The sequence below is a fragment of the Musa acuminata genome, chromosome BXJ2-9, assembly GCF_036884655.1.
Source record: "Musa acuminata AAA Group cultivar baxijiao chromosome BXJ2-9, Cavendish_Baxijiao_AAA, whole genome shotgun sequence".
NCBI classification, from domain to species: domain Eukaryota; kingdom Viridiplantae; phylum Streptophyta; class Magnoliopsida; order Zingiberales; family Musaceae; genus Musa; species Musa acuminata.
The window spans coordinates 39,207,523-39,351,701 of record NC_088346.1 but is presented as its reverse complement, the minus strand read 5'-3'; the positions used below and the strand labels follow the sequence as shown (position 1 = coordinate 39,351,701).

Here is a 144,179-nt window from a genome sequence, read left to right as displayed (position 1 = left end):
CAGACAAAGATTCATGCCAATGCCCGATGATCGCATGCCTAATAGGTCACAGAAGTTGGCATATCCTGAGGCTGTTCTATTAACTAACCCAATTAATCCAGACCAAAAGGGAGAGGTAAGCAAGTTTTTAGAGCTCTGATAAAGAATATTTCAAATTACACAACACAGTTAATTTATCATTTGATTCCACAAAATACTTAAGGTGGATGACAAGTATCAATATTCCTGTGATAATAAAGACATAAAAGTTCACGGATGGATGTCTCTTGAACCTCCGATTGGTTTCTGGCAAATTACACCCAGCGACGAGTTCCGATCCGGAGGGCCTGTCAAACAAAATCTAACATCTCATGTTGGTCCTACCACCCTTGCTGTAAGTATTATTTCTTCTATCTCTGGTTTAACTTCATTTTAACTTTGAAGAACACTTATGATCTTAAAAAAAACTTGATTGTCAAAGTAAAACATATCATAATCATGTTTAAAAATCATTCTAGAGCCAATCCAGTATCAAAAAATTTGAGAAACAATCATATAAAAATAAATGATACTCTTACCAATTTCTTTTGGGTAAAATTTCATTACTAAAGACCAGGGAGGACAAAAAGCTCCTATTCTGAAGAGGGCCACTCCCCTCTCTAAAACTAAGGACTTACGTTCCCTAGCATATTTAGCCAACTAATTGACTACTTTATTCTGTTCTCTAAACAAGGGAGGGAAAACAGGATCACCGCCATGATACCCGATAACAAAACCCAACCCCACTAATTCTTTCCCATGAAGCCATCATAGTTTATCATAATACACTCTTCGGGAGGAGTCCACTATGTTTGACAGGGGATTATCTCTTGCCTAAATCCATCAGGAATCTTGGCCATGTCATAAGCAGCCACCAAAGTCTAGTGTCAGCCACCGCTGCGTGCAACAGTCCCCAGTCACCGCTCACATGCATTCTATCAAGGATCCACTCACCAGAGTTCCAACTATTCCCATGCAAAATTACTCCAAAAGCTGCCACAAAGAAACTGAGAACCGACAAGAGAAGAAAAAATGATCAATGGTTTCAGGTACTAATCCACTCCAAGAAAGAAAACCTCATATTTAGAGACATTAACCTTAAGATTAGTGATCAATTCAAACACACGAAGGATATCAAGAACAACTCGATGAGAATAAGGGTTTGTACGAAAGCAAAGCGAGATGTCATCAGCATATATCAAATGAGAGACCTTACAAGACCTATTGAAAGAGAAATGAATAATCAGCCCCCTCTCATAAGCATGCTCAATCAAAAATGAAAGGAGCTGAGATACAAGAATGTATAAATAGGAAGAGATTGGATCTCCATTGTCCATTTACCATGCAAGAATAATTGGACAATTGTCCATTTACCATGCAAGCAAAAAAAGGAGAAGATATACAGATCTTAACCCAAGAAACAAATTTATCAGGAAATTTAGCCAACTGAAAGTTTTCAAGATAGTCGATCAGGACACCTTATCATAAGCCTTTTCTAAATCAAGAATAAGAATAACGTATGGGTTCTTACCTCTAGAATTGAATAAGGCATGTATGACCTCCTAGGCAATCAAAATATTATCATAAACAGAATGCTCCTGAATAAAAGCAAACTGTTCACAAGAGATAAGAGATTTCAAATGGGGTTTAATACGATTAGCCAAAACTTTAGCTAACATACAATAATTAACATTACACAAAGAAATTGGTCGAAAATCCTTGACTTTCCTCGGAATTTTGATTTTTGAGATAAAGGCTATGAAATTCTTAAACCAATCAGTGGGAAGGAATGTATGATCATAAAAGGAATGAAAGGCCTGAACCAAAGAATAAGATATAATATTCCGGTAAAATCGATAGAACTCTATAGTGAACCCATCCAGACTCAGATTCTTACCTAGTCCTAACAAGGGCAAAGCATCCCAAATCTCGCACCTACTAAAAGGCCAGGCCAAACAATTCCCATCCTTAGTCCACAAGCCCCAATCCGGGGCAATGGGAAACTCATGCATCGCTGGGTGTGGGGCCAAGTTCGAGTGACATAGGTTCAAATAAAAGGATACAAACTCATTCCCACTGAGGGTGGAATCAGTGATAATGGATGATCCCGAGTAAAGTTGGTGAATGAAATTATTCCTACGTTGAGTGGCCACTGAGGACTGGTAAAACTTAGTATTAGAAGCCCCTTCATTAATCCACTTGGTCTTTAGCCTGAGACCACAACTTCAAATTAATTTGCTTGAGCAAAGTAGCACTCTTATGATGTAGACAAGAAAGATGCAAACTTTCCAACTAAGTAAGACCGACATCAGCCTCTCTCCCCTCTAAATAGACAATCTCTTGTTGGATACCAGACAAAGCCTCCTTGATCTTTACCTAAACAATTTTTATTCCAAAAGGAAAGAGGCTTACAAAGATTGCACAAGTAAGAAGAAAAAGCAGCAATCGGGGATTGGCCCGAAGGATCCCACGAAGCCCAAACACTCTAAATGATACTTAAAAAAACAGGAGGAAGGTGTTTGACCACTGAGTTACCAAAAAGATCCATCCATTTGTGATTAGCAAAAAGCTCTATCCAATCTAATAAGGATGCGAGCTGGACCCCTACGGTTGTTACACCAGGTATACCTAGGACTAATGAAACCTAAATCCGATAAAGCAGAAACCGCAAGAAAACAATTAAAGCGCCTGACTGAAGAACAAAAAGAAAAAGGAGACCCTCCCAACTTATCCTGCGCATTAGATATACAATTAAAATCCCCTAACACAAGCCATGGGAAGTTACTCAAATCAGCCGAAGAAAGTGAATCCCATAAAAGATTACGGTTTAAGATTGAGACACTAGAGTAAATTCCAGAAAAAATCCAAGGATCTGAGTCTCTAAATTGAATCACAGCATGCAAAACCTAAGAATGGATAGGAAACACCTAAGCCCTGACAATGGTGGAGTTCCACAACAAGGCTATGCCTCCTGAAGCACCCGCAGTTGGAAACATCGCAGCCATCCACGAACATCCCAAACACCTAGCAAGACCTCTAACCCTCCCTTCGTCAGAATGTGTTTCCTGCAAGAAGAGAAGATATACCCAATGAACACGGACATTATATGAAATTGCGTCAACAACAAGTCTTCTACGCAACCCCCGACAATTCCAACTAAGAATGTTCATAGGAAACTAGAGTAATATATAGACAGGAACTTCCCAATATGGGAAATGAAAAGGACAGTCATCATCTGTCTAGTGGGAAGACCGGGAGCCGCGCCCCCATCCCTGTGAAACTTTAGGCATGCCACGACAGCACTGACTCGAGCTTTAGCCTCCGGCCTCCCCTGTATCCCGTCTCGGGTAGGAGCAGAAGAGGACTCAAATGGTCCATCTTCCACTTGAACCACCGGAGAGACTTCTGCAGGCCAAGAGGGGGAAGACATTGTCAAAGATCTACTTAGCCGCTTCAATCATCTCGTCAAAAACACCATCTCCCCTTGCCTGCAGAGGGGGCTCAGCCATCGCCGTGGAACAAGGGGCGAACGGAGCCCTAACGGAAGGGTCTTCAATGTTCCCTTGTTCTGATAATGAGACACCTGGAGCAATCGAGGCAGAAGGGACAAAATTGTCCAACTAAGCCCTAATCCCTTCAGACACCACGTCAGTATCATAAACCAAGCTGGCGTTGCACCACACCGCCTCGGGTTCAAGGCCAACGGTACAGACGCCGGCATAAGTTCACTAACCAGTAGCGCCTGTTCCTAAACAGAAGTAGCCTGCAACGCCATATCCGGTGGCGCATTAACACCCCATTCAGACGTCAACACTTGGACCAGGATTTCGGAACCCGAGCTGGCCACGTGCTTTCCACGTGAATGGGGCCGTCGACCTCGTTTGCGAGTCCCCGTTGCTGCACGCTAATCCAAAGGACCATAAACTTCGGATTCCATAGGTTGTTTCCCATCCGGTCTAAGGGTTGACGGCTCAGTAGTCTCGAGGAATACCCCTATTTTCTGGAGCACGACCAGACGTGTCCTCTGACTTAGAGAGATAATCAACGTGCCATATACAATCAGAACAAAAATAGATCCAAGGAAGATTTTCATGAGTACAAACTCGAAAAAAAAATGAGAGTTGTAGATAATATTCAATCTTCTATATTTCTTTTAAGAAAGTTTTTTTTAATTTAAAAAAATCTATGTGTTTCATGACCCAACATATAGTATTTATATAGTCCTCAAAGATATATTATATTAATTATATTTAAAATGAATCAATTTGACTTATCTTTTCATAGATATTTAATTTATTTTTTCTTCTTCATGTAATGCTCTTGATGTAATGAACCTTTTTTTTGATGGAATTAATGTCTTTATGATACTTGTACAAGTTTAATTCCAACATTCTCCTCCCTTAAACTTGTTTCATCTAACATGTCAAGTTTTATTGAAATATTTCAAATTTGAGAGGTTTTGTAATTATATTGTTCACTTATTCACTTGTCTTAACATGATGTAGCTCCACTTTTTTATTTTTAATATGATATTTTATGAAATGAAATCTTGTGTGGATATGCTTCGATCTTTCATGGTAGATTGGATTCTTGGCCAAGGCAATAACTGATTTATTATCAACATAAATATTGGTTGACTTCTCCTATGACATATGAAGTTCTTGGAGTAATCTTCTTAGCTAGATTACATGACAAACACTAGAAGAAGCTATTATACATTCTACTTCACAACTTGATAGAGCAACAATCTGTTACTTTTTTTAAGACCAAGTGAATGTAGCTTCACCGAAATAAAATACAAATCCAATTGTACTCTTTTGATCATCGTAGCTTCTGATCCAATCACTATTACTATATCTAATAAGCTCCAACATTTTATATGATGAATAGAACATTCCATACTCAATTATTCCTTTAATATATCAAAAAATTCTTTTAACGATATTTAAATGAGTTCAATTTATCTACTTATTAAACCAACTCTAAATAGTATATCAGGTCAAGTGCATTAAAATACCTTAAACATCCGACTAGACTTTTATAATAAATTGGATTAATATATTTACCTTCACCTTCCTTAGTCAACTTAGTGGCATGTTCAACGGGTGTATTTGTAGGATGACAATCTTCCATAGAAAACTTCTTTAAAACCTTCTTTGCATAATTTTTTTGTGAGATAAAAATTCCTCCATTATCTTGTACAACTTTAATGCCGAAGAAATAAGTCATTAAACCCAAGTCGATAAGCTCAAACTCCTTTTTTATAGAGTGCTTAAAGTATTTAATCATGTGGCTACTATTACTTTTAAATATTAAATCATCTACATATAGGCATTCAAACAAGATATCTCCATTCAAACAATATTTAAAAAAATCATTTTGAATAAAATAGGCATCTATTTGAGAATTTTATGTTCATATGGCTTGTTGAAGCTCATAAAAAGCTCTCTTTAACTTGTATACTTTGTCTTCTTGTTTATGAATAATAAAACCAAGGGGTTGTTGAATATATACTTCTTTTTCAAGAATTTTATTAAGAAATATTGATTTGATATCCATTTATAAAATTTTTCATTTAATTTGAGCTACTAGAGAGATAAGTAATCTTACTATCTCTAGTCGAGTAATTTATGTACATATTTCTTCATAGTCAATACTATATTGTTGTTTGTATCCCTTTACAATGAATTGAGCCTTATATTTTTCCACCTCTCATTTTATATTTCTTTTTGTTTTGAAGATCCACTTAACATCGATAGCTTGGTGGTCTTCTAGAAGTATAGTAAGCTCCCATGTATCATTTTTGTTAATGGCATAAATCTCTTCGTTCATAACTTATCATCATTTTTCTTTTCTATAAACTTTTTGAAGGTTAATGGATCATATCCTGTAAAAAGATAAAATAAAGAAAGTTTATTGTTAGTATCAATCCTTCGAGTCATATCATATAGCTCATAAATCTGTCTTATCCTTCTTATAATCTGACTTCTTGAATCATGTGACATAGTTGATCTAGGTGATGATTTCGGTGCTTGTATTATATCATCATCTTTTGAAGCTATAGCTTTCTTATGCTCCTCATTATTTTTCCAATTCCAAATCTATTGTTCATCAAACTCAACATCTCTTGACATCACAACTTTATTTGTGATAGGATTATAGAGTTTGTAGCCATTGGAATTCTCTAGATAACCTAGCAAAATACATTTCTGACTTTTATCCTCTAATTTTGTTCTCTTTTCTTTTGGTATCTTGGCAAATGCAAACACTTCCAAAAATACTCAAATGATCCACTCTTGATTTTTGTAAGCTTCATGCTTCTTCTAGTATAACATTACCATTTCACTTTGTTAGAAACCTGTTAAGCAAATAAACTACATAAGCAATAGCATCTCCCCAAAATTCTTTAGGAAATTTTCTTTCCTTTAACATGCATCGAACCATATTAAGGATAGTCCTATTTTTTTCTTTCTAAGATACCATTTTGTTAAGGTGTGTATGGTATGGTGAATTAATGTAAAATTTTATTATTTCTATAAAACTTTCAAATTCATTTGATATATATTCACCACCCCTATCTGTTCTTAAATATTTAATTTTACAACAACTTTATCTTTTAACCAAATCCTTAAATTCTTTGAATTTGCTTAAAACTTCTTCTTTTTTTTTTTAACATGTAAACCCAAGTTTTGCCACTATGATCATGAGTGAAGGTAAGAAAATATATGCTTCCTCTAAGTGAGGTTGGATTGATCGGACCACAAACATTTGAGTGTACCAAATCATCGGTGTCATGCTCTTTTTATTCTTCTGACTTTGAAAGACTTTATTTCCTACTTACTCATAACACATACTTCATATAATTTTGATGGGCGATCAATTTTTGGTATTCTTGTCACCATATTATACTTCTCTAAACGTTTCAAAACCTCAAAATATAAGTGAGCATATCTAAGATACAATACTGTAGAAATATCCTCAATGTCAATTTTAAAATAATTTGATAGATCAAAAATACTTAAATACAGAGGAAACACTCTATTTTTTGTCATTTTCATATGTGATATTAATGTTTTATTCTTATCACGAATTGAGAGCAATATCTTTCATCTTAATATCATAACCTTTTTCAATTGTCCTAAGTTTAGAATATTATTTTTTATATTAGAAATATAATAAACATATGAAATATATAATTCTTTGCCATTATTAAGTTCAAGGAGAATTTTATCTTTGCCTCTTACTGGTCTTTGAGACAAATCACCAAATATAATGTTCCTGGAATAATTTGTATCTATTTCTGAAAATAGCTCTTTGATGCCACACATGTGATTTGAGGCTTCTGTATTTATATACCATGTAATAGACTGATCCTCTTTCAAATTATCATAACTCATTAGCAAAACTTGATTTTCATTTTTTTTTCTTCAAAAGAATTTACCTTATCACCTTGATTATTAGGATTATAATAACATTCATAAGAGTAATATTCATACCTTTTACAAATATAGTATTGTATTCCATACCTTTTAGAGTTTCTACCACGTCCATGGCCTTGGCCACGTCCTCAACTATAACCTCAATTTCTTTGGCTAGAATTTTCTCCACTATCTTTATTGTTTGGAAATTTTTGATTTGTCTGATTTCTGCCTCCTCTTCCTCTTTGTTCTCGTCCTCTTCCTCGTTGAGAATTTGATTCATCTTTATTTTTAAGAGTAAGCTTAGTTTATAGTGTTTGCTCCATAGTTTTGTCTTCTCCTTTTTTTGTAATTATTTGTTCATGAACTAGAAGGGAACCCATAAGTTCTTCTAAAGACTTTTTTTTCAAATCTTTAGATTCTTCAATTGTAACAGTAATAAAATCAAAATTTTGATCTAGAGATCTCAGTATTTTTTCTATTACTCTTTGATCACTTATTTGTTCACCATTTCATCTCATTTGATGAACAATAGAAATGATTTTTGAGAAGTAATCAGAAATAGTTTCAGAAGTATCTTGTTATAATTTTTCAAACTTGGCTCATAAAACTTATAGATGAAGTTTTTTTACCTTGTCAACACCACCAAATGCTTTTTGAAGCATTTTCCAAGCCTCCTTTGAAGTATTTGCTGGAGCGATGATCTCGAATATTGTATCATTAAACCCGTAATAGATCGTGAATAAAGTTTTTTTCTCCTTCTTCCTTTTTTCTTTGAGTTATTTTCTTCCTTCTGCATTCATTGCTCCTTCTTTTGCTGGACTTGATTCAATAAATCCATCTTCTACAAACTCCGATACATCTTGGGAGCCTAAAAGAACTTTCATTTGGATGCACTATATGTCATAATTTTATTTTATCAAGGATCTAGAGTTGGATGATACTTGAGGAAGAGGTCATAGCTTAACCTATACTCTGATACTTAAATATTGATCTTGGTAGGAAGAAGGGAAAAGTTATCAAATAGAGGAAAAGTAGACAAGCTTCAATCTTTTATATTTCTCTTAAGAGAACTATTTACAATTTCAGAAACTTTGTGTTTCATAATCCAAAAACTTTGTGTTTCATAATCCAAAGATTTATATAGTCTCGAAAGATATATTACATTAATTATATTCACAATGAATCTAAGAAATCCTTTTAAGAACTAATAATCAAATTGTCTTGTCCTTTCATAGTCATTCAATCTATTTTTTCTTTTTAATGTATTGAATCTATCTCTTGATGCAATGAATCTTTCTTTTGATAGAATTAATCTGTTTATGATATGTGAACAAATTTAATTCCAATATATAACACCAATGAGACATTCCTTGTTCCAATTTCCAAAGGGTAAATCACAAAAGCTAATTCCAGACCAACAAAAATTTTAGAGTCTCAATTAAAGGGTGAAAGTTAGGATGTTAGGGAAATAAATGTAAAAATTAATCTCATAAACCTCGGCCCTGAAGTAAGAACTAAAACCATATTATCTTGTGATTAAAAATGGAATAAGAAAAATCCATTCTACATGACTATGACCAAAGTGGGTGAGACGCTCTTCTATGATTTCGCTACAGAGTCCCTAAGGACTTGCCACGATAGAGACCTCCCCTAGAAACGATTGACTATAACATAAAGCCTAAGGAGGGAGAGCTTTCTTAACGTCTAACGTAGCTGCAGAAAGCTCCACCAAGTTGTCTACAACCACGAAGGTCACCTCCTCACCATGCGATCCGTTTGCTACCCCCAATGGAGGGACTAGGACTGATTGTCTCTTCACCACTTGAGTCGATCTGTGTACCTTAGAAGAGGAAGGTGCCCTCCACAAAGGGAAAGCATGGAGGAAATTTGCAAGGTAACGTAAGCTTGTAGGATTGTCTCAGATACTTCGGAGGCAACTATCATTTCTTTTTCCACTTTTATCTCAACCATATAGTTTCGTCCCAAATTTGTTAAATATATTTCTTTATTCTAAGTGATACTTATTTGCGTCTTTATTCTAATATTTCTATTTTACTTCCAACAAAAATCATTTATTCTTTTTGGCATAAAATCAGCAGTCATTGTCATATTTATTGGTGATAATTATTCCTTATAAATCTGCCTTTCCTCTTTCTGGGAAAAAGACATTTTTCTGTTGTTAAGACATAACTTTTGTGAAGCTTTTAATTAGTTATGGAATAGTTAATGACAAATTCAACTGATGCTAAGCAAAGTGCACTGACTTTCTAATGACCTTTGTTTTATATATTCGTTGCATGACTAATTTTCACATTGCTTTATTTCAGATGTTTTTGAGTGCTCACTACAGTGGGGAGGATCTTGTGCCTAAATTCAGGAATGGTGAATATTGGAAGAAAGTCTTTGGTCCTGTGTTCATCTACCTCAATTCTACTATGGATGGTCCAGATCGACAACTTCTTTGGGACGATGCAAAACTTCAGGTGCAAGTATTTGTTGTCACAATAAGCCTCAATTTTTCTGTGTTCATCTACTTTTTGTTGTATGCAAACAAGCTAATTTATTTTAGCTAGTCAAGTGCTAAGCTTCAGTTGAACGCGCTAGCATACGGTACTTGTATATTGATATCGAATGCTCCTTCGAAACATAGAAGTGTCTAGAATTAACAATAACAAGAATATAGAAGTTGATCTCAAGCAGAAGGACAAGATGCTAATATGATAATAGCAGGTTTATCTTTATTTCCTTGTGTTTACGCATTTTTTCTTCATCAAGCTAGACACTAACAGAAGTGGAGAGTTGGCCATATGAATTTCCAGTTTCAGAGGACTTCCAAAAATGTGATCAAAGAGGTTCTGTTAATGGGAGATTAATGGTTCGAGATAAGTATGTTTTCTTCTCTAATTTACCATGTATTGATTGACATATGAATTGGTTAACGAATATGGCAAATATGATTGAATTAATGTTTGTTTGTTTCCATAAAATATAGTTCTTCAATCCATTTCATACTTGATGCTTCTAAAAGGATAACATAATTTTGTCCATTAAATGTCCAATACTGTCATTTGCATATAATGTTATGCAAGTGAAATTGTGTCCTCATTAACAAAAATTAGTTATCAAATTGTATTCAAAACCAAAAACTTGTTTTGTTGGAAAATCAAGACTTGGTATTTTTCTTTCAGATTCATAGATGAGGAAGACATAATTGGGGGTGCTGCTTTTGTTGGTTTGGCTTTACCGGGAGAAGCCGGGTCCTGGCAAAGAGAATGCAAGGTTAACACATGCATGAATATATATTTATATATGTATATGTATATACATATATATATATATATATATATATATATATATATATATATATATATATATATATATGTATGTATGTATATGTATGTATATATGTATGTATATATATATGTATGTATATATATATATATATATATATATATATATTATGGTCATGCTTAAGCATCTCATATGTTATAAATTCTATATATATATATATATTTATTTATTTATTTATTATGGTCATGTTTAAGCATCTCATATGTTATAAATTCAATTTATATACTTGAAATAAGATGTTACAGGGATATCAATTTTGGACTAGAGCCGATAACAAAGGGAATTTCACCATTACAAATATTCGAACAGGAGATTATAATCTTTATGCATGGGTTCCTGGATTTATTGGGGACTACAGATTAGATGTGGCAATGACTATTACTTCAGGTTGATAACTTGTTGCTTTTATCTAGGTAAACACATAAAAATCTTCATAGAACTTACCAATTTCATTAACATCTGATCAGGAAATAAAATCAATTTGGGTGACCTCGTATATGAACCTCCAAGAGATGGTCCTACTTTATGGGAAATAGGAATTCCCGATCGTTCTGCTGCTGAGTTTTTTATCCCAAAGCCTAATCCTATCTATGTCAACAAACTCTATGTTAACCATCCTGACAGGTTATACAAATTAGCTATTTTTTTCATTATCCTCTCTCATCTTAAAAATATTACCAACATTATCCAGTTGTAACTTTTTTTCTTGATTATAAGAGAATAAAAGAGAAAAACCTGTTTCTAGTTACTTTGTTTTCTGCCCTCTTTATTATTTTACTGAATCTCCTAATTTTTGTTTACAGATTTAGACAATATGGTTTATGGGAGAGATATGCTGACTTGTATCCTGAAAGTGATCTTATTTATTCAGTGGGTGAGAGTGACTACAAAATAGATTGGTTTTTTGCTCATGTTACCAGGTTTCACTTCATCAAACTTATTTTGCTTATCTCAGTTTCTCTGAGATGAATTTTGTTACAAGTTTTCCCTCTGAGATCCATTCATGAAATAGCATAGTGTGTAATTGGTTTATGAAATATTTTCTTGACATGCAAATATTTAAGAAATATTTTAGTTAACAAATTTATGGATCAACTTTTTCGGTGTTGAGTGATTTTTTGACATTGGCTTGGATATACTAATTTTTGGAAAAATCCTTAGTGTAATTAATCATGGTTTAGAACCCCTAAACAATTATAGTATATGATTAATCCACCTTTATCAGCAATAGTATATTGGTATCATTCCATTATTCGATATTTCTTTTATGTAATTCACAAAATGAATTGGAATTAAAAATATATGATATGCATATACACCTCACCTGATATTGTTAAGCATAGAAAATCTAGGTCTTTATTATGAATATTTGAAATAGTTGTCTATTAGGTTGTTCGTAAAGAGGATTAAGTTCTTTGATCCTATTTTCTTATGTTGTTTTTTGATTATTACTATCTTGCAGGAAGACCGGAGAGAACTCCTATCAAGCAACGACATGGCAAATAAAGTTCCAAGTTGACTATGTCAATCAAACCGGAGCTTACAAAGTTAGAGTAGCACTTGCCTCTGCCACAATTTCCGAATTACAAGTAATTCATAAGCCTCTTTCTTTTCTATCGATTATAAGTAATTGATATTTTTGTTGCTCTAACTATACCTATCATTTGGCCAAGGTTCGTTTTAATGATGCAACAGTAAATCCTCCTCACTTTACAACAAGGCTAATTGGTAGAGACAACTCGATTGCAAGACATGGAATTCATGGATTATATTGGTTATTTAATATCGATGTGCAAAGTACATGGCTTATTCAAGGTGATAATACAATCTACTTAACTCAGACCAAGAGTGCAAGCCCTTTTCAAGGAATCATGTATGATTATATCCGCATGGAAGGCCCTCCAGGACAATAATATAAACAAAGTGGACAAGTCATGCACTAGCTAACATCTTACTGTTGCTTACGAACATCTCTATGTGCAAAATGTGTGGCTCTGGGTGTCAATCTGTCATTACAGATTGACCTTTTTATTCTTCAATGCATTGTGTGTAATTTATAACTTAATTACATCCTTGAGATGATGAATCTTTTTCTTACGTGATCAAAGGTGAAAGTGTTTTGAAGCAGGAAATATTGTCAAATGAAACTGTGAATCTTCCAATTGTGACATTCTTTTTCAGTGACATCCATAATTTGATGAAAACCTGACTATTAATCCTTTTTTTCCCTTTTTTTTTTTGAATGGAAGTTGCTGACAAGTTCTAAAATGAATCTGGTTGTAGTTAACTAACATGATTGAAACTAATAGTGATGGGGTTGGCTCATGGTGGAACAAAATGACCCATTGTTTGGGTTAATCCATTTGGCTTGAATTCTACTTGGATCAAACAGACTGAACGAGCTTGCACTTGTTCGAATGTATGAATCATAATATTGAACTGTAATGTCTCAGAGACTGATTGCAACAGCATTCTTTGTCTTGTTTATGATATTCTCATAGTTTTTCACATCAACATTCATATCACTCAGTTGTTGTACTTGTAGCAGCATTTCCAAATTTAAAATATAGAACAGAATTGCAGCTATTCAAGTAGGATTATGAAAAGTTGTCCTGCCCAATGCAGCAAGCTTGTTTTCCCACACATCTTGCAATGCAAGGATCGCAGTCATAACAATTCATTTGTTTTTCCTGGACTCCTCTGGATTGAGAATTAAGTTTCAAAAAGGTTAAGAGGAATTATAAGTGTTTGCATCAAAATTATGATGACTTCATTAATGTACATCATGAGATTCCATAATTTGACTAAGGACGAATCATCATGATGTAATCGCCATGTTTTCATTTTTTTCCTTTTTTTTCATGTGAATTATTGTACATGCGTAAAATTTATTAAGAAATAAACTCAAATTATAAGTGAGCGAATAGAAACTATGGAGAATAGAAAAGAATGGAGGGGAAGAGTATATGGAGGTCTTATGATATTTGTAGGACCTAAGATTGAGAGGACATCATGTTTAGGTGTTAAACAACATATTCCACTTCCAAATCAAAGACCAAAGATCATCTCTAAAGCAATACATATAAAAAATTCCACCAACTTAAACATTAATAGAGAATCAAAGACAGATAATAGGTCATACAAACATTATGTTCCATATTTTAAGCAAAAAACATCGACAAAATTTATGCCTTTGGTCTTGATTAATGTTCTTTTGATTGGGATTTTTAGCTAAGGCATACGTAGGTAAAATGGTGTCCATACGTTTTCCCTTTGAGAGGAGGAAATTATACATGTGTCTTTTGAGTCTTTGATATTTGAAGTCTTTGGATTCGTTTTAGCACACTTTGTTCTTTGCACACTCGTGACTTCATTCTCAATGTATAAAAGCTCCTTTTGCATGAGAAAATTAGAACAATTTAACAAACACAGACAGCAAAATCACAAAAACAGGACAAAAAGTGAAGTTTTTGTACCTTTTCTCGCATTCGAAGAGAAAGAATATTCTTCATAATAACTTACACTTTTGTCCAAATGACCAAAATCAAAAAGTTAAGTTTTAAAAGAAATATTATGAGATATAAGTTATTACGACCAAAATCATAATAACTTACGCTTTAGCAATACTTTTCCTTACTCGTTATAATGTTGAATTTCGAATTTTGACGATGAAGTTTGTTTATCTAATCTATATGTTGAGATAAGTATATAGGATTAACTACGATGACAATAAGACATGCAGCAGGTGTTGAGCCAAAGTCAAAACAAAGATCACGTTGGGGTTCGAGAGTTCGTTGGAAGTTCGGATGGTCGTCGGAGGTTCTACGGGAACAATCCGAGAAGTCCAGGAGCTGGCCAAAGAAGTTTGTCGAAACTCGCCAAGAGAATCGTCGCAAGTCTAAGAGTTTGCCGGGAGTCCGTCGGAGCATCGCCGAGGGTTCGTCGGATGTTCGCCGGAAGTTCGCCAAAAGCTCGCCGGAAGAAGCGATTGACACACCGGAACACGATCTGCAGTATTGATATCTTAATTATCATAGTTAGCATGTAGATTAAGTTAAGATTGGGAGGTGATCCCATTAACTTAATCTGGGGCCAATTGGGCCCTTAACAGATCCAAATTGGGCAGAATGGATCAGCTCATTCGAACCTAGGAGACTCGGTCTCCCAGGAGTTCTAGGTGGTAGTACAGCCCTTGTCAGGTGGTGGCATCGCCCCTGTCAAGCAGTAGTACGGCCTGAGCTCGGTCTCCGAGTGATGTCAAGTGGTACTATCGCCCAGACTGAGTGGTCGTGTCGCTTAGTGATAGATGACAGGCGGTAGTACTGCCCAGTTATGGCGGTGGTACCGCTAGGACCCTGAAAATCAGGGAATGGACACTTTTGAGCTCCAAATTCAAACTAATTGGGGCCTATATAAACCCCACCCTTTCTGCATGAAAGAATAACCGAAAGCTTGCTATTCTGAGTATTTGAGAGCTTAAAAGTGTTGTAAAATGCTAGAGTTCTTCTCCCTCTTTTCTTACTAAGTCTTGATCATTCAAGAGAGGAGTGAAAACTTGTAAGGGTTGTCTCTTAAGTCCGTCAAAAGGAGAAAAACTATAAAAGGGTGGTTGGCCTTCGCCTATTGAAGGAAGGCCTCTAGTGGATGTCGGTGACCTCGTCGGAGGAGAAAGCCAAAAGTGGATGTAGGTTAAGATTGACCGAACCACTCTAAATCTTGGTTTGCATTTACTTTCTGCTTATTATCTTAAACTGTAAATTTCCTTCATTGCTTTACATCAATTACACTTCTGCATACTCTCAAGTTAAAGATCTTTCTGAAATGATTTCCATCGAAATCTGATTTCATCGTACAAAAGTCTTTTTAACCGACGAAAGTTTTCCGCTACACTAATTCACCCCCACCCCCCCTCTCTTAGTGCTCTTGATCCTAACATATACAACAATAGTAATTACTCTTCTTCGCTGATTTGTTATTGCTAGTTTCTTCCTCTACTCGATGACAATAACCACTATGCTGATATGTCATTGCTACTCGGCCTACTCTCTTCACTATCAACCAAGTCACTATCGGAGGACTTCAAGTCATCGTAGTCGCCCATTTTAGACTTCCCCTATTTCCTTGCTAGTTCTCATCATCGAGTTGCACTAGGACATCACTGATCTATTGTTGTCACTATAACAACAATAGTGTCCTTTTCTCAACAAACTACCATGCTGCCATATGCTGCTTCAATAAGATTCGCTTCCTCCACCTCCTATGGCATCTTTCTTGACCCTCGGATCTCATGGAACTCTAGCAAAGTACTCTTTTCCTCGAGCACTCCCCCTTCTACCTCACCGATCGCCTCTTTCTACCCCAAGTACTTTCTATCCCTATGTGCCTACCACTTCTCCACTGATCTACCCCCAAGTGTCCGATACATCCTCTTGGCCTCCTCATCCTCGGGAGTGCACAATGTCTACTTCTCTATCGTTCTTCCCTATAGTGTTGCCAACTCCGACGACCCTCCCATTGTTCATGGTGCTTCAAAAATCTCAAGCCGATGGGCTTCAACCAAATTGCATCTGCCTTGTTCGGAAACCTATGATGACATCACATGAGCAACAAAAGTACAAAAAATAAAAATCTTATATTTCTATAGAAAATAGTTTCTTATCATTGTGCTGGTGCATAAAAACCTATTAAACTAAAAACTACATGTATGAAAGATGTATTACCAAGGGAGATCGTATATCCCTAAAAACTTATAAATTTATGGGAGAGGATGAAGGAGGTCAACTATCCTCCTCTCTAGTGTGATCCCACATTATAGGGATTGTGAAGACGTTCCTCAAATCATTGCACAATCCTCTTTTCCATGTGCACCATGTGATCAAGAAGGGGGCAGACTCTTTTTGCTATCCATACACCTCAAATAGGGGCTGCTGGCTAAGGAGGAGAGGGGAAAAGAAGAATATGAAGTGGTAGCTAAAAGGGGTCTAGCCTATGACCCTTTGCTTCCCTCCTATTTATAGAGATTCTCTATCAACTTAACCATCATGGATTCTGCTCTATTGGGTACTAGATCTCTATCCAACTACCAAAGCCTCTTGGTTTAGTGGATCTCTATCAAATAATCTCTTATTGGCTCTTATTGGATCTTATTAATAAGATCCAATAATTCAAGGGCTTATTGGATATCTAATAAGATAGGGGCTTCAGCGGATCTCTCATATCCGAACCACTACTCATCGCAACACATACCATTTATGTATGACCCTCTAGGCCCAATATCGAGCTGGTCATAAGTCATACATGTTAGAACTCTTTCTGGCTTAGTAAATTATTATTTTTATATAATTCACTCGACTTATCAATTACGGGCGTACTAGACCACTATGCCATAGTTCTCAAACGATATATATGAATCTAATCCATTGGACTTGTCTATGTTAGAATCGAGTCGGCACTAAGAGGGGAGGAGGGTGAATTAGTGCTTACTATAAAAATTTCATCAATTCAAAAAACTTCAATCATTTTGAAAAGTTTGATCGGATGAAACCTATATCGGAATTGATATTGAAAGTGTATTTCACTTGAATTAAATGTAATAAGCAATTAAAGATAGAGAACATCATTAATGAAGAGCAAAAGAGAGTGCACACCAAATTTATAGTGGTTTGGTCATCGTGACCTATATCCACTCTTGATTCTTCCTCCGTTGAGGCCATCAGCGTCCACTAATGGTCTTTGTTTAATGGGTGAAAACTAACCACCCTCTTACAATACTTTCTTCTTTTTATGGGTTTAGGAGACAACCCTTATAAGCCTCGTACCTCTTCTTAAATGATTACAAAACTCGAAAGGGAGGAGGAGGGCACTTAGCAATTTTACAACTCAAAATCTCAAGAATTTTCTTCACATTTTCATTTCTCTTTCATGCAGGAAAGAGTAGGATATTTATAGGCCCCAATAACTTCAAAAATGAAGCCAAAAAATATCTCATCCCGTGTTTCCAAGGTACTGGCAGTACCACCACCATTATTGGGTAGTACCACCACCTACAAACTGATATTATACGATACCACCACCTAGATCACTTGGTAGTATTAATTGTCGATGGTACCACCACCCAGACCACTTGGGAGGTTAAGCCCCAAGTAGTTCCACCACCTAGTCTAGGTGGTGCCACTTCTTGATGTGGCTCCAAGTGGTTGAATGAGCCATCTAACTAGCCCAATTCAGCCCTGTTTTGGGCTTAGTTGGCCCCTAATTGAGTTAGTAGAATTTTTATTAAAACTAACTCAAATTAAAGTTCTAACTATGATAGTTAAGACTAAAATAATTATACATAATCTAAGTTGTTCAACACGTCAATTGTTCAACTAAACTCTCGGTGAACTTTCGACAAACTCCAAGCGATCTTTTAAGAGCTTTCAGCGAACTCCCGATGAACTTCCGGTGAGCTTTTTGGTGAACTCCCAGTGAACTTCTAGCGAGCTTTCATTGCATCGACAATCCTTCGATGTATCCCCCGATTCATCCGGCCCGATGCTTGATCATTGACTCCGACCCAACTTTGATTCTACTTTAATTATTTTGCCTTTCTCACGATCGTAGTTAGTCCTACATCACTTATCTCAATACATGGATTAGATCATTAATTCACCAATTGATTTTATCATCAAAATCCAAGATTAAACAATCTCCTCTTTTTTGACATTGACAATCAATTGATGACAGAGTTAACCTTAACTCCTGCTATCTATATGCCATATTGAGATAAGGTAAACTTGAATTCAAAAGGATTCATAATGTTTGAATTCAAGTGAAACAATTTTGATCATAGTGATCAAAATCAAAATTTCATACATTGTGCATCATCATAGTTTTAAGTCATCAAAGCATAGCATGCATAATTTCATCACTTCATGCATGATAATAAATCAATATCACTTTAGGCATGGCCTATATGATACTAAAGCATTTATCACTTTATGTATGATAGCAAAATTAACATCATTTTAGCATGATATTCATGGTACTAAAGCATTCATATTTTTAATCATTTTGGGCATGACATATATGATATTAAAGCACCATTTATGACTTCATGCATGATACCAAATTTAACATAACATACATGATACTAAAGTATTTTTTAACCATTTATCACTTCATGCATGATACTACATTTAACATCATTTTGGTATGATTCCAAACATTCATCATTTCTCCCCCTTTGTCATCAACAAAAATGAGAATTCATGCAAGTATTTTAAACTATTCAAATAAGTTTTATACTAGTTTATCCAAGCTAGCAAATTTGTGAAATGAGAAATTAAGCAAAAACTTTACATGATAACTATTTTTGCTTCTTGAAATGGACAAACTAGCATTTTTTGCTTTAGATGTGCAAGAACTTTTTGGTTCTTCTTGAGATATGCAAGTTTCTTTCTTTCTTTTGTCATAAAAATAAGAATAAGGGAGGAATTCATTCATTACAAGAAAAATCAAGAACCAAATCCATGAAAGAATTTAAACCAAATCAAATCCATAAAAAAATAAGTTTCATTGGATCAAGCTTTTACTTTTACAAAGAGAAAGGATTCATCATAAAAGATCAAAATGTGCATACTAAAAAATTATGAATCAAATCTCTTTTCTTGTAAATAGAAGGAAGAAGATTCATAGGAAATGATTATTGCATAAAAGATCAAGTATGACAAAAATCCATAAAACTTCAAGAAGGTGATAGGAAATGATCTCGCTAAAGAGATAACTCAATTTCCAAAGTCAAGAAATTTGAAAAAAATATAAAGGAATTCATGCATTCGGAAGATTTAACATGCCTAATTCTCTTCTAATAAAATGAAATTATTCCTCATTCAATGGTTTTATAAAAATATTTACTAATTGATATTTAGTATCAATAAATTCTAAAGATATATCATGATTATTAATATGATCTCTAATAAAATGATACATAATGTTAATATGTTTAGTTTTATAGTATTGAATGAGATTTTTTGTTAAATATATTGCACTAGTGTTATCACATTTTATAGGTATGTTTTTCAAGTGAATTTCATAATCTTCTAAAGTGTTTTTCATTCATATAACTTGTGCACAATATGCACCTACTACTATATTCTCAACTTTGGTTGTAAATAATGCGATCGAGTTTTGTTTCTTGGAAGACCAAGAGATAAGTGTATGACCTAAGATTTGACATGTTTTGGATGTGCTTTTTTATCTATTTGACAACTAACAAAATCAGCATTAGCATAAGCAAGTAACTCAAAGTTTTTGGATTTTGGATACCATAATCCTAGATTAGGAGTTTCCTTTAGGTATCTAAAAATCTTTTTAATAGCTTTTAAGTGAGATTGCTTGAGATTAGATTAAAATCCAGCACATAGTCCAATACTAAACTATCTATCATACCTCTATAAGTCTTTTGATCAAAGCATTCTTCATTAATGTCTATATCTAATTTTGTAGAAGTGTTCATTCGTGTATTAATAGCTTTAGCACTATCTATATTAAATCATTTTAATAAATCTAAAGCATACTTAGTCTGACTAATAAAAATTTTATCACTTAATTATTTAATCTGTAATCCTAAGAAAAAGGCTAATTCGCCCATTAAGCTTATTTCAAACTCTTGACTCATACTTTTGGCAAATGATTCAAATAAAGATTTATTTGAAGAATAAAAAATGATATCATCAACATATATTTGGATAATGAGAAAATTATTTTTAAAATATTTAATAAATAATATAGTGTCAACCTTGCCTTTTATAAAATTAATTTGAATAAGGAAAGAATTAAGCCTCTCATACCAAGCCCCAAGGGCTTATTTTAATCCATAGAGAGCCTTAGACAACTTAAATACATGATTCAGAAAAATTACATTCTTAAATCTAGGTGGTTGTTCAACATAAACTTCTTCAGAAATAAAGTCATTAAGAAAAGCCATTTTAATATTTATTTGAAATAACTTAAAATTATTATAACTAGCATAGGTAAGGAGAATCCTTATAACTTCAAGTCTAGCCACAAGAGTGAATGAGTCTTCATAATCGATACATTCTTCTTGGTTGAAATCTTTGGCCACTAATTTAGCCTTGTTTTTAACCGTGATACTAAGTTCATATTATTTGTTTTTGAAGACTCATTTAGTACCAATTATCAAATAGTCACTAGGTCTAGGAACAAGCTTCCACACCTCATTTCTCTTAATTTGATTTAATTCTTCATGCATTGCAAAGACCCGTGAATCATCTTTTAGGGCTTCATCATTGAATTTAGGTTCAATTTGAGATAAAAAGACTGTATTCACACAAAAACTTTTAAAATAAGAACAAGTTTGAACACCTTTTGATGTGTCTCAATGATTAGCTCCTTAGGATGCACATCTACTATTGGGAAATCTTGGGGGGCGACATCATATGTGTTAAATCTTAGATTTTGATGATGAAACCAATTGATAATGTTTATGATTTGATCTGCATTTTGAGTGATGCAAGAAGCTTTGATCAGGGAGAAACTATTAAACCAGGAAGAATCATGTTGGGCTGGAGAGAAATATATCAGATGATTGGATGTTGCAGCGAAGGATCGGTTGATGTATCAACAGAAGGTTTCAGGCCATGGGTTTGGACAATGGGCCAAGAAGAGCAAAAATTGTGCTAAGGAAATCGGAGTTACGGAGGTCAATTGGCCGATTGGGCAACAGGCCGCAAGAGAGGACGATGCACCGAAGAATCGGACGAAGGGTCGATGAACCAATGACATGATCGGAGAACATTTGATTAGCATTGTAATAATTATCTAGATCAAAGTAGGTTTTAAGTGTGCATGATTAACTATGATAACGATTAAGGCATAAACAAAATGAAGTCCCGGAGTTAAGAACGAGATTTCGTTGGGAGTTCGAGAGTTCGTTGGAAGTTCTACTGGAATTGACTTAGAAGTCTAGGAGCTTACCAAAGAAGCTTATCAAAACTCACCAAGAAGATCATCGTGAAGTCTAGGAGCTTGTCGAGAGTCCACTAGAACATTGCCGAGAGATCTTGAAAGTTTGCCGGAAGATCGCCGGAAGCTCGCCGGAAGAAACCAAGACTTATCGGACCTATTTAGCTTAGTGTATGCCTTACAATTTATAGTTAGCACATGATTGGGTTAGAATTTGACCAACTCAATTAAGGGTCAGTTGGGTCAAACTTTGGGCTGTGTTAGGTTAAGTGCAAGGCCCAAACAGTAACCCAATAGGTGACACCATTACCACCAGACTAGGTGGTGGTACTACCCAGTGGTGGTGTCAGGCGGTGGTACCGCCCAGTGTCAGTACTGTATGTGGTGGTACCACTAGGACCCCGAAAATCGAGAATGAGATATTTTTAGGCTCCAAGTTTGAATCTACTTGAGGCCTATAAATACCCCTCTCATCCATAGTTAACAAACACAAGAATTGAGAGTAAAAAAAGAAGAAAACTCTATTATAATCGTATGTGAACTCTCCTCAAAATCTAAGTGTTAGTGAAGTTTAAGAGAGGCGATTGTTGGGGTGTAAAGGTTCTCTCTAAGCCTGCAAAAGGAGAATAGAGTTGTAAAGAGGTGGTTGGTCTTCACCTATTGAAGGAAGACCAATAGTGGATGCCAATGGCCTCAACGGAGGAGGAATTGGGAGTGGATGTGGGTCATGATGATCGAACTACTATAAACTCGGTTTAAATTTCTGTTTTGCTCTTTACTTTAATTGTAAACTGCCATACTTTCTCATTACTTTAGCTGCATACTCTTACGAACATGTTTCAAGTTAACATCTTTCCGAGATTGGTTTTATCGTACGAGGATTTTTAAACTAACGTGATTTTATCCACTGTACTAATTCACCCCCCCCTTAGTGCCGACTCGTTCCTAACAGCATACGTAGTAGAAGAGCAGAAAACAAAATCTCCAATTCCCAAAGATATGTTCATCATCATGTGAAGATTGGTTTGCAAAAATCCGTGGAACAAAAAGTCACGTGTGAGATAGATTATGTTACTAAGGGAGATCGTATATCCCTAAATTCCTACAGATCTCTAGGAGATGGTGAAGGAGGTCAAGCGCCCTCCTCTCTAGTAGTGATCCATACAGTAGGGCTGCGACGATGCTCTTCAAAACTCCAGACCTGCTCTAAGGTAGAGAAGAGGGAGGAGAATAGGAGAGGCAAGCAAAAGGATCTCTAGCCTATAAACTATTAATTCCCTCCTATTTATAAATATCTCATATCAACTTAACTTTAATGGATCCTCCCCTATTGGGTATTGGATCTCCATCCAACTACCTAAGCCTCTTAGATTAGTGGATCTTTATTCATCACATGGGTAGTTATTGGATCTCATCTATAGGATCCAATATTTGAGGGGCTTATTAGATATCCAAGAAGATAGGGGCTCTGACGGATATCTCATATCCGAATCTCTACTCATCGCAATGCCTACCATATGTATGTGACTCTCTAGGCCCATTATCGAGCTGGCCATGAGTCATATCTATCAGAACTCCTTCTAGCTTAGTGAATTATTATCTCCATAATAATTCACTCAACTTATCGACTATAGACGTACTAGGCCACTACGCCGCAGATCCTAGACCGTTGAATCTCGGATTTTGATAATGAAATCAATTAGTAAATTATTTGATCTAATCTATATGTTGAGAAAAGTGTGCAGAATTAAATATAATAGTAGTAAGACCTAAAGCAAATGATGTGCCGGAGTCCAGATCGAGATTTCATTCGGAGTTCGAGAGTTCGTCGGAAGTCCGGATGTTTGTCAGAAGTTCTACTGGAACTAACCGAGAAGTCCAGGAGCTTGCCAAAGAAGCTCGTCAGAACTCATCAAGAAGATCGACGTAAAGTCTAGGAGCTTGGGAAGTCCACTGGAACATTACCGAGAGATCATCAGAAGTTCATCGGAAGCTCGCCGGAAGAACAATTGATAAACCGGAACTAGAATGCTTTATTAAATGTCTTAATTATCATAGTTAGACCATAAATTGAGTTAGGATTGAGAGGTAATCCCACTAACTCAGTTATGGGCCAACTAGACCTTTGACAGGGCTGAATTTGGTCGTTTGAACAGCTCATTCAGCACCTGAAGTAATGGTCGATGGTGGCACCACCTAGGACTCGATCTCCCAAGTGTTTTGGGCCATGGTACTACCTAAACTGGGTGGTGATACCACCGTTAAGTATTGTTGTCAAGCGGTTATACTATTAGAGCTTGGTCTTTGAGTTCTGTCAGGTGATCGTACCGCCTAGATTGAGCGGTGGTACCACCCATTGTCAGTTTGTAGGTAGTAGTACCACCCAATAATGGTGGTGGTACTGCTAGTACCCCGAAATCCAGGGATGTGATACTTTTTGGCTCCAATTATGAAGCCATTGGGGCCTATAAATACAATACTCTTTTATGCATAAAAGAGAACAAAAAAAAAGGGTGTTAATATAATCTTGAATTCTTGGGGTGTTAAAAGTATTGTAAAAGTGCAAGAGTCCTCCTCCTCCCTTTCTAAGTGTTGAAATCATTCAAGAGAGATGTGAGGCTTGTAAGGGTTATCTCCTAAACCCGTAAAAAGGTGAAAGCACTGTAAAGATGTGGTTGGTCTTCATCTATTAAAGGAAGACCATTAGTGGACACCGATAACCTCAATGGACGAGGAATCAGAAGTGGATGTAGGTCACACAGACCGAACCACGATAAATTCTGGTTTGCATTTCTATTATTGCTATTTACTTATTTTGCATTAGCTTCACTTCCTTCTTACTTAGCTTTCACTACCCTTATGATAAAACATGTTTTTAAGTTATTTTTCGAGATTATTTTTAACGTACAAAAAATTTTAAACCATCGTTTTAATCTGCTACACTAATTCAACCCCCCTTTTAGTACCGACTCGATCCTAACAATTTGTATCAGAGCTCGGCCACTCTCATTTGGTTTGAAACCTAAGAGAGATGACATTTGCCAACAATCAAGAGAGTCATTCAATTACATATATTGGTAGACTAGAATGAGGATCTTTCTAATTTTAATATATTTTGAGTTATAGAATCTTGTGAAAAATGACTTTCAAAAATCTTCTCTTCCAATGAGTGATTGGAATAAGTTAGAGAAGAAGAATTTCACTTTAAATACCAAGGCTATAAATGCCTTATTTTATGCTTTAGATAAAAATAAGTTCAATCGAGTATCTATATGTGAAACAACATTTAATATTTGGCACACACTCGAAATCACTTACGAAGGCACTAGTAGAATAAAAGAGTCAAAGATAATCTTTTAGTTTATACTTATGAATTGTTTCGGATGAAGCCAAGCAAGACTATTGTCGACATGTAAACCTATTTTACGGATGTCATCAATAGTTTAAAAGCTCTTGACAAATATTTTTCGAACTTTGAACTTATTAATAAAATCTTGAGATCTTTTCCAAAGAGTTGAGACCTTAAAGTAATAGTCATTTAAGAGGCCAAGGATTTAAATAACTTTCCTCTTGAAGAATTTATTAGGTTACTAATGACCTATGAGATGACTTGCAATGCTCATGAAGAGCTTGAGAAAAACCTTTCAAAGAACAAGAAGGATATGGCACTAAGAACTCAAGAAGACTACTTGAAAGAAAATTCAAGTGATGAGGACTATGATGCTGACTTGGCACTCTTGACAAGAAAGTTCAAAAAATTTATAAAGAGAAATAAATTTAAAAATGATACTAAAAATAAATTTAAACCCAAGAAAGAATAAGTTATATGCATGAATGCAAGAAGCCATGACATTTCAAAAGCGAATGTCCCCAAGCAAAGAAGAAGCAACCAAAGAAGAAGAAGGCTCTTAAAGCAACTTGGGACGATTCAAGTTCCATAAATCGAAGTTTAAAGAAAGCAAGAAAATTCTCATTCTAGTTTTCCAATACATATAGATGGGTGATAGAAAGACCCTCTTAAAAGCCGAAAAAGTTCTCTCTCTTGAGTGTTAATCCAACGGAGAGAAATATAGCTATGATACCAACTATTAAGATCGTGACGGCACTAAAAGAGAGGGGGTGGGGGGGGGGGAGGGTGGGGTGGGGATGTCGATTTGGAAAACTTCATTTCAATTAAACCCATATTGGAAATGTGTTTAATATAAAAAGGGTATAAAGTAGATTATGCAGCTAAATCAGTAAGCAATATAAAGAGTAGAAATGACAAAGAAGAGATCACATCCATTCTAAATTCCTTCTTTGTTGAGGCCATCGGCGTCCACTAACAGTCTTCTTTCAATGGACAAAGGCTAACGACTCTTTTATAACCCTTTTCTCATTTTTAAAGGTTTAGGAGATAACCTTTACAATCACTGAACCCTCCCTTAAACAGAAATTACACTCTTAGAGAAGAGGAGGGGGACTCTCAAGATTGCAATAGTGTTTTCCCCAATTTATATTCTTAGTTCATGTGTTCACTAAGCAGGGATGAGTGAAGTTTTGATATGCCCCAAGTGGATACTAGCAGTACCACCACCAGTATTAGGTGGTACCTATTAGGATCAAGAACGACACTAAGGCGGGTGGTGAATTAGTACGGTGAAAAAATTACATCGGTTTAAAAATCTTTATACGATAAAATCATATTCTAACAAAAACCATTTCGTTTTTCTTGAATGAATAGAGAAGAGGGGAATGAATAGTTTGTAATGAAGTAAAGTTGAATGCAGTAAAGAGATTAAGTAGTAAGGAATGAACACACCAGAATTTATAGTAGTTCAATCGTTGTGACCTACATCCACTTCTAATTCCTCCTCCGTTGAGGCCACCGGTGTCTACTAATGGTCTTCCTTCAATAGACGAAGACCACCTTTTTATAGTGCTTTCTCCTTTTTACGAGTTTAGGAGATAACCCTTACAAGCCTCACCTTTTCTTCGATGATTACAAAGCTAAAGAGAGGGAGGAGGAGGAATCTTCTCACTTTTACAACACTTTTAACACCCCAACACTTAGAGTGTTTTCACATTTTGATTGCACTTTGTTATCCTTTTATGCAGAAAAGGTGGGATATTTTTAGGCCCTAATGGCTTCAAAATTAGAGCAAAAAGTGTCTCATCCCAGATTTCTGAGGTACTAGCAGTACCACAGCCAATACTGGGTGGTACCACCACTTGACACTCTGACACTGGGTGGTACCACCGCCTAGTCTAGCGGTACTACCCCTTGATAGAGTCTCAGATATTGAGCTCTAGCGGCACCACCACTCAATCTGGGTGGTACCATTGCCTAGAGCACTTGGGAGACAATTCCCTAGGTGGTTCCATTGCCCTAGTCTAGTGGTGCCACTATTGAATCTTGAATTTTGATGGTGAAATCAATTGTAAATTATTTGATCTAATATATATATTAAGAAAAATGTGCATGATTAACTATGATAGCAGTAAGACATAAAGCAGGTGTTGTACCAGAGTCAAGATCGAGATTTCATTGGGAGTTTGAGAGTTCATCGGAAGTCCGGACGTTCGTTGGAAGTTCTACCAGAACCAACCGAGAAGTCCAGGAGCTTGCCAAAGAAGCTCGTCGGAACTTGCCAAGAAGATCATCATAAAATCTAGGAGCTTGTCGGGAGTCCGCCAGAGCATTGCCGAGAGTTCGTCGGATGTTCACCGGAAGTACGCTGGAAGCTCGCGCGGAAGAGCAATTGACGCATCGGAACAAGAAGTGTTATGATCATGTCTTAATTATCGTAGTTAGAGTATAAATTAAGTTAGGATTGGAAGATAATCCCACTAACTTAATTAGGGGCTAACTGGGCCCTTAACAGTGCTGAATTGGGCCAAATTGAGCAGCTAATTCGACGGTGCCACCACTTGGAAAGTAGTGCCCCAGGTTATCTAGGTGATGGTGCTGCCCAGATTGGACAATGGTACCGTCGGCAGTTATTACTACTAATGGTGGTACTGCCCATGTCGGGCGATGGTACTGTTAGGACCGGAGCGGCACTAAGACGGGGGGGTGAATTAGTGCAACGGTAAAGTATGATAAACTTTCGACGATTTAAACACTTACGGAAACTTCGTACGATAAAAGCAACGTTTCGTTTGAAACCGTTTCGATTGCATTTTTAACTTGAAGGCATATGTAAGAAGGAGACAAAGAAGTAGAGCATCAAAGTGAAGATGGTTTGCAGTAATATAAATGACAATAAGATAAATGCAAACCAGAGAAGACGGTAGTTTATAGTGGTTCGGTCAATCGTGACCTACATCCACTCTTCCGATTCCTCTTCCGTCGAGGCCACCGGCAACCACTAATGATCTTCCTTTACTAGGCAAAGATCAACCTCCTTCTTACACCCCTCTTACAACCTCTTACAAGTGGTTCACCCTTTTACAAAGATTTCAATGAAGAGAAAGGAGGTGAACACTCAAGCTATTGAAAACAAGACTTTTCCTAAAGCTTTTCTCAACTTCTAGCTTCTAAAAAGGTTGTAATCTCAGCTGAGATTTGAGGGGTATTTATAGGCCTCAAGAGGATTCAAATTTGGGCTCTAAAATTTGAATTCTCTTGGAGTTCCCGATGCTGGCGGTGCCACCGCTTGTTGTTGGGAAATCCGTGGGGGCGACATCACATGCGCAGCGGAAGAACAAGAAAACAAAATCCCTGATTCCCAAAGAGATGTTCGTCGTCGTGCGAAGATTGGTACGCAAAAATCCGCGAAACATGAAACTGCGTATAGAGTAGATTATGTTACCTAGGGAGATCGTATATCCCGCGTTCTCCTCTCTAGCGGTGATCCACACAGTAGGGTTATGACGACGCTCCTCAAAACTCCAAGCCTACTCAGAGGTGGAGATGGAGAGGAGAATAGGAAAAGGCAAATAAAAGCTCTCTCTAGCCTATGGGGCTCTGAATCCCTCTTATTTATAGAGGTCTCCTGTCAAACCCTAATGGGTCCTCCCCTAGTGGGTATTGGATCTACATCCAATAAGACAAGGGCTCCGTCAGATATCTCATATCCGAACCTCTATTCATCGCAATGCCTACCATATGTGTGTGACCCTCTAGGCCCAATATCGAGCTGGCCGTGAGTCATACCTGTCAGAACTCCTTCTAACTTAGTGAATTATTATCTCTGTAATAATTCACTCGACTCATCGACTACGGACGTACTAGGCCACTACGCCGTAGTCCCCAGACGATACAGGGGAATCCAATCCATTGGACCTATCTGTCCTCAGTTACCGTGTACCTATAGTCCCTCATCCATCTAATATCCCAGAGACCGTATATCGAGCATGGTGTTGTCAGACCCATACGGTTTCTTCTCGAGTCTCGCTCTAATCGGATTCTCCCGGAGAACTCTTTCTCTCTCAACCCGAATGACCCTGGCCAGGGATTTGTCTGAGCAAGAACACATGGGATATTCCTCTCATGACGCCGAGAGTGGATGATCCTCTATCGACACTCAATAGCCCTCGTAAGGTCGACTACCACTCCCAATGACCAGCTGTACTAGATCTGGGACAACCGAACATATAACTCTGGTATCAAAGAGTGGAGCACTCATACAGGACATCCTTAGTGTCTCAAGTCTAAGGACCAGATACACCACTAGGACTACGGAATCGCTGTATGACAATAAGGTATCATCAACCATCCAGCATTCCGTAAGCAGATCAATCAGTGAACTCATTCTCCAATGAGCACCTGTATTGTATCCCTAGTGTCCCTACACAAGCAGTTATGAGACCAGCTGCATCCATCATATGGACGGGTATACAGAACACTAGTCTGTCCGATTATCACGATATCCCTCTCAAGTAACCTATGACCGGGATTATTTAGGATATGTGTTTAAAGGTGAATCGATCTCACTATCGTGATCTCATCACGATCCAATTCTCATTGCATAAATCCAAGGACATCACAATATATGTATGCATTTATATAAAGTAATATATGCCAAAATATAATAAGCAAAAAGATTCTATATTAAGTCACACGTGCCATCACTCACATGATTGGCTTGCTGGGCACCTATGACTAGCAATCTCCCACTTGACCTAAAGCCAATCACCTATGTGTCTGATCCCCATTAGACCCCTATGACGCTGAAAACAAATCTGAGACAACGGCTTTGTTAGTGGATCTGCAATGTTATCTTCGGATGGAACTCTTTCCACTACTACATCTCCTCGGGTCACGATCTCTCTGATAAGGTGGAGCCTCCTCAGAACATGCTTAGATTTCTGATGAGACCTAGGTTCCTTTGCTTGAGCAATCGCCCCGTTGTTGTCGCAATATAGGGAGATCGGCTCTTCGCTACCCGGCACGACTCCTAAATCTGTGATGAACTTTTTCACCCAAACTCCCTCCTTTGCTGCATCTGATGCAGCAATGTACTCCGCCTCTGTGGTCGAGTCAGCAGTGGTATCTTGCTTGGAACTCTTCCAGCACACTACTCCTCCATTCAGGGTGTACACATACCCTGAATTCGACTTGCTATCATCGACATCAGACTGAAAACTTGAGTCAGTGTAGCCTTCAACCTTAAGGATATTACCTCCATATACTAGTAAAAGATCCTTAGTCCTTCTCAAGTACTTAAGGATACACTTTACTACTTTCCAGTGCTCCAAGCCTGGATCCGCTTGATACCTGCTCGTGACACTCAGAGCATGCGCTATATCAAGCCTAGTACATAGCATGGCATACATGATTGACCCTATTGCTGAGGCATAAGGTATCATATCCATGTTCGCCCTTTCTTTTGGAGTCTTTGGGGACATACTCGTATAAAGCGATATCCCATGTCTCATCGGTATGAGACATCTCTTGGAATTTTCCATGCCAAACCTTTTGACAATGGTTTCTATGTACTTGGACTGGGATAAGCCAAGCATCCTCTTGGATCTATCTCTATAGATTCTAATCCTCAAAATAGAGGATGCTTCCCCTAAGTCCTTCATGGAGAAGTGTCTAGATAACCAAGCCTTTATTATGGATAGCATTCCTATGTCATTCCCAATGATCAGGATGTCATCCACATATAACACCAAAAAGGTGATAGCGCTCCCACTTACCTTTCTGTATACACAAGGCTCATCTTCATTCTTAACGAAGTCATAAGATCTGATTGCCTCATCAAATCTTATGTTTCAACTTCGGGAAGCTTGCTTTAATCCATAAATGTATCTAAGCAACCTACACACCTTATTTGGACAGTTCTTGGACACGTATCCCTCAGGTTGTATCATATACACCTCCTCCTCGAGGTTCCCATTGAGGAATGCGGTTTTCACATCCATCTGCCAGATCTCATAATCATAGTGTGCTGCAATAGCCAATAGAATTCTAATGGATTTTAGCATTGCTACGGGTGAGAAGGTTTCGTCATAGTCAACACCTTGCCTTTGACGATACCCCTTAGCCACTAGCCTTGCTTTATAGGTCTCTACCTTTCCATCTACTCCGATCTTTTTCTTAAAGATCCACTTGCAACCGATGGGTACAATACCTTCAGGCGCATCAACTAGGTTTCAAACCTTATTGGAGTACATAGAATCCATCTCAGAATTCATGGCTTCTTGCCACTTCCCGGAGTCTATACTCATAATAGCCTCCTCGTAGGTCTGAGGATCAATATCCTCTACATCCTCTCCTCTAATATGTCCCACATATCTCTCAGGAGAATGGGATACTCTATCAGACCTATGTAAAGTTGAAACTTGTGTATTAGGTACCTGAACAGACTCGGGCTGTAGAGTGGTGCTTGAGCTTGGTTCTCCAACCTCGTTCAATTCTATCATTCTCCCACTATCTCCGCCAAGAATGTGTTCCTTCTCAAGGAACACTGCTCTCTTAGCCACAAAGACCTTTTGGTCCTCGAGATGATAGAAATAATACCCACAAGTTTCCTTGGGGTATCCCATAAATTTGCATCGCTCTGTCCTTGATTCTAACTTATCGGGGTTATCTTTTAACATGTGCAGGGCAGCCCCAAATATTAACAACATTAAGATCAGGCTTCTTCCCTTTCCATATCTTATATGGTGTAGACACTACCGACTTAGTTGGAACTTTGTTCAGAAGGTAAGCTGCGGTTTCTAGGGCATATCTCCAGAATGAGATGGGTAGGTCAGCGAAACTCATCATGGACCGTACCATATCTAATAATATACGATTTCTCCTTTCAGAGACACCATTGAGCTGAGGTGTATAAGGAGGCGTCCATTGGGATAATATCCCATGGTCCTTGAGGAACTGAGTGAACTCTGTACTTAAGTACTCACCTCCTCGATCTGATCGAAGAGTTTTGATACTCTTTCCAGTCTAGTTTTCCACCTCATTCTTATACTCTCTGAATTTCTCAAAGGCCTCGGACTTGTACTTCATTAAGTACACATATCCATACCTTGAGAAATCATCAGTAAATGTAATGAAGTAGGAGTAACCTCCAATGGCATGAGTTGACATGGGTCCACATACATCACTATGTATGAGTTCCAACAACTCAGTGGCTCTCTCTCCAGTTCCACTAAATGGAGAGTTAGTCAGTTTTCCACGAATGCAAGGCTCACAAGTTGCATATGACACATAGTCGAATGGATCTAGATATCCATCATTTAGCAATTTTTGAATCCTTCTTTCATGGATGTGACCTAGCCTACAATGCCACATGTATACACTGTTCAACTCATCTCGTTTCCTTTTGGACACATTTACATTCATGATATGTGAAGTGGTGTCTAATATAAATAAACCATTATGCAATGTTCCTTTCATGATGATCTTATCATCTGATAATATCGAACAACCATTGTTCTCAGAAACAAATTTATATCCACTAACTGTTAAACATGAAATGGAGATAATGTTTTTGATAATAGAAGGAACAAAATAACATGCATCTAATGCAATAAAAGCTCCACTAGGCAGATATAGGGCAACCTCGCCAATAGCTACTACAGTAACTTTTGCTCCATTTCCCATCTTGAGGTCCATCTCACCTCTCTCTAGTCTCCTAGGCCTTACCAGAACCTGCAACGAATTGCATATATGATAAGCACTACTGGTATCTAATACCCATATGTTATCATAAGAGTCTAACAAATGGAGACTGGTCATGAATGTACCTGAAGCTTCATCAAGCTTTTGTTTCGCCCTTTCTACAAGGTACTCTTTGCAGTTTCTCTTCCAGTACCCATCTTTACCACAGTGGAAGCACTGGCCTTTGTCTTTTGCTGGGTCTTTCTTAGTAACCTTTGCTTTACCTGGTTTGACCTTGCCCTTTCCCTTCTTAAGGGACCTTTCTGCTTTCCTTTTCCTTTTGGTCTCACCAGTGTAGAGAACTAGCTTCTCTTTCTTGATAGTACTCTCAGCCTCCCTCAACATATTGAGAAGCTCTGGGAGAGTCACTTCAAGCTTGTTCATATTAAAATTCATTATGAACTGTGAAAAGAAATCTGGTAGGGACTAAAGCACAATGTCCACACACAAGTTATCCTCTAGGACCATTCATAGACCTGTGAGTTTCTCTATCCACTCAATCATCTTTAGGATATGGTTCTGAACCGGTGTCCCCTCAGTCATCCTAGCGCGGAAGACGCTCTTAGATATCTCATAACGCTGAGTCCTTCCCTGTTCCTCAAACAACTTGCGGACATGTAGGAGAATGGATATGGCATCTATCTTTTCATGTTGTCTCTGTAACTCAGGAGTCATAGAGCCCAACATATAGCACTGAGCAAGAGTGGAGTCATCAATGTACTTCATGTAGCGAGCGATCTCATCCTCGTTTGCCCCTTTTTCGGGCGCAGGCATCACTATATCAAGGACGTACACGATTTTCTCCGCTGTGAGAACAATTCTCAAGTTACGGAGCCAATCCCTATAATTTGGACTAGTGAGGCAGTTGACATTAAGTATGTCACATAAGGGATTTGAAAGCGATATTTTCTGAAAATAAAGATGCAGTAGAAATGAATAACATGCAGATTTTGCAAGAAATAAACTATCAAGATATTGACTTCTATCTTAATATGCTCCCACTATTTTACTAACGAGTCACGCGACACCCTCAGCACGTGAAACGGAAGTCTCCGGCAGACTTCTAGTGGGGATCAAGATCCAATCAGCGTCTTAGTGTAACCTCGAGGGACTCAACCAATCACACTAAGCCTAAAAGGTAGGCAACTCTTGTCGATCACAACTCCTTGTGATTCCCGTCCTGTTCGGCCTCCGAATCACCATGGCCTCGAGGGACTCGACCAACCATGATGCTCGGTTAAGTCAACACCTTCGTTACAAGATGAGTCTGATTTGATGATATACCCTCGAGGGACTCGACCAAGTATACCATGCCCTTAGGTCACCGATGACATCTCTATGTCGTAAGCAAGATAGCGAATCGCGATATAGGTGAGTCTCAAGGGACTCGACCAACTCAACCTACACCGGGAATCGGTTCCTACTTATAACGATGGAAGGCCACGTGGGTCAATCTAATTGCCTCACGTTTACCGACTTAATATTATCGAGAGATGTTTCTATGATTTGGTCTCCTAATATGGCATGTCACACATATACATATTTAATATATATCTACATCGCATGTAAATATATATACATATCTAGTATGTGTATAAGCAATTACACCAGATGATCATGGACCACAACATAATATGATTAGGCCCGAGTTAGTAGGCCTAATCACTCACATCAAGATGCATCTTCATGTATCATGATCGTCCGTCTCGTGGGTCTAGCTATCGCATCCACGCTCCCGCTAGGCCTCCTCATGTAATTACGACTTAATCATAGGCACGCTAGCCCGACAATAAACGAAAAATATAATGGAGGCTCGTAGACCTCAATAATAATAATCACAGGTACACACATCACACGGTCCATGATCATCCGTCCACACATCATACATCACATGTATAAATAATCATCATCATGTAGGACTACTAGATAATAATAATAAAATAATAATAATCAACTAAACCTTTTAATTAATTAATATTTTCTGAAATTAGGGACATTATAGGGAATTTCTAAATTCATAGGGGTATTTTCATAATTTGGATAAAAGACAGAAACTGAAATTTCTCAAATTCCGAGGGGCAAAACTGTCTTTTGCCCAGAAAACCCTAATGCCCTTTCCCATTTTCGCTGCTGCCGCCGCCGCCACCCTGTTGGCGACAGCCTGTGCGGCGGGGCGAGGGCAATGCCCTCGCCTGCAGGCGGCACGCCCGCTGGCAGCGTTGCCGCTGCGGGTGGGTGCCCCTTTCGGGCGCCGTCGCCTCCACAGGCGGTGCTATCCCGCCGGGCTACCGCCCCTGTGGGGGGGGTTTCGCCCGCGGGAGCAGCGGCGGCGGGCGCCTCTGCCCATGGGCTGCCAGCCCCGCCGGCAGCAAGCCTACTGCAAGCAGGTCGCCGGCCGGCTACAGCAGACGCAGCCCCTATGCTGCCCGCCTTCGGCTGCGCTGCACGCACGTAGATCGAGGGCAGCAACTATTGCTGCCCTTCCTTATTTTTGCATCAACAATTTTGACGTCAAATTCTTCCTAAACACAACACACGCAGTTCAAAACCAATCATTCGCACGAACAACCTAGCTCCGATACCACTGTTGGGAAATCCTTGGGGGCGACATCACATGCGCAGCGGAAGAACAAGAAAACAAAATCCCCGATTCCCAAAGAGATGTTCGTCGTCGTGCGAGGATTGGTACGTAAAAATCCGCGAAACATGAAACTGCGTATAGAGTAGATTGTGTTACCTAGGGAGATCGTATATCCCTGTTTCCTTGCAGATCCTTAGGAGAGGGTGAAGGAAGTCAAGCGTCCTCCTCTCTAGCGGTGATCCACACAGCAGGGTTGCAACGACGCTCCTCAAAACTCCAGGCCTACTCAGAGGTGGAGATGGAGAGGAGAATAGGAAAAGGCAAACAAAAGCTCTCTCTAGCCTATAGGGCTCTGAATCCCTCCTATTTATAGAGGTCCCCTATCAAACCTTAATGGGTCCTCCCCTAGTAGGTATTGGATCTGCATCCAATAAGACAAGGGCTCCGTCGGATATCTCATATCCGAACCTCTATTCATCGCAATGCCTACCATATGTGTGTGACCCTCTAGGCCCAATATCGAGCTGGCCGTGAGTCATACCTATCAAAACTCCTTCTAACTCAGTGAATTATTATCTCTATAATAATTCACTCGACTCATCGACTACGGACGTACTAGGCCACTACGCCGTAGTCCCCAGACGATACAAGGGAATCCAATCCATTGGACCTGTCTATCCTAAGTTACCGTGTACCTATAGTCCCTCATCCATCTAATATCCCAGAGACCGTATATCGAGCATGGTGTTGTCAGACCCATACGGTTTCTTCTCGAGTCTCGCTCTAATCGGATTCTCCTGGAGAACTCTTTCTCTCTCAACCCGAATGACCCTGGCCAGGGATTTGTCTGAGCAAGAACACATGGGATATTCCTCTCATGACGCCGAGAGTGGATGATCCTCTATCGACACTCAATAGCCCTCGTAAGGTCGACTACCACTCCCAATGACCAGCTGTACTAGATCTGGGACAGCCAAACCTATAAGTCCGGTATCAAAGAGTGGAGCACTCATACAGGACATCCTTAGTGTCTCAAGTCTAAGGACCAGATACACTACTAGGACTACGAAATTGTTGTCTGACAATAAGGCATCATCAACCATCCAGCATTCCGTAAGCGGATTAATCAGTGAACTCTTTCTCCAATGAGCACCTGTACTATATCACTAGTGTCCCTACACAAGCAACTATGAGACCAGCTGCATCCATCATATGGACGGGTATACAGCACACCAGTCTGTCCGGTTATCACGATATCCCTCTCGAGTAACCTATGACCGAGATTATTTAGGATATGTGTTTAAAGGTGAATCGATCTCACTATCGTGATCTCATCACGATCCGATTCCCTTTGCACAAATCCAAGGACATCACAATATATGTATGCATTTATGCAATATTTATAAAGTGATATATGCCAAAATATAATAAGCAAAAAGATTCTATATTAAGTCACACATGCCATCACTCACGTGATTGGCTTGTTTGGCACCTATGACTAGCACCTGTCAGTGGCGGTGCCACTGCCTGTCAGTTTCTGACACTAACAGTGGCTCGCGGTGCCACCGCCCAGCCAAGCGGTGCCACCGCCTAGGCCAATTCAGCTCACTGGTTGGGCTCCAAACTTGGCCCAAACCAGTCCGAACTCGGGCCCAATTGGCCCCTACTTGGGTTATAGGATTAACACCTAATCCTAACCTTAATTAACGTGCTAACTACGAATTTAAAGACATTTTCTAAGCTATTACAAAGTTCGTAAGTCAAGACTTCTTCCGGCGAGCTTCCGACGAACTTCCGACGGTCTTCCGATAAACTCTCGGAAACCATTCTGCGGACTCCCAGCAAGCTCCTAGACTTCACGATTTGATCTTGGTGAGTTCCAATGAGCTTCTTCGGCAAGCTCCGATCTTTCACGGCGAGCTCCGCGAACTTCCAACGAACCTTCTGGCGAGCTTATGAAAAACCCTTCGGCAAGCTCCCTACTCATTCTCGGCTAGTTCCGGCAGCATTCCCGATGAATCTTCGAACTTTCATCGAACTCTCGAACTCGCAACAAATCCTTTGCGCTTGACTCCGACACTTTGTTTCTCTTTATGTCTTCATCATTATCGTAGTTAATCCTACACACATAAGCCAAAACTCTACTCCGATCTAGACAATTATTACAACGCGAATTGACATTCTGTTGCCCGACACGTTATTGGTTAGCGCTTCATCCGATTCTTCAGCGCATTGTCCTCTCTTGCGGCTTGTTGCCCAATCGACGGTTGACCTCCGCAACCCCGATATCCTTGGCGCAATTCTGCTCTCCTTGGCCCGATGCTCGACGTCCGAAGCCTTTTGCGTCCAATATCCTGACGTGATCTCCTCCGGTGCAACGTCAATTCCTCCTGTGTTAACTGTCTAATCCTGATCGAGTAGACCTGCATCACTCAAAATGCAGTTTAAATTATAAACACATATCAAGTGGTTTCATCATCAAAATACAAGATTAACAATCTCCCTCTTTTTTATGATGACAACCACTTGATGACGGAGTTAACCTTAACTCCCGGAGTTTAAATAAACTCCCCCTATCAATATGCCATATTGATAGAACCTTGAATTCAAACTGAATTTAAGTCATTGCAATATTCTTCATGAATATTTGCAACACATCATCATGAACATATGCATAAAACTTATGCATCACATGTCATGTCATCAACAAAAAGGAGAAGTACCACAATCAAGTGTTTGTTATATGGGTTCAACTTATTGCATGAAAAACATAATATTAAGTTTTTTCATCGTGCAATCTAATGATTAAAGTTGTATAAGTTTAGCATGTTTGGTCTTCTTGAGATAGCTATTGATTGCTTCTCTTTAGACTACTAGCTAGCAGTTTTCACGATATGCAAGTTGCAAGCTAGCAAATTTTTGCTTCCTTTGCAATGTTTTAGCTAGCAATTTTGCTTCTGTAGCAAGTTAGCATATTTTGCATTTTGAGATAGCAACTATTTGTCTCTCTTTAGACTATAAGCTAGCAATTTTTACGATATGCAAGTTTTACTACATACAAGCTAGCAAAAAATTACGAAAGCAAATACAAGATAGCTTTCTTGTGTAAGCTCACGATTCTTGCTTCCTATTGCAATGTGCAAGTTGCAAGTTTTGCTTCTTTTGCAATGTGCAAGTTTTCAAATTTTGCATCTTGAGCGAGCAATATTTCTCCCCCTTTGTCATTGTCAAAAAGAAAAGAAGAATACAGTTTTGTAGTTCTTTTTCCTTTTACAACGATTTCAAAATCATGACAAAGGATGAATAATCAAGTTATGAATGTCAAGACAATTTTTCATCATGAATATTTTATCGTTGCATGCATCATTATCATAAGTTGAAGTATTACATGCATAATATCATATCATCATTCATAATTACATTAATGTTTCAATATAGCAATTTCTTCTCAGAATGTGTAACTTAGCACTCATTGCTTCTCTTGATATTTGCGAGCTAGCTAGCAAAATTTGCTCCCCCTATGTCATTATCAAATAGAAGGGAATAACAATACAATAGTGTAATTCATTTCCCTTTACTATAATCTTCAAATCATGACAAGGGTTAAGTGTCAATCTTATTTGTGCATCATTATATTTTCAAATTAAAATTTGCATATTTTTAAAAACCTATATCTTTTATTTTTCATGCATGATACAAATAACTCAATCATCAATATCGGCATATTATACATAATATTCAAGCATTCATGATAAATCATTTTGGCAACATGACCATAGCTATTTAAATGATAGTATCTAAATGTCAAAATTCATTACATCCTATCATGCATGATCATTAACTTCTTATTTGAATTTCATGCATTATTTCGTTTCATCACATAAGGAATATCAAGAAGAGTTATTGGGTGATGAGATAAATATTTTATGAATACATGGAATTATATAAAAATCATATCATAAGTGTTTCATGTATTCATATTATCACATGAAGCATACATGACAATGATGCCAAGAAATCATGTCATGAAGAATATCAATGTGAAAATTCAGCAAAGATCATATGATACAATCGCAAAGCATGATATAATTATACGATATATCATAAGATGACAATTTATCATATCAATGAAAGATATCAATAAGGATCAATTCGTGAATACCAAAGATATGATTCATGGTTCATTAAAATTCTTCTTAACAAGTTCACGATCAAGATTCATATAATTCATAATAAAGCAAATTGATGTACAATCATCACACAAGATATACAAGGCAAAGAAATCTTGTTATTTCTATATTATGAAATATATGATATCAAGGCTCATGATTCATTTGAAAAGATATAGCACAAAGAGCAAATTGAAACATTCTTATCAAGATCACATTTTACAAGAAATTTCAAGCATCAAATATCAAATAATCATCATGTTTCTTCAAAATTCTTAAGTCAAGAAGTCAAGAGAAAGTTCATGATTCGGTTAAAACAAAATTTCATTCAAGTTAATTGATAAAAAATCATAATCAAATTATCATTTTTGAGATTCATAACACGAATAACGTTATTACTATTTCATCAAAATCAATTTCGAGATTCACACAATATCATGAAATCATTAATCTCGATAAGACGGGAAAAGCATTTTCTTTTTAAGTGATTCTTTTAACACATCATAAAAAAAACTCATTCATAATTCAAGTGATTTACAAGATATCATAAATGAATTTATCACTTGTATTTCATCAAAATCGAGAACTCTAGAGATGGAAAATGATTGAAGCATTTAACATGATTAAAGCATGATTCATATTTAAAATGTATCTTATGTCGTAAATACGAATCAAGCATTTGTCAAATCTGAAATCATCCTCAAAATTACATTCAATAAATTCATATATGACAAGCATAGATTTATTGAAAAATCAATAAGATAGAGGATTACAATTCATTTTTATAAATTTCTATTCATGTGATTTGCTTCTTATGAGCATGCCTTTGCTTTTTTTTAAAAAAAATGTCAACATTCAAGATAGAAAGGTAAATTTCGTAAAATAAATTATCAAGCATTATTCCATGATAATATCCTTTTAATATATTGATATTCATTATCAAGTATGATTTCAAAAAGTATGTTCTAGAGAAATCATTAAGACCAAATGCATGATACACTCATTTATTTTCAAAATATTCATCATGTTTATTTTTATGAGATTCACAAGAATGGTAAAATAAATTCATTAATCTCAATAGGATATAAAATTTATTTCCATTTTATACAATTGATTTCATGTGAGGGTGTTCAAGTATTTTTGTGAAAACATGTATCATCATTTAAAATCAAAACATAAGTTTCGTCATAAAGCTATCAAGACCAAACACATCAAAAATAAAACATCATGATATCACATCTATCATCATAAGACTATCAAGAAATTCATACATAGATATACATGCACTATGTAATCTTAATATGTCATAAAAATGATTCAACCAAAAACATGTTAATCCAAAATGAGAGTTTCAAATCACATTTACTTCAAAAATTCATGACATAAAATTATCAAGATACACATGCATAGATTAATCCTAAGAATTATCACATATCATATAATTATCATCCCTAATGTTGCATATATCATTCAACATTTCAAAACATAACATACAAGAACCTTAGCAATATACTTTTCATTATCAATTTTTTTAATTTTTCAAAGATGCTAAAAAGAAAAACATGATATAATTTTTGAAAAATAATTTTTTATTTTCTATTCCTACTATCTAAATTAAGCACTCATGAAAAACTTTAAGTAATTTCAAAATAATTCAAGAGAGTTGAGTTACTTACCTTGTAGTCGAAGCCCATCAAAGCCCAATTCGTCGTTTCACCTTTGGAAGCTCATGATTCATCCTTGGGTGCCTTCCTTTTCTTTGGCCTCTTCCTCTGTTCAAGTTTATTGTTCATTTTAAATTTTTGTTTAATGAACTTATTAAGAGTTAGTGTTCGAAGTTCAAGTTCATCATTGTCCTCATCACTTGAGTTATCGCTCAAGTGGTATTCATTTGTCCGGAGTTCCAAATCTTTCCTATTCTTTGGAAGGTGGTTCAAGTGTTCATTGTGTTCATCATGTGCATTGCGCACCATTTCATATGTCATCAATGAGCCGATAAGTTCTTCAAGTGGAAAAATATTTAAATCTTTTGTTTCTTGTATTGCCGTAACTTTTGATTCCCAAACTTTAGAAAGTGATCGTAAAACTTTACTAACAAGTTCAAAATTCGAGAAACATTTGCCAAGAGTTTGTAAACCATTGACGACATCCGTAAAACGGGTGTACATGTCAACAATGGTTTCGCTCGGCTTCATTTGAAAAAGCTCGAAATCATGCATTAAAATATTAAATTTCGAGTCTTTAACTCTACTAGTTTCCTCGTGTGTGATTTCAAGTGTTTGCCAAATATCAAAGTCGTTTCGCACGTAGAAATCCGATTGAACTCATTTTTGTCCAAAGCGCAAAATAAGGCATTCATAGCCTTTGCGTTTAAAGAAAAATACTTCTTCTCCAAATCCGACCATTCGTTCATCGGTTTAGAGGGAAGTTGAAAACCGTTTTCAACAATATTCCATAAATCCAAATTCATAGAAATTAAGAAAACTCTCATTCGAGTTTTCCAATAAGTGTAGTCCAATCCGTTAAACAACGGTGGACGAAAAACCGATAAACCCTCTTGAAAGCCATGAAGAGTCATTTCTCTCGGGTGTAAATCCGAAATGAGAAATACCGGGCTCTGATACCAATTGTTAGGACCAGAGTGGCACTAAGAGGGGGGGGTGAATTAGTGCAATGGTAAAGTATGATAAACTTTCGACAATTTAAACACTTACGGAAACTTCGTACGATAAAAGCAACGTTTCGTTTGAAACCATTTCGATTACGTTTTTAACTTGAAGGAATATGTAAGAAGGAGACAAAGAAGTAAAGCATCAAAGTGAAGATGGTTTGCAGTAATATAAATGACAATAAGATAAATGCAAACCAGAGAAGACGATAGTTTATAGTGGTTCGGTCAATCGTGACCTACATCCACTCTTCCGATTCCTCTTCCGTCGAGGCCACCGGCATCCACTAATGATCTTCCTTTACTAGGCGAAGATCAACCTCCTTCTTACACCCCTCTTACAACCTCTTACAAGTGGTTCACCCTTTTACAAAGATTTCAATGAAAAGAAAGGAGGTGAACACTCAAGCTATTGAAAACAAGACTTTTCCTAAAGCTTTTCTCAACTTCTAGCTTCTCAAAAGGTTGTAATCTCAGCTGAGATTTGAGGGGTATTTATAGGCCTCAAGAGGATTCAAATTTGGGCTCCAAAATTTGAATTCTCTTGGAGTTCCCGATGCTAGCGGTGCCACTGCCTGTCAGTGGCGGTGCCACCGCCTGTCAATTTCTGACACTGACAGTGGCTGGCGATGCCACCGCCTAGGCCAATTCAGTTCACTGGTTGGGCTCCAAACTTGGCCCAAACCAGTTCGAACTCGAGCCCAATTGGCCCCTACTTGGGTTATAGGATTAACACCTAATCCTAACCCTAATTAATGTGCTAACTACGAATTTAAAGACATTTTCTAAGCTATTACAAAGTTCATAAGTCAAGACTTCTTCCGGCGAGCTTCCGACGAACTTCCGACGGTCTTCCGATAAACTCTCGGAAACCATTCTGCGGACTCCCAGCAAGCTCCTAGACTTCACGATTTGATCTTGGCGAGTTCCAACGAGCTTCTTCGGCAAGCTCCGATCTTTCTCGGCGAGCTCCGCGAACTTCCAACGAACCTTCTGGTGAGCTTCCGAAAAACCCTTCGGCAAGCTCCCTACTCATTCTCGGCTAGTTCCAGCAGCATTCCTGACGAACCTTCAGACTTCCGTCGAACTCTCGAACTCGCAACAAATCCTTTGCGCTTGACTCCAACACTTTGTTTCTCTTTATATCTTCATCATTATCATAGTTAATCCTGCACACATAAGCCAAAACTCTACTCCGATCTAGACAATTATTACAACGTGAATTGACATTCTGTTGCCCGACAAGTTATTGGTTAGCGCTTCGTCCGATTCTTCAACGCATCGTCCTCTCTTGCGGCTTGTTGCCCAATCGATGGTTGACCTCTGCAACCCCGATATCCTTGGCGCAATTCCGCTCTCCTTGGCCCGATGCCCGACGTTCGAAGCCTTCTGCCGTCCAATATCCTGACGTGATCTCCTCCGGCACAACGTCAATTCCTCTTGTGTTAACTGTCTAATCCTGATCGAGTAGACCTGCATCACTCAAAATTCAATTTAAATTATAAACACATATCAAGTGGTTTCATCATCAAAATACGAGATTCAACAGGTACCACCTAGTGTCAAGTGTCAGGCAGTGGTACTGCCCAATAATGGCAGTGATACCGTAAGTACCCTGAAAATCTGGGATGAGACACTTTTTGGCTCTATTTTTGAAGTCATTGGGGCCTATAAAAATCCTACCTTTTTTTGCATGAAAAGACATGAAAGTATTGGCATAATCTTGAGTCTTTGAAGTGTTAAAGTGTTATAAAAGTGCTAGAGCTCTCCTCCTCCCTTTCTAAGTGTTAAGATCATTCAAGAGAAGTGTGAGACTTATAAGGGTTCTCTCATAAACCCGTGAAAAGGAGAAAGCACTATAAAGAAATGGTTGGTCTTCACCTATTAAAGGAAGGCCTTTAGTGGATGCCGGTGACCTCGTCAGAGGAGGAATCCGAAAGTGGATGTAGGTCACGTTGACCGAACCACTCTAAATTATGGTTTGCTTTTCATTTATGCAATTTATATTACTGCAAATCTCCTTAATCTTCTTTTGCACTTTTACAAAAGCTCTTAAGTTCAATTTCTCTTCGAAACGGATTGAATCAATACCATTTTCATCAAAATCGGTTTTAATCAAAACAAAGACTTTTAAAATCGTGAAAGTTTTCCGATGCACTAATTCATCCTCCCTCTCTTAGTACCGCTCTTGATCATAACAATTGGCATCAGAGCAAGGTTCACTCTCATTTGGTTTAAAACTCAAGAGAGATGGCATTTGTCGGCAATCAAGAGGGTCATTCAATTACACGTCTGCTCATGTTCAATGGAACGAATTACACATATGAAAGACTAGAATGAGGATCTTCCTAATTTCAATGGATTTCGAATTCTGGAATATTGTAAAAAATGAGTTTCAAAAGTCTTCTCTTCCAATGAACGATTGGAATGAGTTAGAGAAGAAGACTTTCACCTTAAACACCAAGGCTATGAATGTCTTATTTTGTGCCTTAGATAAAAACGAGTTTAATTGTGTGTCTATTTGTGAATTAGCTTTTAATATTTGGCACACACTCGAAGTGACTCATGAAGGTACTAGTAGAGTGAAGGAATAAAAAATTAATCTTTTAGTGCATACCTACGAGTTATTTCGAATGAAACCGAATAAGACCATTGGAGACATGCACACCTGATTTACGAATGTCATCAATGGTCTAAGGACTTGGTAAAAGTTTCTCAGATTTTGAACTTGTTAATAAAATTTTAAGATCCATTCCAAAGAGTTGGGATCATAAAGTAACGACCATTCAAGATGCCAAAGTTCTAAATAATTATCCTCTCGAAAAACTAATTGGGTCACTAATAACCTAAGAGATGACTTGTAAAGCTTATGAAGAGCTTGAGGACACCCTTTCAAAGAACAGGAAGGATATGGCACTAAGAACCCAAGAAGACCACTTGAAAGAAAACTCAAGTGATGAGGACCTTGATGAAAACTTAGCACTCTTAATAAGAAAATTCAAAAAATTCATAAAAAAAATAATACTAAAAATAAATTTGAACCCAAGAAAGATCAAGTAATATACAACGAATGCAAGAAGCCAGGACATTACAAGAGTGAATGTCCCCTAGCCAAGAAGAAGCAACCAAAGAAGAAAGCTCTTAAAGCAATATGGGATGACTCAAGTGCATCAGAAGAACAGGAGCCAACCAACACCGAGCAAGTTGCTCATTATGCACTAATGGCTATTGGAGATGAGGTAACAAGTTCATTAGACACAAATTTATCTTTCGATGAGCTTTTAAGTGCTTTTCATGAATTATTTAATGAATGTAGAATCTTGAGTAAAAAGTATAACTCTTTGAAAAAGGAACATGCTTCTCTTATTAGCGATTTTGATAGACTAAAGATTGAGCAAGAAAATAGCTTAGCTCCCTACACAAAATGTCATGAGCTAAAAATACTTCAAAAGGAAAACTTGATACTCAAAGAAATCTTGAAGAAATTTGAGGTTGGTAGCAAGTCCTTGAATATGATCCTTGCCAACAAGGGTCACATTCATAGGAGAGACGAAATCGAATTTATGAGTAGCTCTCACCAAAATCTGACCACCTTTGTTAAAGGCCCTACTTTGCATGTCTCACCCCGAAACAAATGCAACTTTTGTTGTAAATTTGGGCATGTAGCTTATCATTATCCATTTAAGAAATATAGTCTACACAAATTGATTTGAGTTACTAAAAGAACCTCAAATGACTCAATGCAATATGATAAGCTATATAGATCGATTTTTTAGGCACCCAATATCAAATGGAAAGCTAAAAATCATCTCTTTTTGTAGAAAAATATATCATCACAAGCTAGGAGCAAGAGATGGTACCTTGATAGTGGATGCTCAAGGCATATGACTGGAGATTTATCTCATTTCTCTAAGCTCACTAGCCTAGACAAAGGATATATCACCTTTAGAGACAACAACAAGGGTAAAATCATTGGCCAAATAACCATAGGTAACAAATCCAACATTCTTATTAAAGATGTATTATTAGTTGATGGTTTAAAATATAATCTTTTGAGTATTAGTCAATTATGTGATAAAGAATATATCGTTAGATTTGAATCTAATGCTTCCATTATTAAAAAATCATACAAAAATATATCTATGATTGCAATAAAATAAAATAACATGTATACTATTGATATTAATGATATTTGTAATGAAATATATTTTTTGGTTTTGAATGACGATGCTTGGTTTTGGCATAGGAGATTAGGTCATGGTAGCATGAAACTAATCTATCAAATATCATCTAAAGAACTTGTGAGAGGAATTCCTCACATTAAGTTTGTTAAAGATAATGTGTGTGATGCATGTCAACTAGGAAAATAAATAAAAGGTAGTTTCAAACCAAAGAATCAAATAAGCACCTCTAGACTATTGCAATTAATCCATATGGACTTGTTTGGACCAATTACTACATCAAGCCTAGGAGGTAGCAAATATGCCTTTATTATTGTTAACAATTATAGTAGATATACTTGGACTTACTTCTTAGCACACAAAAATGATTGCTTTAGGTATTTCTCTACGTTTTGTGAACTTGTTCAAAATGAAAAAGATTTTATGATTTCATCAATTCGAAGTGATCACAGTGGTGAATTTCAAAACCGTGATTTTCAAGATTTTTGTGAATCTAATGGATACAACCACAATTTCTCTACTCCGAGAAATCCTCAACAAAATGGGGTAGTAGAAAGAAAGAATAGAAACTTACAAGAAATTGCTAGAACCATGTTAAACGACCATAGCCTACCCAAATATTTTTAGGCCAAAGCCGTAAATACGACATACTATGTTATAAATAGGGTTCTAGTAAGACCATTACTTTTCAAAACTCCTTATGAGTTGTGGAATAACAACAAGTCCAACATTTCATACTTTAAAGTTTTTTTAGGGTAAATGTTTTATTTTGAATGAAAATGATACCTTAGGAAAGTTTGATGCAAAATTCGATGAAGGAATTTTTCTTGGTTATTCTACTATTTCAAAGGCTTTTTGCATCTTTAATAAAAGAACTTTAGTTATAGAAAAATATATTCATGTTGTTTTTAATGATATTTTCGAAGTTAAGAAAAATGATTTTGTTGATAATCTTAATTTTGATACTTTGAATTTAAATGAATCCCTTTTTCCATCTAGTAACTTGGATGCATCTTCTTTCAAATCTTCTTTACCGAAGGAATAAAAGTATGTAGATGCTCATCCTAAGGAGCTAATTAAAGGAGACACATCGAAAGGGGTTCAAACTCATTCTTCTCTTCAAAATTTTTGTGTCAACGCCGCTTTTCTCTCCGAAATTAAATCTAAATGCATTAATGAGGCCATAAAATATGATCCATGGGTCATCGCAATGCAAGAAGAGTTGAATCAATTTGAGAGAAATAAGGTATGGAAGCTTGTTCCAAGGCCAAATGACCATTTAGTTATTGGTACTAAATGGGTCTTTAGAAACAAGCAAAATGAATTTGGTATCATGGTTAGAAACAATGCTAGATTAGTGGCTAAGGGTTTCAACCAAGAAGAATGTATTGATTATAAAGAGACATTCGCTCTTGTGGCACAATTAGAAACCATAAGGATGCTCCTTTGCCTATGCTAGTAGTAATAATTTTAAGTTGTTTCAAATGGATGTTAAAAGTGCTTTTCTTAATAGCTTTATTTTCGAAGAAGTTTATGATGAACAACCTCCCACATTTGAGAATGATAATCTCCCTAATTATATGTTTAAATTGACTAAAGCTCTTTATGGATTGAAATAAGTCCTAAGGGCTTGGTACAAGAGACTTAGCTCATTTCTTATCGAAAATAATTTCTCTAAAGGTAAGGTCGATACTACATTGTTTATCAAAAATTTTAAAAATATTTTTTTTATTATTCAAATTTATGTTGATGATATTATTTTCGGTTTCACGAATGAATCTCTATGTGAATCATTTACTAAAAGTATGAGTCTTGAATTTGAAATGAGGTTGATGGGGGAATTAACTTTCTTTTTAGGCTTATAAATCAAACAATTAAGTAATGACATTTTTTTTAGTCAAACAAAATATGCTTTAGATTTGCTAAAAAGGTTTAATATGGATAGCTCAAAGGCTATCAATACTCCCATGAGTACCTCTACTAAGTTAGACATTGATGAAAGTAGAGAAAGCTTTGATAAAAAAGCTTATAGGGGTATGATAGGAAGTTTATTATACCTCACCGCAACTAAACCGGATATCATGTTTAGTGTAGGTCTTTGTGTTAGGTTTCAATCTAATCTTAAGATATCACATCTTAAAACAGTTAAGAGAATTCTTAGATATCTTAAAGGTATCATTAATATAGGATTATGATATCCAAAATTCGAGAACTTTGAACTGATTGCATATGCTGATGCGAATTTTGCTGGATGTAGATTAGATTAAAAAAACACATCCGGAACATGTCAATTTTTAGGACACGCACTTATTTCTTGGTCTTCCAACAAACAAAACTCGATTGCACTATCTACAACTGAAGCTGAGTACATTGCAACTAGTGCATATTGTGCATAAGTTATATTGATGAAAAACACTTTAGAGGATTATAAGATTCATCTTAAAAATATTTTCACAAAATGTGATAACACAAGTGCAATATGTTTAACAAAAAATCTCATTCAACACTCTAGAACTAAACATATTGATATTAAACATCACTTTATACAAAATCATATCAATTATCATGATGTAATCTTAGAGTTTATTGATATAAAACATCAATTAGCTTATATCTTTACAAAACCTTTAAGTGAAGAACAATATGATTTTATTAGAAGAGAGTTAGGAATGTTAATTTGTCCAAATAAATGAATTTGACGTATATCTTTTCCAGACTATCTTTCTGTATTTCATAAATAGAGCTTTCATGAATTTATTTTTTCTCCCTTGATATCAAGTTTACCTCATATCTTTGCTCCATCACTTAATGATGTTTGATACATGGAATTCATTAACAAATACATCTCTCATGGATTTCACTCTTATGGATTTTTTTTAATGAGAAATAGATTTGATGTGATCATTCATGGAATTTCATTTATCCTTCATATGATGATTCTTTCACTTGAATTCTTTCCTAATGAAGGAAGAATTTTTATGAGTTTTTTAGTATGAGATGAACACTTGCAAGAGTGAGAATTTGATTTCACATGAATATATTGATCCTTGTAAAAATTAAAGCATGATTTAATGAAACTTTTTATTATTTTTAACTTGATTCAGATCATTTCACAAAGTTGGTTCTTAATAGATTTCCTCCTTACTTTTCTTCTTCATGCAAAGTTTTGATGAAAAAAGGGGAGAAGTTGATGGAAGTTATCTCTTTAATGTGTTTAACTTTTAATGTTGAGAATTTTTGAATGATACCATGTCATGAATACTTGAAATATGATTAGTATCATCAAATACAAATTGAAATGTGGCATGAATTTTTATCACGCTTGCATTATTGTATTATTCTCCTTTTTGTTGATGACAAAGGGGGAGAAATGATACCAAAATATGATAAATTGATGACAATATATGTAATGTATATAATCGTAAATGCTTATGTGCTTGTCATTTGAAACATATTGAAATATGGCAAAAACATATCTTATCGTATCAAAATGATACCAAAATATGGTAAATTGATCTTATCATAAATTTCTTTCATTATAAGATATCATAAGCTTAACTTGCTATATCAAGTTGCTATTTTAAAACTTGAGCTATCTTATGTGCTCATCATTTGAAACATATTGAAATGTGGCAAAAACATATCTTATCGTATCAAATTGATAAATGTCTTTATAAGATGTCACAAGCTTAACTTGCTATTTTACAACTTGATAACTTGTCATCTTGCCATGGAATGATGAATTGCTATTTTTGTCATTTCTCATATTTAAAATATCATACTTGAAAATGGATGTCATGCTTTGACATCATTTTGACAAATACGTGGGATCGTATTTAGAATTGGAAAATTATGATACGTATCATGATATGCATATTGATAAGTTTAAATGAACTTAACTTATCAATTTGATACTTGAATTCAAAGGCCTTGAATTCAAGAATGTTTTTTCACAAGTATGGCATATAGATTGAGAGTTAGGGTTAACTCCATTATTAATTGATTGTCATCATCAAAAAAGGGGAGATTGTTGAATCTTGGATTTTGATGATGAAATCAATTGTAAATTGTTTGATATAATCTATATGTTGAGAAAAGTATGCAGGATTAGCTACGACAGCAGCAAAACATAAAGTAGGTGTTGTACCAAGATTGAGATCTTATTGGAAGTTTGAGAGTTCGTTGGAAGTATAGACGTTCGTCGGAAGTTCTACCAAAACCAACCGAGAAGTCCAGGAGCTTGCCAAAGAAGCTCGTCAGAACTTGCCTAGAAGATTGTTGTAAAATCCAAGAGCTTATTAGGAGTTCGCCGAAGCATTGCCGAGAGTTTGTCGGATGTTCGCCGGAAGTACGCTAGAAGCTCGCCGGAAGAGCAATTGACGCATCGGAACAAGAAGTGTTGTGATCATGTCTTAATTATTATAGTTAGAGGGTAGATTAAGTTAAGATTGGGAGGTAATCTCACTAACTTAATTAGAGGCTAACTGGGCCCTTAACATGGTTGAATTGGGCCAAATTGAGTAGTCAATTCAACCCCTAAAAACATGGCCGGCGGTGGCACCGCTTGGATAGCAATGCCCCAAGTTATCTAGGTAGTGGTACTATCGGCAGTTATTGCTGCTAACAGTGGTACCACTGCTGTTAGGCAGTGGTACCACTAGAGCTCGGTCTCTGAGCTCTGTCAGGTGATGATACCGCCCAGTATCAAGTGTCAAGTGGTGGTATCGCCCAGTAATGGTGGTGGTACCACCAATACCTCAGAAATCTGGGATAAGATAATTTTTTACTCTATTTTTGAATTCATTGGGGCCTATAAAAACCACACCCTTTTCTACATGAAAGGGCATGAAAGTATTGGCATATTCTTGAGTCTTTGAAGTGTTAAAGAGTTATAAAAGTGCTAGAGTTCTCCTCCTCCCTTTCTAAGTGTTAAGATCATTCAATAGAGGTGTAATACTTGTATGGGTTCTTTCCTAAACCCGTGAAAAGGAGAAAGCATTATAAAGAGGTAGTTGGTCTTCACCTATTGAAGGAAGGCTTTTAGTGGACGCCGGTGACCTCGTCGGAGGAGGAATCCGAAAGTAGATATAGGTCACGTTGACCGAACCACTCTAAATTTTGGTTTGCTTTTTATTTATGCAATTTACATTACTGCAAATCCCCTTAATCTTCTCTTGTACTTTTATGAAAGCTCTCAAGTTCAATTTCTCTTCGAAACAGATTGAATCAAAACCATTTTTATCATAATCAATTTTAATTGAAACAAAGACTTTTGAAATAGTGAAAGTTTTTCACGGCACTAATTCACCCCTCCCTCTTAGTGCCGCTCTTGATCTTAATAGCCACCACTAGACAAGGTCCAACAACTTGGTTGGGCCTTGAATCCAGCCCAAACTAGTCTAATTACAAGCCCAGTTGGCCCTTAACAGGTTAATGGGATTACCTCCTAAACCTAACCCTAATTTTTAAAGGCATACACTAAACAAAACAAGCTCGGTAAGTCTAGGTTTCTTTCGGCGATCTTCCGGTGGGCTTCCGACGATCTCTCAGTAATCTTCTAATGGACTTTCGGCAAGCTCCTGGACTTCATGACGATCTTCTTGGCGAGTTCCAACGAGCTTCTTCTCGGTCAATTCCGGCAACATTTCTGACGAACTTTCAGACTTCCAATGAACTCTCAAACTCCCAACGAAATCTCGATCTTGACTTCGACACTTCATTTTGCTTTATACCTTAATCGCTTTCGTAGTTAATCTTGCACACTTTTCTCAACATATAGATTTAATCAAATAATTTACCAATTGATTTTATCATCAAAATCCAAGATTCAATAATTTCTCCCTTTTTGATGATGACAATCAATTGATGATGGAATTAACCTTAACTCTCCTTATCTATATGTCATACTTGAGAAAAGACACTCTTGAATTCAAGCATCAAACCGATAAGTTATATGCATTTAAACTTATCGACGTACACATCATGATACCAATCATGATTTACCATCTCAAAATATAATACCACATATTTATCAAAATACAAATGATGTCAAGGCATGACATTCATTTTTAACTTCAATGATGATAGACAATCATTATTTTCAAGTATGATGCGAATTTCAAATATAAAATTTAGCAAGATGATAATTATCAATCCAAGGCATGATATCAATTGTAAGTAGGAAGTTAAACTCATGATACCTTATCATAATGATAGACATTTATCAAACATTCATGAAACATTTCAAGTATCTAGGATACATATGATGCATATGAAATAAATTTTGATATGTTTCAAGTATTTACAATGTGTTGTGATATATTTGACGATTCCAATCATATTTCAAGCATTTGCAAAACATTCAAGCATTTATGATATGATACTTTTTCCACATTATCATCAATTTGTCACATTTCTCCCCCTTTGTCATCAACAAAAAGGAAATTATTCAACAAGGCAAGTGTTTAAAAAACTATTCAAGTAAGTTCAACACCAATTTATCCAAGTTAGCAAAAATGAGAAGTTTAGCAAAAACTTTACATGATAACTACTTTTAAATAAGCTAACAATTTTCCTTTAGATACACAAAAGCTTTTTGGTTATTCTTGAGATGTGGAAGTTTCTTTCTTCCTTTGCCATAAGGATAAAAGGAAGAAGGGTAAGGAAGAAATTTATCAAGAACCAAATTCATGAAAGGATTTAAATCAAGTCAAATGAAAATAAATGAGTTTCATTGAATCAAACTTCTAGTTTAACAAGGAGAAGGGATTCATAAAAAGGATTAAGATATCTATATGAAATCAAATCCCCATTCTTGTAAGTGATTACATACTAAAATTTCACAAAATTCTTCTTTCATGAGAAGAGTAAGGAAGAACTCATGAGAAAGGAGCATCATATGAAGGATAAGAAAAAAATACATGAATAAAACTTCATAAATCAAATATGTTTCTCATTAAAAATTCACAAGAGTGAAATCTGTTAGAGATGCTTTTATCAATGAATTACATGAATGAAGGGACTAAGTGTATAAAAAATCATTAAGTTATGGAGCAAGGGTATAAAATAAATTTGATACCAAGTAAATTGATATTCCAGATTTCATGAAAGCTTTAAAAAATCTAGAAAGTCCAGAAAAGATATACAACAAACTCATGCATTTGGACAATTTAACATTCCTAACTTTATTCTAATAAAATCAAATTGTTCTTCATTTAAAGGTTTTGTAAAGATATCGACTAATTGATGCTTCGTATCAATAAACTCTAAAGATATGCTATGGTTATTAATATGATCTCTTATGAAATGATATCTAATGTCAATATATTTAGTTCTAGAGTATTGAATAAGATTTTTTGTTAAATATATTATACTTGTGTTATCATATTTTATGAAAATATTCTTAAGGTGAATCTTATAATATTCTAATATATTTTTTATCCATACAACATGTACCAGTTTTATATATTCCGCTTCGGTTGTAGATAATGTAACCAAGTTTTGTTTCTTGGAAGACCAAGAAACAAGTGCATGACCTAAGAATTGACATGTTCTGTATGTGCTTTTTCTATCTTTCCTACATCCAACAAGATCTGCATCAATATAAGCAATTAATTCAAAGATTTCAGATTTTGGATACCATAAGCCTAGATTATGGGTTCCTTTAAGATATCTAAGAATTATTTTAACAACTTTAAGATGAGATAGCTTAGGACTAGATTGAAACCTAGTACAAAGTCCTATGCTAAACATGATATCTGGTCTAGTTGTAGTGAGGTATAGTAAACTACCTATCATACCCCTATAAATTTTTTTATTAAAGCTTTCTCCACCTTCGTTCATGTCTAACTTAGTGGAGATACTCATAGGGGTATTGATGGCCTTTGAACCATCCATATTAAACCATTTTAGCAATTCTAATACATATTTGGTTTGACTAAAAAAAATGTCATTACTAAATTATTTGATTTGTAAGCCTAAAATGAAGGTTAGTTCACCCATTAAACTCATTTCAAACTCTTGGCTCATACACTTGGTAAACGATTCGTATAAGGATTTATTTATAGAATGAAAAATAATATCATCAATATAAATTTGAACAATAAAAAAATTATTTTCAAAATTTTTAATAAACAATGTAGTACCAACCTTGTCTTTAGAAAAATTATTTTGGATAAGAAATGAGCTAAATCTCTCGTATCAAGCCCTCGAGGCTTGTTTTAATCCACAGAGAGCTTTAGTTAACTTAAACACATGATTAGGAAAAAGAGAGTTCTCAAATCCGAGTGGTTGTTCAACATACACTTCTTCTAAAAAAAGTCATTTAGGAAAGCACTTTTAACATCCATTTGAAATAACTTAAAATTATTATTACTAGCATAGGCAAGGAGCATCTTTATGGCTTCTAATCTTGCCACAAGAACAAAGATTTCTTCATAATCGATACCTTCTTCTTAGTTGAAGCCCTTGGCCACTAATCTAGTATTGTTTTTAACCATGATACCAAATTCATCTTGCTTGTTTCTAAAGATCTATTTAGTACCAATAACTAAATGGTCACTAGATCTTATAATAAGCTTCCACACCTCATTTCTCTTAAATTGGTTCAACTCTTCTTGTATTGCGATAACCCATGAATCATCTTTCGAGGCTTTGTCAATATTTTTTGGTTCAATTTGAGAAAGAAAAGCGGCATTGGTACAAAAAATTTTAAAGGAAGAACGAGTTTGAACACCCTTTGATGTGTCTCCTATGATTAGCTTCTTAAGATAAGTATCTACATACTTCTATTCCTTAAGTAAGAATATTTTGGAAGATGTATCCAAGTTGCTAGTGGGAGGAGAGGGTTCATTTAAATTCAAAGCATCAAATTTTAGATCATTATCAAAATCATTTTTCTTAAATTCGAATACTTCATTAAAGACAATATGAATAGACTCTTTTATGACCAAAGTTCTTTTATTAAAGATATGAAAGCTTTTGAAATAAAAGAATAACTAAGAAAAATGTCTTCATCGAATTTTGTATCAAATTTTTCTAAGGCATCTTTTTTATTCAAGATAAATATTTACAACCAAAAACTTTAAAATATGAAATGTTCGATTTTTTGTTATTCCATAATTCATAAGGAGTTCTAGAAAGTAATGATCTTACTAGAACTCTATTCATGACATAGTATGTCGTATTAACAACTTCAGCCCAAAAAATATTTGGGTAGGCTATGTTAGTTCAATATGGTTCTTATCATTTCTTGTAAATTTCTATTTTTTCTTTTTACTATTCTATTTTGTTAAATATTTCTCGGAGTAGAGAAATTATAATTATATTCATTCAATTCATAAAATTTTTAGAAATCATGGTTTTGAAATTCACCACCGTGATCACTCCGAATTGATGATATCATAAAGTCTTTTTTATTTTGAACAAATTTACAAAACTTAGAAAAATATCTAAAGCAATCGCTTTTGTGTGCCAAGAAGTATGTCCAAGTATATCTACTATAATCGTCTATAATTACAAAGGCGTATTTGCTACCTCCTAGGCTTGTTGTATCAATTGGTCTAAACAAATCCATATATATCAATTACAATGGTCTAGAGGTGCTTATTTGATTCTTTGACTTGAGACTACCTTTTATTTGTTTTCCTAATTGACAAGCATCACACACATTATCTTTAACAAACTTAATGTTTGGAATACCTCTTACAAGTTCTCTAGATGAGATTTGAGAGATTAGTTTCATGCTAGCATGACCTAATCACCTATGCCAAAGCCAAGCATCATCATTCAAAATCGAAAAATACATTTTATTACAAAGATCATCAATGTCAATAGTGTATACATTATTTTATTTTAGGACAATTATAAATGTGTTTTTGTGTGATTTTTCAATAATGTAAGAGTTGAATTCAAATCTAATAATGTATCCTTTATCATATAATTCACTAATGCTCAAAAGATTATGCTTTAAGCATCAACCAATAATACATCTTTAATCAAAATTTTGAATTTGTTATCTATAGTTCCTTTGCTAATAATTTTACCCTTGTTATTGTCTCCGAAGGTGACATACCATTCGTCTAGGCTAGTGTGCTTAGAGAATTTATATGGATCTCCAATCATGTGCCTTAAACATCTACTATCAAGGTACCATCTCCTGCTCCTAGCTTGTGATGATAAATATTTTTATAGAAAAGGATGATTTTTAGGTAACCATTTGACCTTGGGTACCTCAAAAATCGATCTACTCAACTTATTGTTTTGCATAGAGTTCTTTATGGTTCCTTTAGGAACCTAAATTAATTTGTATAGACTATATCTCTTAAGTGGACATTTATAAGTAACATGTCTGAGTTTATAACAAAAGTTAGCATTTGGTGCGGGGTGATACATGCAAGGTAGGGTCTTTAACAAAGGTGGTTGGATTTTGGTGAGAGCTACTCACAAATCCGATTCCACCTCTTTTATGAACGTAACCCTTATTGGCAAGGATCATGTTCAAGGACTTACTACCAACCTCAAATTTTTCTAAAGTTTTTTTTAGTAGTAAGTTTTCTCTCTCAAGTGCCTCTAAGTGTTCACACTTAGTGCATGGAAGCAAAGAGAGATTATCATACTTAAAATTTTTAAAATCACTATTTAAAAGGGCATGCTCCTTTTTCAAAGAATTATATTTTTTACTCAATATTCAACATTCATCAAACAATTCATGAAAATCACTCAAAAGCTCATTAAAATATAAATTTGCATCTAATAAACTACTTACCTCATCTCTGATAGCCATTAGTATGTAGTTGGCGATCTCCTTATTGCTTTATTCTTTACCTTTGGAATCGCTCGAATCATCCCACATTGCTTTGAGCGTCTTCTTCATTGGTTATTTTTTCTTCATTTGGGGACATTTACTTTTGAAATATCCCGGCTTCTTGCATTCATAGTGTATAACTTGTTCTTTCTTGGGTTCAATTTTATTTTTAGTGTCATTTTTAGATTTATTTATTTTTATGAATTTTTTTAACTTTCTTGTCAAGAGTGTCAAGTCATCATCATAGTCCTCATCACTTGAATTTTCTTTCAAATGGTCTTCATGAGTTCTCAGTGTCATATCCTTCCTATTCTTTGGAAGGTTGTTCTCAAGCTCTTTATGAGCATTGCAAGTCATTTCATAGGTCATTAATGACCCAATAAGTTTTTCGAAAGAAAAATTATTCAAATCTTTGGCCTATTGAATGACCGTTACTTTAGGGTCCCAACTCTTTGGAAGGGATCTCAATATTTTATTAACAAGTTCAAAGTCCTTTTAGACTATTGACGACATCCGTAAACTAGGTGTACATGTCTCCAATTGTCTCACTTAGTTTCATCAAAAACAACTCATAAGTATGGACTAAAAGATTAATTTTGAACTCATTTACTCTACTAGTGCCCTCGTGAATGATTTCGAGTATATGCTAAATATCGAAAGTCGTTTCATAAATAGACATTCGATTGGACTCATTTTTATCTAAAGTGCAAAACAAGACATTCATAGCCTTGACATTTAAAGCGAAAGTCTTCTTCTCCAACTCATTCCAATCATTCATCGGAAGAGAAGACTTTTGAAAGCTATTTTTCACAATGTTTCATACCTCAAAATCCATAGAAATTAAAAAAATCCTCATTATAGTCTTCCAATAGATGTCATTCGTCCCATTGAACATAGGTAGACGTGTGATTGAGTGACCCTCTTGGTTGCTAGCAAATGCCATCTCTTTTGAGTTTCAAACCAAAATGAGAGTGACATCGCTTTGACAACTGATAGTACCACCACCTGTTAGTCTAACATTGGGTGATACCACTGCCCAGTCTAATGGTATCATCACCTAATCTAGCGATACCACCGCCTAATACAATCTTGAAAATTGTGTCTGAGCGATACCATTGTCGGTCTAGGCAATACCACTACCCAGACAACTTGGAAGGTCAAGTCTCAAGCAGTGTCATCGCCAGCCTTAGTGATGCCATTGCCTGGGCTTATTGAGGGTTGCTGCTTGGGCCTCACTTGGCCCAAAATATCCCTAACTCAGGCCCAAAGGGCCCCTAATTGAGTTGGTATTATTTCATCCCAATATCGACTTAATTAGACTTAAACTAACTTAATCTTGATAAATTATTACAAAGCAGGAAATCTGTCATATCATTGGTTCTTCCGGCTCTTCATCCAATCCTTCGACGCATCGTCCTCTCCTTCGGCGGATTGCTCAATCGGTATGTTGACACCTATAACTTCCGATCTCCTTGGTGCAATGTTCGATCTTTTGGCCCAATACCCAAAGTCATGGCACGAAGTCCTTCTGTCGGCATATCAATCGATTCTCTAGCCAACGTCCAATCTCCTGATATATACAACTCCGACCCAACGTCTAATTCCTCCTGCTTCAATCAATTTGTCTCTCCTTAATTGAAGCTAGTCCTACGTTACTCAAAACGCAGATTATATCACAAATTTATCAATTGATTTTATCATCAAAATCCGAGATTCAACATTCTTTACTCCACCCTAGCTTGTATGGTGTTGGATGAGTCTCTATTTATAATTTTAAGTGCCTCACCAGTGATTTAGATACAATGTTACCATAGATCCTATTGTCTATTATCAATATGTAAACTTTGTTATTAACACTGCATCGAAAATGAAAGATTTTCTTATACTAAGATGGATATTCTTGCCTTGAGGTGAGTAATAATCTTTTTATAACATATACGACATGTTCCCCTTCTTCTTATGCTATTTCAGCAATGTCAATATTATCAATCTATCATCTTGAGCATCTTATTCTTCTTCAAAGTCATCTTTATGATTTACAAAGTTGATAGTCTTATTATAAGCATGACACTCGTTAGAATGATGATCAAGCTCCCCACATTTGAGATATTTTCCAACCAGGGGTCGAGCATATGGATTATTTATGGTAGTCAAGATATTCTTATTTTGCCTTGTTGCTCCTCCTGTATTTGTGCCTTGATTTGTAGGTTGTATTGACTTATTCACAACTTCTCTTTATTAAGAGCACATTGTGTTGTCAGAGTAGAGAATTACTAGGTAGCAATTGAAGGTCGAGTCAACAACATTTCAGCCTTTAATGCCATATTATGAGCTTTATCTATTATCCATATCAGAGTTAAAAGCATTCTATCTTTAATTGTAAATTTTAGTCCATTTATGTATATTGCTATTTGTTGATCTTCTAAATCTAATAAATTATATCTAGTTGAAAGGCATAAGAATTCATCAATATACTCTCGAGTGTCTTGGAAGTAGTTTTGATAATGTTGAAATAATAGTTGTTTATAGTCTAGGGGTAGGAATCTTCATTCGAGAAGTTACTTCATCTTTTGTCATGTCTATACTAGTGCTTTTCCTCATCTTCTTCTATTATTCTATAATATATCCCACTAAGTTGTTGCACCTCCATTCAACTTATAGACAATAAGCTTAGCTTGTTTGTGATAAGGAATATCCATCACCTCAAAAAAGTTCTCTACTTCATAACTTTAGTTAATAAAAGCTTCAATGTTGAGATGGCCATTAAAACTTGGGAGATATACTTTGATACGCTAATTCTCAAATAGCTTCTCAAATAGCATATTTCATTTGAGTGATGCTTAATGTCTTAAGTATCTTTTACTATCATCTTTTGAATCATCATCATATACCGTTGGTTGTTGTGGGTGAATAGTACCTCATCGATTAAAGTATCACATAACTAACCAAATAAGAGGTGCAAGTGCAGTTCAACCTCGATACTTTAATCGAGGTTGAACTGCACTTGCACCTCTTATTTGGTTAGTTATGTGATAGTCCACAATTCCTGCTTCATTTGATCATCTTCATTGGCTGGTTACATATGTTAGATTGCAGGCCCTTGTTAATGATTAGGTTGGGCATTAGCATCAACTCTAGCATGGTTGATCCTATTAGGAACGAGTCAGCACTAAGAGGTGGGTGTGAATTAGTACAGCGGATAAAATCATGTCGGTTAAAAATTCTTTCATTTGATTAAACCCATTTCGAAAATATATTAACTTGAAATTATATGGAAATGTAGTGAAGGAGGAATTTAGTTTGCAATAAAGATAAATAGCAAGAAGTAAATGCAAACCAGATTTTTATAGTGGTTCGATCGTCGTGACCAACATCCACTCTCGATTCATCCTCCATCGAGGCCACCGACATCTACTATCGGTCTTTCTTCAATAGGCAAAGACTAACCACCTCTTTATAATACTACTCTCCTTTTGACAGACTCAGAAGAGAACCTTTACAAGTTTCACACCTCTCTTACAATGAACTCTAAGCTCTAAGAGGTGGAGGGGAACGTTCAACACTTTTCAAGCTTTTTCAACTATTTTTCATCAAGGATTCTTTCCCTCTTTTTACCCAATTCTTGCTATCCTAAGAAGGAGGGAGTAGGGTATTTATAGGCCCCAAATTGATTCAAATTTGGAGCCCAAAATTCAAATCCCCGAGATTTCAGGATACGGGCAGTACCATCGCCTACATTGGGCGGTACCACCACTTACTGCCTAACACTAGACGACATCACCACCCAGTCTGGCGGTACCATTGCCTAACACACTATCATTGGGCGGTACCACCGCCTAATAGCCTTAAAGACCAAGTTTTTTGAGTTTTCCAACTCACAAGCAGTTCTACTGCCAATTCTAGCGATGCCACCGCTTGGCCCAACATTTAGGTCATTGAATGGGCCTCCTAATGAGCTCAAACCACTCCCAATTTATGCCCAATTGGCCCCTACTTGAGTTGGAATTATTTCACCCCAATACCAACTCAATTATACTTAAAACCTACTTCGATGTAGATAATTATTATTAGGATCAAGAGCACTAAGAGGGGGGGGAGGGGGGGGAGGGGGGGGTGAATTAGTGCAACGAAAAACTTTCGACGATTAAAACTGCGTTCGTACGATAAGAGCGATTTCGGTAGAAAAGCCGATTCGTAAATCACTTTAACTTGTGATCAAGCAAGATGGAGTTAAAGTGAATTTATAAGGGCAGTTTACAGTTATGATAGAAACCAGAATGTAAGCGCAAACTAAAATATGATGTTCATACGAGAAAACTGATTTATGTCTAAACACCGATTCGAAAAATACTGAACTTTGAAACACGATCGTAAATTCATAGAAGGCAGTAAGCTATTGAGGAGGTTTGCAGTAAAGATAATATGCTCAAAGTAAATGCAAACCAGAGAGCACCACGATTTTAGAGTGGTTCGGTCAATCTTGACCTACATCCACTTCTGGCTTCCTCCACTGACGAGATCACCGACATCCACTAGAGGCATTCCTTCAATAGGCGAAGGCCAACCACCCTTTTACAGTTTCACTCCTTTTGACGGTCTTAGGAGACAACCCTTACAGAATTTTCTCTCCTCTCTTGAAAGATCAGAACTTGGAAGAAAAGAGGGAGAAGAACTTTTAACTCATACAAAACTTTTGAGCTCTAAAAATCACAGAGTAAAATCAGGATTTCGGTGGTTTTCATTGCATTTTCATTGCTGAAAGAGTGGGCTATTTATACACCCCAAACCAGTTTGAATTCCGAGCTCAAAACTGTCAATTCCCGGAATTCCGGGGTCTGGCGGTTGCACCGCCTGACTAGGGTGGTTGCACCGCCTGGCAAAGCTCGGAGACTGAGCCTCTGGGCAGTGCCACCACCTAACTGGGGCAGTTGCACCTCTATCAGAGGCGGTTGCACCTCCCAACCAGAGCTCGGAGATTGAGCCCTGGGCGGTGCCACCGCCGACCCAGGCGATGCCACCTCTGGCCAAGTAATCTGGGTCCGAATAGACTGATCCATTCGGCCCAATTTGGGTCTTTCAAGAGCCCAATTGCCCCAAGATTAAGTTAATGGGATCACCTCCCATTTCTAACTCAATCATCGTGCTAACTACGAATTTCTTAAGACATTTACTGTAACTTGCTCCGGTTTGTCAATCGCTTCTTCCGGCGAACTTCCGGCGAACATTCGACGAACCTCCGGCGATGCTCCGACGGACTTCTGGCAAACTCCTAGACTTGCGATGATCCACTTGGCGAGTTCCAATGAGCTTCTTTTGGCAAGCTCCTGGACTTCTTGGATTTGTTCCCGCAGAACCTCCGATGACCGTCTGAACTTCCGTCAAGCTCTCGAACTCCCAACGTGATCATAGTCTTGACTCCGGCGTAACTCTTGTCGCATGTTTTACTTTCATCGTAGTTAATTCTGCACACTTAAAACAAAACTTTGATCGAGATAATTAATCCTAAGCAATTAACTAAGTTGTCCGACATGTCATTGGTCCCTCAACGCTTCGTTCGATTCTTCGGCGCATCGTCCTCTCCTACGGCCTATTGCCCAATCGGCCAGTTGACTCCGTAACTCCGATATCCTTGGCGTAATACCCGCTCTTCTTGGCCCGATGCCCAAGTCCACAGCCCGAAGCCTTCTGTTGATATGTCGACCGATCCATCGGCCCGATGTCCAATCTTCTAACATGTTCCTCCAGCACAACATGATTTTTCCTGCTTTAATTGTCTCATCCTGATCGAAGCATCTTGCATCACTCAAAACGTAAATTAAAACATAAACGTAATTATCAATTGGTTTCATCATCAAAATACGAGATTCAACAATTATTACAAAGCTCATCAAATATTGTCTAGTCATGTCATTAGTTCGCGCTTCATTCGATTCTTTAATGCATCCTCCTCTCTTATGGCCTATTACCTAATCAGCTAGTTGACCTCCGCAACTCTAATTTTCTTGGCATAATTTCTACTCTTCTTGGCTCAATGCCCAAATTCTCGGCTCGAAGTATTTTGCCGACGCGTCGACCGATCCTCCGGCTCGATGTCCAATCTTCTGACATGTTCCACTCCGGCCCAAGATAATTCTTCTTGTTTCAATTTTCTCTCCTTGATTGAAGCTTTCTACATCACTTAAAATATAAATCAGATAAATACTATCAATTTGTTTCATCATCAAAATATGAGATTCAAGAATCTCTCCCTTTTTTATGATGACAACCAATTGATGATGGAGTTAACCTTAACTCCCCCTAACAATATGCAATATTGATAGAACTCTTGAATTTAAAAATCTAAGCAAAAAAATCATACATAACACCATCACACTTCTCCCCCTTTGTCATCAATAAAAAGGAGAAGTGTATCATCCAAGCAACAAGTTTTAGAGATATGCAAGTTTTACAACATACAAGCTAGCAATAATTTTTCATCACTTTACAACATGCAAGCTGGCAAATTTTATATCATTTTAGAGCATGAATAATCACTAAATCATCATTAATTTTAAAGATGTGCAAGATTACAAATTTTGCAAGTTTGCATTTGTGCGTCTTGAGATAGGCAAGATAGCACTTTTGCTACTCTTGATATTGCAAGCTAGCAATTCTTGGTGATATTCAAGATAGCAAGTTATTCTCCTTGCAATTTGTAAGCTGGCAAATTTAGCAAGTGTTATATCATGCAAACTAGTAATTTTTTCACATATGAAAGTTGGCAAAATTTTACATTGTTTGAGGTGTGCAAGATAGACTGTTTATGCATCTTCTTGAAATGTGTAACTTAGCAAACATTGCTTCTCTTGAGATTTGCAAGATAGCACTTCTTGCTTCTCTTTTTAGATTAGCAAGCTAGCAAGTTTGCCTTTTTTGCAATTATAAATTTTTAAATTTTGCATCTTGAGCTAGCAATTTTTCTCCCCCTTTATCATTGTAAAAAAGAAGGGAAGAATACAATATTGTAATTCCTTTCCCTTTACATCAATTTTCAAATCATGACAAAGTTAAAGTATTAATCAATTTTCAAATCATTATGGTTTCAAATTAAAACATGCACAATTTTAAAACCTTTTATTTCATTCTTACTTCATGCATAATACCAAAAATAAATCAATCATCACTATGGGCATATCATACATGATATGAAGACATTAAAATCTTTTAGCATTTATCACTTCATGTATTAAATCAATCATTTTGATCATGATATTAAACATTCATCATTTTTCTCATTCATGATACTAAAGCATTCATGATACCAATCATTTCTCTCATGCATTAAATTAATATTTTTTAAGCATTTATCACTTCATGATTGTTGGTACCAAACATTCAACTTGAAATAATCAAGATCATCAAAATCACTTAGCAACAGATTCAAAGTGAAATAAATAAATTTATCGATCTCTTGAAATGCTAGTGATTTGTTTTCTCCCCTTTATCATTGTAAATAAGAATGAAGAAGAGGGGAATAATGCATAATAAAACTCAAGTCAAAAATTATCAAAATGTCAAGTAGCATATCATAGTTAATTTGAATACATCCTTTTTAGTGAATACCAAGAAGAATCATAGTATGAAAAATATTGATTCATAGAAAAATCTCATGTAAATATCAAGAAATCAAGATGATGATTCATATATAAAAAATATCACAAGTTATAATCAAGAGAAAAATCATCATTCATTTTCAACTCATTCAATTTGTCAAATCAATATTTCTTATATATGCATGATACCAAAATATGGTTTCAAATGTTCAACATATAACATGCATAATTTTAAACCATTACAAACCATTATCAAGATCATAGTTTGTTTGCATAAGTCTCTTCTTTAATAAATGGTAAGAAAAAATAATCGAAGATGGAAAATATTTTGATTCTTAAAAAAGATGTCTCAAGTAGAGAAATCAAAAAGAAAGTTCATGATTTGGTTAAAAAAATTTCATTCAAATTTAAATCATCAAAATCACTTCTATGAAGATTCAACGAAGGCAAGATAAATAGATTCACACGAAAACTAGATTCATGTATAATGTCTCAATTTATCATGAATCATTAAAAAAAAAATTTAGAGTATCAATTGAATGAATCATGATTCGTATGACAAAAAAATTATCAATTCATGGATTCAAACCATTATTTCTTCAATTCATCATGCACAGTTTCAAAATGTAAAATCATCAAATATGATACAAATATTTATTTTCAAAATGCATTCTTTTTTAGTTATTTCAATTTAAGTGATTTGATTTCATTCAAGCATATCCTTGTCAGTTTTTGTCAAATCAAAACATATATCATCGTTAAAACTGAAAGTGTAAGATTTATCACAAAAATCTTCTAGATCAATAAATCACAAAAATCATCATGTATACCTTCAAAATCTCATGCATAGAATAAAATCATCAAGCATTGTACCAAAACTTTTAATATTTTCATTACATCATTATACACCATTAAATCATCAAAATTAATTTCATCAAATATAAAGCATTTTCAAGATCATTTTGTTTGTTGAAGTAATGTTTTTTTTTTTAAGTGAATCTAACTTTTCATGCTTAGTGCATGCAATTATCATGATCAAAATTTTATTTTTATTTTATTTTTATTTACTAACTAATTTAAAAATAACTCATGAAAAGTATCATGTAATTTCAAAATAAAGTAAAGGGATTTTGGATGAGTTATTTACCTCAATGTGAAAGGCCACATCGTCTTTGTTGATTTGCTCCTCAACTTCGGATGAGCTTGAATTGTCCCAAGTCATTTTGAGTGTCTTCTTCTTTGGCAACCTCTTCTTTGTAAGTTCATTTTTAATCTTTAATTCTTGTTTTATGATTTTTTTAAGCTTTAAGAGTTCAAGATCATCATCATCATCACTTAAGTCATCACTCAAGTGGTATTCTATTGTTCGAAGTATCAAATCCTTCCTGTTCTTAGAAAGTTATTCTCAAGCTATGAGCATTGCAAGTCATTTCATATGTCAATAATGAACCGATAAGTTCTTCAAGTGAAAAAAAAATTGAGATCTTTTGCTTCTTGTATTGCTGTTATTTTAAGATCCCAACTTTTTGGAAAGGATCTCAATATTTTATTAACGAGTTCAAAATTTAAAAAATATTTATTGTTTTTAGACTATTGATGACATCTGTAAAACGGGTGTACATGTCTCTAATAGTCTTGCTTGGTTCAATTCAAAACAACTCAAAATCATGCATTAAAAGATTTATTCCATACTATTTTACTCTATTCGTGCCTCAATGTGTTATTTCAAGGGTGTATCAAATATCGAAAGTCATTTCATAAGTAGAAACCCGATTAAATTCATTTTTGTCTAAGGTGCAAAACAGGGCATTCATAGCCTTTGCATTTAGAGAAAAAGTCTTCTTCTCCAAATCATTCCAAAGGTTCATTGGAAGAGAAGACTTTTGAAAATCAAATTTGACTATATTTCATAAATCGAAATTCAATGAAAGTAAGAAAACTCTTATTCGAGTTTTCTAATATGTGTAGTCTGTCCCATTGAATATGAGAGGACGAATGAGAGAAAATCTCTTTTGAAAGTTGAAAAGAGTTATTTCTCTGGGTGTTAAACAAAATGAGAAATAATGAGGCTCTAATACTTAGGAACGAGTCGGCACTAAGAGGGGGAGGGGGGTGAATTAGTGTAGTAGATAAAATCATATCGATTAAAAAATATTTCATTTGATTAAACCCATTTCGAAAAAATATTAACTTGAAATCGTATGAAAATGTAGTGAAGGAGGAATTCAATTTACAATAAAGATATATAGCAAGAAGTAAATGCAAACCAGATTTTTATAGTGGTTTGATCGTCATGACCTATATTTACTCCTGATTCCTCATCCGTCGAGGTTATCGGCATCCACTATCGGTCTTCCTTTAGTAGGCGAATACCAACCACCTCTTTACAACTTTACTCTCCTTTTAACATGCTCAAGAGAGAACCTTTACAAGTTTCACACCTCTCTTAGAATGAACTCTAAACTCTAAGATGTGGAGAGGAACGCTCAACACTTTTTAAGTTTTTTCAACTATTTTTCATCGAGGATTCTTTCTCTCGTTTTACCCAATTCTTGTTATCCTAAGCAAGAAAGAGTAGGGTATTTATAAGCCCCAAATGGATTCAAATTTGGAGCCCAAAATTCAAATTCTCAAGATTTCAAGGTACAAGTGGTACCACCGCCTGCACTGGACGGTACCATCGCCTACAACCTGACACTGGGCGGTACCACTACCCAGTTTGGCGGTACCACCACCTAAGACTCTGTCATTGGGTGGTACCACTGCCTGACAGCATCGGAGATCAAGTTTTTCGAGTTTTCCAACTCACAAGCGGTTCTACCGCCAATTCTAGCGGTGCCATTGCCTGGCCCAACATTTGGGTCATTGAATGGGCCTCTTAATTAGTCCAAATCACTCCCAATTTAGGCCCAATTGGTCCCTAATTAAGTTGGCATTGTTTCACCATAATACCGACTCAATTAGACCTAAAATCTACTTCAATCTAGATAATTATTACAAAGCTCATCAAATATTGTCCGGTCATATCATTGGTTCGATGCTTTGTTCAAGTTTTCAGCACATCGTCCTCTCTTGTAGCCTATTGCCTAATCAACTTGTTGACCTCAATAACTCTGATTTCCTTAACGTAATTTTCGCTCTTCTTGGCTCGATGCCCGAATTCTTGGCCCGAAGTCTTTTACTGACATGTCGACCGATCCTCCAACTCAACGTCCAATCTTCTGACATGTTCCAATCTAACCCAACATGATTCTTCCTGCTTCAATTGTCTCTCCTTGATTGAGGTTTCCTGCGTTACTCAAAACATAAATCAGATAAACACTATCAATTAGTTTCATCATCAAAATCCGAGATTCAAGATATCCTGCCATCATCATGAACTCAATTGGCACTTAAACTCAAGTTAGTATATTGTGTATCTCTTGAAGTTCTTAGGTCATTATTACTTTTTATGCTTCTAACGTTGCCTATAGGGCTGACACTCCCCGATCATTATTGTTAGAGTAATTACCATTACCTCTATCACGAAGGTCATTACCATCGAAATTACTACTACCATCACTAATAACGTCATTGTTGTTACCACCATTATTATCATTAGACCTTATCTTGATGGGCTATAAGGTTGTACTTAACAAATTAAGTTTCTAATACATAAAATCTAATATAAGTGATAAGAGTATATCATACTTCTTAATTTTCTAACCATAAACATAATATGCTAACATCAAGAGTAAGGCTTTGATACCAACGACGCAAAATGAAAAACAAAATAAAAAAATACTACTAAAAAAGATTTTAACAAACTAACCTTATAAGAGAGGACCAAGAGATATCAACCCCCAAAATGGCATCATAGTGCGTCTCGATGTGTCCCACATTAATGATTGACAATAACTGCCCTATATTATCAAGATCAAAGACAAGAATAATCAGGCAGTTAACTTGATCTTATCCTAGGCTAACCAATAAAAAAGGCTCTCAAGTATAAAAAGGAACATATCAGCTTATGCTAAGAGAGGGTTCTCGATACACTAACTCAATCATACAACTTACATTATTGTCTTTTCTTTTTTGCTAACTTAGGCATTAGAGAGACCATACTAGGCAATCACTAGTGCCGACCTATCATGCAGGATCATCGACTACCCAAAGATACCCGGATGACCTAACCCTCTAGGGAGGAACCTTGCAACTAGGAAGATCTTAGTCCGCCTACCTGGTCATCTAGAACCTGGTCCTCACCAATAGAACGGCTCTCGACCAAGCAACTTATATCGGAAGAGATGAGCCTACACGAACCAACTAAATCAACTCATCAATCGACGATACTCAATCAACTCATCAATCAACGGTACTCATGATAGCATCAATCTCTATCTTGCAATGCAAGGATCAGAATCATAACAATTACTTTGTTTATCCTGGATTCAAAATCCATTACAAATAAGTACATCTTTCTGCAGGTAATCTGATCATAAATCCCTAAGTCGAGTTGACATCCCTCATTTACTTAGCAAGAAAAAACACAAGGCTTATGAACATGAACAATGCCTAACAAAGGTAGAAAAAGATATTCGAAAGCCAAGGACAGGGATCAAGAAAAGCTTCTGAGGTTTGTCATGGGTACTTATCATGGTCAGGATCAGGCAAGAAGGGGGTACTAAGAGAGGTCTCATGAAAGAATATGCTCCTTTACGGACTACTGGATTTGAGAATCCTAAGGTTTCAAAAAGGTTAATAGGAAATAGAATTTTTTGCATGAAAATTATTATGACTTCATTAATGTACATCATGCGATTCCTTAATTTGACTGAGGACGCATCATCATGATGTAATCGTCATGTTTTGTTTTTTTTTCTTTTTTTTTCTATGAGTCGATAATATGCACATAATTATTGTTTTTGATTCATATAGTATGGACATGCGTAAAATTTATTAAGAAATAAACTGAAATTATAAGTGAGAGAGTAGAAACTATGGAGACTAGAAAATAATGGAGGGGAAGAGTATATGGAGGTCTTATGATATTTGTACGACATAAGATTGAGAGGACATCATGTTTAGGTGTTAAACAACATATTCCACTTCCAAATAAATGAACACAGATAATCTCTAAAGCAATACATATAAAAAATTCCACCAACTTAAACATTAATAGAGAATCAAATAAAGATAATAGGTCATTGAAACATTATGTTCGATATTTTAAGCAACAAACATCAACAAAATTTATGCCTTTGGTCTTGATTAATGTTCTTTTGATTAGGATATTTAGTTAAGTATCACCGAGTATAGGCAGGTAAAATGGTGTCCATATGTTTTCCCTTTGAGAGGCGGAAATTATACATGTCTTTGGAGTCTTTGATATTTGAAGTCTTTGCAGATAAAATGATATTTGAAGTCTTTGGATTCGTTTTAGCACACTTTATTCTTTGCATACTCATAACTTTATTCTCAGTATAAAAAGCTCCTTTCGCATGAGAAAACTATAACAATTTGAAACTACAACAATTTGACAATGACAGTCACTGTAAAATCATAAAAATGGGACAAAGAGTGGAGTTTTCAATACTTTTTCTCATGTTTGAAGAGAAAGAATATTCTCCATAATAACTTTTTTTTGTCCAAATGACACAAATAAAAAAAGTTACGTTTTAAAAGAAATATTATGGGATATAACAGTGTGCATAAAAATGTTGCCCTTGTTTTGTGAATAGAAATCATAAATGCAAAATTGTACAAAATAAATTATGTTAATTAGTCAAACTAGAAAAATAAAAAATTGACTTACAAGTCATTTGTTGATAGTTGATCCATGTCATAGAGTCAAGCCGATATAGACCGCTTCATAAAGAATTTCACTTTTTAAGAATCTATCAAGATCAATCACATGCAAAACAAGTATTGAGAGCATGCTCAATATAATCACTCTAATGTTGAGGTCTTATGTGAGGATCTAAAATAAATTTATAGAATTTGAAGTATAAGTGAACTCCTAATTATGGAATAGAGGAACATGTTTCTGAAATATGAAATATTTTAGAGAATATTTTACTTCCTAACTCACGATATTGTGATGGATCAAATTAGACTCCATCTGTCGAATTAATCTCAAATATTGATATATTATTATTTTAATATAGGATAAAATTTGATCGATATTTTTATCTAATTATAAGAATGGTTTGGATAAATAAGAATTAGTTAGACCGGAGAATGAGAAAAGGTAAGTAAATAAAGAAAAAGAAGAAAATAAAAGTAGAGCTCGCAAAGAAGAGAGGATGCGAGCATATATATATATATATATATATATATATTAATTACTGAGTCAACGATTAATTCAGTTTTGGTAACTATGCATGAGGGTACACTTCAGAACAGTTTCTTCACTGACAATATTTTGCGTAGGCTATTTGTGACATGCTTATCTCACCAGAACGAGATTCAATCCAATTTATCATTGTCTTAGATGAGTTGAATCACTTCCGGCTTGTGTCATCGACAGCGTTGCTTTCTTTTTTATCGGTCAACGACAATGACATAAAATAAAAGCAAATTACTGGAAAGCTTCATAAAAGGAGTGGTAAGGAGAAAAATAGAGATTTCAAAATAAAAATAAAGATGGAAAGTCTTTAAAATCGACTGATGCAATTATATAATTCCAAATTGCTAAGCAATTTCATATATATATATATATATATATATATATAAGAAATTCCATTCTTTTCCTTAACGCGATAATCGTCAGGATTTAAAATTTATTGCTTTACAGGAATATAAAATTAATTTTTTTTATCATGTCACGCATGTACGGTTCCCAACGAATCTTGGACAGCTGCACTCATGGTAATCTACATCCTCTACCGTTTGTTGGTGGTCCCCGCAATCTGACGGCGGATATTCAGAGAACAAGTTTCAACTGCGGTCGGGGAACATATCTAGCGCATCGTTCACCCGGCTTCATATTTTACCGACCCTAGGACCCACTTGATGATTCATTAAGCTTGGAGAACGAGTCGTTCGGAAGGTACGTCATGGTCGAGTAAACAAAATGTTTTCGGGGTCCAGAAATATCTCTCTTCGGAATCAGCGATCCCAGGCACGTGACGAATAATCCTACCGTTCACGACGCCCATCTCTCTCTCCACCGCGCGATGTGAATCAAACGGCTATATTTGTCCGGCGAAGCTCGACGCTAGTATTGCGGCTAAGAACGAGCGCCGAACGGGAGCAGAAGAGAATATCCGATCACCCATCACACGATTTATTCCAAGGGTCCAAGACTTTAAGGCGGGACCCAGCCGTCATCTGCCTTTGATTGGGTAGCCGTAGTGTGTCGAATTTATTGTGAGGATTCTAGAATGGCGAGGGGGAAGGTATCCTCGGTAGCCAATGGACAGAGATCACGCGGATCGATGACGTGTTTCCAGGAAAAGTCCCGTCCCGACTCCTATGTCGCCCTCGTTTCCCGACCATCTCGAGCCGTTGGATTTTGATTTCCCCTCTACCACGCCTCTTCACGCACCCACCACTCTTCGCCCCTTCTTATCCCTCCCCTCCCGCCCTCCCAATGCCTTCTTGACCGATTCGTCATCCCTCTCCACCGCTCCGAGCCAAGAAGCCCTGATCTCACGGTAAAGTTCCGTCCTTTTCGCTCTCTTCCCCGCGATCTCTTTCGGGTTTCTTTGGTGTTTTGGGATACCCGGGAGATTCCTGCCCGATCTGATCGTTTTTGCTGCAGATCTCGCCATGAAACGGGGTAAATCGAAGGCGGATGCCCCCAAGAAGGCCGATAGCAAGTGAGAATCTGTTCTTCTTGCTCGTTTTCTTGGTGGATCGATCGGTGTCTTGAAAAATTAGGGCTTTGGAATCTGATGGTGATCTTTTTTTGTGATCTTTTGGGGGGTTTATTCAAGACTTTCGGTCAAGAAGGGACCGGAACGGGCTAGTAAAAAGCCGAGGAAGTCGAAGGCGGACAAGGATCCCAACAAGCCTAAGAGGCCTGCCAGCGCCTTCTTCGTCTTCATGTGAGCTCTCCTATCACTTGCTTGACTTTTTCTTGCCTGTCCTTCCTATTCAACTTTCGGATCTAAATTTTTTTTGCTTTATATGATGATTTATGTTTCTCCTTTTTGGATTGTCAGGGAAGAATTCAGGAAGTCATTCAAGGAGAAGAATCCGAACAACAAGTCGGTCTCTGTGGTAATATTCGTCTTCCTCTCTCTCTTGCAGATCCATTTTCTGAGAATTTGAATCTTTTTGTTGAAATAAAATTCCACAACTAGTTTGATCTCTCAATTTATCTGTCTTTTTTTTGTTAAAAAACCATTAATTGCAGCTGCTTTAATCTAATTAGGTTGGTAAAGCCGGCGGAGACAAGTGGAAATCCCTGTCAGAAGCTGTAAGTAATTGTAGCTTTTCTTTCTTTTTTTAGTTAGACTGTTGATCTTGCTAAAATTATTTACCTGAGCAAAGCTACATGTTCGAATTCCAGGAAAAGGCTCCTTATGTGGCCAAGGCGGCTAAGTTTAAGACGGAGTATACCAAGAAGATAGCTGCATATAATAAGAATCAGGTAGAGTTCTCAAATTGAATTTTTTTGGTACCCTATTTTATTTATTTGGAGATTAATTATTTAACATTTCTGATGATGGTTGACTGAAGTCTGGCGGAGGAAGTCATGCTGCCGGGGACGAAGACGAGTCTGACAAATCCAAGTCTGAGGTGAATGATGACGAAGAGGATGAAGAGGGAACCGAGGAGGTCTGTAATCATCAAAAAAAGAATTTCTAAGGTTGTTGAGTTGCTATTGGCAAAATTTATATGCTAATCCTATGATTTGATACTGTCTTGGAACAGGAAGAGGAGGATGATGAGTGAGGGAATAGAAGCAAAGGCTCCTGTGGGCTGTGTTATCCTTTGTTTTTTTTTTGCCTTTGTTCTAGTTCCTATTTGAAGCAGGACAATTCTATAAGATATCACTGTCTTCTATGATGGCAAAGCCATGGCCTGGCTCTTCGTCACTAACATGTACCTAATTTCATCTAACGCGAGCTAATTTAGGGCCCACTTGACCCGGTTCTTGCCCATTATTGTGGTGGTTTATGCATGAGTGTGTGCTATTCAGTTGCAACAGGTGATAGGAATATTTTGTGATTGATCAATAGCCATTTGGTCTTACCATCTACTTGATATTTGATGTGTGGTGGAGGAGCATTTACTGCTTTTTTTTGTGTTGGCTAATAATTGGTGTTTAGGAGCCTGTCTTCATGTTCATCATTTAAAGAGCCTTTTAAATAGTATGCGGTGACCCAGTATGAGCTGTAGAATAATTAATGCTACCACCAAGTCTCCATCTGACAAGGGCAGCACAGTACGTATTGCTTCGCCTGCTTGCTGCGGTAAGTGGTGATTTTAATTTCTGTTGTGCTATTCTAAATGGCGTGTCTAACACAATCTAGTAGTTTCCTTCGAGTGCAATAGAAGAAGGTTATTTACCACCTCAAATTATGTTCATCGGTTATTTACCACCTCAAATTATGTTCATCGGCAATTAAATGGGTTTAAACCTGAGATGCATGTAGCTTTCGAAGTATTGCAATAATAAGTGTAGTGGTTATTGGAAAAAGGAGAACAATAATTTAGTTGTTTGTATTCTTGTTCACCTTGGGTCACACCATATTGATGATTATTTCTTATGTGATGCTCGATGCGTTATGCTTTTTTCCCGTGGCCGACCTGCTGAAATCAATTAATGTGGCACCGCGTGAAATCGACAAAAACTCTTTATTGTTCACTGCCCGTATAGCGACACGCAATTTTATTTCTTTATTATTAATTTTCTGTTATCATATTTTAGTATGAGGTTGGCAAATTTTAGCAATCTTAATTATTATAGTATCACGATTTCAGCTTGCTAAACATAATATTTATTAATGCTCGATTCCGTTACTGCAACACAAGAGCCTCTCTCAACTGATTGACACCGCACAATAAACTCATCTATCTTTTTTCCGCTGACTTCAGACTTAACCTCCTCTTCTTCTTCTAGATAGGATTCTTTTGCTTCGCTGTAACATTAACCAGATTGTCGTGATTGCAATTCTCACGTTGAGACTTTTTTCTTACATATCTAATTATTTATTCTGTCAAAAAGTAATATGTGGCTTCCGTAGCATAGTGGTAGTGCGTTCGCTTCGTAAGCGAAAGGTCGCGAGTTCGATCCTCGCCGGGAGCTGATTTTTGTTTTAGTGACTCCTTATTTTTTTTAATATAGATTTTCTTCTAAATTTTCTCTTTTTTATATATCAAATTGCAGATTCTACCGGACAGAAGAATGGGCAAAGTTTCTTGTCCCCCTGTTAATTTTTTCTTCCTGATTTTCCTATTATTTAACTTATTTATCATAGAAGAATGGGCAAAGTTTCTTAATCTTCTAATCTCCCTAATTTTGTTTCTCCTATTATAAAACATGTTTTCTCCTGTTTTGTATTCCTTTTTATGTATTTTTTGTCTTCCCAATTTTTCTATTTTTCTTTCTTTCTATTTTTCTCTCCCCTTATTGTTTTCTTTCTAAATTTCCCTTTTTTTAAATTCCGTGTATATTGTGTTTTTACTAAATTCGCTAATTATTTATTGTATTAATTTATCTTTATCCTTTTGTAGATTAATTTGTAGATTCCTTTTATATGACGATCTTAACATTAATTTGTAGATGCTAATATTTTGGGGAATATACATGTTTTTTAATTTCCTTTTTACTTCATCTGCGTCGTGTAGGATACAAGATTGGGATTTGGAGCCGAGATAGTGCTTTTTAGCACCGGTTAAAATTTGAACCTCATTAGTTGGAGTACCTTTGAGGTCATTGACCTTATTATTGTTAATTTAAAATCTCTTAAGTATATCTCTAACCGTAAAACCTCTATCGATCGTAATCTCACAATAATTAGACAAGAGCAAATCGGTTGGTCCATCAAGGGTGGAGGTAATATTAACACTAACACTAAAGAAATCTTTATGCAAATCACCAATCTTAAATAAAGAGAATATGAAATGATTCTCATGGATGATGAACACACTCCTTTTCTTTGCCTTTGTAGCAAAATGGAAGTCCTCGATAAATAGTATATCTTTTACTAGTGGATTAAGGCTAAAACAAGTTAGCTTGAGTGGGTGACTGTAATATAAGATGTTTTTCACATACTTATATAGTCTAGGAAAAGAAGAATTAGTATAGAAAAAGAAGAATCACATACATATGCTTGTGAAGAATGATAAGATGAATCATCTGATCATAAGAAAATACCTAGAGAATTTGCTTGTTGGTGTAATGCTCTTTCAAATTCCTTTGATGAAACTTGTCCCATTACTGGGAGAGAGTGTCTTATCATTGAGTTTTATCATTGAGTTTTACTTGACCTCTGGGGACAAACTTGAGAGTTTTAGATCGATCACTTTATGTAATGCAATTTAAAAACTCTTTGCTAAAACCATTGCTAACTAATTGAAACCCATTCTTAATGGATTTGTCGATCAAAAGCTATCAACCTTCATGATGGTTAGAAATATACATCATGATATTAGTGACATACTATGTCTAAATCTAATTATAAAAACCCTTTTCACACTTTTAAAATTCAGACTTTTCTAAGGCTTATGACAGAGTCTCTTAGGTGATTGTTTTTTTTTTTTTTTAATTTCAATTACTCAAACATTTTGTTAACCTCCGATTGTTATAAGTGCCAACCTTTTACGATGGTTAAACTCAAGATAAGACTGAATGGGTTTAACAAGGAATGTTATGGGTTTAACAATGAGACTGAATGTTTTGTGAAGTTAGATTGTTAATGAAATTCTTTGGACACTAGACGTGCTTTATATATGGTAATAGATCAATCTGAATTCTGTTTAATTCAAAAAATCCATTTATACTCGATAATATTTTGTATGTGATGAAATGATATATATATTTTTTGTATATATATGTATATATATATATATATATATATATATATATACATATATATATATATACATACATATATATACATACATATATATATATACATACATATATATACATGTATATATATGTATATATACATATACATATATATACATATATATATATATATACATATACATATATATACATATATATATATATACATATATATATATATACATATATATATATATACATATATATATATATACATATATATATATACATACATATATATATATATACATATATATATATACATACATATATATATATATATACATATATATATATACATACATATATATATATATACATATATATATATACATACATATATATATATACATACATATATATATATATACATATATATATATATACATATATATATATATATATATATATATATATATATATATATATATATATAAGACGAATTGTTTTTTTTTTTCTGTATGACGATTTATTGATGTGACCCCGGCTTTCAAATCATCCTACAATAAGCTAAGAATATATGCATGTCACACGATTATGAAGTTTTCTCGAAGACCTTTTTATGTTGACTTGGAGTATGCAAAGTTATCATGATTTTATATGGTGTTGAGTCGTCTTGAAGTTATGTTTTCCTCCGAGATCTTCTGCTTAGTTGTCTTGGGATGAATTAACGAATGACTTTGAAGAGTTTCATTAGCATTAGAGTTCTACTTCTACACGCTCCTTCTCCAAGTGCATGAATTCATGAGGGACGCTGCCAACTCAAATGAGGATAGAGAATGGCATATGTTTTGTTTTTTGTTGTCGAAAACAATAAAAACTAATTAGAACAAAGGATTAAAACCTCGTTACCAACTAAAATATTAACGTTAGTCAGTCAATCCTTTTTCCAGAATTAACAAATTCTATTACTTCTGGCATATAAGGCGAGCGAGCAACTTGATTTCTCCCCCTAAATATATGGGTGGCTCTGTAATCCAAAAAATAGTCCACAAAATACAACTATGTATGGATCAAATTATCATATAATCACCGATGATTTATGTCTTTCTTAATATAAATTAAATTATCATAAATAATATATTATTTTATTTAAATAATTAACTTTCATATTTTGTATAGTATAGTTAAGGAAATAATTAAAATTAATTTTTTAATCATGTGAACAAATTAAGAATTTCATTAATATATTAAATTGTTAATTAATTTATATTTTAATAAGTGATGTGATTTTTATAAAGTAAATAGTTTACATTTTATTTTTGTATGAACCATAAAAATAAATATTAAAATTTTATCTATATTTGAAAGAAAAATAAAAATAAAATTATTGCTTACTTGAGCTCATTTTTTTCTATATATAAGAGGCTTTCCCTCTCTTTCCTCATCGAGCATGAATGATTTAGGAGAGGATTTCCCAAGGAGAGGATCTCGAGAAGAGGTAGTATCCTCTATTTTTTTTATTATCAGTTTTTATTCATATTTTAAAATTTTTAATATTAAAATTATTATAATTTATATAATATATAATAATATTTTAATTTTATAATTTTATAATTAATAAATAATCATCATTAAATTATGATTTTATAATGATTAGTTAATTTGATAATAGTTCTAAATTATTTAATTACACATATTTATTTTTTAAAGAATTATGTGTGTTTTTTTATGATTTAATTTATTTTAAATTTGAAATCATGAATCTAAATTTGTTAATTTATAAAAAAGAATATATTTGAAGTTAACTTTTATTTTATAATTTTTAAAATAATTTTATAAATATTAAATTTTAATTTAATAAGATGGGTCAAATTGGGGTTTAGCCTGAGTTAAGTTGATTAACCAAATCAGCTCATATAACCAGGTATAGCTTAACACATATTATCAAGTAGAACTCATGTAGCTAAGTTTTGTCCAATTCATATAGTCAAGAATAGCCCAATCCATATAGTCAAGTATGATTGAACCCATGTGATCAAGTATAACCTAGCACATATAGTCAAGCAAAACTTAAATCATATGATTAAATATAATATAGCCCACATAGTTAGATACAACTCAATTTATGTGATCAAGTATGACTCAACTCATATAACCAATGACCCAACTAATGTAATCACATGTATGATATAACCCATGTAGCCAAATGTGACCTAAATTATATGGTCAAGCACGACCTAGCCCATGTGGTTAAACATGGTCCAACCTATATGGCTAAACATGACATAACCTGCAAGTCAAATGTGACTTAGTTTAGTGATAAGGATCAATCCAACTTATAAGGTGAGACTCAACACAGTCTAGCCTACAAATACTAGACTCGCCCAACTATGCGACTAGCACAAGATATGTCACCACTCTTTCCGGTCAATTATACCTTAGCCCAACTTACTTCCTAGGATATGCATGTGCAGCACACATGACTCATCTAAGGCTAAGTGATTCTATTTGGGATACCCTATGTGATATAATCCCAAGCTTAAGTAAGTTAGTTTGATCTAAATAGCACTACGTAATATAGTCTAATTTCCTCCCCCTTTATTAATTTGAACTCATTTGCTAATTGAATCAAACATATTTAATTGGTTCAAGCTAGTTTAAGGTGATTCCAAATTAATTTGATTAATTCAAGCTTACTTAGCTTAATTAAAATTAATTAAATCTAAATTAGATTGGTTTAAGAATTCCAAACTAGTTCTATAAAGATTTGAAGTTATTTTTATTATGTTCTAATTGAATTAGGTTTCGTTCAAATTAATTAGACTATTTCTATTAACGTTTTGGTTAATTAGGACTATTTGATAAACTTAAATTTTTATTTGAATATATCATTTAGAAATGATTAGTATTTTCTCCTTTTTCTAGATTAAATTGATTATATTGATTTGATTATTACTATATAGTATTTTTTTATTATACTTAGTGGTCAAGTGAAATATATGAAATGCGCTATGGGTCTATTATAGAGTCACCAATGGACATATTCTAGTAGGTGATATATCATGTATTGTCCTTCATAATATTTTATCATATTATTTCTTAGATATATGCATTAATGAATTGATGAATATAAATGAATGATCATGGTTGATTATATATCCCTATGGAGAGTAAGTAGAATGATTTCCTTTGGGGATTAGCAGGCTATCAAATGTAATAGTTAGACGATTCTTAATATACTATTAGAAGAAATATATCCTCACCTAGGCAAGCGAGGGATACTACTCTATTCGTTATTGGGAGTGCCATATATGTTCTCTCTCCATTCATTATTGGAAGGAATCAATCTCGGAGAATGTCTTTCCATCTACTATCGAGAGAATGCACCGTAATACATCTCTTTGTTATTTGATTATTATATATATCATCGAGATGTGTTACATATGATTAATGTATAATTTTATTTACTATATTATTTTTCTAATACATGAGTTTCATGATTAACTGATATGTTATCATTTTATATTAGATTGTTGATATTTATATATTTTTCATAAATATTAAAGATTTTTTTAATATAATTTTTTAAATATTTCTATTAACATGTATTGTTACTTATATGTTTTTATTGTATATTTATTCTCAAAGTAATCTAAAAATTTGAAGCTTAGGTAAAGAAGATTTTTTCATCACTGATGGCCCGATTAAGAAGATGTGATTTTTTTTAGTAAAAAATATTTAGTATCATAAAACAAAGATTTGAATTTAAAAAAATAAAAATTCAAATGATGATTTATTTTTTTATATAAATATAAGATGTTACATTTCAAACCTACTTATTAATTCGATAATTTTTTGAAAATGTATAGCAAAGTTGGGATTGATAACTTATCATTGAAAAGGAAAGAAAAAAAAACTTTATCGTAAGAATACAATTATTTGCGTTATTTGAGGAAGAATAACACAAGTAGAGTAGCAATTCAAGTCCGATACCACCACCAGAGGATAAGGACAAATCTTATCATATTTAGCTAAGTTGGGAGATCCATCTCATGAAGTCTGTGTTAGCAACAGCCCTCTAATTCAAGCTAAGCCAGGCTGCTTCAACCGAGTCAGAGACACATGCACGTAAGGCAGCCATATCCACCACGGCTCGTCATCCATGACGACGATACTACGAACGGAAATCCGTTGAATTGCTCGCTGAAGCTCCCCATCAATCTCTTCTTACTACAAAAATCCACCATGGTTTCCACCCTCCTTCCCAACTCCTCCCTTCTCTTCCATCTGCTTCTCCTCTATGCCCCCCTGAGCTCTTCCACGTCTCCCTCTCTCTCTTGTACAAACGATGAACTTGATTGATTATTCTTCTTTTTTGTTTTGCTTTTGTGTTCTTTCTGTCGTTTTAGATTCTTGAATCGTTATCGTAATGATTGTCTTTCTCTTACAGCAACTCCGATGACGCTAATGATCGTTTGTTTTCTTTACTGTGATGCTAATGTTTGTCTTAACTATTGTTGACTTACATCAATACTAAACCTCCCTCAAACTACAATTTCAATCAGTACGAGTTGTAGTAGTGCATGAGCTTACATACAAAATCTGATGAGCTGAAGTATTTCTACTTCCGCAGGGAAGGGATGTTAGATCACTAGCTGCTGTTGCTGCTCAATTGCTGCATAATTGAGCAGTGTTGCGTCGTACTTGATCGGGGTTACAGAGGAGGAAGAAGATGGGGTTTTGGTCATTGTTCCTGGTGGCATCCGAGCCAATCGTGCAGGTCCTCCTCATAGGCCTGCTCGGGGCATATCTTGCGTCTGGCTACAGTAATGTGCTGATTCCCAGTGCTCGCCGAGACATGAACAAGGTAAATTGACATGTTCGGGTCAATCTAATTCCTTCACATCTGTTCAGAATGGTTTCCTTGATCCATTAATTTCATGTTTCGCCAGGTTGTCTTTTCTGTCTTCACCCCATCTCTAATGTTTGCCAGTCTAGCAAAGACTGTCACGTTCGAAGAAATCATATCTTGGTAGGTTGTGGTTAATCAAATAAGTGTGAATTCAGTAATGATTAGTAGTGCTCACCAACCGGTTGACTAAATTTCAAGTGATTCAATCAACGTCTTCTGAAGGTGGTTTATGCCGATTAATATTGGGATCACCTTCCTAGTCGGAGGAGCCCTCGGATGGATTGTGGTGAAGATCTTAGGGCCTCCACGGCATCTCGAGGGCCTTGTGATAGCTACATCTTCTGCAGGTAAATCATCCATATCAAGGATTTGCAAATGCACATATGTGCTTCAGGACTTGGGTTTGATCAGCTATGTTACTGTCTCACTGCAGGTAACCTGGGCAATCTGCTCTTGATAATAATCCCTGCGGTTTGTGAAGAGAATGGCAATCCCTTTGGTGACCAGCAGATTTGCAGTGCCCGTGGACTTTCCTATGTTTCTTTCTCCATGGCGGTAAATTATATACTTTCAGAGGCATTTCTGCTTCATTTCAAACCAAGTGATGTGATTCTTTTTCCTGCAGCTTGGAGGATTCTACATTTGGACATATGCCTACAGTCTCATAAGGAATGATGGTCAAACATATCATGGAAGCCAATCACAAAGCAATGGATCCATAGAAGCAGACAGAAATGGTTCATGTATTAATGAGGGAGCTAATCTTGTCGAGGAAGATGATCAAGAGTTGTCTACCAATCAGGAGAACATACTACTTTCCATAGAAGTGGCAGAAAACCAAATTGTAAGTCAGTCACAATCACAATGTCCAAATAATTAGAAACATCATTAGAAACCTTAGTTTGATTCTCTCTTGGCCTTTTTTTTTTCTTTTGATGAAAACACAAGAACCTTCAATGCCTGACAAGGAAGAAAAGGAATCAGACAAACTCATTTATACTAACAGGGAAAAGCTTGATTGTGTTATCATTCAGGAACTACCACTACTATCCAGTGGAAATCTTCAAGGTAAAAGAGTGAGCATCTGGCACAAAATGAAAGAAACTCTCCACAAGATTGTTGATGAGTTGTTGGCTCCACCAACCATCGGCGCAGTAATGTTCTCATGAATAACTTCTTCTTGCACTAGTCCATTGTACAGGATTTGATTTCTAACATATCTTGGTTTGTTCCAGATCGCAGGATTTGTTGTTGGAGCAATACCATGGTTGAAGTCTCTATTTGTAGGGGCAACTGCACCACTGAGAGTGTTTCAAGACTCCATCAAATTATTAGGGTGACTGCAATCCACTTTGTTATGCCTGCTATTCTTTTAATGAATCCTCTGCATGGATAGAAGTTACTGACACAGTCATTTTTGACTGATGCAGTGAAGGCACAGTGCCCTGCATTACCCTCATTCTTGGTGGAAACTTGACACAAGGTAAAGTTCCAACTTTGGTGTGATCTTGGCAGGTGATAATTGCTTGCCAATCCTTAAAAACCTCTGAAACTGGCGCAGGATTACGCAAATCACAAATCAAGCCTGTGGTGGTCTTTGCAATTTTGTGCATTCGGTTTGCGATACTTCCTGCATTTGGGATTGCTGTGGTAAAAGCAGCCTACGAATTAGGATTCGTGCCATACGATCCATTGTACCGATACGTGCTGATGATACAGTTTACTGTCCCGCCTGCCATGAATATAGGTAAATTTTCCTTCTTTCTTCCCACATAACCGGGCACCGAACACGAAGAACTGGACTGTTTTAACATTGGATCTGTCTGTCATTTGGATTGCTGCTGTTAAACAAAATGTTGGTGTCACACAGATTTGATGTGCCATTTTGATCTCAATGCAGGTACGATGGCTCAATTGTTTGATGTTGGTCAAGAGGAGTGCTCTGTCATCTTGATGTGGACTTATGTGGTCGCCGCCATCGCACTTACCATTTGGTCCACTATCTTCATGTGGATCTTATCTTAGAATTCTCATAAAAATCATGTGTAACGTAGGTAGTTTGTTTAAGCTGAGGTTAGCCGCTTTTCTCTGTTAAAGCTTCATTCATTAGTTATACACGGTAAGAAATTGACATCTTCAGCAACAAATGAAAGGCATCTCACGATGACTGCATAGTTCTTATGTCTACTTGTGAATTTCTCATTTTTAACATGGCAAAACATTTTGGTTTATTGTTGAATGGAGGGAGGGATGCGAAACCTTAAGGTCAAAGGATGGGCACAATGCAGTTTCCGTTGACAAAATGGTTGTATTGCAAACAGAAGAAGAGAGGACATATGAGAGATGAAAATAGATTTTCCATATAACTGCACAGCGACTATGCTCATCCCTGTTGAGGTTCCCCCCATCAATTAATTCCACTTCTCCACCTTTTTTTTTTTTTTCTTTTTTCTTTCTCTTTCCATAGATAAAACATAACTAAATTGATCATTGCCAGATTTGTGTGTTAAAATTAATATTCTAGAGGGGGTCTTGAAACAATGATAAGGTTACACATTTGCACCTATCAAGGTTCAGACTCATGAAAATAATTTGTTCATATTTAGGGTGGAACTTAAAACAAATAATCTCTCTATATTTGAAGGTAAGATTGCATACAGTAAAATCCTCCCCCCACCCCGAAAGATAGCACTGGCGAGAGCCTCGCACATTAGGCATGTCTTTTTCTTTCACATTTTCAACCTTCATATACAAGAATAAACTCACAATAACCCTTGGACAGATTCCCATCTCACCAACTCACCCTTCACACGATTTATTTGCCCGAGAAAGTAGCAATTAGTTCCCGTTCGACAGGGAAAATACATAGTAGAAACAACTATAGCACCATTTAAAGGCCATTTGGGCAATAACACAACGACTGCATTGCAAACTTTTCCCGAATGCTGAAGCTAACTGACTCTGGAACTATGGTCATTTTAGGAAGCCATTAAATCATCTTCAGGTTGAATCAGAAAACATATGCTCAAGTTTACAGGTCACATGACATTTGTTCTCCAACTCCGTCAAGCAGCAGGTGACTGAATCATGCAGGTGGTCTTCTACAATAACAAGTGAACAATAAATCAATATCAACTTGCATTTTAATAAAAACAAAAAAACACACGTAAAAACACTCAACCAATAGATAACAAGGAAATGTATGAATGTCCAACCATTATAGGTTCTGAATACTCTTGGGTTGAAGATATAAGATCAGTGTCACATTTTGTACATCCAAATTATGGTGCACCCTGTTTTCTCTCGGGTCATTGTTCTCTAGATTAGATGTTCCAGATCATCTTGGGAATTACTCGGCCACAACCATGCAAATGTATATGCAAAAGGAGAAATGTGTTGTCTTACATTATAAGATAAGTTGCCTGCATCCAAACTTTTTAACTAATAATTTCTGCTATAACTACCTCGAGATTTAGCCCTCTCATCATTACCTACATAATGAAACCAATGAATGAGAATTTTATTCAGTCAAAGTTTGAACTCCAAATATTTGTTCTAAGCTTAATTTTGCATAGAAATAAACTGTCCTTTGGAAACTGAAATAATTGTTTCCTGCCTAATCACTAGCAATAAAGCACAAACCTAGAACATGACTTCCCACAATTGTCGCATTTGAGGAGGGTCAATGTACTTTTCCTTACTCCTAGAGGTAGAAAGACTTTTTTGTGACTTGAACCCCATCACCCATGTTGCAAAGGAACAGTCTTACTGTTGACTCACCCTAGCTAAAATATTGAAATACATCATTCCTACCTAGTCTCCCATCAACAATATATTAGTATATAAAACAGAAACTCACCGGCTTTGCTCATGTATTTGGTTAAAGCAAAAGACACTGGTTGTTCCTTTGAAAGCATTAAGCATTACAGGACTGTAGAATGTCCAATTCGGTATAAAAGAAATGACAAAGATATCATATTAAAATCATATACACAAACAAAAACAAAATAAACCTATTATCAATGCATTTTACCTCTGAAAAGGAAGTTAGTTGCCTTTTCTCTGGAGAAGTTAAACAATGAGAGAATTTGTAGTATTGACTACAAACATGAGTAAACTGGCCACACCCTGATGAAACTAACAAGCTGATCTTGATATTTGTTACTCACGGTTAAAGAGGACACAGGGTGTTGCTTAAATCCAACTTATTTTCATAGCATCCAAATTCCTGTTGGCTTCTATTTTTGTCACCTTTTAACAATTCAAGCTTCCGGGTAAACTTTCCAAGAAAGGTCTTCATTTTAACTTCAGATCAGCCCAAGTTGCATGAAATTTTTGACACAATGTCAGGTGATATATCTCAAAACTATGCCAAATTGGTAGACAAGGAAAAAGTGGCCATCAAATCAAGCCAGGTTTATCAATTAAAACTGACAGGAAAAACCTGTGTCTGCTTGTGCTGTGAGTTACTACTGCTTAGAAAATATACCAATCAGTACTTAGCATTTTTAATTTCAGGACACAAACAAATTAAAGCCTTCCTAGCATCATCTGAAGTTCAAAATTCAGTTTCCTTCATAACTGAACTAAAAATTCTGTGCTATCTTCTCATACTTGTCAGTCTAACTCAGAACACGGCTTGTGCTTCTCCAACCTTTCTTACTCCCAATGGAACGGAGGGGTGTCCTGCAGATATCAAGTGGTCTGTTAAAGTTTGAAGAAGACAGTATATGTCACTTGAATTTTCATGTCTCATATCTTCAACTAAAAACTCATTAATGTTTCCATTGATCTCAATTGAACTAATTGCCCTACATTTTTTTATCTGACTCTTTTTCATATGTTCTCTAATCTTCTTCATATCTTCCCACCTGTGTCTCTCACTGTACATATTGGAAACTAAAACATATAGTCCCCCACTATCTGACTCCAGTTCCAATAACTGTTTCATGACTTCCTCTCCAGTCTTCATGTTCCCATGGATCCTGCAAGCCCCAAGTAAAGCACCCCATATGACAATATCAGGCTTCATTGGCATGCTTCTTATCAGTTCAACTGCTTGCTCTATTTGCCCTCCTCGTCCTAGAAGATCAACCATGCAAGCATAATGTTCAATTTCATATGGAACTTTATAATCAATACTCATAGCTTCAAAATAGTACTTGCCAACTTCCAGCAAACCACCATGACTACATGCGCACAACAATCGTGTAAAAGTGATGGTGTCAGGGGAGAAGCCCTCACATATCATCTGCCTAAAGAGTTCAATGGCATCAAATGCACACCCATGCATAGCGAAGGCCCCAATTATCACATTCCATGACACAACAGTTTTTTCAGGCATCACCCTGAAGATGTCCAAGGCAATATCAACAGAACCACATTTTGCATACATATCAACCAGGGAATTAAACAATGTGACACTAGGCTTTGTGATACGTTCTGTTATGTCCTCGTGGATTTCCTTTCCAGTGACCAAGTCACCAGTTTGACTACAAGCTGAAAGTACGGCTACCAAAGTCACCTCATCCGGTATCACCCTTGAAGATTGCATGTGGGTGTATAGGTCTAAACCTTCACGGAATAAGCCATGTTGAACATAACAAGAGATCATAGCATTCCAAGAGACCACATTCCTCTCCGGCATCCGGTCAAACCAACTTCTAGCAACATCAAGTAGCCCATGCTTTGCAAAAGCACAGACCATGGATGTCCATGAAACCACATTCCTCAAGGCCATTCTGTTGAAGCATTTTTGTGCTACAAATAATTCCCCACATTTCCCATACATATCTAACAATGCATTTGCAGCAATTAAATCAACACTAACCCCTGTAATGACAATGTAGTGGTGTGCGACTCTACCCAAGCCAAGATTTCCGGTTTGTGCACAAGCAGAAAGGAGGCTAACCAGAGTGAATCCATCAGACTCCACATTTGAATTCCTCATCGCCCTGAACATATTGAAAGCTTCCACGCAATCACCAGCCTGAGCATACCCACTGATTATCGAGTTCCATGAAACAACATTCCTGTTAGGAATCTCATCGAACACCTTACGAGCCAGCCCGATAAACCCACAAGAAGAGTAAGCACTCAGGAGCGCGTTTGCAACGAAGACCTGCGACTCAAATCCCAGCTTGAAGATCAAAGCATGAACCAACGACGCCTCTGTCGAAGCCAACTCGGAAGCGCACGATTTGAGCACAAAGGGCAGAGTGAACTGATTGGGCAGGAGGCCACATCGCAGCATACGGCAGTGGAGGACGAGTGCCTCTCGGGGATCACGGCTGTAAGAGTAGCCTCTGATCAAGCTGTTCCACATGAAGGCATTGGGACGGGGGACGAGATCGAAGACCCTGCGGCCGTAACGGAGGTCGCCACCATCGGAGACGCAGCAGAAGGCGATGAGCTTGCCGAGGGTGGGGGCATCGGAGAGCAGGTCATTGGTGATGAGCTGACCGTGAAGCTGCTTGAGCCGCTTCATGGAAGAGCATCTTTGAAGGAGGGAGAGGATGGTTTGGTCGGCGGGGGGTTTGGGTCTGGGGAGGGACGACACTTGGTGGCGGCTTGGATGGAAGACGAAGAAGATGGCGGGTGCAGCGCGCCGACTCAGCGCGGCGGCCTTGAACATACTCTTCCGGTCGCAAATCGATCGATCGATCGATCGATACAAGCAACGTTTCGACTTAACGGAATAGCATTGACAGTCACGTGCATTTCACGTGATGTGTACAAACTAAAATAAGACTCCTATTTAACCCAATCGACGCTAATAATTAAATCGAACGTAAACAATTTTTTACTAAATTGAACCATTTACGGTGTCGATTCTAATGTTTTTAAATGATTTAAAATTATTAAATTTCATATTTATTAATGAAAAACCTTGCAAATATCTATGGATAATGATTTTGAAACTCCAATCAATATTAATATTATATATTTGTCTTAATTAATAGCATCGACCTATTAGAACCCTTACAGATTCTAAACTTGGGGTTGATCTCTTTAGGGGATCGGCCTCCTTGGAACTCTATAAGGGTTCCTTCCTCCAAGTTGTTGTTCAAAGGCTGTAGAAAAGATTCATTTATTGCTTATGAAAAGAGGAGGAATACATGACTATTTATAGGACTTCTAAACCCTAACTCATAATAGGACTCCTATTCAAGACTTGTACTTCTAACCAACTCCTAATATGACTCAAACTCAAGACTCGTATTCCTTTACAACTCCTTATTCTTCTTTAAGAAACAACCTCCTAACCTTAACCGACCTCTTCACCTCTTTAATAGGGGTCGGCTTAGGTAGGTTTTACATAAATGTGTCTCTCAATTATGACTCTCCTAGCTAGAGTCGTAACATGACCCCTCTAAAATTAAATATAGAAAACTTGGATGTTGGGCTCATCTCAACGCCCAACTTGCACGTGAGATGTCAGACAGAGTATTCAAACCAGAAAAACGAAAAACGTAAAAAAATAAAAATTTGATGATCATAAATAATATACGCTAATCTTGAAGACACCATGACATCAAGCACAGCAAAGGACGCAAGAAAATGAAGCTGCTTAAAAAACACATATTCCCCGGGCAGGTGGTGGTGTTCGCTTGCGGGTCAGCCTCGATTCACCGAACTATCTCATCGCCCAATCCCTCATCGTCCTTCTCTCGTGTTTGATCCGAGAAACTTCACTGAATGCTTGCAGGCTCCTCGTATTGGGTGCAACCACGTATGACGTCCACAGGACCATTAAGAACAACGAGGAGCCGCCGTCGAGGGAGCAGATCCAAACTCTTCAAGACTACCTCCACTCCAAACGCCATCCTCCTTCCCATCCTCGAACAAAAACCACCGAACCCACTTTGTTTGATTGATGTAATGTACGAGTTGGATGCTATGTTTCACGAATAAACTTTTATTATGCGCGTAGTAGTTATGTCATTGTTCCGCTCCTCGCAATGTCATATACTGATGGGCATGGGATCTTTCAGAGTAGAGCCACGCATGGCTCTTGTTCGATGATATGTCTCTATGAAACATGTCTGGGTTACTCGCAGTATTTGTAAAAAACAATAGAGCCTATTGGACAATAAAAGATAAAAACAATAGAAGATAAAAATAGTAGTAGTATTTGAAACTATTTGAAACAATAGAGCGGACGATAGAAGATAAAAACAATAAAAGATAAAAACAATAGAGCTTGTTGGATAATAGTATATAAAATAGAGCAGTATTTGAAAAAAGTAATAGAATATAAAAATAATTATTGAAGAAGTTTTACTTTAGAAATAAAAATGTTTCAATACGGTTGGACAAAATGTTTCGATGTTTTAAAATTAGTGAGGGTAACGCGTGTGTGGATAATTGGATAAAATGTTTCAATGTTTCAAAATTAGCGAGGGTAACGTGTGTGCGGATAATTGGACAAAATGTTTCAATGTTTCAAAATTAGTGAGGGCAACGCGTGTGTGGATAAAAGGTGAAGCGGCACAAAGAGAGAGAAAGTAAGGTTTCTAAGTTTTTCTGAGTTTTCTACTTGACGATCGGTGGCCAAACGTCGTCAGTTTTGACCCAAATTTTATGTGGAGAATTCTTACAGTAAACTCTACAATCCTAATGGTGTTGATCTACAGTTTACTCTATCTAAGATACTTTCCTGCTATACCCATTTTGTGAGACCTATAATTCTCTTGGCTCTAGCATATCAATCTGATATGCTAGAGCAAAGATATATGATTTTGATGTTATTGTGATCCTCTAGTTATTCTAGAGAAGATATATTATAAACTTATTATTATTACTATTGATAGTGGAAGTTTGAGGTGGACTATGGTCCCGTGGTTTTTCTCATATTGGGTTTTTCACGTTAAAAGATTTGGTCTCACTGTGTGATTGATTATTTGCTCTATTGTTTATGTTGTGCTGGTTGATATTTTCATTTGGATATCGTATTTTGATGAGGAACCCATTTTGATACATAAAGAGGGAAAAGAATATTCCACTTTAACAAGTTTTTTCCCAACAAGTAGTATTAGAACAACATGTTGTTTGGTGCTAGTTTTTCTTGTATGATTGAAATGGAACAATCAGATGGTATGATTAAATTGAACTTATCAAATTATTCCATTTGGAGGTGTCTGATGGAAGATTTGCTCTATTGCAAAGATTTGTATAAGCTTATCAAGGTTAAAGATAAACCTTCTATTATGGACGATGAAGAATAGGAAGTTCAACATAGAAAAGTCATTGCCTATATTAGAAGATGGATGGATATAAACTTGCATGAGCATATTTCAGATGAAACCAGAGCTGATGTTGCTTGGCAAATGTTAGAAAACCTCTTTGCAAAAAAGACAGTGGGAAACAGAATTTCTCTCCTCAGAAGGCTTTTAAATTTAAAGTATAAAGATGGTGGTAATATTGTTGAGCACATAAGCCTATTTCAGAGTCTTGCAAACAAGTTGGTTGCTATGAAAATGAATATAGATGATGAGATGCAAGGATTATTACTTCTCAGCTTTTCACCAGAAAGTTGGGAAACGTATGTGGTGACTATTTGCAACTCCACGCTAAGGGGATTCTAACTATATATATGGTTAAAGATAGTTTGCTAAATGAAGATGCCAGAACGAAAGAACATGGTAATCTTCTTCTGGGGCATTTGTTACTGAAAAACAAGAAAGACGTGGAAGAAGTCATAGTAGAAATTCACATGGATATAGAGGAAGATCCAAGTCTAGAAGAAATATCAAATGTTTTCACTATAACAGGTCAGGTTACATAAAGAAAGAGTATAGATTTTGGAAACGAGAACATAATGAAATAAAGAAAAATGAGAAAGAGATCAATACAGTTGCTGTTGAAGGTAATATCACTATTGTTTGTGATGAAGGTTGTGTTAGTCTTGTAGCTAATTGGGTAATTAACTCTGGTGCTTCATTTCATGTTACTTCTCATGGTGATTTCTTTAGATCTTACACTGTTGGTGATTTTGGTAATGTTAGAATGAGAAACAGTGGTACATCTAAGATTGTGGGTATTAGAGATATTTACTTAGAGACCAATATTGAGAGCAAATTGATACTCAAAGATGTAAGACATGTTTCATATATTCATCTTAACTTGATATCTACATGTAGACTTGATGATGAGGGCTTTGCATACTATTTTGGTGAAAGCAAATGAAAACTCACTAAAGGTTCTCTAATTGTGGCAAGAGGAAAGAAACTTGACTATTTTTATATCATAGAAGCTAAGCTACACAAAGGAGAGATTAATGTAATTAAAAAAGATGAAAGTATAGATCTTTGGCATAAGAGGCTTGGACATATCAGCGAGAATGGACTTCAAACTCTTGCTAGAAAGCAATTCTTACCAGAGTTGCAAGGTACATCTCTTAAATCTTGTGATCATTACTTAGTTGAAAAAACACATATAGTTGCATTTCATGCATATCCATCGTCTAGAAGATTAGATGTTATTGATTTAGTTCATACTAATGTTTGTACTATGCAAACTAGAATTTTTGAGGTGCTCTTTAGTTTATTACTTTTATTGATGACTATTCTAGAAAAGTGTGAGCTTTTGCTTTGAAATATAAAGACCAGGTACTCGATGTTTTCAATGAGTTTTATGTCAGTGTTGAAAGAGAGACTGGCAGAAAACTAAAGTGTATTCGATCAGATAATGGTGGCGAGTACAGGGGTCATTTTGAGAATTATTGTAGGTTTCATGGTATCGGACTTGAGAAAACAGTTCCTAAAACTCCTCAACAGAACGATGTGGCAGAAAGGATGAACAGAACAATTGAAGAAAGGATTAGGTGTATGCTTTCCCACGCCAAGTTACCAAAGTCATTTTGGGGGGAGGCTATGAGAACTATAGTTGATATGATCAATCTTTCTCCATCAGTTCCTCTGAAAGATGATGTTCCAGAGAGAGTATGAAGAGGAAAAGATATATCTTATAATCACTTAAAGTCTTTGGGCGTAAAGAATTTATTCATATTCCCAAAGATGAGAGGTCCAAGCTTGATAGTAAAGCAAAAGTATGTATCTTCTTAGGATATGGTCATAAAGAGTTTGAGTACAGATTATGAGATCTAGTAAACAAGAAGATTATTAGAAGCAGAGATGTTGTGTTTCTTAAAGATCAATTGTTTGATGATGGTGATAATGTTGAGAAGCCAGAAACCTCTATTTATATTCCTTGGAGTTTGGGTCCAATTCCTTCACTTATAGTTCATGATGATCATGGGAGAGATGAACAAGAAGATTATGGTGAGAATGTAAGTAATGATACTCCTACAGTTGATGATATTGAACCAACTGAACAAGCACCTCCATCACCAATTGAGATTCCATTGAGAAGATCTACTAGAGAGCGATAGCCATCTACCAGATATCCTCCATATGAGTATGTTATGCTTACTGACGGGGGAGAGCCAGAAACTTACTAAGAAGCTATTCTTCATGAGCATAAGAATGAGTAGGTTAAAGCCATGCAAGAAGATATGAGATCTTTGCATGAGAACCACACCTATAACTTGGTAAAATTGCCTAAAGAGAAGAAAGCTTTCAGAATAAGTAGGTTTACAAATTGAAGACTGAAAACAATAACTCACAACAAAGATACAAGGCATGACTAGTTGTGAAAAGATTCAGTCAGAAGAAAGGTATTGACTTTGAAGAAATATTTTATCCAATTGTGAAAATATCCTATATCCGAGTTCTTCTTGGTTTGGCTGCCCGCTTGAATTTAAAAGTTGAGCAACTTAATGTAAAAATAACATTTCTTCATGGTGACTTAGAAGAAGAAATTTACATGGAGCAACCAGAAGGTTTCAAAGTTAAGGGAAAAGAAAATATGGTGTGTAAGCTTAGGAAAAGCTTATATGGACTCAAATAGGCACCTAGACATTGGTATAAGAAGTTTGATTCCTTTATGATGAGCCAAGGGTATGATAGAACCACATCTGATCATTGTGTGTTTATGAAGAAATTTTCAGATGATGATTTTATTATTTTACTACTATATGTTGATGATATGCTAATTGTTGGTCATGATGTTGGAAAAATTGGAAAGCTTAAAAGAGAGTTAAGTATGTCTTTTGTCATGAAAGACTTGGGATCGGTGAAACAAATACTTGGCATTAAGATTCTTCGTGATAGGAAGAAAATGAAGATTTGGCTATCTTAGGAGACTTATATTGAAAAGGTTCTTGAAAGATTCAACATGAGTAAAGCCAAAGCAGTTTGTTCTCCACTTGTAAGTCATTTCAAGCTTAGTTCGAAATAATGTTCTACAAGTGAGAAAGAAAAAGAAGAAATGTCCATAGTGCCTTACTCATCTGCAGTAGGCAGTTTGATGTATGCTATGGTTTGTACTATGCCAGATATAGCTCATGCAATTGGAGTTGTCAATTGATTTCTCTCTAGAAAGGAACATTGGGCAATAGTGAAATGAATATTAAGATATCTAAAAGGTACTTCCAGGTTATGTTTATGTTTTGATAATAATGAACCTGTGTTAGAAGGGTATACAGATGTAGACATGGCAGGTGATACTGATTCCAGGAAGTCTACTCTGGGGTTCTTGATGACATTTGCAAGGGGAGTAGTCTCTTAGCAGTCTAAGTTACAAAAGTGTGTTGCTCTATCAACCATAGAAGCAGAATACATAGCAATTACTAAAGCATGCAAGGAAGCTTTATGGATGAAAAAGTTTCTACAGGAATTAGGCTTGAAACAAGAAGGATATACTGTTTACTGTGATAGTCAGAGTGTCATTCACCTCTCCAAGAATTCAACATACCATTCTAAATCCAAGCACATTGATGTGAGATATCACTGGATTCGTGATGTGCTTGAGATGAAAGAATTACAGTTGGAAAAAGTGCATACTAATGAGAATGGATCAGATATGTTGACAAAGTCTTTGCTTGAGGAGAAGCTTGAAGCATGTAGGCGAAGAGCGGGCTTGGTACAACCCACCATATGAGCCGAAGGAAGAGAATTATTGTGTCCAGCCCATATGTGGGCTTGGACAATTGGGCCTATTGAGCCCAAATCACTAATTGAAAGAAAGGGTAAAATTAGTGAGGCCAGCGTGCGTGTGTGCAGGTGCAGGTGCAATGAGCGGCGCACAGATCGAAAAGAAGAGAGAGAAAGTAAGATTTTCTGAGTTTTCTACTTGACGATCGGTGGTCAAACGTCGTCAGTTTTGACCCAAATTTTATATGGAGAATCCTTGCAGCAAACTCTACAATCCTAACGGTGTTGATCTACAGTTTACCCTCTCTAAGGTACTTTCCTGTTATACCAATTTTGTGAGACCTATAATTTTCTTTTGAGGAGATTCATCCTATATGATGATATGCTAGAGCCAAGATATATGATCTTGATGTTATTGTGATCCTCTAGTTATTCTAGAGAAGACATATTATAAACTTGTTATCATTACTATTGATAGTGGAAGTTTGAGATGGACTACGGTCCCGTGGTTTTTTCCACGTTGGGTTTTCCACATTAAAAGATTTGGTCTCACTGTGTGATTGATTATTTGCTCTATTGTTTATGCTGTTATGGTTGATATTTTCATTTGGATATCAAGTTATTATTTTGATGAGGAACCCATTTTGATACATAAAGAGGGAAAAGAATATTCCGCTTTAACAAGTTTTTTCCCAACAAATACAATCTGTAAACCATTGAATAGAAGATAAGAGCAACGATCTGCTCTTGCCCTACTCACGAAGTCTCTCACTTGTAAATCATTCTTTGCATCGATCCAAGATTCTTATCCTTATCAGGAGCACAATCTTGCGGGGGCATGGTGCTCCTGATAAGGATACCAATCTTGGATCGATGCAAATAATGGTTTACAAGCGAAAGACTTCATGAGTAGGGTAAGAGCATATCGCTGTTACTATTGCGATTGCTGTTGCTGTGAGGGCACAGGCATTCCCTTCGTTCTCATTAAGTCCGTCTTTCATTCTCCTTAAGTCCACCAACTTTTGGCAGATCAGCGAAGACAACGAAGGCTACCGCGATGAGGAAGATGAGGCTTGGCCATGGAGCTGGCCGAAGACAAGGGCGAAGGTTCACTTTTTCTGCTTTGATGAAGAAAATAATAGAAGATAAGAACAATTATTGAAGAAGTTTTATTGAAGAAATGAAAATACTAATACATTAACATGTTCCCTCTCCTATTTATATAAATTAGGAGAAAAAATTTTACAAGATTTCCTCGGGAAAATTAATCTTCTATCGGTCTCTTCAGTCTCTTATCATGTGAATCCAACCTCTGTAGAATCACTACGCAGCTTTCAGTCGGCACTGGCCAACTCGAGCAACTTTCCCTCGTGGCGCTTTGATATTAATAAATTATAAAAAAAATATAACTAATATAATCAGGTGTATATTTTAATTATATTTGCAATATAGATGTTCTATTCTCAGCTTCCACTCGAACAATGGTTCTGTGCGTTAGCACATGGTGAAGTATGTGAGAGTGCAATGTCCATAACATGTACACAAAATATAACAGCAATCTCAATCTTATTTTACTCACAAACCCTGTTTTATTGCGTAAATTAATACACATCCGAAGTACAAATGCAACCATGCCTCTTGTGGCTCCTGCAAATAACGCAGTGATTTATTTGGTCGAAGAAGCATCTCCGGTGGCTTCGGCAGAAGGTATTTTTGATGTCAAGTATTCTGTGATCATCCTGAGATCATGTTGTGTTCACGGATTAAAAGAAGACCCTAAAAGATGTAACAATGCAGAGGTAAGAAGAGAGTTTTCAGGAAGAAAACATGGATCGATGTTGCAGTGCTCGATCGTCTCACCTTTGGATTCGCGATTGCGTGCGCCTGCTTCAGGTAAAGGAGTAATGGCTGGTTAGCTATTTATCATGACTTTGTTAAGCAAAAATCTCAGGGAATAATGGAAGTGCTTGCCTTCGTGTTATCTGAGGCGAAGGCCTCGTTAGAGGCTTGGATGATACTGGCACAGCCTCGGATGTGGAATCCACAGCTGGAACTGTCTTCGCCTGCAACGGAATCGATAAGTCATGAAGTACGTCAAAGACGTGGTTTTGATTTCGCCCTGAACTTACCAATTTCCTGAACTGGAGATTGTAGAACAACTTGACGTATCGTTGCTTGGCTTGCTTCTCTTCCTTGTTCAGTTGCCTCCAGAAGCCATAGAACGTTCCCATGTTCAACACCTTGGTGGCGTAGATCTTCCATGTGTAGCTGCCAAAACGAAGCTGCAGTTTGAGGTTTAAGCTCATGATGGCGGCGAAGTCATGCATGCCATCCCTCCTACCATTCATTGATGCGTTGGATTCCGGCAGTGGACACCCTGTTCCAGTAGCTGCTGTCCTCCCTGCACTTGGCGAAGAAGTCCGCGATCTTGTTGCTCGACTCGTCGCCGTTGGTTGGATCGATATGGAAGCCAGAGACCCCGTCGACGATGATCTCCGCCGGACCTCCTTGGTTGGTCGCGAAGGTGAGCAGGCCGCAGTTCATTGCCTCTATCACTGTCAGACCAAATGCTTCGTACAGAGCAGGCTGGAAGCATGGAAGAAGTTCATGTACTCGGTCCATGGTCATGGCCACGATGAGAGTATCGAGGAAGAAAGAAAGAACCTGCACAAAAGCTCCTTTGGTGTCGGCGATGCAGCGGTACAGCTCACCGTTCCTCACGCGATCGTTCTGTGCTGCTATCCAACGCAGCTGGCCTTTTAATTGGTACTTGTCAATCAGGGAATGCATCTTCTTGATCTCGCTGATCTCTTCCCTGTCCTTCGACTTCGAGGGGTCAAGGAAGCCGGCAACGACGACGAGGTTCACGAGCTCTCGCAGCCTACTGTTCTTCCCGTACCACTCCACCAAACCGGTAATGTTCTTCACTGTGTCCAGCCTTGCCATGGAGAAGATGATTGGCTTCCTTTTGTCCGCGAGGAACCCTCTGTTGCCATGAGCAGTGTTTGATTCAGAGGTCAGTGATCTTGGAAAGCTGAACTCGTTGCTGTTCGTTAAAGATTAAGGTGAGACAATTACATGTGTTCGTCATTGTCTTGTTTGCTATACAGTAGCTCCTCAATAGCAGGATGAAACGAAGTCAGGCGCCTGTGCTTCTGCGTATGGGGGAAGTAGACAGATTGATCGGCTCCAGGGGAAGCAATGTTGAACTTGGGATCGAAGACGTTGATGCCCGACGCAAACCGGCACAGCCCAGGCATCGTAAACGCATTGTGGCTCTCGTACTGCCCGGGCCTATCCTTGCTGCATTGCCCAAACACTAATTTATGGTAAAGAGCAAGTGAGATTTCAAAGAAGTTGTGCGAGAGCATACCTTCCTGCAATTTCTTGGTATGTGCTTGTGATGATAAAATCACTAGTGTTCATCGAGATCATGTCGGCTGTGAATTGGCAGGAAAAGTGGTACTTTGGATCAAGTTCCTTCCATTTGACATCAGAATCCTCATACTTGGTTTTCTCAAGAGCATGTGCTATGGTACCCTGGTTTTATGGTGTTCTTCCATAAGTTTCTCGAAGAACCACAAGGATTCAGACTACTTCGTGTTACATTGTGTTAGGAAGAAGAAGTACAGCTGATACCTGAGTTACTCCAAGTTTTCTTGCCACGAGAGATGCCACCAAGTTGCCATCAGTGTAATTGCCGATGATCAGGTCTGGCTTCCCTTCCAAGATGTCAAGAACTTTGGCGGCTGCATCCTACAGAATTCCACAGAGCAAGTACTCCCTCCCCTATCAGAAGAATCCTACTCAAGCTGAAGCTATTGAACTGGAGAGACATACCCGAGCATATCTCTCGAGGTAGGGGTAGATGTCGAATCGAGAAACCCATTGATGCAGCACTCCGGTTTCAGTCCTAAATGGCACTCGCAGGATGTGTGAGTGCTTTGTATTCAGTATTGCCTCGAGTTCTTGGTTGCATTTGGTCCCCCTGGCTTCTGGTATCAATCTCGTTACCTACCATCACCTCTTTCATTGGTTTTGCTTGTTTGTGGACATGGACTTGCATTACATTCATTAAATGGCTGGAAGCCTGGAACAAGAACTCATGGGAATTCATTGACTTACCACAAGAATTCGGGGTGTAATCGTCAAACCTTGCTGCTTGATCCTGAGAAGCAATTCTTCTTCGAAGGCTCTCACCTGATCCAGGATATAGACAACCTGCACCGGAAACGAACCGATGAGAAGCTAGTCTCTGATTCGATGATGGGTTGTGGCATGAGTTCTGCACCTGGCCTCCGGTATCAGGCAAGCCAAGAACATCTGCTTGTCCGAAATAGCCATGCGGCGAGAAGATGACGATGTTAAAGATGGCTGGAACTCTACCAAGAAATTTCTCTATGTTCACAGGATCTGGAGATTGAAGAACCTCGGACAGAGAGTTCACAGTCTCCTTCACCCTTTCGGCGGTGTCGCCCCATCCTTTCTCCAGACCCCATTCTTGAAATCTGCAGAACAACTTTGTGTATGTGAATCACACCAACTCTCAAGTTTTCTTTCTTTACACCGTCGTGTGTTTCTTGCAGGTGGGAATCACCTTTGTTCGAATTTTTCGAATGGCATGTTCTTGGGGAGGTTACTGACAAATACTTCGGCCAAGATCAACGCTGACTGGAGTCTGCTCACGGTGTCGAGGAAGCCATTGATCATTAGCTTCTGCAAAGAAAAGCAAAGTGATTAAAGATCTTTGATATGTTCTTCACCATGATTTAGCCTTAATGCTGTCTCTTCTTTTGCTCTGGGTTCTTACTTCTCCTCGGTGATTAAGCGCGAGCAGGTAGTCCAACAATGGCTTCGCGTTCTTTGGATTCTCACTTAGTTTCGATGACAAGAATTTAGATATGAATTGCATGCCATTTCCTATCGACGAAGGCAAGGAGAGATGAGGTGTTGACAGATCGAAGGCCCCGAAATCCACCTCCAGTGCATCCTCATCATTTGCCCTGCAAATTTCCATGAACGAATGAACAAGACTGAACTGTAAGTGCAAATGTTTACGTAATTTACACTACCATCTGTCATCATATATTGTTTCCTTAAACTTCAAGAACTCCGAAGCAGTGATTTCATCGACAAATAAATCCTCTGCATTGACTTTAACATATTCCCATATCCCTGGATGTTGTCTAACCGCAAATGCCACAAATGGAGGAAGAACAACTGCTTCCTGCCATTAGAGTTGCAAGTGAGCTTTGTTTGCAGGTATTAATTAACTGAGAGGAAGAGCAAGATGGAACTCCTACCTGTGTCCAACAAATAACCAAGCCGAGAAATCCTTCTATGAGCTTGGACTTCTCGACCTTGTCATCCATTGTGATCTCCAGTTCTTCCATCAACTGCTGGTTCTTCATCAGTCTCCTGCCCTTTGAGACGTACCTGATATGTCATTTGGGACATGAAGACATCTCGATTTGTCGATATGCTGCTAATGCTACCAAGAATTAAAAGCATTGATCGAGTAATACCTCGCGAAGCACCGCTTCATCTGGTAGCGGCTCTGTTTGAGAGCTTCAGGCAAGGCATCTGCAATGCTGTCTGATCTCTTGATGGTGCGCCCTGCACCGGCCATGGTGGAAGTCTTGGAGCAACAGGAAGAAGGTAGCTGGAGTCGACCTTGGAGACCTACAAAGAAGGCGATGACCTGGCTTTCATCACCGTTGAAGCTGTCAATTTATATCAGATGATTGCTATCATCTCGATGCTCGACTAACATGGAATCTTTGATTTGATAGCTGGAGACTTAGGCTGGCGGAAGACTGTGATCAGAGGAAGGGATGCCGCTGCATTTCTTGGAGGAGTCATCCACGTATTCTTCTCGGTTAAGAGCAAGGAAAGCATTCGTGGGAGTTTCTTGTTTGTACTGCAAAGTGAGCAGTTCCATTCCTCCATGTAGCTTGGAGGAGGAGTAAGGTTTCTTGGATCACAGAGGTCTGGAATTTTTGGCCTGGCCCCTTTATCCTTCTCCTGTTCCCTGGGTTGAGCAACTTTGCTTCCCATTTAGATTTTGGCTGATTCAACATCAGATGTTCGAGGAGTATATGTTAGGTAGCTGATCATTTTGTATCTCAAACAATGAAGTCAGAGGTAATAATCTCTTAGAAGTTGATCAAAGATAAAATCTCTCTTTTGTTCATTCTTTTAAGGGGTAAGCAAATGAAGCTGCTTATAAATTATCCATCAATATCAGGTTCCATCAATTATCAGGTTCCAACTCATGGTTTTTCCTCCATTGCCATCCTGTTCTTTGGTTTTAATTTGAGAAGAAGCATACATCATTGCTTGGCTTCAGAGTCATAATCTTGAAATCTTCTACGTAAATATTCACCAGTCGAGTACCCTTTTGTTTTTTATGCTGAACAAGTGGAAGTTAGGCCTACTTATGTCTAACTTCACTACCACTTCAACTCAAATCAGGAGATATTTATTGTCAATAGTGCATGGTCTGGAAGCTAAAAGAGTTCCAAATTAAAAAAACATCCTCGGAGAAGAGTTTGGGCTAAAGAAAACAAGTTCAGGTTTGTGAGAGGTGATATGAATGATTCTAACGACAGGTCATGATGTTCTAACTATTTGGAAGTCAGATAGATGATTCATTCCTTCTGACTAACTTGTTCTAATCCTGGAAATACTACAAGGAGAAGTATTTTGAGTGTTAATTTGAGAAGAAGAAAAAAAAGAAAAGAAAGGAGAAAAAAGTGAGCTACTTTCAGAGCAAAAATTAAGAATGATTAAATGGAAAGAGACAACAAATGCAGCTGCATTGGCTGTCCAAGGCACAGTTTCTGGTGGCAACTGAGACTACAAGTTCTGAAGCCCTTTCAGACAAGTATATCCTCTTCTTAGTTTTAATATTGTGGCTGCAACTACATCCTGTTCTCTTCTATTATCATGTTAATTTTCTAATTAGATTAGCAAGCTCTTCTCCTATCATGGCTCGAGTAGGCTTTTGATGCTGGTATTTTAAAATAAAAACATCTTAATTTTTAATGAAGTTTCCTTGGTCAAGTCAGTAACATGGAGAACTTTGTTGTTGATGTCTCATCTCAGTCTCATGGTTCTGTATTTTTCGGAATTCCCGAAACATTTTTCTATTTCTATTTTTCCTTCTTGTAGGAGTGAAGTGTGTGGAGAAGAATATCTTGATAACGATAATAACAATAAAGAGAATCAATAATGTAAGATCTACATTGCTTAGTTATAATACTAAAATTTAATTTCACTGAAAGAAGAATTGAATTAGCTTATACTATCACCCATCCAAGTTTAAAATATTGTGGACAGTATAATTTTTTTTTAGATCTATCAAGTAATATAGGTCAATTATCATGTTACACCGACAACTTTCAAAGGCAAAAAAAGAATTGAATTAGTTTATTCAATCATTAATTTGAGATTAAGCATTTTGGGCACTGAAATTTTAAACTCATGAAGTTTTATAGGTCAATTATCATGTCTGACATCTTTAGCTAAGAAATATGGAGCCAATGAAGCCAAAAGTAAAAAAAAGAAATAGTTTATACAATCATCAACTCAGGTTTAAGCATTTTTTTGGTAGTGTGCTTTCGGATCTATCAAGTTATATAAATCGATTAGACGAAATTATCACATGTTTAGCTAGGAAATAGGAAGCCAATGAAGTCGGAAATAAGAGAAGAATTGAATTGGTTTAAATAAATATCAATCTGAATTTAAACATTTTTGGGTTGTGTAGCTTCAGATCTATCAAGTTATATAGGCCAATTATCAAGTTAGGCGGAATTATGACATCTTTAGCCAGGAAATATGAAGTCAATGAAGTTGAAAGTAAGAGAAGAATTGACATTTTGGATAGCATAATTTTAGATGTATCGATTTACATAGGTCAATCATCATGATAATTTTAACTAAGAAATATAAAGCCAATGAATAGCTCGATCGAAGATGTATATAAGAGTTACCGGAAAAAAAAAGGACAAGGACAAAATGTTGGATTAAAAATCCTCTTGGATGAAGCCAATAAACTTTAAATTCTCAAGCAGACGTTGAATTCATTTGTCATAATGGTTAGAAATGATTTAATGAAACAAGAAATAATCTCCAAGAGATAAATAATGTAGTTGTGGAAGATGCGGAATTTTATACAAAATCGTAATGCTTTGTGTTAGTAATCGTACTCCGAAAGGAATTAATGAATGGATGCACAATCAGTAATTCATTTTTTAACTCTCTAATCATAGACATTAGGACTTCTGCCAAACAATGCTAGGCTATGTGCTACCACATTCACATTCCTCCTAATGGTTCGTATAATGGTTTTTTACAACCGCAAGCGAGTGCCAAGGAAGCAAACTTGCCTTCCGCTTTCTCTCTCTCTCTCTCTCTCTCTCTCTCTCTGTGTATTCCACCATCAGCCGCAACCTTGCCATAGCCCGTAGCTACCACGCTTCCAGCTCATCATGAACAAACGAGTCGATCCCTGCAGAAGCACCAAACACAAACGAACCATCATAATTTAGAATCAGGTCATCATCATCTATCTGATCTGTGGTCTTGTCTTCCGCCCACGGCGCCCGAACCGCAGGATCATAAGGTCTCTCGAGCAAGCCATTGCCTTGTACCGGATAGCAGTCGGCTTGGATTGCTTGTTTAGGAAAAGAGCTTCGTTTCTATTGAGCCATAACGTCGACGGCGCAGCTCCTTCAAAAGCTGCGTAACTTCCAAGCCTCCTGTTTAGGTAAGGACTCAAATCTGAGATTGCACTTCTGTTCCACGTGGCTCCAGAAATCCCTGCACTGGTACAGAAAATATTTGGGTGAGACCTCGTGCATTTTACATTAATGGATATAATTAATGTAGCACGTAAAACATATAAAATACTGCAGCTTTAGAATGCTGCTAATCTTTTTTAACGAAAGTTCAAATGGATAGCTTTTAATGCTTTCCTTTATGTTGCTATAATCAACAACTTTTTGCAAGCCATCACATTTTAGTTGTGATGATAGATACACTACTGCAGCACGAGAAGGCATTGTAGTTGGATAATCGTATTAGAATGTTATCAGATTTAATATGTAATATGTCATCCACTTAGGCTAATGGTAGATAGTATTATAAGGATAAAATTTATGATTATTCTATTATCATGTGAAAAATATTAATATTAAAAATTAAAATCAAATAATGATATATCAAATTTATGATGCATACCTTTAAGGTTTTTATCTAATCCGTAGTTGCACCATCATCGAATCTGAAAACTGTAACAATATCGATCTACAAGAAAAACTAGACTCGCATTCTCCTCTCTTCCTATCCTTCACATAACTACTATGAATGATAGATTTAGGACTAAGAGAGATTGAGAATAGATTTATAATCTCAATAACTAGTGTTCAGTCCTTGTGAAATTCTATCCTTCTATAAACGATGGTAATTATGAGAGTCACTCTCATCAAAATCATCTCATAAGGAATCCTATTATAATTAGATTTTTTTTATTATCAATAACCATAATCAAAATTTAATTATATTCATAATATATTTTACATAATTAGATAAGATCACATAATCTAATTTTTTTTAATTAATCTATTAATTAATGAGATATAAAAAATTTTAAAAATAAAATAAAATTTTATTTGAAAGTAATATTACTTAATTGGGCTCTAAAACTTTGTAAAAAAATATTTTACATGTATTGTCATGACCTTAGCTGGAATTGCCTAAGGCGTGAGACACATTTGCGGTAAAGACACGAACTTAGCTTGCGTTGCCTAAGTCGCGAGGCACCCTTACGGCAAAGATGCGAACTTAGCTTGCATTGCCTAAGTTGCGCTTCACCCTTGCGATTTGTGTCCGCAAAGATCAGCCCACTTGCAACGTCCCAAAGGACCTGTAAAAAGAGAAAGTTGATTAGTTCGAAGAACGAGTGATAGACAAGTCCTAATGTCTCACGAAAAGGGGAAGCTTTACAAGAAATTCAACGGGCACTTTGCAAACACAAGAGAAAAGAGGGAGAGGGGGGAAACAAGGACTTTATAAAGTTGAATGAACAGGTGCAAGTCTACAAACAGCTGCTCAGCGGGTGCCGGACGCGATAACAAGTTCTCGTCAAGATAACGTGCAAACTTGCAAAAGATTGTTCAATGCCTGACACTATACTTAAGCCCCATCCAGCCCTATGTCACTCGGGAGGTTCCAGGGTGCTAAAATGGCTGACGTTTCGCATGCTGTAGCGAGCTACAGAAATCAGCCCATGGCACGCAAAAACGGAGCTGTTTTGAGGTTGTTTTGCTCGGTTCAGTGAGCGATCGCACTGTAGCGCTGCAACTTGTTCGAACTTATATTTTTATAAGCAAAATAACTTAAAACCAAGCCAAAACATGCTGCCAAGCAGCTGTACATATAGACGAGAGCGACGAACGGTTCGTTGAATAGAGTTGTTGCGGGTGCGCAACGACCGATTGTGACATTCTCCCCCACTCAAACTGTCGACACCCTCGTCAATGCTTGTTGATAGTTGTTGATGATTGCTTTTTCATGTCATAGGGCATCTTTAGGCTTCCAACTAGTTTCAGTTCGGGGAAACTTTTGCTACTTCACCATGTACTTAGTTTGCTCAGTTCTAGTGGGTAGCTTTATCTTGCGGTCCACTAGAATGGTTTCAACTCGCTTCTCGTAGGAGGCTGTGGTGGGGGGTAGCTGAGTTAGAACACTTTGGGAAGCATCTTGCGGATCCGAGTGGTAGGCTTTCAAGTTGCTAGCGTGAAGAACATTATGAATTTTGAACTATGTCAGTAACTATAACTTGTAGGAGATGTTGCCCACCCTACTGATAATTGGGAAAGGCCCTTCATACTTGGACACCAATCCTTTATATACTTTGTTCCTAAAGAATTAGAGTGATACTGATTAGAGCTAGACTAACAACAAATCGTTGATCTTGAACTCTTGCGATCGCCTTCCCAAGTCTGCCCACTTCTTTATTCTTTTTGCCACCTTCTCCAAGTAAGCTCGTATAATATCTACATTTCGATACCACTCCCTTGCAAAGTGGTAGGCTGATGGACTACTCCCAGTATATCCAATTACCATGGTATGAGGAGTTGACGGTTGTTGCCCTATAATAATCTCGAATGGGCTCTTGTTGGACGCAGAGCTCCGCTGCAAATTGTAGGAGAATTGGGCAATGTCCAACAACTTCACCCAATCTTATTGGTTGGCACTCACGTAGTGCCGAAGATATTGCTCTAGGAGTGAGTTTATCCTTTTAGTCTGGCCATCCGTCTCGGGGTGGAGGCTTGTGGAGAAGTATAACTTCGACCCCAATAATTTGAATAGCTCGGTCCAGAATCGTCTCAGGAACCGAGCGTCTCGATCACTGATGATATTGTGCGGGACTCCATAATACTTCACCATATCCTTCATCATCAGCTTGCCCGCCTCTCCTCTACTGAATAGTATAGGGGAGCAGTAATGAATGTTGCATACTTAGAAAATCGATCAACCACCACGAGTATTGATCCGAGTCTCCCTACTACGGGCAAGCTTGATATGAAGTCCAAGGAAATGCTCTCTCACGGCCTTTCTAGTATGGGCAACAGCTCCAAAAGTCTCATCGGCTTCTGTTGCTCTACCTTGTCTTATTAGAAAGTGAGGCACGTTCGAACATATTCCTCCACATCAGTCCCCATCTTCGGCCAATAGAAGGCCCTCTCCATGAGAGCCAAGGTTCTATGAATGCCTGGATGTCCAGCCCAAAGGGAATCGTGACACTCTTTTAAGAGTTCACGTCTCAGATTGTCCACTCAAGGAACATAGACCCTATTCCCTTTGGTATAAACGAGTCCCTCCTGAACCCAAAACCGTCGTATCTTGCCTTCTTTAATGAGCTGTATCAGGGCTTCTGCTTTGGGATCACTATACAGTCCATCCCTGATCCTGGAAAGGAAGTTGGAGTGTAACTTACTTGCTTGGCCTCTACCTTATAATCGTACTACATTCACATGCTCCACTTTCCGACTCAGTGCATCAGCCATGACATTCACCTTTCTGAGCTTATACATTGCCATATCAAACTTAGCCAGGAAGTCCTGCCATCGTGCTTGCTTTGGGGAGAGTTTCTTCTGAGTTTGGAAATAGCTCAAAGCGATATTGTTTGTCCTCAGCACAAATCATGATCTGAGAAGGTAGTGTCGCCAAACTCGTAGATAGTGGATCACTGCTATCATCTCTTTCTCATGCACTAGATATCGACGCTCGGTTTCATTGAGCTTGCGGCTCTCGTAGGCCATTGGATGACCCTCCTGCATGAGTACTCCTCCAATAGCGAAGTCTGAAGCATCTATATGGACTTCAAAGGGCTCCCCATAGTTCGGCAATTTGAGCACTGGTTCTTCCAAAATGACAGCCTTTAGATATTGGAATGCAATTTCACATTTATCAGACCACCTCCAAGACTGCTCCTTCTTCAACAACTCCATCAGTGGAGTTGCATGCTTCAAATACCCCGCTATGAAGTGTCGATAGTAGTTGACGAAACCAAGGAAGGATCTCAACTCTAGCACCTTCATTGGAGTTCGCCATTCCGCAACCGCTTGCACCTTCAATTTATCCTTCTGAATGGAGCCATTACCGATTCGATGACCCAAGAATAAGATCTCTATTTGAGCAAAGTAGCATTTCTCTCTCTTCATAAATAAAGTATTCTCACTAAGAATCTTGAAAATTGTTTGAAGGTGCTTGACATGCTCCTCAAGTGTTTGACTGTAGACAACGATATCGTCCAAGTAGATGACCACGAACTTATCTAAATACTCTTTGATTAGCTGATTCATGAGAGTGCAGAATGTGGCTAAAGTGTTGGTTAAGCTAAAAGACATCACCAAGAACTCAAACACTCTATACTTGGTCACACAGGTTGTCTTCACTTCGTCGCCTTCAGCAATGCGCCCTTGCCAATATCCCGACCAAAGGTCGAGTTTTGATAAATACTTGGCTTTGCCCAATTGGTCGAATAAGTCCATGATGAGCGGGATGGGATACTTGTTCTTCACTGTCACTTTATTGAAGGCTTGGTAATCGACGCAGAGTCGGAGGCTCCAATCTTGTTTCTTTTGAAAGAGAATTGGAGCTCTGAATGGTGCTTTCGAACTGTGGATGAGACCACCGCTTAGTAGTTCACCTAACTACTTTTTGAGTTCTGCCAACTCTAGCGGGGGCATGCGGTAGGGTGGTCTTGCTGGAGGCCTCACTCCTGGCTCTAGCTCGATATTATGGTCCACGCCTCTGCGTGACGGAAGAGTCTTTGGCAACTCAGGTGGCATAATATCAGTGAACTCTTTTAGGACGTTTGCCACCATAGTAGGTTCATGAATGGTCTTCTCGTTGAGTGACTCTAGTTTTATAGCAGCCATGAATGTTAGTTTGCCTTTTCGTACCCCCTTCATCAGTTGTAATGTCGATATCTATTGGGGGTCTTTGGTTCCTCTCCGAGAAATAAGAACCACACAAGGGTCGTCACCCCCCATCATGCATAGGGTGTTTAAGAACGGCATTGGCACCAACTTCGCTACATTCATAAACTCCATTCCAAGAATTAGTTGGAAGTCGTCTAATGGCACCACCATCATATTCGTGCTCCCGTTCCATGTTCTAATCTTAATGGGGGCTCCCTTTGCTAACCTAGAGACCCGCTTGGCCTTTGTTTTCACCGCCTTCATTCGACTTGGGCTCTTCTCCAAGATCAGCCCAAGTTGCTTTACTTCTCGATCGGCAATAAAGTTGTGACTAGCACCCGTGTCCACTATTGCATGGGTCGTTTGGCCATTTAGCTTGATGTCTATGTACATCAGCTTACCACTTCCTGCTTTTTGTAGCTTTATCTTCGTGTTCTCCCCCACTTAATCCCGCATGGCATTCAACAAATGCATTGCTCCCATCCAGGGTCCTTACGACTTCTCGTCATCGTTGCTAGATTCAAAACTACTCGAATTAAGAGCGAAAGCCTTGCCCTTGTCCGATTTGGGGGGATGGATGGAAGCTGTTAAAGCATTGAGTGCCTATTTTTGTGGGCACTCCCTCACTATGCGTGGCCCTTTGCATAAGAAGTATCTGCTAGGTTTCGGGGTCTTGCCTTTCGGGCTTGGACCTTTGTGGGAACTCTTCTTCTTTTGTTCTCCCCCGAGCTCCTTCCCTCGAGAATATTTTGAAGGGCGATTGGTTGAAGATTATTTCTTTCTTCCTGGATCTTCAGAGGAAACGAAGTCGGTAAGCCTTTCTGCGGTAGCAATTGCCCCGATCAAATCGACGATATTCCTTCGATGTAGTTCTTGTTGTGCCCATGGCTTCAAACCATCGAGGAAGCTAAACAGCTTATCCTTCTCGGACATGTCTTGGATGTCCAGCATTAGTGCAGAAAATTGCTTCATATAGTCTCAGATGGAAGCATTTTGGTGGAGTTGTCTCAATTTCCTTCTTACGACGAATTCAGTATTCTCCGATAGGAACTAAGTTCTCAACTCTCGCTTCAAGTCCTCCCATGTGTCAACTCGACACCGACCTTGTTGGATCTCCTCCCAACGGGTTTGCCATCAAAGTTTTGCATCTCCGTTCAAATACATGGTCGCTATATAAACTTTGGTTTCTTCAGAATCAGGCCTCGAAGCTCGAAAGTATTGTTCCATATCGACTAGGAAATTCTCAAGCTCTTTTGCATCTCTGGCCCCTCCATAACCATGAGGCTCGGGTGCCCTCAAGTTTTATGACAATGCAACGTGGGTGTTGCTTTCTCCCATATTTAGTATCCTTGTGAGCATGGATACCCTCGAAGTGAGTTCCGCCATAACTTCCTACAGGTGTTGCACGGAGTCTTTGGTGTCATCTAACAATCGGTCGACTAGGGCCTCGACCTTGTCGATCCTAGACTCCACTTCTTTGTGCGAGCTCTCTACCCCAACAAGCCTTCGTTAGCCATGGTAGAGTTCCTCCAAGCTCGCTTCGAGAACGTCCAAGCGGGTTTTCGTCGTTGTGAGTCTCTCCTTATGACTCTTTTTCCCGATTGGTGCTCCAGATTGTGCCTCCTCTGCTCGCGGAGAGTAGCCAACTTCTTGCTCATCATGTTCGCTATCATGCTCCTCCTGAGCGGCTCCAACAACATGTGAGCAAATGTGCACTTGTAGCCCACCTGCGGCTACATGGGGCAAGGGTCCAGCTTGCCCCATCTTGCTTGATTTGCTATGATGCTTTGTCATTGCTAAGTTGCAAAGTTCCTTCGCTACTTGCTCGAAGTGCTTACCTACTCTGATGCCACAATGTCATGACTTTAGTTGGAATTGCCTAAGGTGTGAGGCACCCTTGCGGCAAAGACGCGAACTTAGCTTGCATTGCCGCGAGGCACTCTTGTGGCAAAGACGTGAACTTTGCTTGCGTTGCCTAAGTTGTGCTTCACCCTTGTGATTTTCATCTACAAAGATCGGCCCACTTGCAACCTCTTGCAGGTCCCGAAGGACCTGTAAAAAGAGAAAGTTGATTAGTTCGAAGAACGAGCGACGGACAAGTCCCGACGTCTCGCGAAAAGGGGAAGCTTTACAAGCAATTAAGCGAGTACCTTGCATGCACAAGAGAAAAGAGGAAGAGGGGGGAAACAAGAACTTTAGAAGGTTGAACGAATAGCTGCAAGTCCACAAACAGCTGTTCATCGGGTGCCGGGCGCGACAATAAGTTCCTGTCAAAGTAACGTGCAAACTTGCGAAAGATTGTTCAACTCCCGATACTATACCGAAGCCCCATCCAGCCTTGTGCTACCCGAGGGATTCTAGGGTACTGAGATGGCTGACGTTTCACGTGCAGTAGTGAGCTATAGAAATCAGCCCGTGGTACGTGAAAGCGGAGCTGTTTTGGGGTTGTTTTGCTCGGTTCGGTGAGTGATCGCATTATAGCGCTGCAACTTGTTCGAACTTACATTTTTACAAGCAAAAGGACTTAAAACTAAGCCAAAACATGCTGCCAAGCAACTGTACATGTAGACGAGAGTAACGAACGGTTCGTTGAACGGAGTTGTTACGGGTGCGTGAGAATCATTCGTAACAGTACGCATGAATTTTATAGAACAAGCTAATAAATTCAATAAATATAATCATACCATATTAAGTCTAACTATCAATACGAGTCATTGTGATATTATATCAGTAAAAATCATAGTTCCTTCTATGTACTATAATATTGTTAGCCCTTCATCCAAATAACCTATGTAATTTATCATATCAAGATAATTCTATTATCATATTTGACCATAATATGTGCATATATAAATTTGAATAGAATAGTAGAAACAAGTAACTTTAATTATGTAGATAAGAATGTCAATTATAATATTTACTCAAACATGTATCATCATATCTTTTATTGGTTACTCACAAACTCAATCATAAGAACATGTTTTTTCAAACACTTATTTAACATTAACAATCAATATAGTAAAACTTAAGTTCTTAATTGACATTAATTATTTTTGAACTATTTATCTAACTATCAAGTAATTTATATCATAATACATAGAATTGCTAAAATATTTATTATTCTTAGAGAAGAAAATTATTGTGATATGTCCCAAAATATATATTCAATAACTTGGTAATTAAATCTGACTACACCAAGTCCTAATATAAAATTTTATGGTCATAAAGCTTGATTAGTAGCCTCAAAGTATATTACAAAATTAACTTCTATTATTGATAATATAATAATATATTATTTTATACTTTTTTATAAATTACTCATTCAACTAATAAATATAAAATGTAAAGTAGACTTTTTACTATCGAGACAATTTATAGAATTAACATATGAAAGTACCATCGTTTCACGATGATCTAATTTCATATATATAAGCATATAATCCTTTGTCCAAATATCTTATTATTTTCTTTGTAGCCTTTTAGTATTTTATTCTTGGGTAACTCTGATATATATATCTAGTATTTCAACTATAAAATTAATATCTAGTATATTATAGACTTAAGCATATAATAGATTTCTAGCTGCACATATATATAAAATATTTTTTTATTTGATCATCTTGCAAGTCATTTTAAACATAATTGTTTTGGTTGAAATTTTTTACTTTTTTCATTTACTGAATATATAATGAGATAGTCTTAGTAATATTTGAGATTTATTCTTAAATATCTCAATATTAATAACATAAGTTATCTCATTTATATCAATCATTTTAAAAATCTTGATGAGAAATTTCTTGGTTCGATATAATAAACCAAGATCACTATTATAAGTAAAATATTATCTACATATAAACTAATATAATAAACTTGCTCTAACCGATCTTTAGATATAAACATTAATCAATAGTATTTTTCTTAAATCTAAAAGAAATAATAATATTATGAAACTTTATATGCCAATATAGAATCTTATTTAAAGTCATAAATAAATTTCCTAAATTTGTGTACCAAATTTGATATTTCCTATCTCTTATCTACTAATCATTTAGGTTAATTCATATAATTTTTCTTATCCAGATTTTCATCCAGAAATATTATTTTCATATCTATATGATATTACTCAAAATCATAATAAGTTACTAATATTATGATGATTCTTAACGAATTTATTTTAAAAAAATTAGAGAAAATATCTCGTTATAGTCGATGCATTCTTTATAAGTAAAACCTTTGGCTATAAGTTTGTTTTTTATATCATTCGACATTACTCTTTAAGTCATGCTTATATAATAGGCTCTTTTGTAATTATTGTATAATTCAATAAATTCTTAAATATAATTTTAATCTATTGATTTCAACTCTTCTTTTATTATATCGTACCATTTTTCAAAATCATTACTTTTCATAACTTGTGAACATAACGAGGAATCCTTTTGATTCCTGTATCATATTCTGATTCTTATATATATACTACATAATAATAAAAAATGATATATCTTCTTTCTCTGGAGATTTCTTAAAACTTTTGGTTGTGGTTGTTCTATAAATTTATTAGCAACAACATCACATCATGTAGGAGCTCATCAATATTATTGTATTATTCACCCTCATTAATTCTTTTAGTGATTTAAGGAACATCAATCTCTCGAATAGAAAATGATAAAAGAGTATCAACATATATCTCATCTATATCAAAAATAATCTTTTAAGATTTTTTATGAATATTACATTACTATATTCTATTATCCTTATACTAAATCTATATCCTTGGATTTTTCTGAATAACCAATCAAATATCTAAAAATAATTTTTAAAACCCTTATCTCTATAAGATAATCATAAATATATTATTGAATCTTAGATTTTGATAATGAAATCAATTGATGAAGTTATGATCTAATTAGTGTTTGAGTAACGTAGAACTATCTTCGATTATGCAAAGGCAAATTGATTGAAGAAGGAAGAATCAGAAGTTGGGTCGAAGTAAAATATGTCAGAAGATTGAACGTCGATCCAAATGACTGGTTGATGTGCTGGTAGAAGGACTTCGTGCCATGAGTTCAAGCATCAGGCCAGAAGGATTGAACATTGCATTAGAAAGATCGAATGTTGCAGAAGGTCAACATGCCAAATGGGCAATACGTCGAAGGAGAGAATGATGCGCCGAAGGGTCGAACGAATGCCGGATGAACTAATGATATGCTAGACAAAGGATTCATGCTTTGTAATCATTTATCTAGATCGAAGTAGTTTAGAGGGCTAATTGAGTTAGTTTTTGGTATAATCATACTAACTCAATTAGGGGTCAATTTGGATTAAATTAGGACTGATTTGGGCTCATTAGGAGGCTCATTCAATGACCCAAAAGTTGGGTCACGCAGTGGTACCACCAAACTGGCGGTGGCACCGCTAAACTGAAGGTGGAACTGTCTATGAGCTAGAAAAGTTAAAAGCTCAGTCTCCGAGACTATTAAACGGTGGTACTTCCCAGTGTCTACTAGTCATAAGTGCCCTACAAGCCAATCACATAAGTGATGGCATGTGTGACATAGTAATATGTCACATAGTCTTTTTGCTTATTATTATTATGACATTCTCTCACTTTATATTACTTGTTGAATATATATATATATATATATATATATATATATATATATATATATATATATATATATATATATATATAATTATTGTATATTGTGATGTTCATGGATTTGTGTAATGGGAATCATATCATGATGAGATTATGATAATGAGACATATTTGCCTTTAAACACAGACCCTAAATAATCTTGGTTATAAGTTACTCGAGAGGGACATCGAGATAACTGAATAGATTGGTGTGTTATATACCCATCCATATGATGGAGATGATTGGTCTTATAGTTGCCCGTGTGGGGATTCTATGGCTACAATGTAGGTGCTCATTAGAAAATGAGTTCACTGATTGATCCGCTTACGGAATACTGGATGGTTGATGATATATCATTATTAGACAGTGATTTCATTATCTTAGTAGTGTATCTGGTCCTTAGACTTGAGATACCAAGAATTTTCTGTATAAGTACTCCACTCTTTGATACTATACTTATAGGTTTAGAAGTTCTGGATCTAGTATAGCCGATCATTGGGAGTGGTAGCCAACCTTATGACGGCTATTGAGTATCGTTATAGGATCATTTTCTCTCGATATCATAATAAGAATATCTTATGTATTTTTGTTCAAACAAATCCTTGGCCAAGGTCATTCGGATTGATAGAGAAAGAGTTCTATAAGAGAATCCAATTAAAGTGAGACTCGAGGAGAAGCCGTATATACCTGACAGCACCATGCCCGGTATATGGTCTTTGAGATATTAGATGGATGAGAGACTATAGGTACATGGTAACTGAGGACAAATAAGTCTAAAAGATTAGATTCTCCTATATCATCTAGGAACTACAACGTAGTGGCCTAGTACGTTTGTAGCCGATGAGTTGAGTGAATTATTATAGAGATAATAATTTACTAAGCCAGAAGGAGTTCTGACATGTATGACTCATAGCCAGCTCGATATTGGGCCTAAAAGGTTATATACATATAGTAGGCATTATAACAAGTAGAGGTTCGGATATAAGATATCTGTTAGAGCCCCTATCTTATTGGATATCCAATAAACCCCTAAATTATTGGATCCCATGGATGAGATTTAATAAGAGCTAATAAGACATTATTGAGTAGAGACCCACTAATCTAAGAGACTTGGGTAATTTGATGGAGATCTAGTATTCAATAGGGTATGATCAATTAGGATTAAGTTACTTAGGGGCCTATATATATAAGAGAGAACCAAAGGCCCATAGGTTGGGGCTTCCTGGTTGTCACCTCCTATTCTCTTCTCCCATTCTTCTCCTTAGATAGCAGGTATAGAGATTTGGACAGCGATTTGAGGAGCATCATTGTAACCCTATTGTGTGGATCACCGCTAGAGACAAGGGCAATTGAACTCCTTCATCCAATCTCATAGATCTATAGGAATTCAGGGATATATAATCTCCCTAGGTAAATACACTATCTCACATGTAAATTTAAGTTTTACAGGTTTTAACGCACCACTCTTCGCACGACGACGAACATATTTTTGGGAAATTTAGGTTTTTGTTTTTCTGTTCTTCCATTGTGCATGTGATGTCGCCCATAGATTTCCCAATAGTATCAGTGTGTTAGGTAGTGGTACTGCTAGACTGGGTCGTGGTACCACTCGGTGTTAGACTAGCAAGTGGTGGTTTTGCCAGTACCCTTGAAATCAAGGATATGACACTTTTTGGCTCTATTTTTTAAGTCATTTGAGGTCTACAAATACCTCACTCTTTCCTACTTGAGGTAGCAAGAAATAGAGTAGAGAAGAGGGAAAATATACTTGCGAAAAAAGGTATAAACTCTCTTAAAGTATAGAGTCTCTTCCTCCTAAGTTTAAAAAATCTTCTAAAGAGATGAGTGAGGTCTAGTATAAAAGAGAGTCGTAAAGGTTTTCTCTTGAGCATGTTAGCAGGAGAAAGAGTTGTAAGAGGGTAGTTGATCTTCACCCATTGAAAGAAGATTGGTAATGAACGCTGGTGGCCTCGATGGAAGAGGAATCAAGTGTAGACGTAGGTTGCAACGACTAAACCACTATAAACTCAATTTGCATTTGCTTTATGCTTTTCATTCATATTGCAAACTGATTTACTTACTCACTACTTTTACTAATGTTTCAAGTTAAACTCATCTTTCTAATACGGGCTTTATTGAATGAGATTTTTGAATCAATGTAATTTTATGAAAGCACTAATTCAAACCCCCCACACCCCCCCCTCTCTTTATGATGAAACTGTCCTAACAATTGATATTAGAGTCACATTTCTCTCCATTTGGTTTAACACCCAAGAGAGATGGCTTTTGTCAACAATCAAAATGGTCACTCTATCACTCATCCTTCTATGTTCAATGGGACGGGTTACACTTATTGAAAAACACATACGTAGATTTTCTTAATTTCTATGGATTTTGATTTATGAAAAATTGTTGAAAACAGTTTTCAAAAGTCCTCTTAACTAATGAATGAATGGAATAATTTTGAAAACAAGATTTTTTCTTTGAATGCTAAAGTGATGAACATTTTGTTTTGTTCTTTATACAAAAATGAATTTAATCATATTTCTATATATGAAATTGAACATGACATTTGACATACACTCGAAGTCATACATGAAGGCACAACTAGAGTTAAAGAGTTTAAAATTAATCTTTTAGTGTATAATTATGAGTTGTTTCAAATGAAACCAAGCGAAACCATTGGAGACATATACACTCATTTTATGGATATTGTCAATGGTTTAAAAGCATTTGGTAAAAGTTTTTCTAACCTTGAACTTATAAATAAAATACTAAGATCCCTTCTAAAATATTGGGATTCAAAAGTGATGGTAATATAAGAAGCAAAGGACTTGAACAACTTTGCTCTTGAAGAACTTATCGGGTCTTTAATAACCTATGAAATGACTTATTTGACACATGATGAATATAAGAACAACCTTCTAAAGAACAGGAAGAATTTGACGCTTGGAACAAAAAAAGACCACTCGAGCGAAAGCTCAAGTGATAATGACTTTGAACTCATAATAAAAAAGTTTTAAAAGTTCATAAAACAAGAACCTAAGAATAAAAACGAACTTAAAAAGAAGAGGCTGCAAAAGAAAAATAAAGTATTCAAGATGACATGGGATGAATCAAGTGTATCCGAAGACGAGGAGCAAACCGATGAAGATGAAGTGACGAACTATGCTTTAATGGCTTTCAACAACGAGGTAATGATTCAACCAAAACTTATTTACCTTACAGTGAATTAATTGATGTTTTTCATGATTTATTTGAATTAGTTGATAAAAAATATAAACCGTTAACAAAAGATCATGCTTCTCTCTCTAATAATTTTAAAAATTTTAAAAATAAGTATGATAATTACATGTTAACCTCTTATACTTAATGTGAAGAATTAGGTTCATACAAAAAAAAAATATATTATTAGAATAAGTATTAAAAAAATTTAAAATTGGTAGCAAATCATTAAACATGATTCTTACTAATAAGGGTCATATATGTAGAAAGAAAGGAATTGACTTTGTGAATAATACTCAATAAAAGTATTTGTTAAAAGATCGACTTTGCATGTTCCCCATAAGGTTAAGTGTATTTTTTATGATAGACATGGTCATTATGTATATAAATATTTATTTAAAAGATATAACTTGCATAAATTAGTTTGAGTTCCAAAATGAACCATAAATGATCTTATGTCAAAAAACAAGATAGATAGATCTAAACATGAGGGACCCAAAATCAAATGGGTACCTAACCCACCTTTCTTGTAGATATCTCTACAAATGAAAGCTAGGAGCAAAAATTAAAATCTTAATAGTGGATATCCAAGGTATATGATAGGAGATCTAACACACTTCACAAAGCTCACTAGCCGAAATAAAATAATTTTGATTGAAGATGTTTTATATTTAATGATGTAATAATGTAATGATGATTTAAGGTAATGATGATTTTTATGATTTATGACTTATTGATCTTGATGATATTTGTGATGAAACTTATTTTTTGGTTTTAAAATTATGATGCATGAGTTTTGTATGAAAAACTAGGGCATGCTAATATGAATCTATTTATATTATTTTTTATGAATCCATTGAACTATAAAAGTGATTTTGATGATTTGACAAATTGAATTTGAATGAGTTTTATCCAAATCTTTCACTTTCACCAACTAAAAACTAGGAGCAAAAATTAAAATCTTGATAGTGAATGCTCAATGTATATGATGGAGATCCAACACACTTCACAAAGCTCACTAGCCGAAACAAAATGATTTTGATTGAAGATGCTTTATGTTTAATGATGTAATGATATAATGATAATTTAAAGTAATGATGATTTTTATGATTTATGACTTATTGATCTTGATTATTTTTGTGATGAAACTTATTTTTTGGTTTTTAAATGATGATGCAGGACTTTTGTATGGAAAACTAGGGCATGCTAATATGAATCTATTTATGTTATTTTTTATGAATCTCTTGAACTATGAAAGTGATTTTGATGATTTGACGAATTGAATTTGAATGAGTTTTATCCAAATCTTTCACTTTCTCCAACCGAATCGTGAACTTTCTATTGATTTCTTGACAAAAGATATCTTTTATGGGAATCAAAGTCTTTTCTATCTTCTATGATTTCTTCTTCTCACCATTTACTAAAGAGGAGACTTATGCAAATAAACCATGATCTTGATTTCTCAATATTTATAACTTGAGATTTATTCTACATGAACCAAGATATTTTAATCTCCTACTTTTTTTTTTGCTATTTACTAAAGAAAATATTTATCCAAATGAATCATGATTTTTCTCTTGAATTGTCAGAATTATAACTTAGAGATTTATTTTTTATGAATAAAGTCTTATATTATTTGTTCTCATATGATTTTTTTTTTTTTTTTACTAAAGAGAAGACTTATCAAAATGAGTCATGATCTTTCGATATTCACAACTGAGATTAGTTTATGACTCCTTTGTGTTTATGATATGTATACCCTATCATCAAATTGATCACTCTTGATGCAAATTTATCTTTGTTATTAATATTTGTCATGATTAGAAAATTGATGTAAAGGGAAAAAAATTATATTATTATATTATTCCTTTCTTTTTAACAATGATAAAAGGGGAGAAAGTATTGTTAGCTTGCAAATCTCAAAGAGAAACAAAAGTGCTAGCTTACACATTTCGATGAGAAAAACTTGCTAGCTTACAAATCTCAAAGAGAAGCAAATGTGTTAGCATGCACATTTCAAGAAGAAGCAAAAGTGCTACCTTCCACATCTTAAGAAAAGTAAAATTGTTAAACTTGTATATCTCTAAAACTTGTTAGCTTGCATGTTCTATAGTGAATATAATGAAGTAGAACCTGTGTGTTTTAAAAATATGCTAGTTACACTTCTCCTTTTTGTTAATGACAAAGGGGGAGAAGTTATGATGATGGTTTAAAATTTGAATCATACGGTATGATGTACTTTTATATTTTAAAATTATGTATGATGATTATGCATACAATACTTCAACTTATGATGTAAGTAATAATTATGTTGATATGATGTATTGCATATGATTCATAATTGAAATTATGGCATATAGAAGGGGGAGTTTAGTGAAACTCGATCATTAATTGATTGTCGTCATCAAAAAGAGGGAGATTGTTGAATCTCGGATTTTGATGATGAAATCAATTAATGAAGTTATGATCTAATCAGCGTTTGAGTAATGTAGGACTATCTTTGATCATACAAAGGCAAATTGATTGAAGCATGAAGAATTAGAAGTTAGGCTGGAGTAAAATATGTCAGAAGAATGGACATCGGGCCGAAGAACTAGTCGACGTACCAATAGAAAGATTTCGTGTCATGAGTTCAAGCATTTGGCCAGAAGGATTGGACATTGCACCAGAAAGATCAGATATTGCAGGAAGTCAATACGTCGATTAGGCAATATGCCGAAGGAGAGGACTGTTAGGATCAAGAGCACTAAGAGGGGGGGGGGGGGGGGGGGGGTGAATTAGTGCAGCGGAAATCTTACAGCAATTTAAAACCGAAAGGTGCGTTCGTTCAATAAAATCTATTATGATGCAAAATTCGATTCACAGTTTGTATTTAAGCGCAGTTTGCGTCTAAGCGCAGATTGCATCTAAGAGCATTTTACGTCTAAACGCAGTTTGCGTCTAAACGCAGTTTTACATCTAAACACAGTTTTACGTCTAAACACAGTTTTACGTCTAAACGCAGTTTTGCGTCTGAACGCAGTTTTGCGTCTGAACGCAGTTTTGCGTCTGAACGCAGTTTTACGTCTGAACACAGTTTTGCGTCTGAACGCAGTTTTGCATCTGAACGCAGTTTTGCGTCTGAACGCAGTTTTGCGTCTAAACGTGGTTTTACGTCTAAACACAGTTTTGCGTCTAAACGCAGTTTTACGTCTAAACACAGAAACTGAACTTTGAAAATCTTTTTGTGAATGTGCATAAAGCAGTTTGCAGTTATGAATGGAATCAAAGCGTAAGCGTAAACTGCGATGTAAAGATCGTACGAAAACACCGATTTACGTCTCAATGCAAATTCGGAAAGATTTGAACTTAGAGAATCGTTCGTAAAAGCGCAGAGGGCAGTAGCTATGTAGGAGGTTTGCAGTAATGATAAAGTGCTAAAAAATAAACGCAAACCAGAGATTTAGAGTGGTTCGGTCAGTCTTGACCTACTCCACTTTTGGCTTCCTCCACCGATGAGGTTGCCGACGTCAACTAGAGGCCTTCCTTCAATAGGCGAAGGCCAACTGCCCTTTTACAGTTTCTCTCCTTTTGACAGGCTCAGGAGACAACCTTTACAGATCCTTTCTCTCCTCTCTTTACAACTCAAGACTTTGAAGAACAGAAAGAGGAGAACTTTTGGACTTTACACAATTTTGAGCTCTTAGAATCACAGAAAAGATTAGGAATTCGGAGTGGATCTGTACCCTTTCTGTGCTGAACGGGTGGGGTATTTATAGGCCCCAACCCAGTTCAAATTTGGAGCTCAAAACGATCAAATCCCGGAATTCCGGGATCAGGCGGTTGCACCTCTTGACTGGAGAGGTTGCACCGCCTAGCAGAGCTCGAAGACTGAGCTCAAGTGGATGCACCTCTCTGTCAGGGGTGGTTGCACCTTTCTGCCAGAGCTCGAAGATCGTTCTCAGGCGGTGCATCTCCTGACCAGAGAGGTTGCACCTCTCTGCCAGAGGTGGTTGCACCTCTCTGCCAGAGCTCGAAGACCGAGCTCAGGCGGTGCCTCTCTTGTCCAGAGAGGTTGCTCCTCTCTGCCAGAGCTCGAAGACCGAGCTTGGTGGTTGCACCTCTTGGCAGAGCTCGAAACTTGAGCTTTGGCGGTGCTACCTCTTGACAGAGGAGGTTGCACCGCCCAGTCTCGCTGGGAGACATATCCTGAGCGGTTGCACCGCTTGGCTGGGGCGGTTGCACCCCCCACAGCACCTTGGGTCCGAATGGGTTGAACCATTCGACCCAATTTGAGTTCTTCAGGGGCCCAATTGCCCCAGGATTAAGCTAATGGGATCACCTCCCATTCCTAACTTAATTAACGTGCTAACTACGATTAAATCTAAGACAATTTCTGCAGCTTTGCTTCGGTACGTCAATCGCTTCTTCCGGTGAGTTTCCGGCGAACTTCCGTCGATCATCCGATGAACCCTCGGTGATGCTTCTGCGGACTTCCGGCAAACTCCTGGATTTTGCGACGATTCACTTGGCAAGTTCCGACGAGCTTCGCTTGGCAAGCTTCCGGACTTCTCGGATCTGTTCTTGCAGAACCTCCAACGACCGTCCGAACTTCCGTCGAACTCTCGAACTCCCAACGTGATCATGATCTTGACTCCGGCGCAACTCCTGCTGCTTGTCTAACTTTCATCGTAGTTAATCCTACACACTTATCTCAACACATAGATTAGACAACAAATGACAATTGACTTCATCATCAAAATCCGAGATTCAACAATCTCCCCCTTTTTGATGATGACAATCAATTGATAATGGAGTTATCCTTAACTCCCCCTATCTATATGCTATTGTTGAGATAAGTCAGCCTTGAATTCAAGACCTAAGAATTCAAGTGACGTATTGATAAGTTAGATCAGTTAAACTTATCAATACTCCCATCATGATACTCATCATGATGTATCTCTTTAAGAATGATGTCAAAGCTTGACATACATCATCAAGTTTATATGATTATGTTTGTAACTATTCACCATGTAATTTAACATTATCATTTAAAGCTGCGAGGGACTATTACATGATGCACAGATATTATCATTCTAGCAAGTTTGCATTTACTTCACAAGATAGTTTATCAACTCAAGACATAATGCAAACTATAGCACACGTTCATATATCTCTTGGTGATGCAAGGATGGCATAACCATAACATAGTTTATAGTATCACTCAAGTATTTGCAACATAGACATGATCATGGCAGTGTTTATCAATTCATATGTTTCTCCCTCTTTGTCATCAACAAAAAGCATGGTAATTGTGATACGAGGAAGACAATATTAGCAAGCTTATAGAGGAATTTTGCATAGATTGCTTTGAACATTTCTTCCCCTTTTTTATGAAAGTGGAATCACTTTATCCCGCAAAGATATTACAGGATGAAATACATACACAGGAATCACTTTATCAGATTTATTTCAGGAACTTATTTTTCATGAAAGTGTACGAATAAATCTGTTTTATAGCATTCGAACAAATAAGATACATTTGGACAAGATTTTGTTGCAGATTTTCATATATAAACATGGCAATCAAGTGATCTGATAATTCAATATAGTCCGAAAAATAGGTTTATTTATTCGGACACATCAACATTCCTAATTCTCTTCTAATAAAATCAAATTGTTCTTCACTTAGAGGTTTTGTAAAAATGTCAGCCAGTTGATGTTTAGTATCGATGAACTCTATGGTTATGTCATGATTAGTGACATGATCTCGTATAAAGTGGTGTCTAATATCAATATGTTTTGTTCTTGAGTGTTGTATAGGATTCTTAGTTAAGCATATTGCACTCGTATTATCACATTTAATGGGAATATCTTTTAGATTAACTTTGTAATCTTCTAAAGTGTTTTTCATCCATACAACTTGTGCACAGCATGCACTTGCTGCAATATATTCAGCTTCGGTTGTTGATAGTGCAACCGAGCTTTGCTTCTTAGATGACCAGGAAACAAGGGCATGTCCTAAAAATTGACATGATCCTGATGTGTTTTTTCTATCTAGTCTACAGCCAGCGAAGTCCGCATCAGCATAAGCTGTTAACTCAAAATTTTCTGATTTTGGATACCATAATCCTAGATTTGTGGTTCCATTGAGATATCTAAGTATTCTTTTGACTGCTTTGAGATGAGATATCTTAGGGTTTGATTGAAATCTAGCACAAAGTCCTACACTGAACATGATGTCCGGTCTGATGGCAGTGAGGTAAAGTAAACTTCCTATCATACCCCTATAAGTCTTTTGATTGAAGCTTTCTCCACTTTCATCAATTTCTAACTTAGTGGAGGTGCTCATAGGGGTGCTAATAGCCTTTGAGTTGTTCATATTAAACTTTTTTAATAAATTCATAGCATATTTAGTTTGACTAATAAAGATGCCGTTGCTTAATTGTTTGATTTATAAACCTAAGAAGAATGTTAATTCTCCCATTAAGCTCATTTCGAATTCAAGACTCATGGTTCTAGCAAAAGATTCACAAAGAGATTCATTTGTAGAGCCAAAGATAATATCATCAACATAAATCTGAACAATGAGAAAATTATTTTCAAAATTCTTGATAAATAATGTAGTATCAACCTTGCCTTTTGTGAAATTATTTTCGATAAAAAATGAACTAAGTCTCTCATACCAAGCCCTTGGGGCTTGTTTTAAACCATAGAGAGCTTTAGTTAATCTAAACACATAATTAGGGAGGCTATTATTTTCAAATCCAGGAGGTTGTTCAACATAAACTTCTTCGGAAATAAAGCCATTTAGAAAAGCGCTTTTAACATCCATTTGAAACAGTTTAAAATTATTACTACTAGCGTAGGCAAGGAGCATCCTTATGGCTTCTAATCGAGCCACAGGAGCGAAGGTTTCTTCGTAATCGATACCTTCTTCTTGGTTGAAACCTTTGGCCACTAATCTAGCCTTGTTTCTAACCACGATACCATTTTCATCTTGCTTGTTTCTGAAGACCCATTTAGTACCAATAACTAAATGGTCATTTAGCCTAGGAACAAGCTTCCACACCTCATTTCTCTCAAATTGATTCAATTCATCTTGCATTGCGATAATCCATGAATCATCTTTCATGGCTTCGTCAACGCATTTGGGTTCAATTTGGGAGAGAAAGGCGGCATTTGCACAAAAAGTTTTAAGAGAAGATCGTGTTTGAACCCCCTTTGACGTGTCTCCTAAGATTAGCTCCTTGGGATGAGCATCTACATACTTCCAATCCTTGGGTAAGGATATTTCGGGAGTGGATGCATCCAAGTTGCTCGTTGGAGAAGGGGTCTCGTTTAAATTCAAAGAATCAAAATTAACATCTTCATCAAGATCATTTTTCGTGATTTCGGAAATCTCATTGAAAACAACATGAATAGATTCTTCAATAATTAAAGTTCTTTTATTGAAGATACGAAAGGCTTTAGAAACAGTAGAATAACCAAGAAAGATTCCTTCATCAGATTTAGCATCAAATTTTCCTAAGTTGTCCTTTTCATTTAAGATAAAACACTTACTCCCAAAGACTTTAAAATATGAAACATTGGGATTTTTATTGTTCCATAACTCATAGGGAGTTTTGGTTAGTAGAGGTCTTACTAGAACTCTATTCAAAATGTAGCATGCAGTATTTACGGCTTCAGCCCAAAAATATTTGGGTAGGTTGTATTCATTCAACATGGTTCTTGCCATTTCTTGTAAATTTCAATTTTTTCTTTCTACAACTCCATTTTGTTGAGGATTTCTAGGAGTAGAGAAATTATGATTGTATCCATTGAGTTCACAAAATTCCTGGAAATCATGGTTTTGAAATTCACCACCATGATCACTTCTAATTGACGAAATCATAGAACCTTTCTCATTCTGAACAAGTTTGCAAAACTTGGTAAAATATCTAAGGCATTCACTCTTCTGTTTTAAGAAGTAAGTCCATGTGTATCTGCTGTAGTCATCCACGATGACAAAGGCGTATTTGCTACCTCCTAGGCTTGATGTGGAGATAGGTCCGAACAAATCCATATGGATCAATTGTAAGGGCCTAGAGGTGCTTATTTGGTTTTTAGATTTGAAGCTACTCTTAATTTGTTTACCTAATTGGCAAGCATCACATACATTGTCTTTGATGAACTTGATACGAGGAATTTCTCTTACAAGTTCTTTGGATGATATTTGAGTGATTAGTTTCATGCTAGCATGACCTAATCTTCTATGCCATATCCAAGCATCCTCATTCAAAGCAGAAAAACACATTTCATTATATAAATTATTGATGTCAATAGTATATACGTTATTTTGTTTTAATGCAATCATAGATATGTTTTTGTGTGGTTTTTCAATGATGCAAGCATTAGATTCAAATCTGATAATATATCCTTTATCACATAATTGACTAATGCTCAAGAGGTTATGTTTTAAACTATCCACTAGCAAAAAATCTTCAATAGAGAAGTTGGATTTGTTACCTATGGTTCCTTTGCCAATGATTTTACCCTTGTTGTTGTCTCCGAAGGTGACATATCCTTCGTCTATGCTAGTGAGCTTAGAGAATTGAGATGGATCTCCGGTCATATGCCTTGAGCATCCACTATCAAGGTACCATCTCTTGCTCCTAGCTTGCGATGGTTTAGTTTTCTATAAGAAAGGATGATGTTTAGGTACCCATTTGCTTTTGGGTGCCTCACAAATAGATCTACATTTTCTATCATGTTGCATAGAATTTGTCATGGTTCCTTTAGGAACCCAAATCAATTTGTTTAGACTAATTTTCTTAAATGGACAATAGTGCGTCTTGTGTCCAAACTTGCAACAAAAGTTGCATTTGCTTTGATGTCTAACATGTAAGATGGGGCCTTTTATGAAGGTGGTTGGATTTTGGTGAGGACTTCTCATGAATCCAATTCCACTTCTTATGGGGACGTGACCCTTGTTGGTAAGGATCATGTTTAATGACTTGCTACCAACCTCGAATTTCTTCAAGGTATCCTTAAGTAGCAAGTTTTCTTTTTGGAGAGTTTCTAGATCATGGCATTTTATGCATGAGCTTAAGCTATCATGATATTCAGTATTTAACTTATCGAAATTACAAATAAGACTATCATGCTGCTTTTTTAGCAATTTGTATTTATTACTAATAGTCTTACACTCATCAAACAATTCATGGAAAGCATTTAATAATTCATCGAATGATAAATCTGCATCTATTGAATTTGTTACCTCGTCTTCGATGGCCATTAAGGCGTAATGAGCAACTTGCTCGGTGTTGGACTCCTCTTCTTCGGATGCGCTCGAGTCATCCCATATTGCTTGAAGAGTCTTCTTCTTTGATGTTCTCCTTTTTACTTGGGGACAATCACTCTTGTAGTGTCCCGGCTTTTTGCATTCATAGCAGATCACTTGGTCCTTCTTGGGTTCAAGTTTATTTTTTGCATCATTCTTAAACTTGTTTCTTTTAAAGAACTTTTTAAACTTTCTTGTTAGAAGTGCCAAGTCATCATCACAGTCCTCATCACTTGAGTTTTCTCTCAAGTGGCATTCAGAGGTTTTAAGTGTCATATCCTTCCTGTTCTTTGGAAGGATGTCTTCTTGCTCTTCATGAGCTTTACAAGTCATTTCGTAGGTCATTAATGACCCGATTAGTTCTTCAAGAGGGAAGTTGCGCAGATCTTTTGCCTCTTGAATAGCAGTGACTTTAGGATCCCAATTCTTAGGAAGGGATCTTAGTATCTTATTTACGAGTTCAAAATCCGAAAAACTTTTTCCAAGTCCTTTTAGACCGTTGACGACATCCGTGAAACAGGTAAACATGTCGCCAATGGTTTCACTTGGTTTCATTCGAAAAAGTTCAAAAGAATGTAACAACAGATTGATTTTGATAGGTATAGTCCGTCCCACTGAACATGGGTGGACGTGTAATAGAATGCCCCTCTTGGTTTCCGGCGTATGCCATCTCTCTTGGGTTTTAATCCGTTAGAGAGTTAACCTTGCTCTGATACCAATTGTTAGGATCGAGAGCACTAAGAGGGGGGGGGGGGGGGGGTGAATTAGTGCAGCGGAAATCTTACAGCAATTTAAAACCGAAAGGTGCGTTCGTTCAATAAAATCTATTATGATGCAAAATCCGATTCACAGTTTGTATTTAAGCGCAGTTTGCGTCTAAGCGCAGATTGCGTCTAAGAGCAGTTTACGTCTAAACGCAGTTTGCGTCTAAACGTAGTTTTACGTCTAAACTCAGTTTTACGTCTAAACGCAGTTTTACGTATAAACGCAGTTTTGCGTCTGAACGCAGTTTTACGTCTGAACACAGTTTTGCATCTGAACACAGTTTTGCGTCTGAACGCAGTTTTGCGTCTGAACGCAGTTTTGCGTCTAAACGTGGTTTTACGTCTAAACATAATTTTGTGTCTAAACGCAGTTTTACGTCTAAAAACAGAAACTGAACTTTGAAAATCTTTTTGTGAATGTGCATAAAGCAGTTTGCAGTTATGAATGGAATCAAAGCGTAAGCGTAAACTGCGATGTAAAGATCGTACGAAAACACCGATTTACGTCTCAATGCAAATTCGGAAAGATCTGAACTTAGAGAATCGTTCGTAAAAGCGCAGAGGGCAGTAGCTATGTAGGAGGTTTGCAGTAATGATAAAGTGCTCAAAAATAAACGCAAGCCAGAGATTTAGAGTGGTTCGGTCAGTCTTGACCTACTCCACTTTTGGCTTCCTCCACCGATGAGGTTGCCGACGTCAACTAGAGGCCTTCCTTCAATAGGCGAAGGCCAACTGCCCTTTTACAGTTTCTCTCCTTTTGACAGGCTCAGGAGACAACCTTTACAGATCCTTTCTCTCCTCTCTTTACAACTCAAGACTTTGAAGAACAGAAAGAGGAGAACTTTTGGACTTTACACAATTTTAAGCTCTTAGAATCACAGAAAAGATCAGGAATTCGGAGTGGATCTGTACCCTTTCTGTACTGAACGGGTGGGGTATTTATAGGCCCCAACCCAGTTCAAATTTGGAGCTCAAAACGATCAAATCCCGGAATTCCGGGATCAGGCGGTTGCACCTCTTAACTGGAGATGTTGCACCGCCTAGCAGAGCTCGAAGACTGAGCTCAGGCGGATGCACCTCTCTGTCAGGGGTGGTTGCACCTTTCTGCCAGAGCTCGAAGATCGAGCTCAGGCGGTGCATCTCCTGACCAGAGAGGTTGCACCTCTCTGCCAGAGTTCGAAGACCGAGCTCAGGCGGTGCCTCTCCTGTCCAAAGAGGTTGCTCCTCTCTGCTAGAGCTCGAAGACCGAGCTTGGTGGTTGCACCTCTTGGCAGAGCTTGAAACTTGAGCTCTGGCGGTGCTACCTCTTGACAGAGGAGGTTGCACCGCCCAGTCTCGCTGGGAGACATATCCTGGGCGGTTGCACCGCTTGGCTAGGGCGGTTGCACCGCCCAGTCTCGCTGGGAGACATATCCTGGGCGGTTGCACCGCTTGGCTGGGGCGGTTGCACCCCCCACAGCACCTTGGGTCCGAATGGGTTGAACCATTTGACCCAATTTGAGTTCTTCAGGGGCCCAATTGCCCCAGGATTAAGCTAATGGGATCATCTCCCATTCCTAACTTAATCAACGTGCTAACTACGATTAAATCTAAGACAATTTCTGCAGCTTTGCTTCGGTACGTCAATCGCTTCTTCCGGCGAGTTTCCGGCGAACTTCCGTCGATCATCCGATGAACCCTCGGTGATGCTTCTGCAGACTTCCGGCAAACTCCTGGATTTTGCGACGATTCACTTGGCAAGTTCCGACGAGCTTCGCTTGGCAAGCTTCCGGACTTCTCGGATCTGTTCTTGCAGAACCTCCGACGACCGTCCGAACTTCCATCGAACTCTCGAACTCCCAACGTGATCATGATCTTGACTCCGGCGCAACTCCTGCTGCTTGTCTAACTTTCATCGTAGTTAATCCTGCACACTTATCTCAACACATAGATTAGACAACAAATGACAATTGACTTCATCATCAAAATCCGAGATTCAACAAGGACGATATACCAAAGGGTCAGACGAAGGCCAGATGAACCAATGATATGTCAAACAATTTGTCTAGATCGAAGTAGTTTAAGGGGCTAATTAAGTTAGTTTTTGATATAATCATGCTAACTCAATTATGGGCTAATTAGACCTAAATTGAGATTGATTTGGGCTCATTGGGAAGCTCATTTAGTGACTCAAAAGTTTAGTCAAGTGGTGGCACCACCAAACTGGCGATGGAACTGCCTATGAGCTGGAAAAGTCAAAAGCCCAATCTCCGAGAAAGTCAGGCTGTAGTACCCCAGATTAAGCGATGGTATCGCCTAGTGTCAATGTGTCAAGTGGTGGTACCGTCAGATTGGGCAGTGGTACCGCCCAGTGTCAGATTGGCAGGGTCTATAAATACCTTACTTTTTCCTACTTAGAGGCGACAAGAAATAGAGTAAAAAATGGAGAAAATATACTTGAGAAAAAAAAGTATAAACTCTCTTGAAGTATAGAGTATCTTCCTCTTAAGTTTAGAAAGTCTTATAAATAGAGGAGTGAGATCTAGTGTAAAAAAGAGTTGTAAAGGTTCTCTCCTAAGCCTGTTAAAAGGAAAAAGAGTTGTAAAAGGGTAGTTGATCTTCGCCCATTGAAAGAAGATCAGTAGTGAATGTCGGTGGCCTTGACAGAAGAGGAATCGGGAGTGGACGTAGGTCGTAACGATCGAACCACTATAAACTATATTTGCATTTACTTTCTGCTTTTCACTTATATTGCAAACCGATTTACTTGCTCACTACTTTTATGAACATTTCAAGTAAACTCATATTTCTAATATGGGCTTTATTGAATAAGATTTTTGAATCGATATAATTTTACGAAAGCATTAATCCCTCACCCAAGTGCTGAAATGGTCCTAGCATATATAAATATCTCAAGTTTGGTTTTCTACTATTTTATAACTCAAAGAAAGTTAATGAAATTTACTTACTAGAAATTCTATTTAAGATATACATAATAATCCCTAGAGTTTCTCCTCACATTGATTAAAGTATAGAAAATAACTCATTATGCTCGTAACTATATCTACAAGAGAGTATGATTTTATCTTTTAGTAACCTTATTCTACTTTAGCACATCTGATAAGACATACTAAGCACAAATAACCCACTTTTTTAAGAATATAAGAAAGAGTCAAAATTATGATCTAACTCATCATAACTACTATAAAATTTATAATCCTTATCATATCTGATAATTTTAATTTTTTATCTAATTATATTTTGACTTTATGTACACCTAAATATGTCAATGGCTTGAGATCTTAAATAATCATATCTCAATAAATAATCTATAAAAGTGATAACATATCTCTCTCCACTAAAATAAAAAAAATAGAGTAACTCATATATGCAAGCATATATAATCTCAAAGAGTTCATAAAACTATATTTCATTCTAATATTTGATTATAGAATTATTATAAACTAAATATTCATATTAATTCTATATAAATCATCATATAAAATTTAAAAGACTATTGAATCATGATAAGTTTACCATCACCAAAAGAGAAATAAAATCTTGATAATTCTAGATAAAGAGTCTAAATTTCTAGAATTGTAGGAACATAACATATATCCTCAAAATTCATATAATGAATCATCTCTAAGCATAGCCAATAAGTACCCACTATTATCATTTTCACTTTAAGATGATTCCATATAATGATAAATATTTTATACTATTTTATTTTTTTATATTTAAAATAAATTTTTATTATTAGTAATATAAGTTGAAGTGTCAGAATCAATCCACCAACTATTAGAAAATGACTTTTGCAATGTTTGATTTGAAATATATAAAGGTTAAACTTATACCTCTTCTTTTCGAACCAATCTTATAGTCCTTCACGAAACTTTTCACTTTACTATAAAGTATTTTTATAAGTTTATAAATTATTTATAAACTCAAGTGATTTATGCTTCAACTTTCTTTTATTACTATCCACTCCTAGAGTAATATCTAAAATATTATGAGTCTTTTCTATTTTAATATTAATTCTTAATAAATACATATACTAGTCAACTCATTTAAATTTTACTTATCCTTTTGTATTGTAACAAATTTTAAATGCATCAAACTAAGAATAAATTATACGAGAAATAACTTAATTACATTCATTCCTAATGTTCTTGAACTTATAGCTTTGTCAGCTATATTAAGTGTATATAATCTTGAATTCCTCAAATACCATCAGACAAAATTTTATTTCGATCTTTTATAAATATGTTAGTCAATGATTTATCAATAAATTAAAATTAAAATTTTAAATATTCAAGTATGCTAGTTGTAGATTGTAATGAATCTAAATATTATTAATAATTATCATAAAATTAAATCTTTTATACATTTCTTGATTATTTATGTCAATTATTTACTCTACAAAACTTTCAGTAGTTATGTTTAATATCCTTTCAACTAATATGATCAAGGTCTAACACATCCAATATAAATTATATATGCTTAAGTTATTTATAATAATTTAATCTAAAAAATAGAGAGACATTAATAAGAATGAAATGAAAGTAGTCTCATTATAATAAAATAAAATAATATTAATATTTTAAGCTTTTCAATAAATATTGAACTATTGATATAATTCTTATAGAATAGTATTACTATCTTTGGGTATATAATCCTAAACTATAAGAATATCTAAAATAGTATCATCTTACCCATCGTATTAGGATTATCTAGATCTTCTAATTATGTGTCATTATAAATATTAAATTTTAATATCATTTAAAACTAAGTCTTTAATGTAATTTTAGAAGTTATTAGTCTTAACTATTTTGACAACTACAAGGCTAATATAATAATATAATATAATTTAAAATATCTTATAAATGATAAGATATTTATCACAATTTATATCCCATAAGTTTACCATCTAAAATCACTTTGGCACTACTAGTCAAATAAAGCTTAGGGATATAAGTTACAAAAAATATTCATCAAATATTTTTAATCTAATTTATACCAAATATTTTAATAATAATAAAATACTAATCATAATAATTATTAAATATCAATCAGTAAAAAGAAAAAATCATATGATAACTATAATCAGGATGAACATAAGTCATGCTTTTATATGAAAAATAAATATATTTTATAATTTTAAACATATATATATATATGAATAATCAAATAAATATCCAAGAATAATAATTATTTTTTTATTATCACATATAAAATTTTATCAATATATCATATGAGAAAACTATAAAAGAAAATTCATAATTTATTTATTTATTTCCATATGAAATCCTAAATTAGATTAATCAACCATATTTAATTAGACAAGTCCAAGACTAAATATCAGCCCAATTAAGTTAGTCAAAAATTAAAATTGATCATTGATCAAAAATTGACTTTCCCTAAATTTAATTAAAACTTGATTAAGTCAAGCAATCAAAATACATTCATGATCAAGATTAAAATAAATCAAATTAGATAATTTTATAATTAAGGATATAAGTAAAAAAAAATTTAATTTTTGAGGGATAAAACTATAATTTTTCTTATGATATATAATGAAACTAGAGTTTCTAAATGACAAAACTCTCAAAAGGATATAAATTGAAATTAAGAGATTTATAAGAGCAAAACTATAATTTCAATAAATGAAACCTTTTTTTTTCTTTAGCAATGTGGCACTCACAGTGTGTGATCACCACTCTAGCAGCGACTATTCTCACCAGTTATCATGTCATATTATGTCATCATGCTCGCATGCAGTTGTTCTCACCACGTGCGAGTTCCTCATGGGGCATTGTCGACTAAGTGCCACCCATGATTATCCCATCATAAAGTTATGCATATGCACCAACCGATGACTCCCACGATTATGGTGACATGTGGTTGTGTCCATGCATCCACCCAATCGCAATTATTTTTCTATGTTACGTAGCTATTGGAAATTGCAGCTTTTGGCATCCAGTTGACACCAATCATGGTACACAAGTAGTTATACATGCGGTCGCCATCGGTTGTCATACCCCATGATGCTTTTGCTACGTATAACAGTACTTGTACATAACTACTGCTCGTGACTAAGCTAGCGATTATCAAAGACCATCGCCCTTAATAACATTAGCGTCGATAATAAACTATCTATGGTGGCCTATTGATCAAGAGGAACCTCGGATCACTCACAAGCAAGCAACAGAAGGACTAGATGGAAAAGCATATTGTCAACATAAACAAATCATTTATGTATTGTAAATCAAAATCGAATAACACATTTTCTCAAATGAATGATGCTAATAAACAAATCTAAGGTATTTAATTTCAAAACATAGCTTTGATACTAATTGTAAACATAAAAATCAAGATTTTGTTACTGTTATATGAAAATCTTTAATGTCATAAATTGAAATCAAATAACATTAGATCAAGTCATTTAAAAAGTCTTTATCTAATTTATACGGATTTGAAAGATATAACGATATCAATCTATAAGGAAAATTAAACTTATCTTCTTTTCTTTTCCTATCTTTTACAAGATCACTAGCAATGAATGAATTAGAAACTAAGAAAGATTGAGAATAAATATGTAATCTTAATAACTAATATTTCATCCCTATAAACAACTACAGAGAGCCTAGGACAATTATTAGAAATCTCCCATCAAATCAACTTTTAAGAAATCTTAGACTTTTTATATTGATCAATAATTATAATCAAAATCTAATAATATCTATAATATATATTATCTAATTAGATAGGACCACTATTATAGTTCTATATATATATATATATATATATATATATATATCCAATATTATGATGATATTGGATGTATAGGGACAAAATGTCATGTCACGTGACTAACGATGCCTTTGTAATTCCATTAAATGTACGAATAATGCATCTGGTAAATTCTTAATTATCAAATTCTATACACCGTTGGAGGTTGGAGAAAACCCTCAAGTCATCTACTATTAGCAAAGGGATGAACAAATCCAATGCTGAAAAGAAACCTGAATCCAACCATCCAAAACATTGGCCGAAATTAAAAACCCTGGAGAACAGAAAAGGAATCTAAAAAGGTGGTTTACCTGTTTGGTACCCCACTTCATAGTTTGATTTGTGTAAGAACAGAATATTAGAAATCAGCACAACGCATGGAAACTATGCAGATATTGAAGTTTAACATCATATTTCAAGACCTTATTAACTAATACAGAAGCTTCATTAGTTTTATATTAAGCTCATACTCAACTGGTGTAAGCAATAGTTAGAAATGTAGCAATGGCGACGGCATTACATCCTAGATATCTGAAGGGGAACCATGGCTTCACTGAGTTCCTCCCTCATTACAAGCTGGAAAAGATCTGATATGCCATGCTGTACTGAGAGGTGCCTTTGGCATACTTCAGCAGCCATCAAGCCTGAGGTGTAAGCTCCATGAACAGAACCAGAATGGTCGGCGCTTGCCGCTTCACCAGCAAAATACAAATTGTCGACAGGAGCACAAAACCTCTCATATATGTCAGCTGGCTTCCCAACTAGATCACAAGAATAGGAACCAAGGGAATCTCCATCTGTTCCCCAGTGCGAAACCAGATGTTGTATCTGCCAAAATATCATAGTTTGGTTTATTTGAACTCTTCAAGGAATTAAAGCATCATATGATCAATATATAGAAACTAACCGGATCTGTTGCATCTGGTATCATTTTCTTCAGCTGTAACATCACAAAGTTGACAGCTTCTTCATCAGAAAGTTTCTCCATGTCATAAGCAAATCTTCCAGCAGCCATGTACACAAGAATAGGATGTCCTGTAGCCTTGTGGAGATTGAGAAAATAGCCACAAGCATAAGATTTCTGAGCTACTAAACCCAAAAATTCTACATTAGGCCAAAAAACATTGCTAAAGCGAAGAGCAATCTTATTCTCGATGCCAACGCCAATATCAGAGATCGCAGAGAGTTTCCATTCCGGAAGCTTAGGCTCAAACTCTATAAGATTAGCTTTGAGAACCCCAAGAGGAACAGTAATAATAGCGGCATCAGCTACAAATGTATTTCCATCTTCTACTGTAACTATTACTCTATTGTTGCACTGTGCAATTTTTTTCACCCTGATCACATGAATAGATACGAAAAAAAGTAGTAAATAAGCAGAAAAAAAAGCTTAAGTACAAATTGCTAACTTAATCAGGTTTGTCATTCTCATTGTCTCGGTAACATAAGATGTAATAACTGGGGCATTCCTAGATCCTTTCCATTGAAAAGAAGTTATGGATAAAGCAACGTTCAAGGACCTTAATCAGCAAAATAAGAATAATATGAAGAAAAACTCTCTGCAATCAGAATATTCTATAATTAGCTTCCAAACAATTGATAACTCAAATCATACAGCAGCCTGAGAATGTCAAATTTGTTTGTATCTTTCAGGCACACATTCTTTGCAAATACAATTGCTCTTTGACAAAATGTAGACAAAACGAAAAGAATTCATATCGTCTATAGTACCTTAAAATTGGTTTTTGACTTGTAAGTGTTTTTCTAAAGAGATTATGAAGAGATATCCAAGATACCACTATATATCTAAAGAAAATTACACCCTTCCAGTTATTAAACTCATAATTTATTTGGGTTCTGGATGATGTGATGGTGATCCAAAAGATTAGGCCTTACCAGTTACTCTTAAGGTTCCATGTTTTGGTTTGCACTGTGTTAGTTAAAATAATGGAAAACATTTTATTTGATGAAGATCTTGGTAGGGATATAATTTCTAAGAAACCACCAATAAGTAGTGCACAGTTAAAGATTCTGAAGTTTAGCCTAGACATACTTTTAGCTAGTAATCAGCCATCTATAGATGTTAATAGAATCAGTAACAAGAAATTTATAACACTTGCTCACAAATTTTCATAAGAAGATCACCATCTAAATACATGGTTTAAATCTAAAACCCCATTTCTTAAAGCCCCAGCTAGGATAACAAGGTGTTATCACAATCATGTGACCCAGGGCATGGGGAACTGACAAAGGTTTATTCAAGTAGCTAACTGACGTCAGTTATAAACAGCTCCACGTAAAAAATTACATATGACAAGTAGAGATACTACAGATTATTTTCAATAGAGAATAAACACAGTATGTTGAGCTGAGAAAACACAATATGCATATGTGGCATATGAAGTTTATATGAAATACTCTGCTATTTAGAAAAAGAATCATGGTTAAGAAATAAGTTACAACAGAAAGAGCACACAAAACACGTGACTAGCATACAGTAGAAAACAATTAAAAAGATGACTGAGTTCAGGATTATCTCAAGGAGGAATTATCTTTAGACTCATCTAAGAACCTACTCAAGTGATGAGTATGGGCAAGTGTCTGAGACATGTGTAGTGACCCATATACTGTGACACTGCACCAAAATTAATGACAAGGTTTTTCTTTTCTGTATAGTTCAGCATATGACTGCCTTCCATATGCAGCAGCTTATTGGCCACAAGAACTTTCAGAATACTGTTGATTTCTACCTAGAAGGAGATTAATAGAACATTTTATTAAAGTATACCTATGATTCAGACGAATATCAAGATCCTCTGAAAGGGCTTGTATAACAGGATAGTAACCTTGCAACATAAGTCCATGACCACCAGAGAGAACATGTTCCTGCTTTCAAAAGAAGATGAGTAACCAGTCATGTCATTTTTACTCATTTGACTTGTCACTGTCAATTTCTCTGAACATAAATTTACAATTAGTGCATGCCAAAAAATGTTATAGAAACTCAACAAACATGCAACAGAATTTTAAGGGAACAATAATTGTAGCTCTGAACCAGGAAAATTAAATTAAACATGTCAAAAGTTATACTCGTGGGTTAAATTCTTGTCAATAATGAACCATGAGCCAGAGTATAACCTAATAACATCAGGAGAAAGGCCGTGCTGGACCAAATAAACAGTAGAAAATCCCCTCCTGTAAACAAAATTAATTGTGGCCTGTGCTCTATGATCATGGTGACAGTTTTTATCTGAGAACCATTATTATCAAAACTAACTGCCACCTGCCAGGCCACCTACCAATCTTGCCTCAAATTCCCTATAGAAGTGCACAAATTCTGACTATCGATACACTATTAACCAGCTTTCAGCTGCTATAAAGCTGTCATGCAGACCATGACTTGGTACATTGTACCTTTTCCCATTAAACTCACCTTTAACTATTCATATAACTGAGGTGTGGTTTAAATGAATCCAGACCCATTTAATGGGTTGTTTGTAGTTAAACTCTTAAATGCAACTACTAGTCAAAATCCAAAATGTTCAACTTGTATGAAACCTGGCTAGGTCTGGTTCAACTCACATAGTCAAATAATCGTTGTTTATTGTATCTATCCAGGCTTTAACTATCATCAATTTTAAATTTTGGCTGGGTTTTGCTGTAGACTGTTACCGTTGACATACTAATCATGAAAAAAGCATGACAATATACTGTGAGTAGTGCATGATATAGTGATTTTTGGTTTAGTGAATCAGTTTTAGAGCGCATATGGATGCTTTATATAGAAAGCATAGAAGACTATTATTTTCTGATCATAGAGGCCTAGTTACATAAATGTTTTGAAAAGGCGCCCAGGCGCTCGAAAGAGGCGTGGCATGGCCCAAGCGCCTCCAACAGTGGTAGGGTGACGCGCTTTAGTGAAGCACCGCCTGCGTGCTTGCCTGAGCCCAGAAGTTAGGCACCTCGAGCAAGCGCTCTATTGAAAGTGAGAAATCGAACCAGACTGTCAACACTAGTTCAATTGAACAGTAACTTTCATTGGTTCAATCGAACCAATAAAGCATAGCAAACACTAACAGAATCCCCACATCCCCCACTACATGTGACCCCTGACCTACTAATAGTAAATATTGATTACTCTCGCCGCCCCAACCCACCTCTAGTCCACTATCACTGCCTCCAAATGCAGCTCCCTCCACTGCCGATGAACAAGTCCGATGTTTCCTCTATCACCGACGGATAGGTTCGACGCTTCTTCTACCACCGACGGATAGGTCTGAAGCTCCTACTACTATAGCTTTTGTGTGCAGTTCCCTCCATCGTTACTGCTTTAGTGTGTAGCTCTTTCCATCGCCGAGAGATAGGACCGCAACTTTCTCCACTACTACTGCCGTCGTCTGCAGCTTCCTTTGCCATCGCTGCCACCACCTGAAGGTTTCTCCATCACCGCCGCCCTCTCCTTCCCCACTTTCCACCGTTGGTGACTCCTCTTGTCCCCCATACTGTGCACTATTATAACTACTATTAACAGTGGCTTAACTATTATTGAATGGATTGTTAATCCTTAGAACTAATATTAAAACTACTGTTAACTACTATTACCATATCTTCCAATAAATTAAAACTAATATTAATCCTTAGAACTCTTGAGCCTGTTTAGAACTAATTTTTATTTAGAATTATTAATCCTTATTTAGCATTATTAATCATATTTATTAAGTATATTATATATTTTTTATATTTTAATGTTCTAGAACATCTCACTTCACTCGAGAAAACGCCTAAGCAAGAGCCTAACACCTCAAACGTTTTGGGACCTTGACGCCTTTTAGCACCTAGTGCCTTTAAAAACACTGAGTTACATCACAATTCCTTTTTTATAATACTTAATCAGTTGAGATTGCATAAATGATGGGAAATTATTCTGTTTTGGGGATTGATGTGAGTTCAAAGAAAAAATATCTCGTATGCCATCAGCTCCATGATCTCATCTTTCTTCTTAACCTACTAATCAATAATTACCCTTCCCTCCTCTTCCCTTATAGTAACAGCATATTATTGACAGATTATTTTAGGCTAAGGCCAGAAACTTCTTCCCTTTCTTTCTTTGTTACTTTTCCTTAAAGCAGCATATATCACACACATTTTTCTCTCACAATTTTAGCCTAAAACTGCAGAAAAATCATCCGGAAGGCTTCTGTGTCTCCACCCAGTTTGAAGCTAAATTAACTAATCAACTAAATAATTTTAACCTTCCTTTTTTCTAGGACTTTCTGGCATAGCTACAAACTGGGTTAAGAAAGGAGATGAGAGAGACTTACTTTAACCTGTACCTTTAGGCAGTTTATTTCCACTGAGTTGTGAGAATAGGATGCCAGACTATGATCATAAAAGAGATAAATTCTGTAACAGCTATCTTCATCATCTCCTTTGCGAGGAGCAAATTTGTGACAATGATAACATGGCAAAGTCGTTACCTGATCCCAATTTTTCAGTGATATAGTGTCCGCATCTGCAGCAAACCATGCCTCCAGTCTACATATAAACCATTGCAGCACTTCATGCGCCATCCCTTCTTGCCTGTAAATTGAGTAAACACATTAGTTGACCGCTCGGCCAAATACAGTACAGTACTGTGAGGTCCTATTCAGCTAGATGCAGTGACATACCTTAGTTGTGGATATCTCTCTAGAACAAAGGAAATAGCTTGGGAAAGAGACATGTCGACGACATGTTCATTTCTTACTTTCTCAGTCTGTGATATGAAAAATAATAATCTTTATGATCACATATCACATCATATTGAAGCCAATATATGTACGAGGGAAGCAAGAAAAATATCCAGAGAACACTAAAGAATACCTCCTTGAGAATCCTCTCAAATGCTTCTCCTACTTTTGTGACTACTTGCTGAGGGACTTGGTTCCCATCCTTGTCAAAAAGTGCATAACTACACATACCAACCAAATCTCTTATTAATTTAGAAAAATGATTAATTTCATCCATACAGATTATTTATTTATTTATTTATTTATTATTATTATTATTATTATTATTATATATGTATGTATGTATGTGTATGTATATAACCAGTTTATTTATACAGGTGGAGGCAAATCTATCATGCCATCTTGATTACAAAAGGAACTGGCTTCACAAAACCCTACACAACAAGCATGAGTATATAAAAAAACACATGAAAATTTTTTGTCCTGACCTATAAATAAAAGTCCATGGTCCTTCAGAATACAATTAAAAGAAATTCAAACCTAACCCTTGAGAACTATACAATTAAAACAAATAATCAATCAAGCTCAGATATACATTATCATTTACCAACTTAGTATAGTACATAAATTATTTTGTAGTTCTTTGAACTAAAATATAAATCATAATCCATCTATGGAATCCCAAAGCATCAAGAATAATTAGAAGATATATAGAAAAATGAGTACCTCTCTAGGTCATGATCATACAATACAGAGTTGTCACCACTAGTGCGGTATAACCTTAGGCCTAGGCCACGAATTAATGGAGCTAGAGAATTTTCATTGCAAACACCATGTAACCTGAACACCAAAAAGCATGGAGAAGAGATCAATGAGCCCAACTGCAATGAATCATTATCGAGAAAGATTGACTTTAAAATAGAACTTCACCATGATGCTCCCATGTCAACAGGACAACCAAAAGAATGGTCAGTATGCACCCGCCCACCAAGGCGGTTACGTGATTCCAACAGAATGACCTGAAGAAGATAGCATATGATATTAAGTTCTAATATTCTGAGCACTATGGAATTGGCTTACTTAATGTAAAGTAACTTTAAGAAAGCTTCTAATTTTCAAATACGTTATAAAGTGTCAGTGACAAAGAGCAAGAGAAAGCATTACATTAAAAGAAACATTAGACAATGCACGGGCAGCTGCAATCCCTGAAATTCCTCCACCAATCACAATAACTGAAGGTTGTGGTCTCTCAACGTGAGAGACTAGAAGACCTAAGACAATAAATATAGTTATTTATAAAAGAAACATAGAAGTTATCTAAAAAAGAGAGAGGTGTAGAGACCTAACAAGAAAGAAATTTACAGTTGTTAATTAGATGATACAAAAATTAGTAAGCATAGTTACATCACTCTAAGCAAACATCAAAGAGTCATAGGAAAGCTTTGTACATGGGTATGTTGTTATACTCGAGAATTAATGAAAAAAATTCGCATACTGTATGCTGTCACTTGAATAAGCAACAAGATTTCACACAAGAATGCCATCATCTCACTGAAATCCTTAAACCTTACTTGCAAGGTCCCATTCGTTTTCCGCACTTCATATACCAAGTGATAAAATTTGTCATACCTCCTACAGATCTTACTTTGGATTTAATTGATTTTTGATGTTTTCTCCAATTACTTAGGTAATTAACAAATCAACACTGGAAATTCGTATCCTTTAGACTCCAAACACCAAGAAAACAGAGTGATTGGAGTGCCCATTAATGCTATGTTAGCAACATTCTGTTAGCCACACATCTTCTCTACAGATTGAGTTGGGCGCTTAAGCAGGATCGTGCAACTCAAAGCCTTTTGAGTAGATTTTCTACAATGCTTCTATGTGGCTCACTGTTTTACTTGTTCATTTCAAACTCAATGTAAACAATCTTCAATTAAACTTTCTTTTGAAAATGTGAATAAGGCATTTTTAAGACCAAGTTGTAGTTCGAATCTCCATCCTAAAGCATGTGAAATGAACCTTCAATATTATAATATAAGATACAATTATGTTTGCCTCCAAGATGAGGAATTTGCATATCTGAGTGCAGAAGGCTTGTTTCTCATTGCACTTGTTATTTAGGCTTCTATGTAAAAGAAGAATCTTTTTCCACATCCCACCACCTTTCTTCTTTTTTTTTTTCCTTACATATTATTACTAAGCTTAACCTTATGAATCTGTATAGTCATCGAACAGGTAACAATACAGAAACTATAAAGCATTAACAATTTGGAATCTTTTTGCTAGTTGACCTAGATGCTAAAATTTTCCATAAAATGGAAGAACATTGAGCAGACAGAATTGTGTTAAGGGACATTGATTAAAGATCAGGACATTAAATTCAGAAATTGATAGGATGAAATGAAAAGATGGAGAAGAAGATTTAGTCAGTTAATAAATGAAGATGAACAAGTAGAAAAAAGCTGGATACCCGCAGAGAATATATATAACATATTTATTGCATGATTCTAACTATCTGTTAATAATTTTCAAAAATTGATAGTTTAGAGTCATTTCTTTTCTCGTTTTCCACTTTTATGTCAGTGATCCTCGTTATATTTCTAGAATCTCCAGCAAACATGCAAAACCATGAAGTTTAATATTCAAAGCCAAAATATGATCGAAGGTCGTGGATACAGGGAAAGCTACAAATATTTTAACTATGTACAAGTACATGCCGAGACAGTCCAATTGATAACAAAATCTCTACAATCAACAACAAAAATCCAGATTTGCATTGAATGCCATACATAAACCAAACCAAATCCGATCAGAAGCCACAAAAAATTCACAAATCCCATCACAAAAAAGATCAAGAGACAAATCAAAGAAGGTTGATACCGCCAATACCAAAATTTTTCCGGCTCGATAATCCTTTCGACGTCATTCCCCCCTTGGCACAAGAACCAATCGTAGGGCCTCTCCTCGCCGCTTAAGATTGTAGAGAATTCAAGGAAGGATTACTCGAACGTATAGGAATCGAGAGGTGGAGGACAAAGATCATGAGCCCGTCTTGGCTCGGATCGGAGAGGCCGCAGAGATTCTCAAACCAGCTCATGCGTGAGGCCTGCGAGGGATCCCCAAACCGGCAAGAGATCGAGACCCAGGGAGGGGGATCTAAACTACGACGGAGAATAAGGAAATGGGGGAGACGCGTCGGCCCTCGTCCTCTGCGATTGGGGTATTTCGATATTGAAGAAACCCCGCCCTATTTATAGCCGACGAGATGGGAGGACGAGGTCCTTCTTGTCCGCCCATATGCACTAATAGACCCTTCGTTCTACGACTATTTACCAGAATGACCGCCTAACTGGGAATCCTTTCAAGGGCGCTATAGTCATTTCAGTTATTAATAAAAGGGTACAAAACTCACGTGATGCAGTAGAAGAAACGGGGATTTTTTTAATGGACAAATTTTCGTAAAAAAACTCATAATTTTTCAAATAGCACTTTTTTAGAATATTATTTTTAAAAATAATCATCTCTCGATTAGCTATCGCCCTTTGTCCAACGTATGATTATACCCCCTCCCCCTCCTGTCAATCGTCTCTCTATTAGATTCATACAATATTAAAGATATAACAATCGACTCACATGTGATGTGATGAAGATATAGTCTTTATCTCCTATAATCAATGAAAAAAAGATATAGTAAAAATTATGGGCAACGATGAGCCACCCCTCATTTCTCTCCTATAATCAATGAAAAAAAGATCGAGAGCTATAAAGATTGCACCTTCATCGTTGAGCAAATCCAAACGTAGGAATCCACTCAAAAATAGGGATGGTTGATGGGCGAAGATAATAAGAGGGGATAGTGGGTTAAAATAATCTTTTTATTCTATCAAGAATATTTTATGAGAATTTTTTAAGATTAAAGAATTCTGTTAAAAATTCTAGAAGTTCCAACTTTTTTTTAATGAGAATTCACCCTTTTTTATATAAAAAAATATTTAACTAAATTGTGCATGCTCGATATACGGATAATATAATATTATTTAGACTGGAGATTATTTTAATATCTTTGGACTTGATTGTAAAAAGTGAGATGCCCGAGGAGCAAAATGGTCATTTCGAAGGGTTAGATGGGATAGAACGACTAAATCCGCGTGCAGCATTAAACCAAGTGCCTCTGCACGAATCTTAAAGTAGGGCATCCAACGATTCGAGGGAGCTCAAGGAGGCTCTTGACGCCTCTGCTTCAAGATCCGCGTAAAATTTTGATGGGATGGCACCTTGTGGATCCCCGTCAAGCTTAGAAAAAGTTTTGCTTTTTGTTTGATCAAGATAATACCTTGATCCACTAATTAGATTCGGGCAATCATTTAATTCATATCTTGCACGTTTTGCTTCATAAGTCCCACGATTCATCCACGAATTAGATTGGTTACCAAAGCTGGATCGGTAAATGTATATTTATTATAAACGATACAATAGATAATTAGCCGATACAAGTCCTTAGCGATATAATAGACCATTTATGTGTACCTTTAAATTTATTAATTTTTATATTTGCC

At 36.3% G+C, this 144,179-nt stretch overlaps 6 protein-coding genes, 1 long non-coding RNA gene and 1 other non-coding gene across 16 annotated transcripts in view; 5 read left to right on the top strand and 3 right to left on the bottom strand.

Moving 5' to 3' along the window:
- Positions 1-12,828, top strand: part of LOC135623418 (probable rhamnogalacturonate lyase B) — a 14,385-nt gene extending 1,557 nt beyond the window's left edge. Inside the window, exons 6-15 of the mRNA XM_065126362.1 lie at positions 1-115; positions 203-373; positions 9,767-9,922; positions 10,219-10,325; positions 10,628-10,718; positions 11,036-11,177; positions 11,258-11,414; positions 11,594-11,710; positions 12,253-12,379; positions 12,464-12,828. The exon at positions 1-115 is cut by the window's left edge and continues 27 nt beyond it. Coding sequence (XP_064982434.1) covers positions 1-115; positions 203-373; positions 9,767-9,922; positions 10,219-10,325; positions 10,628-10,718; positions 11,036-11,177; positions 11,258-11,414; positions 11,594-11,710; positions 12,253-12,379; positions 12,464-12,703 — 1,423 coding nt within the window. The 3' untranslated portion in view covers positions 12,704-12,828. The remainder of the gene's footprint in view (positions 116-202; positions 374-9,766; positions 9,923-10,218; positions 10,326-10,627; positions 10,719-11,035; positions 11,178-11,257; positions 11,415-11,593; positions 11,711-12,252; positions 12,380-12,463) is intronic.
- Positions 12,829-72,344: 59,516 nt separating this feature from the next.
- Positions 72,345-73,914, top strand: LOC135623417 (HMG1/2-like protein). The gene is made up of 8 exons (XM_065126361.1): positions 72,345-72,479; positions 72,587-72,644; positions 72,762-72,872; positions 72,990-73,047; positions 73,202-73,246; positions 73,340-73,420; positions 73,510-73,608; positions 73,705-73,914. Exons 2-8 carry the CDS (start codon positions 72,595-72,597, stop codon positions 73,723-73,725), a joined length of 465 nt encoding a protein of 154 aa, XP_064982433.1. The 5' UTR covers positions 72,345-72,479; positions 72,587-72,594; the 3' UTR covers positions 73,726-73,914.
- Positions 73,915-75,010: 1,096 nt separating this feature from the next.
- On the top strand, positions 75,011-75,082 carry TRNAT-CGU (transfer RNA threonine (anticodon CGU)). Its single transcript has one exon. It is a non-coding gene; the product is annotated as a tRNA-Thr (tRNA).
- Positions 75,083-80,902: 5,820 nt separating this feature from the next.
- Positions 80,903-83,885, top strand: LOC103998571 (protein PIN-LIKES 7). Of its 3 annotated transcripts, none has more exons than XM_018818018.2 (11): positions 80,903-81,040; positions 81,426-81,659; positions 81,745-81,824; positions 81,927-82,051; positions 82,138-82,259; positions 82,330-82,548; positions 82,739-82,858; positions 82,940-83,040; positions 83,135-83,187; positions 83,266-83,451; positions 83,605-83,885. In XM_018818018.2, exons 2-11 carry the CDS (start codon positions 81,525-81,527, stop codon positions 83,727-83,729), a joined length of 1,266 nt encoding a protein of 421 aa, XP_018673563.2. In that variant the 5' UTR covers positions 80,903-81,040; positions 81,426-81,524; the 3' UTR covers positions 83,730-83,885. The 3 variants fall into 3 exon arrangements, with proteins under 3 accessions (XP_018673563.2, XP_018673562.2, XP_009418347.2); XM_018818017.2 differs by having other exon boundaries at positions 80,983-81,131; XM_009420072.3 differs by lacking the exon at positions 80,903-81,040 and having other exon boundaries at positions 81,058-81,659.
- Positions 83,886-83,968: 83 nt separating this feature from the next.
- Positions 83,969-88,344, bottom strand: LOC135623416 (pentatricopeptide repeat-containing protein At2g22410, mitochondrial-like). The gene is made up of 2 exons (XM_065126360.1): positions 85,738-88,344; positions 83,969-84,805 (listed from the first exon to the last, which is right to left on the bottom strand). Exon 1 carries the CDS (start codon positions 88,336-88,338, stop codon positions 86,332-86,334), a length of 2,007 nt encoding a protein of 668 aa, XP_064982432.1. The 5' UTR covers positions 88,339-88,344; the 3' UTR covers positions 83,969-84,805; positions 85,738-86,331.
- Positions 88,345-89,195: 851 nt separating this feature from the next.
- LOC135622455 (uncharacterized) lies at positions 89,196-89,648 on the top strand. Its single transcript, XR_010491060.1, has 2 exons — positions 89,196-89,320; positions 89,413-89,648. It is a non-coding gene; the product is annotated as an uncharacterized LOC135622455 (long non-coding RNA).
- Positions 89,649-96,239: 6,591 nt separating this feature from the next.
- Positions 96,240-100,405, bottom strand: LOC135623500 (sucrose synthase 7-like). Of its 3 annotated transcripts, none has more exons than XM_065126544.1 (17): positions 100,225-100,405; positions 100,003-100,135; positions 99,772-99,926; positions 99,510-99,702; positions 99,297-99,415; positions 98,991-99,207; positions 98,825-98,920; positions 98,540-98,713; positions 98,339-98,455; positions 98,073-98,239; positions 97,778-98,002; positions 97,364-97,685; positions 97,041-97,285; positions 96,829-96,967; positions 96,671-96,762; positions 96,560-96,583; positions 96,240-96,438 (listed from the first exon to the last, which is right to left on the bottom strand). In XM_065126544.1, the coding sequence occupies exons 1-17, from the start codon at positions 100,326-100,328 to the stop codon at positions 96,366-96,368; spliced, it is 2,595 nt and encodes an 864-aa protein (XP_064982616.1). In that variant the 5' UTR covers positions 100,329-100,405; the 3' UTR covers positions 96,240-96,365. The 3 variants fall into 3 exon arrangements, with proteins under 3 accessions (XP_064982616.1, XP_064982617.1, XP_064982618.1); XM_065126545.1 differs by having other exon boundaries at positions 96,286-96,475; XM_065126546.1 differs by having other exon boundaries at positions 96,304-96,438; positions 96,527-96,583.
- A 33,879-nt stretch (positions 100,406-134,284) lies between these two features.
- LOC135584561 (polyamine oxidase 5-like) lies at positions 134,285-142,831 on the bottom strand. Of its 5 annotated transcripts, none has more exons than XM_065126355.1 (10): positions 142,504-142,831; positions 140,785-140,891; positions 140,551-140,639; positions 140,347-140,460; positions 139,754-139,841; positions 139,561-139,646; positions 139,369-139,471; positions 136,680-136,777; positions 134,799-135,228; positions 134,285-134,719 (listed from the first exon to the last, which is right to left on the bottom strand). In XM_065126355.1, the coding sequence occupies exons 1-10, from the start codon at positions 142,547-142,549 to the stop codon at positions 134,408-134,410; spliced, it is 1,473 nt and encodes a 490-aa protein (XP_064982427.1). In that variant the 5' UTR covers positions 142,550-142,831; the 3' UTR covers positions 134,285-134,407. The 5 variants fall into 5 exon arrangements, with proteins under 5 accessions (XP_064982427.1, XP_064982429.1, XP_064982428.1 ...); XM_065126357.1 differs by having other exon boundaries at positions 140,785-140,882; XM_065126356.1 differs by having other exon boundaries at positions 142,513-142,831.
- Positions 142,832-144,179: the final 1,348 nt, after the last annotated feature.

Bases quoted from the DNA above. Each gene is read 5' to 3' on its own strand.
- LOC135623417 (XM_065126361.1), top strand. From the start codon at position 72,595: ATGAAACGGGGTAAATCGAAGGCGGATGCCCCCAAGAAGGCCGATAGC. The intron at 73,048-73,201 runs GTAATATTCGTC...TAATCTAATTAG, and splicing joins ACAACAAGTCGGTCTCTGTG to GTTGGTAAAGCCGGCGGAGA. The intron at 73,421-73,509 runs GTAGAGTTCTCA...GGTTGACTGAAG, and splicing joins CTGCATATAATAAGAATCAG to TCTGGCGGAGGAAGTCATGC.
- LOC103998571 (XM_018818018.2), top strand. From the start codon at position 81,525: ATGGGGTTTTGGTCATTGTTCCTGGTGGCATCCGAGCCAATCGTGCAG. The intron at 82,260-82,329 runs GTAAATTATATA...TTTTTCCTGCAG, and splicing joins ATGTTTCTTTCTCCATGGCG to CTTGGAGGATTCTACATTTG. The intron at 82,859-82,939 runs GTAATGTTCTCA...GGTTTGTTCCAG, and splicing joins CTCCACCAACCATCGGCGCA to ATCGCAGGATTTGTTGTTGG.
- LOC135623416 (XM_065126360.1), bottom strand. From the start codon at position 88,338: ATGTTCAAGGCCGCCGCGCTGAGTCGGCGCGCTGCACCCGCCATCTTC.
- LOC135623500 (XM_065126544.1), bottom strand. From the start codon at position 100,328: ATGGCCGGTGCAGGGCGCACCATCAAGAGATCAGACAGCATTGCAGAT. The intron at 99,927-100,002 runs GTAGGAGTTCCA...CTCTAATGGCAG, and splicing joins TGGTTATTTGTTGGACACAG to GAAGCAGTTGTTCTTCCTCC. The intron at 96,968-97,040 runs GTAGGAGGGATG...TCGTTTTGGCAG, and splicing joins ATCCAACGCATCAATGAATG to CTACACATGGAAGATCTACG.
- LOC135584561 (XM_065126355.1), bottom strand. From the start codon at position 142,549: ATGACGTCGAAAGGATTATCGAGCCGGAAAAATTTTGGTATTGGCG. The intron at 140,892-142,503 runs GTATCAACCTTC...TTATTGTCTTAG, and splicing joins GAAAAATTTTGGTATTGGCG to GTCTTCTAGTCTCTCACGTT. The intron at 140,640-140,784 runs GTAATGCTTTCT...TATCTTCTTCAG, and splicing joins TGTCTAATGTTTCTTTTAAT to GTCATTCTGTTGGAATCACG.